The following is a 144,179-nucleotide window of genomic DNA, read 5'->3' as shown; positions in this document are numbered from 1 at the left end:
ATACACGAAGGCCAAGGATGTAGTATGGAAGATGACCCTGGGAAGGGCTCCCTAAATGTTGACTCTGATAATATTATATTCAGAATGACACGTTCATTCATCCTCATTTTTTGTTGTTGCTGTTCACAACATACTTCCCTCATATGGAAAAAAAAAAAAAAGTGCCATTAAACCAAAGTCCTGCTAGAAGAACCACGTTGTTCCTGCCTCGCTGCACTTGCTTTCTAAGGAAAATGCAGACACAGGCCCAATATAGCACACTGGCCTTAAGTGAGGCATGATGCAGCTTCTGCCTCTGTTGCTAAGAGGGAGAGAATGGAGAAGGCCCTGCAGTAATCCCTGCTTCTGTTACAAATCACTTACTTCTCTAAACCCTTGACTGGCCAAAGAGGAGGCTGGTTACTTTTGTTCATTAATTGCTGAAGTGAGGTCAGGAAAACTATCTGGGACTTGTGAGCTTCTAGCCCATCACTGTTGCCCTCCCCTGCACTGTCAAAATCTATCCAGGTAGCTGTGGAAGGGGGAACATGTTTATCGTCCCAGTTACTCAAGAGACAGAGGCTGGCAGATTTCTATAGGACCAGCCTGACTGATAGGGTGACCCCTCATCTCAAGAACAAATTTAAAAATTAAATAAAAAAAAGCATTCATGAAAGGTGAATCTCATACTAATGCTTGCAATACTTCATACTTCCTTTGAGACACCATGACCTCTTTAAAGAGTTAAATACGTGGTCATAATTCATAAATAAATAATATATTATATATCCAGCCCTTGATTCTTGCTAAAAATAGGAAATGCCTACAACCCTGTTATGGTTTTGATGTGATATCCCCAGAAAATTCATGTGCAAGACAATAAAAGGATTGGAGGAGAAATGATTGGGTTATAGCCTTAGCCTAATCAGTGAATTAATCTTTGATGGGATTAACTGAGTGGTGACTGTACGCAGGTGGGCTTGGTTGGAGGAAGTAGTTCATTGGGGTGTGGCTATGGGGTATAAATTTGTATCTGGAGCGTGGAGTCTCTCTCTCTTTCTCAGCTTCCTGATCACCATGTGAGCTGCTTCCCTTTGCCACACACTCCGCCATGATATTCAGGCTCACCTTGAGTCCTGAGGAATGGAACTGGTCTTCTGTGGCCTAAGACCTCTGAAACTGTGAGACCCCAAATAAACTTTTTCTGCCCTAAAATTATTCTGGTCAGATCTTTTAATTGCAGCAGCAGAAAAAAAAAAAAAAAAAACAAAAACAAAAACAAAAAAAACCACCACCACCATCACCAACAACAAAAAACTGACTAAAACAAACCTTCACAATTCACTGCTGTTCACAGTGGGCCAGCTCTTTAAGAGGCAATCTTTTTAGACTTGGGGTCATTCTTTGGGAAATTAAAATTTGAGTGCTGGACTGTTCCCCTAAAATGCCCTTGTAGACAAAACAGACCAAATTTCATATGAATTGCCAGAGAGCATGTGCCCTATGAGAACAGCTGTGGCCCTTAGTGTAATAATTTCATTCTCTGCAGAATCTTGATTTCTCCATTGCCTTTGGCTGTTTTGCTATTTTTAGGGTGGTTCAGCCTACTCTTCCATGTGTTTGGGGCACCTTAAGACTGGGAGACTCCTGGGGCAAAGCAGGAGTTGGGAGCTCCTCCCTTGCATCTCTCCCTTGTCTGCCTTTTAGCAGATTTTTTCCAAGGCTCTGAATTGCCACATATTCTCCTGAATCTCAGGGCCTGGAGAGGTCACATGGCTAAGCCAACCATCATTAGCTTAAGCCAGGAGGAAGCAAATAGCTTAGTTTCTCCCCATTTATTAAAATAAGATTGTGATAGAATGACACCTACAACTTCCACCAAATATTTGTCCATCTTAATCTACTGTACATTATGGAACAATTTTATTTTCATTTAATTAAGTTTATTTAACTTCAAGTGGATAAAAAATACCAGATTTAGTCTGCCTTCAGGGAGTTTACAGGTAAATTAAATTATTCATTATCATTATTAATATTACTCTTTGCATTGAATTGATCTATGGATAATTCATAATCAATGATGGCAAACATTTGAGGAACCAGGTTACATATCCATTCTTTAACTGAATTTTCCAAGTAAATTCACAATGGCATATTACCATTCTTAGGTCAACAGATGAGAACAATGAGTCAGAAATAAGGTGAATAACTTCTCCAAGTCATACACATCTAAATGGCAGGATTTCCAGCCGCTTGACATTAGTCCTCTGCTCCTGATCACTCTGCTCTGTTCCCACTCCTATTGTTAGAAGAGTTTTCTAATCAAGATTAAACTGTTAAGCGATCTAACTTACCACAATAATCCTGGGCTTATTACAAGCATTTTGTTGTTGTAGATGGACACAATACCTTTGTTTCACTTATTTTTAAGTGGTGCTGAGGATTGAATCCACTGCCTCATGCATGTAAGGCAAGTGCTTCTATCACTGAGTTACAACCCCAGCCTTTTATTTTAACAAATGAGGAAGCCGTGTCTTGAGCAGTAAAATGATTTAAACACAAATTCACCCAGTAATAAGTGGTAGACTGAGGATGCAAACATCAAAATCCTTTTTCTGAGCAAACATGCAGACACACACACACACACACACACACACACACAACAGTTGGAGAAAATGTACAATGAAAAATATAAATTAGGAAATTAAAACACAAGATAAGTAAGTGATAAACAACAAATTCCCCATGTAGTAAAAGATTTCTTATGATCTCTTTTGAACCCCTGGAACTCTGCAGATCTGAGGTATAGCCAGGTCTCCACCATTATCACAGTGACTATTTTGCTAAGCAGTGTTTTGTAGATAATTGTTTTTTTATCACAGCACCTTAGGGTCATGGTCTCTGCACACTGACAATTGTTCTTGGTGTAACTCAGGAAAGACCTCAGGACCCACTAGTTTGTAGAGGTGTATCTTTTCCTTCACTCAAACTCAGACTTCTTTGTGTTCTAAGTTATTTGGTCTATTTTGGTTTTGTTTGCCTTTGTTTTCAGCCTAAATGACAACCTTCCACAGTCACTTCTCATCTATCCAGTCTGGTGGGGAAGAAGACATTCCCTATGTGATAAGGACAGGAAAAGAGAGAGAGAGAGAGGAGAGAGGAGTCCACGTGTGTGTGGCTTCAGAAAGAACACACAAAATGACCATTTGATGATTGATATGTAGTCTCTGTTAAATTTTTTGTAACTTTAATTATTTTCTAGTGTAAAAGTATTGACTTTGACATTTGAGTTGATATTAAGCAAGATTATAAGGTTTTTATGTTTACCCAAAGGGGAACACAGATCCCCGGAAAATTGAATAATGTTCTTTCAGGGCACATCTCCATCTTTGCCCTAAATCTGCAGCAAGGTTCTGAGTGCTTCTCCTCTTCCTCCTAGCCCTCAGGGTATTATAGTGGAACCAGAGGTGGGCCACTAGAACCTTATTTAAAACTAACTGCTGGCTATGTCCACACTTCTTCGGGTCTGGTTTGCTTACATCTTGGCTCTTTACCGTGACTGAAGGTAACAAGCTTGCATGGAGTGAGTTTGGCATGGAAGCACTGATCATGTTCTTGATACACACCTTTGCTGGGTCTATATCTCATAAGTGGCCTCACTGTCATTTATCTTTCTTGATCTTCATAAAAAAATCTGTTACAGTACAACATGCCACGTTTGGCCTATTATCCTTTTGGGCAGATGTTCTTATTTACAAACTGGCTTAAGAGACCATGCTGAGAGTGGTTGACCAGTTGGCCTGGCTTCCATTTCGTTTCTCATCATGTATGTAAATGCATTCAGCAGGTTAATGTGTATTTAGATGTGCTCTTTGCATAATCCCCAGGATGAGTTGCAGGGATTTTCTTTCACCTATGCAAAGTGTAAAGGTCAAATCTTATCCTGAGACACTTTCTTCCCAAAATTTTATTCATTTTCATGTGGGGAGTGGGCTAGGAATGGGAAATAGTACAGAATATATCCTATTTTATTTTATGGTGAAACTTACATTTTCTCTTACAACAGGGTTCTGTGCTCATTATACATGTGCTGCTGAGTAGAAATAAACATCATTTCTCTTAAGTCTGTAGCATCCCTTAAGGTTCAAGTGTAAATATGCATGGTAACACTGGTAATGCTTCACATGCCATTTCCTTTACTAGGTCTAGAGATTTCTGAGGGCAGAGACCTGGTCATTTGCTACTCCTTATTCTCTTATTCCAAGCCAGGTGTAACAACAGGACTCAGCCTTGGTCCTATAATGATGATATTCACATCCACTAAACTCACATATTCCATTGTCCTACTATCTTGACTTGTATCTTCCTTTTGCTCTTCTCAGACTTCAGAAGCCCTATCTGCTGTCTGTCTCAAGGAAGGAGAGGTGAGCAAAATTAACATTACAAGTCACCAGAGCCTAGTGAACCATGCCAAACCCCAGCAACCATGCGAGTTCATGGACCAAGTGGAATGCAGCTGTGAAATCAGGCTTGGAGCCTCAATGACACTGTTGGAATATTAATAATCCCACCTCTGGTCACTGGTGTGGCTCTTGTCAAATTCTTTAGCCTTACTCTTTCAATCTGTAAAATGAGGACAATAATTATACATATTTTAGTAGTTAAGAGTATTGAAGGAAATAAGCTATATAAATTGTTTGTAAATAAATATTAGCTGGTGATGATGCAACATTGTAAATTACATATTTGCATATTGTCACCATGCATAGGTGGTAGAATTAAAACTTGGATGCACTGAGGAACAAAGCCAAAAACTGATAAAACTAGTGTTTGAACTCAGTTCTGGGACGATGATAATAGTGACAAACACGATATCAAAGAATTGGGAGTAACTATGTTACTTACTGAGGACTCAGTTTGTGCCCAGTGATGTGGTCAAAGCTATGCAGACACTGACTCATTTAATTTGCAACATAACAAAGCAATTTCTATCATTGTTGAAATCTTACAAATGGTGATATCTTGCATCAGAGGGGATGTCCTAAACTGTCTTAGGTAAAAGAGTAGCAGTGCAGTCAAGAGCTAAACCAAATTTGCCTGATCCTGAACTCACGTATTTGGGCTTCGACTCTACCAGGGTGACTTCCAAAATGGAAAATCATTTCTTACTCTAAAACGTCAAGGGGTTCAAATAACAGTGCAGGTGAATGAAGAGGACTCTAGTAAAAGAATGAATGTAAGTGGCATTTTGAAAGAGAACCATTTATAAGCACAATTCCAGAATCTGTGTGAAGGCTCCCCCAGAGGACACGTTAGCAAGATGGCTTGCATGCAACTTAACGAGAGGTTAGATGAAATGTACCGGGCTCTGCGTAGGTGGTATGCGCACTGAAAATTAAATTCACGTTGGAAATGTTAATAAATGCATACACATGTTCTTCTTTGTAATGTGCTTCTTGTTTTTCTCGTTTTTTCCATGTTAGAACAACGTGCGGGCGTCTCCAAGGCATCTCCTGGGACCTGCCTTTCCCCCCACCGGTTGTTTTCCTTTCTCTCTCTCCCCTTCCACCTGCCTCACACCCTCAGAATGTAATTTCACAGTTCAAGATGCCCAGAACCCTAGGGTGTGACCGTGCACAGGGAATGCAGAATGGGAAAGAAGGCTCTTGAGACTTCCAGCTCATGCACCTTGCGGTAGTCATAGCAATGTTAAAACCAATGACATCACATCATTCCCTCATGGAGAGACATCTGAAGGTCCGATAAAGCTCATGCACTTCACCAAGGTGTTCAGGGCCAGCCCTCCCTGGATACCATGACGTTTCGCATCCTCCTCCTTTCATTTGGCATGCCCTTTCCACTGGAAACCTCTTGTATTCATTTTTCTGTATCTAATTCAAATGATATCTCTTTGCATTTTTTTTTTCTTGTAATTCCTCAATGAAAGTTAGAGTCCCTGGGATCTTGGTTTACCAGCAATTCATATCCAGCCTTCCTGTTCCATGAACATGAATACTAGTGCACAACCGTCAATCAACAAATGCTGAATAGGTTAAAAAAAGGAGCTAAATGTCTGATATGACTTTTTAAACATTAATTCACCTAATCAATTTGTTAAATACATTTTTATCCACATTTGAAAATGAGGACGCTGAGACTCAGGGATTTTTAATACCTGCTTAAATTAATACCATGAAAAATGAGCAGAGACATGATTAATGCTCTGATCTCTCTGATACCAACACCTGCACAATGTCCATGTGCCTATGGTCATCATTTTACAGTCATGGATAGTAGTTTCTCATATAAGAGCCTCACTACCCCCAGTTCTTGACACACCTAAAGGCACATCTGACTTCTGCGTCTTCTCAAGGAGGCAGTTTGGAGTCGTGGAAAGAACACACGTTTTAGGGTTACTCGGACCTGCTTAAAACTATTCTTCATTTTTTAGCTATGTGAGTCTCAACAGTTTACTGAATCTGAAAAAGCGATGTCTATGTCATTCTATCAGGGCAGCAATGACAACTTTATAAGAAAATTAAGGGAAAAGGTCCCATATATACATATACTACTGAAGCCACTCAGTCAACTCAGGGTATTTTTCTTTTTTGTGTGTGTAGGTCTGCCCAAGATTCTGGCCCAGAGTCAACACTAAATAAAGGATGGAAAACCATTTTAAAGGGAAAGTATGGCTACTGCTCATGAAGATCCATTGCCTGAATTTGCTAACAACCCCATGGGACTCTATCATTCCAGTAAAGATGTGGAAAGAGACAAGAAATGGAAATGATCTGAACAAGGAATAAGGGAAGAGCAGAATGGAAGGAAGGAAGGCAGAGCACTCTTCTGGGAGAGGAGGACGAATTTAAACACAGTCCCAGAAAGCTGGTCTTAGTCCCCAGCCCCGAGTTTGGCACAAAAGAATCTGGATTTAAGATCTGGGTATTGGCACACCATCCATACGCAAAAGGTAAAGAGGAAGAAGCAGGAACTAGATTTCTAGCACTTCAATGAGAGAGAGAGAAAAGGGACTCTGTAGGTCTGGGATGTTAATCCTTATTCGGCTACCAGTCACCTCTGAGACTTCACATCATTTTTTTTTTTCCCTAGTAAAAGTGAGAAATAATACCCACCTATGTGAGGCTCCAATATATAAAAAAAAAAAAGGGAAGAAAGAAGTAGAAAAGGAAAAAAAAATCCAAACCAAACAACAAACAAAACAAATAAAAAAATATATATTTTATATATATACACACATATAAATACATTTATGAATATATAGAGAGAGCTTATTTATCTAAAATATATACAATTTAACTAAAATATATATGTATATTTGTATATATGTGTGTATGTGTGCATGTGTGTATATATATACCTATACCATGGTATAGGACTTAAATATTAGTCATGTTCAACAGATCTTTGTTTCTTTTTTTTTTTGGTTTTGTTTTCCACTTAACCCACATCCTCTTCTTATTGTCATATGCAAGGCTGGAATGGTAGAAAGAAAGAGGAAATGAATGTTCTTCTTGTTCTATGTGAATTTTACCAAAATACTCTCTACCACATGCCTTGGTGTGCAGCCGCGGGGAGTTCTGGGAAACTTTAAGTTGCCACTGTCCTGCCACATGGGGAAATCTCCAAGCAGTGTTTGTTGTCTAACCCTTTCTCATTTGTTTACCACCCAAAGTTCAAGTCTCTTGCTGGCAGTATACTCCTGCAATCCTAGTGGCTCAGAAGGCTGAGGCAGGAGGATTGCAGGTTCAAAGCCAGCCTTAGCAAATTCGGGAGACTGTTTAAAAAAAAAAAACTAAAAAGGGTTGGGGATGTGACTCAGTGGTTAAGCACCCCAGGGTGTTCAATCCCTGCTACCAAAAATAAAAAAAAAAAAAAAGAAAGAAAGAAAGAAAAAGGAAAAGAAATTCAAACCTCTTTCATCTTCAGAAAACCACAGTGTCACTCAGACAACATTATCAAAGCAGATAAGCAGAGAACAAGGACCAAGAGATGGATGCCCCAGTGTGGTGGCATGTGTGCTGAGGACCCCTATCTGATTATTCTTACATTCCTCCACAGTTCCTACCCAGTGAAAGGCTTCACTGGGGCTAGTGGGAGAGGGGGGACAAAATCCCAGTGGGGTGTTCCTGGTTTTACCCCAGGATCTGACACAGTTATCTGTACCAGTTTGCAATCTTCTCTTAGTTTCAGGGACACTGTTTCCTTTCTGCCTCCTGTGCCTCAATTTCCTTGTTGACAAAATGTAGGGAAATCGTGTGTGCTGCACACACATAGGATGTGAGCTGCAGCTGGAACACATCGTAGTTGTGGGCGTATTTATTGAACAGAATAATATTTTTAAAATACCAATTGAAATACCAGTGGTCACCATGAGAGGAAGAGAGATAGAAGTTGGGGTTCTCCTGGTCACCTAGATTGCTATTATTATTTTCTCCTGCATCCATTGCTCATTTCCTCAGATCTCCTGTTCTGGAAGCTGTAAGGAGGTAAGTAGTCTACTGCTTAGTAACACCGCAGAAGAAGGAGGTGCAAGAAATGACGTCCAGGAAAGCCCTTTGTGGAGAAAATAAAAGTCAGCCGAAAGTTTCTTTGAATAAAGTCACAAGACACTTGCTTCTGCACCTGATGTCTCTGAGCGAAGGCATTCTCTCTCTCAAAGTTCTAGATCCTATCTGCCCTCTTTCAAGGGCTTTTCCTCCACAAGCTCCCTATTTTTGCCCTCTTGCCTCATTCATCCCTCATTTTCTCTTCAAACCAGTCCCAACACCAGGTATGACATGACTTTGTCCATCAGGTAAAAGAAACCCCTGCAGCCCTGTCTCATCTCTCTCCTCCCTCACATTATTCACCTGTTGAGTGTACTTTGTCATTTTCTACTCGAACTTGCTCCACTTACGTTTCTATCGCCAATATGCTAGAATCTATATGGTCAAATTCAGTGGTAACCTCCATGTGACCACAAATCAATGGACGTACTTGCCTTCACTTTCCCCTGTGCCTTGTAACACACTCGCTCTCCTTCAGGTGCATCCTGCTCCATCTGTCTCTATAGTTTAGCCAGGATAACACTGAACCAAGTAAGTTTCGGAGAAAATTGAGTGAAATGGAGAAAATTTTTTTCCTTAGGCATTCCTTTTTTTTCTTTTTGAGGTGGGGTGGGGGTGAATTTGATCCAGATATGGATTCTCAAGTCAGAAAAATCGAACCGTCCATGGTTCTCAGTCTCTTGTCTCTTTTTGTCTCAGTGTTTGTTTCCCTATATTTCTGGCTTTATGTATTTTTCTCTTCCTCTTTCTATTTTTCTCTTTCTCTCATAATTCATATCAAACCTCTTGCCAATCCATCAGAAGGCATAGACTTTTTTCCAAAATGAATTTGGACACTATTAGCATTGTTGTTATTATCACTGCTATTATTATTATTGTTGTTGTTATTTTTACCTTTCCGGCTTCTATCCTCATCTGGACCACCTTCAATCCTCTCTAGAATACTACATCCACCTCCTATCTGGTCTCTCCCTTCATCTTCCATGCATTAATCACTGATACCCTAATTTAGGTCAGCATGGTGGATCTTCTGTTCAACTGATGTATCTTTTGACATCCAACCTACTAGGAAGATCATGGAAGCAAGCTCCTTACAATATCATGGGTGGTTTCCCCAGAGTTTATTTTGAATTCCTTCTCCTGACACCTTCCTTTTACTACTCTACATTTAGACACTACAGATGTGCTGCGGGGTCATGAAATGCTCTCCTTTTCTCCATTAAATCAAAACTTGCTCCTCTCCCAAGGAATCCTCTCAAACCTTTTCCAAAAGGAGAATGCATCATTATCTTTCCTCTGCTACCTCTGTATCTTGTGCATATTTCTATTATTAATAATTTCTATGTATGTGATGCCCCCTTATGCAGTGGGTTGCCAACTTGCCAGCACATTGGAATCACCTGGGAGGTGAAACAAAGCAGCACAGAGAATGGCCTAGCTCCCATACTCAGAGCTTCTGATTTAATTGGTATAGAGCATAGCCTTGCACATCAGGGATTTAAGAAAAATATGCCAGTGATTCTAATGTGCAGTCAAGTTAGAGACCAACTCCTGGAGGCCAGGGATGTTCTATTTTTTATTTTTAATCCCTGCACCCCAGGTGTTCTTCATTCTGTCTGGCACGTGGCTGGAATAAAATTTCTTTTGTTAAGAAGTTCTCTAGCCAATAAATGAAGAACTTTTGATGCAATATGGTATTTAATTCCCAAATGAGACAGATACAATCAGGGAGGCAAATTTTCAGTAAGATTGGGGAAAATGCTAAATGACTGGGATAGACATGCAATTGTTCAGTGCTGATATTTGAGTTTCTAATAAAAATAAATGATATGCATAGTTAGGAACAGTCATTGTGGAGTTTGGAGAAGTCTGAGGACATTTGGAAAATGAATAAAGGAAACAGGGAGAATTTGATGGTGAGATCTTAAAGTGTGGGGATATTAACAAGAGGGCAAGGAGGTATTCATGGCAGCTTCTTAGACAAAGCCCGGAAGTGACATGAGGATTTAAGAGAAAGGCACATTCCAACCATGTAGTTTGTCTTTCTGACTCCTGACAATTGAAATTGCATGCAGGTGAATGGATGGAGTACCCTTTCTAACCTACTGCCACTGACACTCATAATATCACAGTCAAGGAAGATGGGCTCATGTCCAAGTTAAAAAAAAAAAAAAGAATCTAAAATTTGGCAGAAAAATTATATTCCATTATAAATGATGGAATCAAAGTGCATTCTACTGTCATGTATAACCAATTAAAACAAATTAAAAAAATTTAAAAAAAGAATCTGAAATTTGGAAAAAACTTCACATTGTTTTGTCAACTGGCAGCTGTGTGACTTTGGGCAAGTCTTTCAACCTCTCAGTTTTCCCATAGACATAGTTAGGATAATAATTTTTTCATGGGGTAATTATGAGAAATGAATGAGATAATGTTTGTGAAGTGCTCAGATGAACATTAAATTAAAGATACAGACATAGCTACAATGTAGATCCATGTTTACATCTATCACATATAAATATCTAAATTACCTACTATATAGACAATGTCAGGGCTAATATATGAAAGTGTTAAAGAGGAAAAGTGAGATTATGTCAGTTTTCATTGCAGATATAAAAACTGATTTCCCTTTTATAACTAAATCTAGAGGTATGCATAAAGATGTATTTGATCTCATTGTGTTTCTCTTACACACACACACACACACACACACACACACACACCACCTTACAATTGCAGTAAAATCGCCAAATTAGTGAATGTTAAAATGATTCTCTCTAAACCCTTAATTATTATCAAATTTATATATAATCTATACATAGGCTAACCAACTGTTGCTAGGAGAGGTCATTAAGTTTCCACTGATTAGATAAGAGTAATTTGCAATTAGCCTAGAAATTGTTAACATAAAAATGGGCTCCTCTAAATTTCTCGAGTGTTCTTGAAGCTACTGTTCTCTGGGGTAGTCTAAATAGTCGCATAATCCTGTTGACATGGCTAATTAATTTGATTAGAAAACTTTAATTTCCTGAATTTTTTCTTTTTCTTATATTAGAACTTCTCTATGCGAATGATCGCGAATTATTCCTAAAGCCGAAGGAAACTGCAATTGGTTTTAACCTTTTCTATACGCCTCGACATTGCACTGAGTACAGAAAAATATCAAAGGCAATACCCTCACTGTCACCGAAGCCTTTTGACTCTCCTTTTCTGGGTCTCTCCACGTCTGTTCCAAGCTTGCCATGTCTCATCCTTGGAGAAGTGCTTGAAATCTCTTTCTCCTTTGGGGCTTCAGAAACATTCATGGTCTGACACATATAGCTCAGTTTACAGGAAGGAATGATGGCTTCCACTCAAGCACCAGAGTCATATTGCTGATGAGACACCTCTCCACCATCTACTGCCTGTTTGATCCTCTGCATCTATTCTCCTGAAGCGGTGATCCCGTCTGAACTGGGAACACAACTCCTATTCAGGGGCTTCTTGCGATTCTTGTGAGAATCGCCTGAGATGATGCAGGCCTAGGTGATAAATATCCAGTAATCATTTAGAGTCTTTACCACATACTTACTTTTTTCTACAGGATAAACTTTGTTTTCTTTTATCCAGTCCAAGATCCTAGAGGAAAGAACAGTTTTTTAAAAAATTTTGAATCTTCTTTAATTTGCCACAATTCCTGGCATGAAGTATGTGGTCAACAAAAACTTGTGCATTCTGTTACTACTGTTTCTGGTTGAAACGCTTTTCTGTTGGGAATGTACCTTCTTTTTTTTTTAGTTTGTTCTAACTAATTATACATGACAGTAGAATGCACTTTGACACATTATATATAAATGGAGCATAATTTCTCATTCTTCTGGTTGTACATGATGCAGAATCATACCGGTCTTGTAGTCATATATGCATATAGGGTAATAATGTCAGATTTATTCTGCTATTCTTCCTACCCTCATACCCCTCCCTTCCCTTCACTTCGCTCTACCTAATCCAAAGCATTTGTTATTCTCTAGCTCCTACCCCCATTGCGAATTAACATCTGCATATCAGAGAAAACATTCGGCCTTTGTTTTTTTGGGAATTGGCTTATTTTGCTTACATGATAGTCTCCAGTTCCATCCATTTACCAGCAAATACCATGACTTCATTTTTTAAGGCTGAGTAATAGTCTACGGTGTATGTATACCACATTTTCTTTATCCATTCTTCTGTTGAAGGACACCTAGTTTGTCTCCATAGTTTAGCTATTGTGAGTTGAGTTTCAAGTCCTTTGGGTATAAAATGAGGAGTGGGATACCTAGGTAAAATTCCATTCCCCAAATTTTCTGACGAATCTCCATACTATTTTCCATTTTGGTTCCAACAATTTTCATTTCCACCAGCAATGTATAAGTGTATCTTTCCCCCCATATCCTTGCCAACATTTATTGTTGTTTGTATTCGTAATAATTGCCATTCTGACTGGAGTGAGATAAATCTTAGAGGAGTTTTGATTTGCATTTCTCTAATTGCTAGAGATGTTGAACATTTTTTCATGCATTTGTTGATCAATTGTATTTTTTCTTCTGTGAAGTTTCTGTTCAGTTCCTTTACCCGTTTATTGATTCGGTTATTTGTTTTTCTTGGTGTTAAGGATTTTGGAACTTTGTATACTTGCATGGGGTGTACATGATGTGTGGATATGAGTTTATCATATATTCAGCAACATATCTATAAAGTGCATTTCTGTAAGGAATAAATACACCTACACATTTATATGGAAGCTATAAATTAATACAAAAATATACAAAGAAATCCTTGAACTTGGCTAAGTATTATGAAGATCTCAACCTTAGAGGATCTGTTTTATGGGCAATGTGCTATGAGTTCAAATATATGTATTTATATTTTATATAAATTCAATTATATCATATATTAGAATATGTATTACTATAGTAAATCTCTTAGTATGTGTTTCTAATATATGCACTATACTGAAATGTACATATGATACAATGTCCTAATACTATGCTAACACACATACATGTATTAGTAACATATTTGAACACACACTATATATACTATATACTAATATGTGGGCTAATGTATGTATTAAGTATAATGCATATATACATAAATGCTATATACCACAATTAAGCATCACTACTTTGAGACTCCAAGATTCAAAATGCTTCAAAATCCCAAACATTCTGAGCACCACAGATGGAAAATTCCACACGAACCTTTTGTTGGATTGATGTCAAATCACAGGAAGACCAAAAGTATTAGATAATGTGTTCTTCAAATATAAGTAAAAGACATGTGAGAAACAAGTGATTTTTTGTTTGTTCCATTGTTATACTGTCTCATGATGTACATACAAATAGTCTAAAACCTGAAAAAAAATTTGAAATCCAAACATTTCTGGTCCTAAGCACTTTGGATAAGGCATATTCAACCTGTATGTGTATACACACACACGCACACACACACACACACATTAATGCTGTTGCATTTAAATAAATGACTCCTCTCCATTTCTTCTTTCAGTCTTCACTGCCTGGAAGATTATCCAGAGCATGTCAACTCCATTTTTGCCCTATGTTAGCAAACACACATCCTTGCCACTTGAGGACAGTCGAGGGCCCTAGGGTGTACTAGTCAGCTGGTACAACTCAAAAGTATATGCTGTATAGTGGATTTACAAATTTTCAGGGATTTTTGAAAGCCAGTTGTTAATTAGAACCGCTAATAAAAATTGAATGATATAAACCAATGATTAAATAGATCAGTATTAAAACAAAATTAATACATCCTTAAAACCTGTCACTTACTAAGTATTTTTTCTGCATTTTGCTCTCAGCCATGCTATTGATACTACTTACATCGGGTTTTGTCTTTTTGCGTGAATGGGACATAATCCATGCTAGTGTGTGTCTTGTTACTCTGGTTAGGTATGTTTTGTTGGGAGCTTGCCGTGAGCCATGGTAGGACCAGGGACAGGTATGCCACAGAAACTGGCCAAAGGATAAGTCACTGCCTTTTTTCCATCAACCCCTGGAGAGGGAGATGTTAAGCACTTGCCATTACGGCCCTGGATGTACAACTACTACTCCCCAGGGTACTTCATGCTGTTCTTGGAGACTTGAGGATCAGGGGCTAAATTAGATAGCTGTGAAAGGAAAGCAGAAGTGGTCTACAGATACATAGGGGTGGAAGATAACCCAGGTGAACCTAGTTAAATTGCACCCAGTAAAAAAAGAACAGGCTGTGGAAGGGAGAGAGATTTCCCTGGAAACAGTCACAGAACACACACAGACAAATACACACACTTTTGAATAATGAATTTAATTTTCAAGCTTCACCAAAGCTCTTCCCTGCCCTCCCGCTCCTCCCTGGCTCTTGCTTAACCTTCTACTTCCTCTCCCTTGCCCTTCTACCTGGACTTCTTAAAAAGCTACCATTCTAACCTATTCCCGCCCTTTCCATTATTCCACTAATCTGTCTCCACCCACATAATTAAGGCAATCACCTCCTCTGCCTCCTGGAAAGCAACATTAATCACCCCTTCTGTGTGTTGACATTGGGACCTTCAGCCTCTAGGATCTGGTGACAATCTTGGGGGCCCTTCCCACGGTGACCCTTGGGCCTGCCCTCCCCGTTTCTTCCTTCAGTGTCAAAGCCAGGCCAGATCTGCTGCTTAGAAACCACTCTACAGCTTATTAGCTATTCCTCACCCACTAAGGTATTTATCAGCTTTGGTCAGAAAATCAAATTTCTTTCCACCTCTGTTTTTCTCTAATTACTTTCTCTAGTCCTCTTCTAGGCTTCTAGGAGACTGAATTAATCTGATCAAGGAGCATTTGAACAACAGTTGAAGGAGTTGTGGGTGTTAGCACATGCTAAAGCACCCCAACTCTTCAATTTCCCAGAAAAGGAATCGAATTTACTCTGTGAAAAAGTTCATGAAGACCAAACTAAGAATCACAGTATAAAAATAATGATTTTAGATCAAAGATGAAACATCACCCCTCATCCCCTGCCCAGCACTGCCCTATATACATACAGGCTGCATATGTATCTGCAAGGAGTTTAGGGTTCACGTTTATTAGCAATTGGTCAGGTAGTGAGCTCCAGGTCTCCAGGACTATTTGAGATTCAACACAGAAAGGATGCCCTTCTGGAGTAGGAGGCTGGATTAGAGCTTTTGTAAAGTTTCTTCTACTCTTAAGTCATCTGGTTCCACAACTCTCTGAAACAACAGCCATGGGACTAATATTTTTGACTCACATTCATCTCTCACTCCTCACCCCCCATGCTTGTACAATTTATAGCATCATTTCATATCCCGGCTTGAAAACAAAGTGGGGCTTCTTCATTACCAGATCCCTATTGGATTTGATGGGTTCATCTTTGAAGTAAGCCTGCCCTGCTTGATTTCTTCAAATGGGACAAAAGGGTAAATTGTCCCCTGTGACAGAGGGAGGTATTTCTCAAAGTAGAAAAAAAAATACGATAAAGTAAAATAAACTGCAAAAGAGCCTTAATCAAGCATTTCAGACACAGAGGATAAAACAGAAGGGGAAGGATAGGGACTTGAATATGCAGAGATAATAGCATTTCTTACACTGCCTTTCATCCTTGGTTCTTAAACATCATGTGAAGCAACATTATTACCCTCATTTTTCATCTTATTATTATTTAGCATCTATATTTGCAAGGAGTTTAGGGTTCATTTTTATTAGCAATTGCTCACAATCCTGTGGTGGGGAAGGCAGAGACAGAGGCCCCCTTTGGTTCTGAGGAGACAAATGGGAAAAACATAGAGGCTTTGTTCCAGTTTCTTCCTGACAGGTGGTGGACAGGGACCAAGAAGTAAATCTAGTACTTGACCTTAGAATCTATATCCTGAGTTGCCAGGTTTTGCCAGGAGACTCCATAGGGTGGGAAGAACACTGTTTTTGGAGTCTAATACTGTAGTGGACCTTAGGAAAGGTTTCGTTTGTTTGGTTGATTTTTTTTTTTTTTTTTGGCTTCTCCTCGCTCAACCTTGTTTATCTCTTTGGCAATGGATCTGAATCTTCAAACACAGCCACTTTGAGTGTACATTAAGGTAGGACATTGGAAGCAGGAGCAGGTTTTCTGTAACACACAGATCCCTTTCTGCTTGTTTTGAGGTGTGATTAGAATTTGATTGACCCAGGCCTTATCCTCAGTGGTCTGTGCACACATTGCTGTCTTCCTGCCCTTGAGGAATTGACTTCACCCAGCCCATAGAGAATATTTTTAACATGGGTGCAAATTCTTTGCTATACATCTCATTAAGAGGCAGAGTTTGATAGCATTAATACATCATAGAGCTAATGACTTTCTTGACCCACAAAGAATGGAGAATTCACACTATGCCAGCAGTAGAACTAGCTGTTAAGAGCACCGTCAGTTTCTCCCTTCCTCTCAGGTCCTGACCTTAGGGGTGTCATGTGTGCTTACTCCAGATGACAGCCCCACCTGAGTACACACTTATGGTTAACACAGAAGAAAAACCACCTTGGATCTTCTAGAACAGTCCATCTGACACCAAATACAGCAAGTGAACTTGTCACTGCCATGTGGAAGAGAAGACTCCACCAATGGAGCCCTGCCCAAATCCCTCACTTACACAATTACATAGTAGAGGGGTTTGTATTCTAAGCCATTATGGTGTTGATGGTTATAAGCAATGAGTAACTGGAACACTAGGTGATTTCCTACTGTCAAACTGGAAACCAAAAGAATGGAAAATTGGAGGTCTATTCTGATCCACTCTCTACATTTCCAAACCAATATCCCAGGTTCCCTAAATACTTCGCATGACATGTACTTTTGCACAAGTCTTCTGTTTAGAAGGCCCAGCTGCAGAACATATTGGCTTTTTGGAAATCTCACTTCTTTGCTGGATACTTTTTGATCACCTCTGTCATACAGGAGAAGCAACAGTGTCTGCCTAAGACACGACACACAATCTCAGAGACACACCAACAAACACTTGTTCTCTCTCATATCAGAGACTGACACAAACTAGACTTTTGTGGGATACCCCCACCCCAGAAGTATGACAGAGCTCAAAGCTTGTTTCTTCCCTCTTGTGGTTTCACTGTCCCCTTGGGCCTGCATGATATTCTTCATCAGGCCAAATAGAAGAAAATGATGCATGAGCCAATGGCTTCATGGAGATTGAGGAGACCATATAAGTTTCCCCCACATGACATTTTCAAGAACTATCACATGGCTCCAACCTACTGCAATAAAGATGAGAAAATCCAGCCTTCTTGTGGGCCTACAAAAGTGAAAGGAACTGGAAGCTCCAATGGTAGGTGGCATTTGACAAGCATCATGTGCTCTGTGCATAAGGAAATATTCAGCTATTCATGTCCAGATTTTGCTCTCATTTGAGTGAGCACTAAGTACTTACTGTATGCCAGGAACTGTTCTATAGATAGAATATTCTGGACAGAGTCTTATTTTAAAAAATACAAAATAACCACTAAATAGAAAGAAAGGAAAGAAAAGGGAAAGAAAGAAAGAAGGAAGGAAAGAAGGTAAGAGAGAGAGAGAAACAGGTCTGTTCAGACTCTGCTACACCACTCTTGTCAGAGGTGAATCAGTTTTGTCCCTACAGACTGTACTCAACTATGGGGTTGGTAAGCATGTACACTAATCTTGATTTTAGATTTGTTCCAAGCTACTTTTTTTTTTTTTTTCTTTGTGACCTAGACAGATTACTTAAACTCTATGAGCTTCAGTTTCAGTTGTAATGGGGATAAAAATACTCATGCCGTATAGAAAGTAACACTAGCAAAATACAGGTCTCATAAAAGAACACTAAAAAATGCATTTCGGGTTTTTTCCAACAGTTCTCCTAAAACACTCTCTATCAAAGTTGGACAATCTCTTCTTGGCAAATAATGTTAATCAGTTATGACATTTTTTCCCTACCCATTCTATTTATAGTCTTAAAATTTTTTCCCAGTAGGTTCTCTAAGCAGCCAAGACCCAATATATTAGATTTCATTTTTAAAACAAAACCAAATTTGTGATCTTTCATCTAACACATTCACTTGACAGAAGCTCTTGCTCTTTGGTTTCCATTCTTGTTATGATTTTACATACACACATTTGCTTCTTTAGAGGTCTATTTGTTAACTCTTCGAGGGTAGAGAGCTGCCCAATATATTGCTTGGCACTTAACAAATTCACTCTCTCTGGACTGAATATATGATATAGGAAATAATAATACGTGTCTGTTCCAAGTGTACTATGAGTTAAATTATTTATGCACAATTTTATTGATGTCAATTAAAAGCTCTGGGTAGAGAACTAGTATTATGCTCATTTTGCTGATAGTTTTTGGTGTCCCCTTTATCTTCTTGATATTCCATACCAACCCTCTATGTCAGGTCAGATGAGTTTAAAACTAGGGCTTAAAAAGTTTGCCTTCACCAAAATCATTATCCAACAAGTCAAAGAACCCTGAGCTCTGTGATGTTAAATTCCTGTCCCTGACTGCAGTGCTATAGCATCACCAACTCTAACCATATTTCCTTTCTTACTTAAAGATAATTCTTGACAATGGAGTGATTGGAACTGATTTAGGGGACAAGAAAGGAAATAGAAAAACATGGTGGTAGAAATAGTTTAGACAGGCAAATGAGGAATGAGGAAGAGTGAAGTAAACAGATCATAATAAATAAAGAGATGGAGAGGTTTGCCAACAAGAGAGGTATTTTGATTAAAGTTTGAGGGTCTGCATGAATTGCCCCCAGACTCACATGCATTCATTACTTTAAAGGTAAAGACATATTACAAATAAATGTTGCTTAACAAATTCAAACATGAGTACTCCATTAGAAAAGAATTTCTGCCACTACGATTTCTTTACTTGATATTTTTTCTTTGTACCTGAAAAACAAAGACAAGAAACTAAGATGATGTTTCTGAATGCTAAGTGTCAGACAGAGCTAGATGCTTTTTGCATACTTGTGTATTTAACTTCCAACCAAACCCTGAAGGGTTGTTGGTAGTATCCAATTCCACAGAGGATAAAAGCAGAGGCTAAAGAAATAATTCACTCATGCAACACCTACAGTTAATAGGTGGGAGACCCACATTCTACAGGAAACCCAAGGCTGTTTGTTTTTCCATGCATGATAGTTTTCTTTAATATCAATATCTATTGCCATTATTTGACTATAACTTTTATTTTACTGCTTATTTTGTATTCACAGGAAGAGGACTTTATCCAGAATGTTTTCTGGCTATAGAATGATTCTTGGCATATAGTAAGTATTTAATGTTTAATTGAGTATCATATCCGGACATAAAAGGCTAAACATGTTTTTATGCATGGAAAAATGGATACCTGTAAAATGCCACCTGCTCTTGGCTCTGAAGATGATAGCAGGAGTTAGATTGGGAGTAGGAAGTGAAGTGAGATTTTTTTTGGAGTGAATATTTCTAGCTGTTTGTATATGTGAACACGGTCCCTTTCTGTTGGTCTATAGCAGAAGTTCATTTTATTTTCACACATTATTTGTAGGACTTTCTGTGTCCTCCTGTGCCTCTGCACTGTTCAGAAACGAAAGGGCAATGCAATAGGAAATGATTAAAGGGCTGGAAAAGGGAACTGGGGATGAGAGATGAAAGGAATTCAGCCTGGAGGGAGGAAGGATGAGGGCTGACTTAAGAGTCTTCAAGTGCCTAAGAGGACAGTACAAGATAGCACAAGAATGAAGGTGACTGGGTTCACATCGGAAAAGAAAAAAATGGGCTTAGATTAGAGCTTCGAAGACTTGGAGCGGAATTAATGGAGAACTGTGTGGCTCTGAGCCCTCAAGCATAAAAGCAAGCTAAGTGCAGGGGATGGCCTTTCTCACCCCCTTTCCTAGATAGAATCAATAAGTGAGTAAACGTTCTTCTTTCTTGAATGGGGAGTGGTGGTGTTTCACAATTAATTAGTTAATTACTTATGTCCCTACCATGTGCCAGGTACTATAGTATATTGTGATAGGCTCCCCCCCCCCACCTTTTTGTCTGTTCATCCTTGAAAGAGTTACATCTAGGTTTTAATAATGAAGAAACCAAGACTGAAATGTGGCAAGTCATTTTCCCCAAGTCAGGTGGCTATTAAGTGGCAGTCATGATAGAAAGCCAGCTCTGCCTGATTTCAGAAAACATAAATGGTGACAATCATAACCATTTGTAGATGACTTACTATGCAGAAGACACATTGTTGTAAGGACCTTTGTGCATTATGTCATTTGAACCAATGAATGCTACATGCCAAGAAACTTTTCTTTTTGGGGAGTTAAGAGTCTCCAGTAAACCCTAGTCATTATCTGTCATAAACCAGAGAAATGAATACTGTCATCTGGGAAGAAGAGAAGACTTCTTGTTGAAACAGAGATGACAGGGTGACCAGAAAAGGATTGTGGTAGACATAGCATTCTAATAGGGCATTTTAGGATGAATAGTTTCCTCATAGACACAGGGAAGGAAAAAGAGACAGAGGTTAAGGGAAAAGGAGAAGCTTCTTTTTCTTTTTAATTATTGTTATTATTTTTTATTTTTACAGACTGCATTTAATTCATTGTACACAAATGGGTTACATCTTTTCATTTCTCTGGTTGTACACTATGTAGATTCTTACCATTTGTGTAATCATACATGTACGTAGGGAGAAGCTGCTTTTAATTTACAATAACTAAATACAAGGAACATAAGGAGATGAAAGTATGTAAAATGTAGATATGGAACATGTAGCATAACTTTGGGAACAAAATACTGAGAGCTTAGAGTGTTAGTGTGGATGAGACAATAGGGTCCATATTTGATTTTACATTGAGGCAAGGAAAAGACTGCATTTAAAAGCCCCATTTGTGCCTAGGAAAGTGTGGCTGGGTTTCAGCTGGGTGGCAGGTGAGAGGATGTGTGCCTCTCTTGGATGCTTTCCCAGCTGTGATCTTTCACTCTGGACCTGTGTCTAGAGGGAGAGATTCTAAGGAGGACAAAAACAAGTGGATAAAGGAAATTTGACTCCCTGAGCTCACAAATGAGCAGTAAGCTGCCTGGGAGAATCCACCAACCAAGAACTCTTGTGAATAAGAAACCAGCTTTGAGATATACATGCAGAAAGTGAGGGAATTACACCTCACATGGGGTTCCATCTTTCAAACTGTCACAATATTCATCTGCAGAAATGCTCCATTCCAAATGGGTTTTTGGTTAAATATGCTTAATTTTCTGCATATTATATCCTCTCTTAAAGACTCATAATGCATCTTGATATGTCAAGAGCTCTGAGATGTCCTGCAATAAAGAATCCTGGCAAACTCTTCATGTAGGTATTTTTCTAATACATTTCCCCTGTAGAACATTTTTCTAGAGATATCCATGGTATCTTGGGAAACTCATGTTTTATGGAACACAGAAAGGGAAGTCTTATTTGTGTCAATGTGGACTCACTAAAAGTCATTTGGCCAAGTTGGGAAAATAATCATAGCCCTTAGCAAAGCAGTGTTTATTCTTTCTCCCTAATGCATGGTGTTTGCAAGTGTGATCATTTTAATTGTAACTCACCAAAACTTCCCTTTAAGGAGAGAGGAATTGCTAATCCAGTTCAGAGTTCAAAACCTTGTTTGGGCTGAATGCACCTGTAGGAATGGTCATTGTACATTTCAAAATTGACATTAATTGCCTCTTCCTCTATAGTTCTTGCTTCTGACACTAAGAAGTTTCTAGAAGAGTTTGGGTGCTGTGTGGAAGAAGCATTACTCTATTTCTGTCTCCCTTCCTTCTCCTTTGTGGTCCCCTTTTCCTCCTCTCCTTCCCTTCATTTTGGGTGAGACTTCCTGAGAATCTCAATTCTAAGCTCCATGTTTTGAAAGGAAGTGAAGAGGTTGGTGCCAGATGTATTTCCGGGTTTCTATTCAGTGTCCCGTTTGCCCTCCCTTTCATTGTATTGGATGCTTGTACAGCTGTTACGAAAGTGATTGTTGGCATCCTGCTTTCTTTTTCTGCACATAGCTTCCCAAGACCTCCAGGAACAGGCCACATTGCAGTTAGAGAGGCTCATTTCCTCTAGTCTCCTGCATAGGACCTCCCATGTCTGAATTATGCCTGAACTCTCCACCTCAGAAATTCCTGGAGTTGTGGGCAACCTCTTTGCAATGAAGCAATGCTTGGTGTACCTTCAGCACTTGGAGGAATTGATTTTTAACCAACTGATTAACAATATTAAAGTAGAGAAACTGATTACTGTGACCATTGTGTAAAAAATAGGGGAAGCTGAAGTTCACAGGTATAAAATGACTTTGCCAAAGGCTGGTGTTTTGGTTATATATGTTTAATATTCTGCATATTATATCCTTTCTTTAAAGGTTCATAATACCTCCCAATATATGAGAGGCTCTGGGAAATCCTGAAATAAAGAATCCTGAGAAACTCTTCAAATAGATGTTTTATATCTCAGTTCTCCATCATCCCAATACTGGTCCATCATCACAATGCTGGTTCCCCAAAACTCCTTCCTAGGGACCTTTATGACCCTCCATGGGCTAATGATGCAATGTCACCCTCAGAAATGGAGCAGTGTCATTTTCTCCATTCATCAATATTGATTTCTATGAAATTGTAGTAAGAATCAAAGGATTATTTATCATTGTAATCTTTACCATTTTTTCAGATGTTAAACTCCCTATATTTGTTCCTACTTTGAAATAAAGCAACTTCTTTTTACATTTAAGGTATGTTCAATGATCATTAAAGTAAATTAGAGGAATCCTAGCTTAAATACCTTTCCTCTGAGATACATTTTTATTTGAGGTGATATATTGCTGTCAGTTTCATTTTTTGAAGTATAAATGATTATGAGATAGATACATCAGTTACGGGAAAGCTTCACATATTAGTTGAAGAGCGACTCTATAAAGATAAGAGCTTATATTTGCAAAGTGCTTTTCCGGATATGGTCTGTTCTGAACATTATTAACATGTGAACAAAAAAGGAAAAGGCTTCTTCCTTTTTTGAAGATAAGAACATCAGTTCAGTGGGAGATACAATGATCTTCCCAGTATAACAAAACCGTAAGGTGTTGGAAAACAAACAAAAAAAATAACCCCTATAGTAGTCAGTCCTCCTCTGAGGCTTACCTCTTTGATATAGTGAAGACAGTGGAGAGGAACCTGCCTCGGTCTAGAGTAGGTCTGAGTGCAGATTCTCTGGCTCCAGTTGTACTATTTCTGTGCATTTCACTTCTAAGAATCTCTGCTCACTTATCTGAAAAATCAGAAGAAAAGAATAGTTACTTGCATTGTTTTTCAGTATCAAAGGACAGATACATCATGTGTCCGATGTGCAGCACAGAGAAAGTTCTCAGCCCATGTGAGTTCTCTTGAAATGGTAGGAGTCTAGGATTGTCTGATTTTTGGACAATTCTGATCTTGGTTTTAAGAGAAAATGAGACTTACTCTCTCTTGTTGACTCTGGGAGGACAGAGATGTTGTGTTGCTTAAGCTCTGTATCTCTATTGCCTGACACTGGACATGGTGCATAGGAACTGCTTAGCACATAATATTTTTGAATGAAGAATGGGGAAATGATGGTCTTTTTCAGTTCTGGCTTAGCCACTTACACATGTGGAGCTCTGTCCAAGGACTGTAGTTGATGCAAAAAAGGTCTGAAATACAGTTTTTCGCCTCAGAGTCCTTCCCAGGGAGCACATGATGAATTGCAAGAATGAGGACATCAGCACCTGAAAGTGTGTACTGAAGAGAGAGAGAGACTAGCCCCCCAAAAGCCCAAAGCATGGAAATTCAGCCTTCTCTGTTCCTGGAAGCAACAGTGGAATCAGGTTTTCAAGAGGCCTCATCTGTCAAGTCCCCTATCCTGTTCCTCTAGCAGCTATCTCCTTGGCACCAGACTCCTATTCCAAAAGTAAGTCCAGGACTTCCGCATTCCATTCACTGATGAATAAGTCCCTCTCTCTGAGAGCCTTGGTGACAAATAAATCTGTCCACCCAAGGACATTTCCCAAGCGGGACGGGCTGTTTAAACTCCTTACCAGATTGCAGCTGGCACCCGCCACGTTGATTTTTCCCTCTCCTTATAATCATAATGGGATCTCAGCAATAAAGATGGATTTGTTAATTTCCATCCCCTTCTCACTTTCTCTTTTAATCACTGTCGAGCATAAATTAATTTCAGCTTAAAGAGCTTTCAACAAGATTCCGTCATTGTCTAGGGCACGTAAAGGTCAAAAAACAGGAGCCTCTGAAAATACTCATCAGCTGTTTGCCAGGAATAAACTTTAGTTATTGACACTTAATTATTTCTATTTTGTCCATGGCAAGCTGGAGTCAGGAGCGAGGGAGAGAGAGCTCAATTTGATCCCCCACCTGCTATGTGGAGTGTTACATTTTCTCCCGAGTCGCTGATGAAGTCTACTGAAGTTTGAACATCAGGCTTGATAACATTTGCCCATTTCTCAGGGTAAGAGGTAGGGTCCACTTTTTAGGTCACTGGACCTGTTTAAATTCTAGTTCTGCTACACATCTGTTGAGGGTGTCAAAATGTTTAACTTCTAAATTTTTGCCTGGTAAAATGTGAATAATCATGTTCATCTAGTATTTGGTGGAACAAATGACAGACTGTAAAGTGACAGGTGTTGGCCTGGGATGTCATAGGTATCCACCAAAGTGTAGCTATGATCAGCAATATAGCCTTAGTAAGTATGTCAAGAGAGTTTATTATGAGCCAGGACCTAAGATAAAGGGAAAAATGAGGGAAAAAAATATGGACCACTAGGCTTCCTCTTCCTCATCATGGATGGAGAAAGTTCCATAACATAATGTGAAAATGCCCCCTAAGGGACTTACAAATCTAACAATATTCCAGACTCTTTAGTGGGACATTGGAGTGAAGTTTGGTGTTACTGGAATCAAGCTTAATCCCTGTTTTGCTACTTAATAATTATGTGTGATTGTGGCAAGTTAATTGCATACATCAACCTTAGTTCCCTCAACTGGATAATAGAAAAAATAACTCCCACATTTGATTACAGATGAGGATCAAGGGATAGAATATACTTAAACAAACACAAACCAAATTTAGAAACACTAATAATTCATGTGTTTTATGATCTACCTGTCACTGAACAAAAATGATAAAAATATTAAAAGTAATATTTAATACACATAGCAATTCAATGTACTAGGGATTTCTCTAATACTTTACATGCAGTAATTTATCTAACCCTTATTAAACATCCTAACTCACAAGTGTTTATGATATCCCCATCTTATATATGTAACAATAGAGGTCAGAAAGAAACAAATATATGGTGGCCATCATCATATACCCAATAAGTAGTAGCATCAGGATTAAAACCCCATGTAATCTGGATTTAGTCTTGAGTTCTTAACAGTTTTCATGCCTTCTTTGTTAACGGGAAAGAGATGCTAGGCTACTTGTCCAACTTTTGGTAAAGTGGTATGTGATTACCATTCTTTCTTTATTCTTTACGACATTCATTCATTAACTTTGTATGTATTGAATTTGAGCTATGTTTTAAATAGCAGTCCAGTTGTTGGAGAAATAACAGGAAATCAAACCGACACAACCCTCGGTTCTCATATAGCTTATAGCCACTGTATCTGGTTACGGGTTAGGAAATACAGCGCTGAAATTTTGATAAAAACCACACATTGAGAACATATAGGGACTGGCCATAATAGCAATGAAACATTCTTAAATCCCTAGGCTGACTTCCAATAATTTCAGGCTAGGAATTGCCTGATTTCATCCTCAGGCTAACCCTCAGAGCAGGTACTACTAATACCCACATTTTGCATATAAGGAAATGCTGCTTACAGGGGTTGAGTCACTTGTATAAGAACATGCACAGGAAGTACTGAAGCTAGAGTTTGCAATTAAGTCTGTCTAGCATGGGGCCTGGAGGTTGCATAGTCCTGGGGGTAAAGCTTTTAATTCAATTGTAGCATTTATTTAAATGAAAACAGCACAGAAGGAGAATTCCTTTAAAATAATTGTTCTTAAGCCCTTAATTTTTATCTTCTAAAATTTTGTCTCCTTTCCTTCTTCAATCTTAACTCCATTCTAACAAATGCACACACCCCAAATCCAGAGTTTCTAGAATACGCAGTTAAAAAAATTTAATTATGCTTCCAACTCAAAAGTATCACGTATGTGCATTATTTCTCTCAAGTTTGAAGATAAGAATGTGAGGAGTGGAAAATGTTACTTTGGAGCTGGCAGGGCCAGAGGAACTAAAGGAAGTGAAGATGAGAACTTGAAGAAGTAAAATTTCACTAGTGTTTGGTCATTATGGAGGTGATTTGCTTTACATTTGAACTTGGGCTGCTTTTATTGAACCAGAGTCCACAAGAGAAGCCATTATTGTTTTTAATGCCTATTATAGCAATTACATTTGGCTCAACCCAGTAAGACTAGGGTTCCATTCCAGCTATTAAGAGAGAATTTGGGTGATGGCCATGTCCTACATTTCTTTATGTGGCAAGAACTGTTAAACTGTGTTTAGAGTTTAAAAACTGTGTTCACACTCATTATCTTACCTTAGTATATCCTACAACAACTTTGTTAGACACTTATTATTATCTCTACTTTGCTGATGAAGAATGAAAAATCAAGATCATATGCTTTTATTCTGAAAAGATAATCTAGTGAACATTATCCATTGTGCTAAGCCACTCCAGGGGCTACTGAAGAAGGAAAATAGGTGAGATTGGCTGGAAGTCTCCTGCTCCATCCTTAACCAGAGCAAGCCTGCTTTAGGTTTTATGCAAAATTTATTGAGGGCTTATTATGTCTCAAGATCTGTGTAGGGCAGAGCAGAGAGATTCGAACAAGACAAAATTATAGGCCCTTTCCACTAGGAGCCTCTCCCTTTGTAGTGAAGAGTCAGATAAATGATCTAGCCATTGTTAAATTATATTTCTGAAAAGTGCTACAAAGAAAAAGATGGTGTTTTAATAGGAGCTAATCTGTACAGGATAGGGGCATTGATCATCAGTTGAGTTTAACTGCTTCGTAGTGCTTGGAGTCTTCAAATAGTTTGAAAGCCACTGCAGTAAGGATTGGCTCCACATTTGAAGAGCATCCAGGATAATTTTCAGCAAAATCTAAATCTTTCTGAAATTCCCTTTAACTTCTACAATGGACTGTCTTATGATTTGGATAGGAAGTGTCTCCCTAAAGCTCCTGTATTAGTGCAGGAATATTCAGAGGAGGAATAATTGGATGGTGAGAGCAGTAACCTAATCAGTCGATCCTAGTGTCAATGGACTATAGTCAGGTGGGTACTGGCTGGGGGAAGTGGGCCAAATAGGGCTGCTCTCTGAAAGGGGTCACCTTCTCTGTGGTCCCTTCCCCTTTCTCAGCTTCGAAACCAGCCATGAATGAAGCAGCTCTCCTCCTTACCTATGTGCCATGATATTTTTCCTCAAGTTGGGCTCAGAATAACTGAGTCAGCCATCTATGGACTGAAACCTCTGAAGCTGTGAGCCCCAAATAAACTTTTTCTCCTCTAAGTTGTTCTTGTTGAGTATTTGAGTCATAGGGGAAAAAAAACTGACTAAAACAGATTACTTATAAATAATAGGAATTTATTTCTCCCAGTTATTAAGACTGGAAAGTTTGAGTTCAAGACAGTGGTGGTTTCAGTGATTGAAGAAGAACCCACTTAATAGTTCAAAGATGGTGCTTTCAATCAGTGTCTTCACACGCTGAAAGAGCCAACCAAGTTCCCTCAGTCCACTCTTTAGAAGAGGATGCCCGCATGACCAAGTCACCTGCCAAACACCTTATTCCTCAACGATCTCCTTGTGTGGAGGATATTAATTCTGGGAGAACATGAGCATTCAGATAATAGCAGAGAGTAAAGAATCAATAAATATTTCCTAAAGCATGCTTTTAAAAAAATTTGGGGTTTCTATTATATTGATTCAGTCTATCAAAAGAATTAGATATTAAAAATAACGTTAAGGTTTAAAAGAAAAAAAAGTCTAACCTTCATAATAATGATCCAGTCTTTCATAGTAAAACTTAAAAACTAGTCTGTATTATAAAGTAGAACTCACCACATGTATGCAACCTTCTGTTGAATTCTCTAAGAAAAATGTAATTAAAAATAAAGCAATTATACTATTGATATTTGCTTTGCCTTTTGACTTCAGTATAATATTTGTGTTTCACTAATAAGTAGATTTGTCTGTAGAGATACATAAGCACTACTTTAAGAAGAATATGCCCAGGCCCATACTTGAGCAAGATTCTAATAAAGGCAATTGAAATCTTCATGGGTGGTCCACAGAAATGTTGTTTACTCTTTAAATGGGGACCATGTATTTCCTTAATTTAGATTTGATGGAGGAAAACACTGAACTACTTTTGACTGAGAAGAGAACAGAATAAGATCTGAGTAGATAGTCCCCAACTTTTGATAGCTTGACTTTGACTATACAATAGTATGGCAATGATACACATTCACTACAACGGACTTTCAATCCTTTTGTGGGCTAACAAGAGCTAGCAATAAGTGGCACAATGCTCTCTCACCATGTTGAACAACAGCAGTGAGTCACAGCTCCCAATTAGCCACTCACGCAATCATGAGGGCAAACAACTGTACGCTAGTGTAGTCTGTTGCTCAATTTTGGTTTTCAGTGGGTTAGGTGTATTAAATGCATTTTCAATTAACTATGCTCTCAATTTATGATGGTCTTAGCAGGATGTACTCTTGTAAATTGAGGAGCAAGAATACTTTACCTATCCAGCCACTATGAAGAGAATAAATCCCAAGTGAACCAGGGAGTTGGGGCAGGGAAGATAGAAGGAATCATATTATTTGTGAGAGAAACAATGACATCCTGAATCAAGATAGAGCCAGTAGGAATAGAGAAAGAGACAGATTCTAGAGACATTTTGGTACAATAATAAACTCTTGTTACTGGTAATGATGATGCTCATTTAGCAGCACAGAAGTTACACCCTTGTGCCAAATACTTCTAGGGTCTGTGGATTTCAGGCCAGAAATTAGTAAAGGGGCATTTTGTCAAGCTCATTGCCTTGTAATGGTTGTCCTCAATGGATATTTGTTGATTTGATTTGATTACTTCATGCAGTGTACAACCCAATTAAACCAAAGCCATGTTTTCCCAGAGAAGCGCGTCTATGTAGACCACACGACAAGGGTAACTTTCAAAATTGTTCTGTTTCATCATTATAATTCTGAGCAAGAAGGTCAATTCAAGAAGATTTTGGTTGGGGTGGCAATAGAAAGGATGAGTGAGTGGGAAGAAAATGACCAGCCAGAATTTTACATCTCCTAATGCGACCAGGTCTTAGAACTGTAAAGGGAGAGAAATCACCAAAGGGAGAGATCATTCCCTCTTCACAGATATGAATGAGTAAATGGCAATTCCTGTTCATTAAAATTCTATGGAGATAAAGAATGAAAATTTGTAGATAATTAGCCGATTTCTCTATTTGCAGAAACTCGGTTGAGCATAAATAAAGAATGGCCCTGCTATCGATGCATGTGGTCATCATCTACAAATGGAAAAATCTGCTCATCACCATTACAGAAGATTTTTCATGTCATTGGCTTTGGAGCATTAACAAAAAGAAATATACCGTTATAAAAAAGGATGGTGCTTCTCTATTCACTGCTTCTGACTCTGGCCTCAGATATAGCACTGTTCAAAACAATGTTATTGTCTCCAATTTTGAAAGCCTAGTAGTAAGAGTATAGAAACACCTACCATGATATCTTTTAAGCCCATGTCCTTATCACTCAGCCTCAAGAACATCATAACCCCAGAAGGAAAAGTCAGTGCCTTATTAATTTCAATCAAATCTCAAATTTGTAAAATGTCACATACTTTTTTTTTAATCATACTGTAATCTTTCCATGTACCATAATCAAATCTTCATGGGCAGAGAGGAACTTTGCTAATTCTAAAAAGAGTCCGTGCATTTTAGGTGTTGCTTTCTTCTTTTAGTCATGTGTGTCTTAAATCTATATTGGGCTCCCTCATAGATTTTGGTCCTAACATGAATTTAATGTATTTTATATGAAGCCACCTCTGGTATCCCTGTTAGTGTTAATCATTACCTTCCACACTCTTTTACAATCCAGGAGTTAGTACAGACGCATGCTAATTTGTTATTATTAATCTTGTCTGCTTAGAGAGTGAAGGCAGCAACTGTACCTTGTCATTTTTTATCCTTTTATTGGACTCTTCCAGGACACTGAATGAAATTGAGCTCCAAAACCACAGTAATTGTTCCAGGTAGACGAGGCCTTTCCTATAGCCTCTGCTTCATTTGATTCTCTCAAGCACTCACCACTCACTGAGTCAGTTATGATTCATTCCAATTTAACAATTGAGGCACCAAGTCCAAGGTAGTGTTATAAAGGATCTCACACTGTTACATGGTAGAATGATAAGTAGGTTTATTTGGTGCCGAGATCTCAGTACTTTGTCTTTTACTCCATTTGCATAAGGTTGGAATCATGAGTACCAAAACACCACAGAGGTGAGACACAGTGAATCATCTATCAAGTCATTTCCAACTGTTACTCAGAAGTTCAAGAACTCATGTTGTAGTTGCTGTTTCTGCTGCTGTTTAATCAATGTATGGCTGGAACACTCCTTGCCTTGTCTAAAGTGAGAGGCAGCATGGATTTATTTAGGAATATCAGATAATTCCATTGTGAAATTAAGAAGAATCACTCAAGGACAATAAATATGAGTTAAATACTTATAAATCAGGTTTGAGAACTAAGGTCCTACGACCCACTGTATTATTTGGGATAATACAGAAACAAGGTCAGCCCAAAATGCACTGATTTAAAAGAGTCATTCATTTATTTCTCATAGAAAGTTCAAAGGTCAACAAAGCAGGGCTGCCATTGAGAATGGTCTGCACAAGAGGTACAGTGTGTCTTCATCCTCCAAATGAACAATGGTCACATCATAAAGGTGCTTTGAACAATGGATCAGGACAACATTAGTAAGGTACTTTACTGTCTTCTTATACATAAAAGTCTTCGAGGACACTCATTGCTTAGTCTCAGTGTTTTTATTTTTATTAGTTATGGTGGTATGGTCCCCTATTTTTCTCCTGCCTTTCTTCCTCCATTTACTTTTGTACTTTTAACTTCTTCAAAATCAATCAGAAAATACACTTTACTGGATACAAATTATAGCATCAAAGACAGAGTGAGGTATGCAATTAGATGCTCAAGAAATTCTCAATGTTTTTGCTTCCTTTTTTAAAAATTGGTTCTTTTTAGTTATACGTAACATTAGAATTCATTTTGATATAACTAAAAAAAAAAATGGAATACAGTTTGCTATAATTCAGTCCCCAACACTTCCCCTTTCTTTCCCCTCCTCCCTTCCCTCTACTCTGCTGAACTTTCTGCTAGATTATCTAGGGTTCTTCTTCTTGTTGTTGCCAGTGTCTTGTGGGTGTACATGATGGTGACCACTTTTAAGTAGGTTTCCCATCAGCAGTTATTACCATCCCCACGCCACAGAATAGGCAATCTCTAATATGCCCCTAGTTTTAATAATTTTAATACTGATTATTTAAATTCTACCACTTTTACTAGATTCATCTGCACTGGTTCCTCAACACAGGCTAAAAACCAACACATGACCATCCAAAGTCAGCCAAGTGCCAGGTACAGATTGAGACAGTCACAAGTTTTTGCTTTCTTTCTTCCTTCACTTACAAACAATTCACTGTCCCTTTGTGTAATATCGGGTTATTTTCATTTTCTACCTAAATCTATCACAAAAAAATTTAAAAAAAAACAATGTTTAAATTAACCTAGTTATCTCTTTTGCAGTTTTTTCTCTTTTTTAACAGAAGGGAAATTCTGACCTGTTGTCTTTGCCATCTTTCCTAGGTATCTCCTTTATTCCCTTCTATTTAAGACTAATAGCATGCTTTCTTTGAATGGTCTTTATTTCCTCATAACTCCTGTTGACTTTATATAATAATAGTGACATCATTAAACTTAGTTTAAGGCACTGAAATCTCACTCTAGTATTTGAAGTCTGGGGTCATGAATGTCTAGGGACCCTGCTTTTGACTGCATGTTTGTGTTCCCATCAAAATTTGTGTGTTGAAATCCAAACCCCGGCTTACGGTATAAAGAGGTAGGGCCTTTGAGAGCTGACTAGGTCAGGAGGGAGGGTCCCTCATGAATTGAATTAGTGCCATTATTAAAGAGTCCTGAGAGAGACTCTCTTCAGCTTTCCCCCATGGGAAGTCCTGGCAAGAAGGCACTGTCTCTGAAACAGGAAGACCCTGAATCTGTTGTTGCCTTGATCTTGACTTCTAGATTCCAGACTGTGAGAAATAAATTTCTGTCATTTATAAGTACCCAGTTTATAATATTTTGTTACAGCAAACCAAATGGACCAAGAGAGACTCTGTAAGTTATTTACTGTTTTAGAACCATCCATTTGTAAGTATGGATGCTTCTGTGCCATAATGTCAAGATTTTGTTTATCCCAGACTACAAGATAAACAGTTAATAGTCTGTTGTGTGATATTTGAAATAATTTTGTTTCTTGAGATCTCATATGCCTCCTCTTCCTGGTTAATTTTTATCTTTTTTATAATCTCTAGCAAGACAACTGATAAATAGTAGGTGTGTGATAAAAGTTTCATTATGAATTCATTCATGAATGAATATAAATTACACACAAGAAAATTCAATAAGCTGTGTACATCCATGGTTCTCCTGCACTGGTATGGGTTATCTTATGACCTAATGATCTCCCAGGAGGAAGTGCTCAAGATTAGAGAATCATCTTCCAGAAAACTGGTATAACCCCATTTTATTTCAGACTCAGAATTTATTGCACAACTCAGTGTTGGGCTGAACAAATACTTTTGGTGGACTGTGAACTAAAATAAAAAAAAAAAATCATGCTCATTTTTTCATTGTTCAATCCTTCCAGGAGAACAATCAACAATCAACAGATAATATTTTCCAAGATTCATTTCTGAATTATCTTGAAAAAGTCATGATCTGACTTCAGTCAATTCTGAGTATCTTTGTCCATCTTAATACTGACAATCCTAAGCTTGTCATCAGCACTGGATATTAAAAAATTAGTGAGTGGTCTGGCATGCACTTACCTTACCATGCCTCAGTGATGTCTTCATTGTAGTTTCAATAAGAGCATCCATTTTCTTCTTGAAAAAATTCTTTCAAAATTATCTTCCCTTGCAACCCCTTAATTCCCTGTTTGTTTGTTTTGGTGCAGGGGATTGAACCCTGGGCCTCCCACAGGCTAGGTATGGGGTGCATGCTCCACCACTGAGCTTCACTTTCATATCATTGTAATATTTTCTAAGTAACTAACCTTCCAGTGGTTTTCTTGGAGCTGATTTTACTAAGAAAAAGTAGGATGAGGAAATGTTAGCATACATAAGTAGTCCATAATCAACTATCTGTGAGGTACTTTCTCCCCCATTAGATAGCTTTCTGAGAGCTGTAAGTTGTCTGTCCCTTGCTTCTTTCTTAGTGCTTGGAAGAGTGCTTAGTGCATAAGAAATTTTCTATAAATATTTATTGAATGAACTAATGCATGTAAATATAAATACAGATGTAAAGTGAGATACACAAGTGTATTTAAATATATATTTAATTTAGTATATTATTACATAATATTTTCACTCTCAAAAATTCTTCTAATCTTCACAATAATATTATGCAGTCAGCAAGGCAGCTGATGTTACAGTTTTGTGCATTTGCAGATATTGAAACAGAGGTTTGAAAATATTTCCCCAAGGTTAAGAATCTATTTAGTGCCAGAACTAAGGCTCAAATTCAGATTTCTCCGTTCTTACTCTGGTGGTTCTTTTAACATTCTTCTCAGTTCTTACCTCTGTTGACTCAAAGAAGAAACCAGGATAGTTTCCTGGATCCCCTTGGCCACCCTTTCCCCTCTCTGGTTCCCTCCAGAGATAACCTGGGCTACTGCTGAGCTTCCTCCAACCCAAGCATTCTTAAGAGCGGAGAAACACGGCCCTGCTGAGCCTACTCATCAGCCAGTTGGCACACTTTCAAATGAGCCACTGAATGGCAAACGCACAGATAACACTGGGATAAAATGAGCTTCTCTTATTGATTTTCCAAACCAATATGGCACGGGTGCTCCCTCTTTGTGCCATCTCCTCCCTCTGCCTGGAGGCATTCTCCGCCCGTCCATCATTTTAATTAGACATTACACCTGGCACAAATGCTGAGTTGATTAACCTTAAAGGAGCTGAATAGTTCCTCTGATCGTTAACACGGGGCCCCTGACATAGTATAACTCATGTTAACATGTGCGGTTGCACAAACTCACAGCTTCTTCAGCCCACTTTCCAAAGCTGCCATGCGGGCTAATAGCATCTACAGAGAGCTCTTTGCAGACCGTGCTCCCATAATAATGCCACGAAACACAAGATTTAAAAGATGGATTGGTGTGGACTCTGCAGATATCAGTTTTTAATGTTTATATAAATGCGCTTCCCGAGTCACGGGGGCTTCCAAGAGATGGACTTCGGTGTTGGGGCGCTGTAAAGGGGAGAACCCCGCTCCAGGAGCTGGTGACGTTTCATCCTGCGCTCGCTGCGATCTTAAAGCATCTCCTCGTTTCTCTGGGTCTCAAACTCTTACATGGAAAATGTAGATTGAAAAGAACGTGACCATTTCCTTTCCTTATCCGGTGTCTGTCATTGCTGCCCATCAATAGGCCCCTCTCGGCGGGTGGGGATCCTGGATAGAGGGCAATAGAATACCCTGGCATGTCCTCACTCTTCAATGCTGGTTAAGTAGAGTTTGAACTGCAGATAATTTATACTCTGCTGGTGAGATAGCATGTCTTGGAGAAGTCGAAGAGCCCTTGGTCCTCTCCCTTCAATTCCCAGGTAAACCACATTACCTGGGGAATTTGATCTTGATCTTGATTTCTAGCTTCCAGACTGTGGGTCTTCTCTGTCCTTCTGGGTCCCAACTAAGTACTCTACTGGGCTAAAGACAACCATAAAGAACAAAAACCCTTTCTTCTTTCACCAAGGCTCCCTTTTGTTGTCGTATTTTTAAAAATTTGCTTTTATAAAAAACATTATTATTATACATATTAATATTAATGTATACATATTAATATTAATACACAATTAATGTATAATATGTATATTAATATGTAGAGTGTGGTGTTTTGATACAAGGTATAATAATCAAGTCAGGGTATTTAGCATATCCAGTACCTCACATTTTGTCATTTCTTTGTGTGAAGAATGTTTAAAAGTTCTCTTCTACCTATTTTGAAATGTTCAATGGAATACTGTGAACCATATACCCCACTGTGCAAGAGAACACCAGGATTTTGATCCCTTGTAAATTTGTACCTGTTAACCAATCTCTCCCAATTCCCTGTCCCACAAGTCCAATCTCTAGCTAATTATCTTCCTTCCTTCCTTCCTTCCTTCCTTCCTTCCTTCCTTCCTTCCTTCCTTCCTTCCTTCCTTCCTTCCTTCCTTCCTTCTTCCCAGTACTGGGGATTGAACCCAGGGGCACTTTGTCACTGAGCTACAACCCCAGCCCCTTTTATTTCTTCCTTTTTAAAAAGCATTACTTCAATTTTATTTTTATTTTTATTCGTTCTTTATAGTTACACATGACAGTAGAATGTGTTTTGACATATCATACATATGTGGAGTATAACTTCCCATTTTTGCCATTGTGCATGAGGTGGAGTTACATTGGTCATGTATTCATATAGAATGAAGCACACATAACTTTCCAAGCCCTTTTTGTTTTTATTCATTTTGAGACAAAGTCTGCTAAGGTGCTGAAGCTGCCCTCAAATTCGTGATGCCCCTCCTCAGTCTCTGGAGTTGCCAGGATTCCAGGAATGTACAATCACATCCGACTCCCCTCTAGCTTCTTATAACCACCATTCTGGTCTCTCTCTGAGATCAACTTCTTTAGATTCAATGTATGAGTGAGATCATGTGATGTTTGTCTTTCTGTGCCTAAATTATTTCAGTTAACACATTGTCCCTCCAGATTCATCCATATTGCCACAAATATGACAGCATCTTGTTCCCTTTTTATGGATTAATAGTATTCCATTCGGTTTGTTCACCACATTTTCTTTACCTAGTCATCTGTTGATGGACACGTAGGCTGATTTAATATTTTGGCTACTTTGAATATTGCTATAGTAAACACGGGCATGTAGATGTTTCTTTGACATACGGATTTCATCTCCTTTGACTCTGTATCCATTTTGTGATTACTGTATCATAGGACAGTTAGTTCTACTTTTAAATTCTTGAGGAGACTACACTCTTTTCCATATTGGCTATAGTAATTTACATTCCCACTAATGTATATGAGTTCCTCTTTCCCCATATTAGCATCAGTATTTATATTATTATTTTTATTTTCATCATCATCATTCTTATTTTGTCTTTTTGACAATTGCCATTCTAATTGGAGTAAAGTCATATCTTACTGTGGTTTGGGAGTTGTTTTCCCTGATGATTAATAATGTTGACCATTTTTTCTTATTCTCATTAGTCATTTCTGTTTCTTCCTTTGAGAACTGTCTATTCCATTCTTTTGCACATTTCTAAACCCCACTATTTGTGCTTTTGCTATTGAGTTGTCTAAGTTTCTGATGCAAAATGACAAAACTAATAGAAGAAATCATAGAGGAAATGCTCCCTGACATTGATCTGGACAGAGATTTTTTTATAAGACTCCAAAAGCAGAGGCAAAAATAAATAGATGGAGTTACATGAACTGAACAACTTCTGGGTAGCAAAGGAAATAATCAAAAGAGTGCAGAGACAATCTACTGAGTGTGAGAAAACTATTAATCTGAAAAATCTCCTTTTGCATGGTGTAAAGAAAGTATACTTTTTATAGCATATTTGGGATTTGAGTCATGGATCTGTCCCTGTGGTTTGCTATGTGCATCTGAATAACTGGAAAATTGAACTGTAAGCTTCATGATAACAAAAGCTGAATTTAACTGATTTCTATTATCTCTTAGTGCTAAGAATATGCACATGGACAGCTAATACGAACTACATGTTGATTTAATTGCTTGAAATGATGTAAATTTCCAGCACAAAGGATAGGAACCTATTCTTTTCTGAGTAAAAATTTCATTTCTCAAATGACTTTATTTTACTCAAAAACTATCTCAATTTAGCTTTGGTCAACTACTCCACTTATAAAGAGCAGAGAAATCATAGAGTAAGAGAAAGAACTAAGCTCTGTAAGAGGCAGCCTATCCCGCTAGGTAGACCTGTGTGCTGGTATTAGATCTGGCCTCCTTGTTTTTTAAAACTGTATGACTTGGTCAAGTTACTTGTCTTCTCTTGTGATTCTTGTAACTTCCTTATTAAGTTATTTGGATTAAATGAGCTAATTTATATAAAACTGTGCCATAGAGTCGTGTACCTTCACTACTAAGTAAACAGCAATTATTAATCATGTTAGCACACCATAGTAAGAGAGAAAGAGAGGAGGAAAATTGTTGAAAGAATTCTGTGAATTGCCATCAATTAATTCTATAAATAAGTAGAGGATAGGAAAAGGTTAAGTCCCCTAGCTTTGCCTTAAAATGTAGAGAGAAATTAGGCTTTTCAGAAATTCCTAGAAATGAAAATTTGTGTTCTGACACAATGATCCTATTTCTTATATCCTTGTCTGGGAATCAAAGGCAAGTCCCGGAAGATAGGCCTATGAGCACCTCTTTTTATCTCCTGAAACTTAAGGACTTCAAAGGTGGCCCACTTAAACAAAATCCCTGACCTCTAATCCTTGTCCATTTCTGAAGAAAGGTCAGCCTCTCTCTGGCTCCAGGCTCATGGAATACGGAGAAACATCCAGCTTCACAGGGAAGCTTCTTCATAGATTGGTGGCTACATTGTGCTGACTTAATAGTCTCCATCTTTGAGGAGCACAAGATCTGGGATTTCTTAAAGAGATATGCTGCTGCTTTTCTCAATTGCTGCAATAGGTAGCAGGCATCCCAGATCTGTTATTAACAGCTATAACATGCTGCACATCTCCTTTAGAGCCTTTGCCACTTGAATGTGTTCATCTGTGTTTGTCTTACCAGGACTAAACACAATGCTTGATACTGGAGAAATTCAAAATTCATTTTTTAGGACATAGTTAAATGACTGAATAAATTAGCCAGTAGAACAAGGTGCTCCATTTGAAAATTCAGACTTTCCATTGAAGGAGCACTGAGTTCACACATTGGCCCCTCTCTAAACTGAGAAGGTATGCCCTGTGCAAGCTATCTGAACTCCCTGAATCATAACATTATCACATGTAAAGTGAGGATAAGCATATAATATACAGTTTTTTAATTAATTTTGTATTTGTTCTAATTAATTATACATGACCATAGAATGCTTTTATACATTTTGAGAGATCATACATAAAGGAAGTATATTTTTTCTCATTTTTCTGATTGTACATATTGTAGGAACACATTGGTCATGCAGTCATGTATGTAAATGAGGTAATAATGTCTGCTTCACTCTACTATTCTTCCTGCTCCCATACCTCTTCCCTCCCTTCACTCCCCTCTACCTAATATAAAGTAACTTTATTCTTCCCTAGCCCCTACCCTTTATGGTGAATTAGCCTCTGAATATCAGAGAAAACATTAGGCCTTTGGTGTTTTGGATTTGACTTATTTCACTTAGCATGATATTATTCAACTGCATCCATTTACCAGCAAATGCCATAATTTCATTCTTCTTTAAAGCTGAGTAGTATTCCATTGTGCACACACATGCACACACACACACACACACACACAATGGAATATATTATATATATATGTCACTTTCTTATCCATTCATCTGTTGAAGGGCACCTAGGATGGGTCCATAGTTTAGCTATTGTGGGTTGAGGTGCTGTAAACATTGTTGTGGCTGTGTCACTGTAGTATACTGCTTTTAAGTCCTTTGGGTATAAACTGAGAAATGGGATAACTGGGTCAAATGGTGGTGCCATTCCAAGTTTTCTGAGGCATGACTTAAATAATACACTGCTTTTTAAGCTTAGCATCGATACCGTCTTGCTCTACCTATTAAAGCATTTGTTTTTCTTGTCACTGGGGGTGCCGACAGGGGACTTCCAGGTAAGAGCTTGAAGACGAGGCCTGCTGCATCCTACTGTTGGGTCCCTGCCTGTGTAGCAGCCACACTTACTCACCCTGGCCGCAGTGGGGTTTCTGTAGCTGCAGCTGACTGAAGTCTGCATGTCCCCACCACTGTCAGGAACAGGGTCCTACTCCCACTCCCCAACATCGACACCGGCCACTGCCCAGCAGTGGCTCCTTCTCAGTGGTCTGAAGCCAGCTCTGTGAAGCCCTTCCTCCATGCTTCTCAGATTGATATTCCAGTTTCTCTTTCTCATTTTGCTCCTGCTGTATGTAGAAGGCATATATCTAATGTAAAAAAAAAATCTCTTTCCCCCTTTTCAACTCTACATAAAACGTTTCACCATTTTCCTATTACTCTCTTTTGAGGTTAATAGTTGACTCCTGTCTCTTGGTTGGACCATGGCTGATATGATCACCTTACAAGATCATAGTATTTGTCAGATGTCATATTTATAAGGTGCTGAATGCAACACTCATCCTCATCAAATACCATTACTGTATTTATTATTAATATCTTGCCTTTTATTATTATAAAATAGACCTATTATACAATTGACCATTTGTGTGTACAGTTAAGTGGTAATTAGTATGTTGACATTATTCTCTAACCCTCATTAATATCCATGTCAAGGACTTCCTTATTTAAAACTGAACACTATATCCACTAAATAATAACTATACCCACTAAATAATAACTATACCCACTAAATAATAACCACATATAAATGGAAAATACAATGTTTTTCCTTTTGTGTCTGTCACACTTCAGTTAGTGCAATATTTTCAAGGTTTATTCATGTTTAAGCAACTATCAGAATTTCATTCTTTCTAAAGGTTGAATACTATTATAAATAATGCTGCCAGGAACATGGATGGGTAAGTGCAGGTATCTGCTCAAGTTCTGAACAGTTCCTTTTTTGGTACCAGGGATTGAACTCAGCGTCACAGAGCCACTTTCCAGTCCTTTTCACTTTTTTAAATTTTGAGGTAGGATCTTCCTATGCTGCTTAGGGTCTCACTAAGTTGCCGTAACTGACCTTGAATTTGCAATCCTCAGCCTTAGCCTCCCAAACCACTGGGATTACAGTCCTCTGCTACCACACCTGACTTCTACTTCAGGTTCTTTTGAGTGTATGTCCCATCTTGTCACTTGGGCTTCTCTGGCAAATACACTGTAAAGATCCGAGGCCCCTTCTCCTCCCCACCGCCAGGCTGTGAGGCCTTTGCGAGTTGACCAGAAAGTGGTCCCTGTTCATTGATTCAACTCCAGACATGGCCTTATTGAACTTGGAAAGGCGCCAGAGGCTGTGTGTATTAGATTGCTAGAGCTGCCATGATAAACACCGCAGTGTGGATGGCTGAAGAAACAAAATCTCTCCAGTTCTGGAGACTGAAATGTGTAGGATCCCAGGACAAGCAGACTGGGTGCCCTGAGGTCACTTTCTGCTTCATAGGAAGCTATCTTCCCATTGCGTCCTCACAGAGTGGAAGGCACAAGGGAGTTCTCTGGATCTCTTTTATAAGGGTTAATCCCATTCATGACATCTCTGACCTCAGGACCTAATCACCTCCCTAAGGCCCTACTTTGAAATATATAATCACTAATCACCACATGGGTGGTTAGGTTTCAACATATGAATCTGGGGTAAGGGACATAAACATTCAGTTTATAGTATTCTCAGAGGTGAAGTTGCTGAATCATGTGGCAATGCTACTTTCAGTATTTGAGTGACTCATACTGTGTTCCACATGATTTTATATTCCCACCAAAAATTCACAAAGAAATAATTTCTCAACATCTTCACCAACACTTGCACATTTCTATTCTTTTAAATGATAGCCACCAATGTGCATACTATTATTTGTGTGTGGTTTTATTATTAAAAATGTGCAAACATCTTGAAGGAACAAGTCTCCCATGTGAGTCTATGCACAGATGCTATCACTGCAGAACTAGAAAGACTCAGCAGGTGAAGAGGGGTGGACTTAGTGTGGTATTAGACCTGTAATTTTAGTACCACCACCACCATTATTATGTTCCCTGGATGACATCCAGAATTTCCTTTACTTGCCTTTACTCAGCACAGATAAACTAGGATTTTGTTTTTTTATTATTAAAAGCAGGTTTCAGTAAACTTGAAGGAGAGCAATAAAGACCAGATGAAAAACATAAAAGACTAAAAAAGAAACAAAAAACCACCATCCAACTTCCAGTTCGATTTTATAGTTCTTTTCTCACTTGATTAAGCTCAGTTTGGTCTGATAGAAGTTAATACATGTCCCAAAAATGCATCTGCTTTATGTGCTAGAGGTACAGACTTAATTAGACACAAACTGTGCCTATTTCCCTTCTGTTTACCCTCAGAGATCACTCCCAGAGGTTACTCCCCAATAACATCAGATAGACTATTTTGATCTATTGAGGTATATCTAAGAAAAATCGTTACACAGTCCAAAGGAAATGCCCCACTCCACTGGCTCTCTGGATTCTAGTCTTAAAATCTATCTTGTAATTGCTGGTACCTCTTCCCATCCTGCATCTAGATGTCAGGTGCCATGCTACTTAATCTATACCTTGGCAAGATGATCAGTGAGGTGAACTAATACTTTGCAAAGGCTTCAGAAATCCTTTTAGAGAAGAAACTGTATTTGCTTTGGAAAGTGCCTTGAAAAACTTCTGGAGGCAGTGGATGCTATCCTGGAGATTTGGGTTTATAAGAGTCTAGGAAACAAAGGAAAAACTAAACTCAAGTAAACAGAAATTGTGGAATGAAAGGAAAGATAGAAAATGGAGACGCTAGAAGGTCAGTGAGAAAATGCGACCAGGGGGAAAGCAAGAAACGTGGGAGGAGAATGAACACTGACAAGTGGAAATAACTAGTGGACTTTCAGAAACAGAATTTAATCTTGAGGGTGTGTGTGCCTACTGTAATAGAGATCACATTTTATCATTTGTTCAATAAAGTCATTTTCCCATACACAAGCCTGTCTGGAAGTTCCCCCCACCTCTTCTTTTTGGCAATCAAAGAAGGAAAGAAAATATTGACTTTCACTTGGATCAGATTGATCCAGGGTAGAACAGGGAAGTATCAGAGTACAGGATGAGAAAATATTCCTTATGTTATCCCAGTAGAAGCAGAAGCTCACAGCTAAAGGAGTTGGTAAGAAAAGAAAAGAAGAATAAGAAGATTCTTGGAAATTAAAAACAAACAAACAAAATGCATTTTAACAACTGTTAGAATTGCTAAAATCAACAGTATGTATATTTGAAATACTCACACTGTGTTTTTAAAGGTCAAGGTGCTATGTACTCCTGTAACATCTAAGAACATGCAAGGTCTCAACATAATACACCATATAAGGCAGCACAAAAGCACAGGGTTTCAATTCATTCAAAATCAAGTTCATTTCTTATTTCCATTTCAGTATTTTTGGATATGTTACTTCACTTCTCTGCTATTCAGCTTTCTCACCAGTTACATTGATAATAATGTCAACCTCATAGAGTGTTCTGAAAATTCAATAAAACAATGCAGATCAAGCCAGGAGGTGAATCTTGACTTTAATAAATCATAAATGTCATTTCTGACTCCTATTGGCATCTTTTTGGTGAATTCACCAAGGGATTTATGTTACAAAATTTTGTTGACTCTCATCCTTCCAGGAATATGAACACCTATTAAATAGAACAATCTCTGTTCGAAGACTTGTTGATATAGTGCAAATGTTTTCCCAAGTGCTTATCTCCCTACTTGACTGAGAGCTGGTGGTGGGGTAGGCCAGTACCTTTTACATCTGTGTACCATCACTAATGGTTAGTTGGTTGACTACAGAAGACGCCCACCATAGATTTGCTGAGTGGAGGATGTATGGGGGGAAGGATAAGTGTTTGAATGCTGATAAAGTATGAATTATAATCCATGTTCATCTGGCACTGGTGTACCAAGAAATTCGATGCAGATGTAGACTGATCCAGAGAATTCTAAGCATGGACTTCAAGATCCTTTAATTGTATTCTGAGCTTCATCCCCATTATATTCTGTACTGTTTTATTTCTCCCCTAATTCTGATTGTGATGAATATAACTCACCTTTAGAAACCGTATCATCAGTTTTTATTTCTGCCCTTCCTAGTATTTCTAATTTCCATTTGCATTTCAAGGTCAGCTGTGAATCAAGGATATCATGTTTTCGTTTTTCAGTTGAGCATGTGACAGACCTGTTACTGAAGAGTGAATCTAATGACTTGGCTGCAAAACTGGAAGACAAAACAGACTCTCTCTAGACTCTGTAGTATGCAGATATCCCCACTTGACGGAGAGCTCCTTGCAGGTAGGCCAGTGCCTTTTACACCTGTGTACCTTCAGTAATGGTTAGATTTTATGACAAGACTTGCTCTCATAAGAGAAGGCAGGATGAGAGCAAATGAGAAGGAAAACCTCCCAAGTCCTATACAGGATTGTTGCAAAAGCCCCAGTGACATCACAAGACTCTGAGTCAGACCATTTCTGAAATGAACACTGCATCTTCTTTATTTATCAAGTTAGCTAGTAAAACAGACTTTGGCTATTGTTAACTTATTATACAAAACTCTGGAAATGGGCATTCTGTACAGATAGACTACTGTTTTTAATTCTCCAAAATTATTCTTTTAAACCTTTTTCCGGTAATAGAGTATCATTTTGGAAACTATTCTTCCCCACGACAGTGAATTTGGTCCTACCTCCCCCGCAACTAGGGGGAATCAAATCCCCTTTCAAAGTCAATCATACACTGAGGGGAAAACATCATTTCAACACCTAGATCCAATTATGCATGAAGTGGAATCCGCCCCTTGCAGTTCCCAGCAATGAGAACTAATAAATTCCTTTCTTGGATCAAGGTAGATTGAATGAGGTTTCTCTAAGTTGTAGCCAGAACAACAGTAATGAAAATTCGAGTCTTTCCTAAATGTTTTAATTTCTCTTGATGATTCCTGCATCAATGTTGTTTTATGTAGTATTTCTATTCTCTGGAAGGTGATGTCTTAATATACAGATGGGTAGAACCACAGTGCACCCCAAAAGTTAGTGGAATGAAACAATTTCCATTTGATAACCTCACAATTTTACAGGTTAGAAATTTGAAATGCATTAATCTGGATGACTTTCCTGTCCTGGCTGGGTCACTGTAGCATCTATTTAGCCAGAGGTCCTGCTTCTGAAGTTGGCTGGCTATTATCTGGAGTGAAAAGGTTGACTGAGCCACATGACTTTTATCCATCAAAGTAGCCTACACTTTTTTGTATGGTGGTCACAGGATTCAGAAGGAAATAATAAATGGAAGAATGGAGTTCCTGTTCACATTAAAAGTGACTTAATTGCCACTCTTGAAATACGTGGAGGAGGAATGAATGAATGCAGGCATTCACGGATGGATTTCTTCTGTGTAAAATCTCATTACCACTGTTTTTATTGTAAATTTGTCTTCCATTGCAGCCATCTGTCTTCCCTTCAGAGTAGAGAATTCTTGGATAATAAAGGCCATATCTTTTCCCCCAAGTTCCTAGCACTCTGTGCAAAGCAAGTTCATTGGTGTGTCCATGAACCTATCACTATCTAAAGTGAACATTACCTTCTTTCTTACCAAAAATGACCTGCAGAGGTAAGTCAGAGCCTCTGTTCACTGACAAATTGGATTGCATTAGTGGTTCAAACCACAAAAATTGCAAACCTTATTCTAGAAAGTATTGCCATGATTACATTACAAAATTAGCTCATGAGCCTCCACCTAAATCAAATCAACTCTCAGTTTTATGGACTTAGGAACAGATACAATCATTCTTGTGACCCAACAAGTCTGGGAGAAAGCAAGTACCAGTGAGGACATGGGAGGGCTGATGTATTTTTATGTGTCACCAGGGACTGAGAGGTAAAAAAAATAAATAAATAAGGCCCACGTAAATGAATTGTAGTGGTTTGGTATAACCTAATCAATTTGTGGCTGGATGCACAATGGAATTCAGTAGGCTGTGCCAGAAAGCAGAACAGAAATAAATTATTTCATTCCAGGTGGAGAAATTATCAGAGATATATTAAATCTGGTGAAAGGCTCAACCAATAATGTATAGCAATTAATTTTCCTTGTTATCTTACTCTTTGCCATAAATGTGTGTGTGTGTGTGTGTGTGTATACACACATGAATACCTGATTTTATAATATATATTTTTGCATGCTTTTAAATTGGGTCCTTAATTTAACATTCATTCCACATGAAAGAAATACTCCGAAGACTCCCTGTATCTTTGACCTCTGTATGGGAAAATGGTGGGTCGGAAGTTAGGAGTGGGGCACATTGAGGGTAAAATGGATGATTGAAGAATTCTGAGACAAGAGGAGAGGTAATTTCAGATATCACCATTCTCAGTCATGACAATTTACTTTGCACTTCCTGTTTACCACACACTGCTCATTATCAAGGATATGCGATAAATCTCACCTCATTTTTTCATCTAAGTATTCAACCACTCTGACCTCTATTTTGCAGCAGACTGTCAGCACAGAAGGGTAGGAGAGCAGCCCGCCATGGTGCTGTGGTTCAGATGGGTTTCTGTGCCCTGGTGGCATGTGTTGGAGACTTGGTCCTCAGCATGGTGATGTTTAGAGATGGTGGAACTGTTAAGAGGCAGAGCCGGGTGCCAGGTAATTAAATCACTGGGTGTGTAGGGATTATTGTAGCTCTTATGGGAGGCCAGCTAGTTCCAATGAGAGTGAGTTATTTTAAAAGATTGAACTCCTCCTCACTCTCAGGATTCCTTTCTTACCTTGTGATTCCTCTCACGCATGCTCCCACAAAGATGTCATCCACCATTAGGTTCTCATCAGAAGTTGATTTGAGGATACTGCTTGAAATTTTAGTCACCAAAGCTGTGAGCTGAATAAACCTATTTTTGTTATACACTTTCCAGATTCAGGTATTTTGTTACAGCAACAGAAAATGAAATAATACACAGTGCTAGGGTTAATAACACTCTGACTTTTATTACTCACATTGAAATTTGTACTAATCATAGTAGTTATGATGATAATAACTAGAATCATCACTTCATAATTCATCAAATCATAACTGCTATTGGACTTTAATACTCATGCCTTTGCCACGTTGAAATCTATATATGCATTTTATAGATAAGGAAAAAAGAAAGCTAATTGACAAGGCCAACATCACACAGCTCTTTATGAAAATGCTGATCTGTACTGCAAGCTGATTTTATCACCCTAGGTGTCCTCCACTAAACACATTTCAGCATTGGGAAAAAAAGACAAGGTTGGGATATTAGAGCACACATCTTCCAAAATTTGTTTCCTATCAGTTCAATTCCATAAGATAAAAGTAAACTAACATTTTATAAATACAGATTTGTCTATTTGCTACCATTTTTTCTTTTTTGGGGGGTGAGGTTAATGGGGATTGAACTCAGGGGCACTTAACCACTGAGCCATATTCCCAGTCGTATTTTGTATTTTATTAGAGACAAGGTCTCACTGTCTTGCTTAGTGCCTCACTATTGCTGAGGCTGGCTTTGCACTCATGATCCTCCTGCCTCAGCCTCCCCAGCCACTAGGATCACAGGTGTGGGCCACTGCATATTTGCTACCATTTCTTAACACTTCCTTTAGTCCTTTCTCTACTGGTCATTCTAAAATATTTATTTGATAATTTCTTTCCCCTGGTTAAAAATATTTAGTGGCTGCCAGTTAATTTTCTACAGTTAAGTAATTCAATTTTCCTAGCAGAGCATTTAGCTTCTCTGATTACTTCCTATTTGCAAACTAGCCTTGATTTTCTACACTTCCTTGATTTTGGAGGCTTCATTTCTGTCTTATTCACTGGATAAATCTCTAAATGTATTTAAGCTTTAGACTAGAAACTTTTACCCCCACACTCGTTCATTGTCGTTACTGTTCACTCCCTCATTTAGCCCGTCGTTCATTCACTGATGTTTATTGAACACCAGCTATGCACCCGGCTCCCCAGGCATGGGTATGAATACAGTGATAAGGCAGGATGAGACATCAGGTGGTGCCCTGGTCTGCCACCCTTAAGCCACCCTTGATTCCTCCTGGCCACACTCACTTCCATCTCTTTATCCTTGTCACTTCTTCTTTTGAGCATCATCAACCTAATTATGTTGAACACGATTCACAATATGTCAGATATTTCATTTGTAAATACATTTCTCCATCTCCAGACTGGTCAGCAGCTCAAAGGATGAGATTGTAACTAATTGAACATTAGGTATCCTTACTGCCTAGCACTGGGCATTGGTCACATTAAGAAATTGGAGAATATCATGCTAAGTGAGATAAGCCAATCTCAAAAAACCAAAGGACGAATGATCTCGCTGATAAGCGGATGATGACACATAATGGGGTGTGGGAGGGATTAGTGTTAGGGTTAGGGTTAGGGAGGGGGGCAAGAATGGAGGAAGGAAGGACTGTATAGAGGGAAAAGAGGGGTGGGAGGGGTGGGAGGAAGGGAAAAAATAACAGAATGAATCAAACAACATTACCCTACGTAAATTTACGATTACACAAATGGTATGCCTTTACTCCATGTACAGAGAAAAAACATGTATCCCATTTGTTTACAATAAAAAAAAGAATTATATAAATATTTATTCAATAAATTAATGAATGAACTAGAATTTTGAGAGCTTGATTCTGATTTCATAGGTACAGTTTCTTGATGGGTATCACAGAGCCGAGGCATCGGGCTTTCAGCTATGGTGTCTTGGGTTCAAATCCTGATTCATCCAGGTACTACTGTAGGACATTTACTATGTTATTGAACCAAAATAACACTCAGTATTTCATGCATAAAATAGAGGGAAATAGTATTTCCTCCGAATTAAGTTATGCAGATTAAAGAAGACATTCAACATCATATTTTTTTTTTTTATCAGTACACCTGACATGTAATATGCAGTAAATAAACAGTACCTGGCATCATTAAGAAATGAAATCATTGATGTATTTTCATCAGATTCTAAAATAGTAGTTGCTAAATATCAAGTGTGTGGGTGAGAAGTAGAAAAATCCGGATCTTAGATTTTTACACAAGCGAGATTTTTTTTTTTCCCCTTGCTGAGATGGTCTGACCGTCGTGTTTCTACTTGAGAGCGAGGACTTGGCATGTACGGGCATCTTCACACGCCCCTCCTCCAGCCCCACCCGTGTTTCCATAACCCAGTTTTAAGAGGCTCATCTTAAATACCAAGAGAAAGTCGGCAGAGTGATGGAAGTAGGTCTCATTAGCAGAATGGTCCAATTATGCCCGGCCTTCCCCACGCCTTAAAAGCAGCAACGTCCCTTTCGTGGGCTATGCAGACATGGAGGGCTTTTCAGGGTTACAATGAAGGTATTTATGTTCAGGGTTATTAAAAGAGGCATTAAATAGAAAAATCAAAAGAAGGAAGGTCTGTGACAGCTTTTTCTTTGCAGTATCCTTGGGCTCCTGCTAAATGATGACTTCGTGTAATTAAAATGAACAAAGTACATGTCGATGTTCCATCTCCGCAATCACAGCACTTTCTTTCTCCCTTTGTTTAACTGCTTTGTTCATCTGAAACTGGTGTTAAAAAAATAACAGAAATAGAAGTCAGAACGCATTCCTGCAGGGCTGTATTTTTAGTAGCTCATCACTTTGTGGAAGTGGCTTGGCGGTTGCGGAGTCTAATTATGAACCTCAGAAGATGGCGCTGGCGAGGAGAGGGACGTTGGAGTGCGAGTGGCAGGAAGAAAGCAGGACAGTGTCCGGTGGGCGAGCGGCTTCCTGTGAAACTCCATCCAGAACGACCCACGGGCTGCCTGGTGAGTGGGAGAATAACTTCTTATTCCAGAAAACAGGATGATGCCCTGACTCTAAAAATCACTACTGCAACTTTTCAAAGTAAAAGTTTTCTAACAAGTTGTGGGAGGTAAAGCAACATCTCCTCTAAACCACCCCCAAAATGATATTTCATGGCAAAAATGCTTCCAACATGCAGAACATCAACCTAAAGAAGACCATCAGAGAGACATACGCAGAACAGAATCTCATAATGCAGACGCCTGTCCAGAGGTGCAGGAAGGGTGACCCCAGAGAAGGTGTTGAGGATGAACTTTTTATATCATTTATGGAGGGTCACCAGGAATTAAAAGGCAATTGAATGCAATTTATTATAGCTATTGATTTATGAGTGGACGTGTGTATTTATAGCAGCTTCATATCTGCCAAGTTGTCTCCCATCATCACTGAGAGAGTTTTATGCTTCAAAGATGCTACAGGGAAAGTCTTCTGGCAGGTGGGGAGGGGTGGGTTTCATTCATCATCCTAGAACTTTGTCTAAGGGTAAACTGAGGTATCTGAATAGTGGTAATAGGGAGATTCCAAATTAAGAACTGGGACAAAAATGAACTAGGTCAAGTGAAAGAGAGGTTAAAAAAAAAGTTAACTGCATTGATCTAAGTCTAAAAGAACAGAAATAGGTACTGGGAAACGTGCAAAGGATGTGGGAAAATGAACCAAATTACAATTGGACAAAAAAAAAAAAAAGTAGAGAAACCTTGGTATTGAATAGGTGAGCAGGGTTTGACCTGAAATAACAAAACTTGATAAATTTAGCATGTGGTTTTGTAATTTTTGTAATGATAAAGGTGCTTGTTTTAAAGACAGTAGTATCACTGTGTCCTGTTCTCTATGGCTCATTCTAAAGTAAACAGATGCCCTGTCATCATACACTATATTTAGAGCCCCAAATTATTATATTTTACTGGCCTACTCAGATATGGACTCAGAGCAAGCATTTAACAAATGGCGACTGAATGAATGAATGATCCCAAAATGAAATAGACCACATGGAATAAAATCTGTGTTGTTGCTATTTGCTTTTCTGTTGTATTATCTGTTGTTGCATAATAAGCCACTGAAAGAAAACTAAAGGCCTTTAGCAGGCAGTCTTCATTTACCTTTGCTCATAAGTCTATGGACTCCTTGGATGGATCTACTGATCTGGTCTAGATTGATGGATCTCAGCTGGATTTGCTGATGTGTATGTAGTCAGCTATCAGCCTGGCAAGAGAGCTCTGGTCTAAGGCTCACACATATTTGACAGTGACTGGCTGTTGGTTGGTGCCACAGAGGTAACTGGGCCACCCAGTTATTATTCTGCAAGCTGGGCAAGAGAATCACAGACTGTCCATACATCAGTGACAGAAAACTAAGAGAGAAAGAAAGCATATGAGGTCCCTTGATGCTTAGGTTCAGAATTGGTACGGCATCTTTTCTTCTACATTCATTGCCCACAGCAAGTTACTGATGCAAGCACAGATTCAAGGGGAATGCAAATAGACTCCACCTCTTGATGGAAATTGCTGCAAAATCACCTGGCAAAGGGGTGGGGAGAAAATGATTGCTGTCTTTTTAAAATCCATTGACTCCACCTGGGTTGAATTTCTTGACTCTCAAGTGGTAATAAAAATCATTGTGGCAAAACATTCATATGCGACACAAACAGAAAGTTAGGTTGAGCCAAATTAATGCATCAACTGAATTAAAAATGTCTCCAATATGTATTTATGTATGTACCCTAATGTGGAGTATATGATTAAATCCCACTGAGACAGAATATTCAAGGTTACATACACCGTATTTATAGTCCACCAGCTTAAACTTCTTTTCTTACTTTACCATTCACTAATTCTTTTGTATTTTTTCTAATTCTCAGTTTGCTAGTCTTAAAATGTTAGTCACACTAGAATAGACCACATGGAGCTGCCAGAGGGCACTACACAAACTTATGCGGTATGTTTTTAAACAAAGAGCCTTGGCCAGAGTAAGTGGTCAATATGTGTGGGTTACTGTTAAGGGTCATACTTAAATGAGAATATAAGAGTGATGTTCTTTTGGGCTCTAATATGAGAAAGGCTTATTTTTTTTTCAGTGTAATTTTATAAATTTAGTGATTTACACATCATGCAACACAAAGCTTCTCAAGATATTTCTAAGAGAAACTTTATCAACATCCAGGAGCATATGTTTTTCATATATGGAACCCAAACTGGTAAGACCTGTTATTGTTCTTTATTAATCTTGACACATAAGGTCCTGAACAGTCAGCAAAGTTGTCCCTTTTATTAAAGTCTGCGGTGATGTTTTCCCATTCCAGTCTGTAGGTTAATTTGGCAGTGGGGAGAACGTGTATGGATCCATAGACTTGAAGGCAGATGCACTTATGCTTCTGGACTATATATTTTCTTTATAAGATGTGACTTCCTGGCTCCATAGGAAGAGCAGACACATTGAGGGGACTCAGATCCCATCTGCCTACAAAATAGAAGGCAAAAAGAACAGAAGGGAAGAAGGAAGGCAGGGATGACACCTAAGACTTAAATCATGATGAGAGTCACACTTATCTTATACATTCTCATGTGCTTAGTCCATAGTCCAAGAGGAACATTCTGGAAAAATAGAGCAAACAATCTCTAAATTTTTTTCTTTCAGTAAATAAATCTCAATTATTTTCAAAAACTGAATCTGGAAAGCAGTATGAAGATTCCTCAGCAAGCTTGGAATGGATTCACCTCTTGACCCAGCTATCCCACTCCTCAGTTTATACCCAAAGGACTTAAAATCAGCATACTACAGTGATGCAGCCACATCAAGGTTCATAGCAGTTCAATTCACAACAGTTAGAGTGTGGAACCAACCTAGATGCCCTTCCATTGATGAATGGATAAACAAACTGTGGTATATATAAACAATGGAATATTACTCAGCCATAAAGAAGAATAAAATTATGGCATTTGCTGGTAAATGGAAGAAGTTGGAAAATATCATGCTAAGTGAAATAGGCCAAGCCCAAAAAACCAAAGGCTGAATGTTTTCTCTGCTAAGTGGATGACGATATATAATGATGGGGGATGGTGGGGGGAAGAGAAGAATGAAGGAACTTTGGATGGTGTAGAGGAAAAAGGGGTTTGAGGGGGTTGGAATAGAAAAACAGTAGAATGAAACAGACAGTATTACCCTATATATATGTATGATTACATGAATGACGTGAATATACATTGCATACAACCTTGGAAATGAAAAGTTTTACCCCACTTGTATACCATGAATCAAAATGTGTCTCTAAAAATAAAAAAAATATATATTTTAATTAAAAAAACAGAATCTGAAACTCTATAATGTTCAGCCACTTATGTAAAAAATAAACCAAATCTATGACAGAGCCAAATTTCTATAAACCTAATCTCAATTTCAACCAGCAAAGCAAACAAACAAACAAACAAACAAAAAAACCTAAGAAAAATCAGAGTTAAAGAAGTTGGCCTTTTATTTTCTTATCCTTGTGGAGCTTTTATCAATGCTTCTGAGAGCAGTGTCTATGATTTTGCATATGTATACTTGTATATCTCTGTTCCAGGTATGAGGTGTGAGGTGTGAGTGTGTGTGTGTGAAAGCGAGAGAAAGAGAGCGAAGCAGGGGCCGGGTTGGCAGAGAAAGACAGAGAAACTCCCTAACAGTGTAGTATAATTCTGAGCACATGGCTTGCGAGTCTTAGGGTCTAGCTGTACCACTTAACAGATTTACCATTTTAAGTAATTCTTTTGACAACTCTCATCTTCATATTTCCTTGTAAATGGAGAGGAGGTGAGTAGGTTGTTTTGTTTATTTTACCTTTTATTTATATACTTTGCATTTTTTTACCTTGTGAATTTGCTATAATTATGATTTCTTATGATTTCTTTTCTTTTTTTTTTTTTTTTTTTTTTTGTTTTAGGAGAGCAAATACACAAGAGGATTTGGGGTTTATTAGAAAGGTCAATCAAAAGCAAATGGAGGGTAGCCTGTGCATTTGGGCATTGCCTGAGTCTTGTTAGGGGCAAAGACCTTTAGGTCCCCACCTCACAACTGTTGAATGAAAATACTTTCATTTTAACGGGATTCTCATGTAGGTAGTATGTAGGAGGAAGTCAGGACGCACTGGTTTCTGCTGCCTGAGGGAGATCTATCTGTTTTAAATCAACGGCTGTTAAGTGTCTCACAGCCTGTGACATGTACCTACCATCACTCTTCTTGGCTGGGGTGCTTTTGTTTTCATAAGATCTCAGAGGCAAAGAGGAAACAAAATGGATTTAAGAACCAAACACTCCATTGCTTTTTTTTTTTTTTTTAATTTTAATTCATTGTACACAAATGGGGTACAACCTTTGTTTCTTTGGTTGTACACAAAGTAGAGTCACACCATTTGCATAATCATGTACATAGGGTAATGATGTTTGTTTGTCTCATTCTATTATCTTTCCTTCCCCCATCTCCTCCCCACCCCTCCTTTTCCTCTATCCATCCTTTCTCCATTATTGCCTCCCCCCACCCCCCAGTTATATGTCATCATCTACTTATCAGAGAAATCATTTGGCCTTTGGTTTGTTTGGGATTGGCTTATCTCACTTAGCATTCTATTCTTCAACTCCATCCATTTACCTGCAAATGCCAAATTTTTATTCTCCTTTATGACTGAATAATATTCCATAGTGTGTATAAATACCACAGTTTCTTTATCCATTAATCTATTGAAGGGCACCTAGGTTGGTTCCACACTCTAACTATTGTGAATCGAGCTGCTATGAACATTGATGTGGCTGCATCTCTTTATTATGCTGATTTTAAGTCCTTTGGGTATAGGCCAAGGAGTGGGATAGCTGGGTCAAATGGTGGTTCCATTCCAAGTTTTCTAAGGAATCTCTATACTGCTTAGGAAATTGTGTACAAAAACATATTTAAAAGACAGTGCACCATGATCAAGTGGGTTTCATCCCAGGAATGCAAGTTTGATACAATATCCAGAAGCCAATAAATGTAATCCAACATATCAACAGACTTAAAGTCAAGAATCACATGATTATTTCAACAGACAAAGAAAAAGCTTTTGATAAAATACACCACCCCGCATGCTTTTCAATTATATGGAACATTTCATGTTATCAGAGAAATTTTGATTACTCAGTATTTAATGGAGATTTTCATTGTATGAAAGTAAAAGGAGAACAAGAAGAAGAAAGACCAGAACAGGAAGGAAAAAGACATAAAGCAGGAGGAGAGAAAAGAAAAGGAAAGAGAAGAGAAAGGGAGGAGGATGAGCAGAAAGGAGAAAAAGAGAGAGAGGAAATGTAAGAGGAAGAACCCAAGTAACCAATCCCTAGATTTGGAAGAGACGGTTTTGTAATGGAATTTAATTGAAGGAACATAAGAATGTGAACCTGAAGACCCGATCTGGACACTTCCTTCTAAAGACAAATCTGAAGGGCCCTGGGGAAATCAACTCTTCCTTTCAAATCTCTCGCTACATGTATGTGACAGGGATTGAGCCCAGGGGTTCTCTACCACTGACGTACATCCTCGGTCTGTTTTGCAATCTTTTTTTTTTTTTTTTTTTTCATTTATTTATTCATCATTTTTATCAGTTAATTATAGTTACATACAATCTTGGGGTTCATTTTGACATAATTACACAAGGTCAGAATATAATTTCCTCCAATTCCCTTTTTTGTCATTTTTAAGGTAGTGTCTAAGTTGTCTAGGCTGAATTTCAACCTGTGATCCTTCTGCTTTAGCTTGCTGAGTAGCTGGGATGACAGACATGTGCCACTCTACCTGGTTCAACTCTCTGTCCTGGACATCAATCTCCACTTCTACAAGATAAGAAGGCTTGACTCTGATCTTTCAAAAATCTCTTTCAATATCAGGATGCTATATATGATTTTTATTCTTATTGCCATAACAGAAGGAGAAAGATTGTCACATTCAGAATTTCATCACAGAATTGTATGCTTGTATTTTAATTACAGATTGGATAGCATAACATGTTTTTTTTTAAAACTGTAGAATAACAACATGAAGACACGAAGTAAAATGGTTAAAATATAACTTAAGAAAAAAATGGAAGCATGTTATAGTCTTATCAATTGCTGTAGGAGAGAAAAATAAAATTTCTTATTTTAAGATCTTAGGTTTGGTATAAGTGGAGACCATAGAATTAAGTTACCAAATTATATTCGAAAGTATACTAATTAAAAAGTACATCATAAGGGTTTAGAGACAAAATAAACAAGCAAACAAATAACTTGCTTTGCTCAAGCTTTCAGAAAATGAGGTTGAAACAATTGAAGCATCTCTTCATTTTCTGCACTATCTCAGAAGTTTTGCTATGCAATATCAGCTGTGTAATATCCACTGTCAAAAGATGTAGAAGATGCACCTCTTCATAAGCTTCCTTCATTGTGAGCTCCTCTTTTATTTAACAATGTTGTTGTTCCCAAGGAGAACTTAACTTTGAGAATTTGATGTGACTCGAGGAAAGACACTTATCTCTTGGTGCCATTTTCTCCTTCTGTACAAATGAGGGGGTTGGATTAGAAATCACTAATGTTCTTTCCAGGTATAAAATGGTACAGTTAAATAACGCCTAAAAAATATCATTAGTTGCATTTGAGATAATGATGAGTCAGTGCAAGACACAGAACAGGATAATAAGTCTGCCAATTTGTGAAGTACTAATGATCAATGCTACGGAAGATCAGGAAAGTCACAAATGAGTGTGGGCTCAAGCCTTCAGAAGAGACTCAGCTTCTAAGAAGGAGGGGTGGAAGAGGGGTATTTTAGGGAGTCAGAGCTCTGAATTGCGGTGTGGAGAAAAAGATTTTATTATCAAGATATTGTTGGACTCCATGTGTGGAACCCAAGTTGAATCAGGCAGGAAGGGCAAGATATTAGAATGCCTTTTTTAGCAGATATGACATGTGAAGGGTAAGGAGTGAATGACCTTGGAAACAATCAGAACCCAGATTTGAAACACCAACAGAAAGGTTATTCTGTCCTCTTTTAAACCTGATTGATACTGTTTTGCATATCTCCTTGACTGACTAGTAGGGAATGTGGCCAGCAGCAGCGTAGTGACCTGAGTCACATATGTCTTTTACAATACAAAAATAACTGAATCTCTTTTATTTCCAGATCCAACTCTCTTGGGGAGTACTTGTTATTGACCTGCTTGGGTCAGGTACCTTCCTGGATGAGCTATCTATAACCAATTTGCTTATTTAAATAAATAATTTTTTTTCTTTTTTTAAAATTATTTATAAGCATTTTAATATAACAATTTTCCATCTCATTCCACACATTTAAAAACATTATTTTGATAAAGTGTTCCAGTTAGCAACTGCTAGGTAACAAATTGTCCTAAAATTCAGCAACTTACAGTAACTATTTTATATAGTTACTGAAAAGGGTCTGGTTCAGCAGTTGTCATATATGATCTCTCATGTGGTGGCAGTTCATTACTGGCTGTGGTTTCAGGCTAAGATTTAACCAAGCTGAATATCCAAGAGTTCAGATGGGACTATTGACCAGAATACCCATCTCACTATGTGGCATGGGCTTCTTACACCATGATGGCTGAGTTCTGAGAGAATACCTTAAGAAATAATATTCAGGAAGAGGGTGTTTCAAAAGATGGAGGTGAAAGCACTCAGCCTTCTCTGACTTCACCCATCAAGTTATATCACCTCTACTGCCTTGGCTGGTTTACATATGAAACCACAAACCCAGTCCAAGTTCCAGGAAAGGCCAAGTGTATCTCTGCTCTTGTTGAGAGAAGTGTCAAAAAATGTGACCATCTTTAATTTTTCATGAATGGGTTCCAGAGGCTTCACTGGGCTGTCAAAGATGCTCATGACACTAATCATGTTGAGAATATCTGCTCTTGTGTGCATGCTTATGTGGAGTACATTGAGTAAAAGATGAAAAGTATTCCTAAATAATATTAGCATTAGAAAGCACTTAAGATACCTGGTAACCAGCTACGGAGCTGGTTCATTTTCCAACTTATATTGCTCCACTGTGTTCATTGGATGTTAGTGATTAAAAAAAAAAGAAAGAAAGAAAGAAAGAAAAAAGTATATTTAACCTTGATGGGTCAAAAATGACAGAACTGAGTTTTGCCCTCAAACCAGAAGAGTGAGTGAAAAATTTCATAATGGTGAAAGCTTCTTGCTTATGGGGAGATAAGATTTGTCTTCTTCTGTTGAATATAATTAAAAGAGATAGGAAAAAATCAGGAAGAGGACCTCTATCCCCTCTCAAATACGCTGCAGTGATGGATCAAAAAGATGGGAACTGACACCTTCCATCTCCGGGACTCCCAGAGAAGAAACACAGTCAATAAGACAGGAATGTTCATTCATGTGCACGGCGTCTTCCCCTGTCCAAGGAGAAAGATGAAACCTGACAACACTCCTCTCACTAATTCTCCACTTCTTTCCACCTCACCTCTTCACACATGTGGAAGAAGCCTCCGGGTGAGAAAGGCTTAATGTTTCTATCTATGGGATCTTTGGGCGAATTTTGTATCTTGGTGTTTAGCTAAAGATTTTTGCATGTTCATTTCTAGCTTCCAGCTAAGCAAAAACCAGGAAAATTTTCATGTTGAAGAAGCAGAACTTAGGTTACAAGACTTTCAGGCATGTATAAAACCCTGATCTAGCTAACCTGTTTCATTTAGGAGTTGCAGTAGGTGCATGACTGCATTTCATGACCTCTAGTACATAGCTAAAACCATGATAGTACTGGTCTGTGTTGTTTTTTCTTCCCCTATATATACATACCCATGACATACTTTCTCATTTTCACTTACAGAAGGACTTGTCAGCTTCTCCTTGGCAAATCTAAATTACTCACTCTTTCACTAAGTAAAATAAGAGTTACCTAATCACAAGTACAACAGTAAACAGTTACACTTGAGATGACTACTAAGTGACTAGCTGGAGAGTAGTATATACAATGTGGATACACTGGACAAAGGGAAGATTTACATCCTAAGTGGGACAGAGCAGTACTGTACTAGATTTCATCACACTGCTTAAAATGCTGTGTAATTTAAAAACTATGAATTGTTCATTTCTAGAATTTCCCATTTGATATGTTCAGACCATGATTGACTGTGAGTAAATGAAACTGTGGAATGTAACACCATGGAGAGCTGGGAACCAATATATCTCCTTGATGGATCACTGTATATTGAGGATCAGAAACACAGGATTTAAAATTCTTGTTTTTAAGCTAAGGGTCCAATGTGGGGATATTGAGTTTGGGGGATTATAAATAATAACTACATTAAATGGAAAATATTTTTATAATTTTTGTATCCCTAGTATCTATCAGTATCTGGATACAGTAGACATTTAAGAAATGATACATGAATGGATAAATAATTGTTGAATAAAACTATCCAAAGGTATAAATACCCCATGTATTTTCCTGCAGTGTAAAAATATAGTATATTTTGCTATCCTGTAAAGTCCTACATTATCTGGCCTTTGGTCAGTTGTCCAGCCCATTCTCTCTCCTCCATTGTCACCAAAGAAAACAGAAATAAAGTCCAGCTGTATGTTCTAGCACTTTTGCTTGCACTGTTCCAATTCTCAAGATGGGGGCAAAGCTAATTTAGGTAGGTGGTCAGAGAAGGAACTCAGTGAGAAGCAGTACATGAGAAGAGACCCAAAGAATGAAGCAGTCCTTCATGAGAAGATAGGGAAGGAAGGGTAGAAACCATAATCCTAGATGGAAGGGAAAGGAACCACAAAGGAATGAACATAGTTTTATTTATTTATTTTTTCCCAGCAGAATAGCTGGCATGGCTGAAGGATACGATACTGAGCGAAGGGTAGAGTTATGCACAATTATGTCACAGAAGAGAGAATTGGGTAGGGACCATGTCACGTAGAACCATGATGACTAGGTAAGGAGCACAGATTGTGCTCTAAGTGGGAGGGGAAGTCATTTCATTGCATTAAGCAGGAGCAAAGCATTATCATATTTGTCCTTTAAGATGTGAATCTCTTGTAAAAAGATGAGTGTGGATTTGGGGAGCCCAGTTGGAAAATGATTTCAGCAACTCAAGTGAAATATTGGTTTAGATATTTCAGCCATAATGTGGAAGAGAAATGGAGAAATTTAGTACATTTATTTCGCAAGTTTGGAATCAGAAATAAGACGATTGTCTGGTGGAATAGAAGAAATTGAACATTCAATTAATTAGAAATATATTAGCCTTTACTAGCAAACAAAAGAAATGCATATAAATAAAAAAACACTGATATATCACTTTTTTCCACACAAAACTGGCATGTGCTTTTGAAGACTGCTGAAATCCAGAACTGCGTGGATTTTGAAAATCAACCTAATTGTCCAATGACTGAGGATCAGTTTAAAATAGTTGTAGGGTATGCATATGTTTAAATGCTCTTTGTCTATTAAAAATGATGCTGCAGAAGAATACTCAATGACTTGGAAAATTTTCACAGAAAGTTTTATCTGCTCAATAACCAGCTGTCAGGGTTCATGCTTTTTATTAAATTCCAAATGGATCTGTAGTGAAGGGAAATGTTAATATCTTTAAAGTTTGCTACAGAATTTCCCTAAAGGTGGAGAATCCCTCATTTTTGTAAAGAATTATTTTCAAGAAATTTGTTGGGGGAAAGTGAGACTTTGAGGACAGAAATCATTATGATACAAGGTAAACAGAAAGGTGATTAAACTTCTTTGCAACAGAAATAAATAATAATATTATAAGAGAAAGATGCCGGGGGCCAATGGTCCTTGGTGAGGATTTTGAATAAGAAGTTCTTATTACTTGTGGCAATTTGGTCAGCAGCAGAGTACACAATACAGGAAGACAAGGTAAGTCACAAATTTTACGAGAATATTTCTAATGACCATAAGAACATAATCTTCCCCATCTCTTGATTTAACTTCCTTAGTAATTTAAATGACCTGGAAATACCTTTCATAGTCTGTGGAATGTGACATGGGGACAAATTCTTTAAAATGCAAACAGAAGTCAACTCAGTCCTCAAAAAAATGATATCCCAGGTTGGAAAAGTTAATTATAATCAATGTAAGTTATTAGAATATGACCAGCATAAAGGGCGGTTCTTGAAAGAACATACAATCTATGGTTAGTAAAGAAGAAACTGCTTGCAAAAATCCTGCATAGATGTTTATCCACAGGTAAAACTCTAAACATACTCAGACACAGTTATTTGTTCTAAATACAAATTAAGATTAATGACAAGATGAAACAGAGTGTCTGCTACTCAGCGCTCACACTCGTCATTGCTGACAGACAGCAGACATTTTTTTACTCCTTCTCTATGTGTAGACTTTTGCAAACTATGGTAAGAGCTGTGGAACTTGTTTTCAATTTACTGTTTTCATCCTCGTTGGTTCCAGGCAACCCTTAAAGAAGAGAGCCCATGGCTCAGTTAATATTTTATCTTGGAGGTGCCATTATGTGCTAGTATCTTGCCATCACTGCAACTTTAATATCAATGTGGGCTGTTGCTTCTAGTTATCATGCTTGAGGAAGGCAGCAAGGTGCACCCAAGGCCAAAGGATGGCTTAGTTATTTTTGAGTTTGGTGAAACTTGGGGGAAAATTCTCAAAGTCACACTTTTCTAATATGAAAATCAGAATGACAAATTTGCCCAACTAGTCATTTGATAAGAACATGTGTGAAGGATCTATGTTAACTTTATATGCCTGTGCAAATATTGAAGAATGATTTTGTTAAGCTTAGGTGAACTTTGAAGCCCTGGCTTTTGTCATGAGAATGGCTTCTGCACACACCTGATGCTCCTCACAGTGGTGTGCATTTCTAATGTAAAGTCTACTTAGTTCCTTAGCCCACTTATTGACTGGGTTATTTGTATTTTTGGCGTAAAGTTTTTTGAGTTCTTTATAAGTTCTGGAGATTAGTGCTCTATCTGAAGTGCATGTGGTAAAGATTTTCTCCCAATCTATGGGCTCTCTCTTCACATTGTGGATTGTTTCCTTTGCTGAGAAAAAGCTTTTTAATTTGAATCCATCCCATTTATTGATTCTTACTTTGATTTCTTGTGCTTTGGGGGTCTTGTTAAGGAAGTCTGGTCCTAAGCCCACATGATGAAGATTTGGGCCTACTTTTTCTTCTATTTGGTGCAGGGTCTCTGATCTGATTCCTAGGTCCTTGATCCATTTTGAATTGTTTTGTGTAGGGTAAGAGAGAGGGGTTTAATTTCATTTTGCTGCATATGAATTTCCACTTTAGTCCCCATGTCTTTCTTTACTGGGCCTACCATATTCCACTCAGCCCACTAATCCTTTAAATAGGAATTTATGGTTTACCCGCTGATTTTCCAAATTGCATTATTTGAATGCCTTCTTGAATTTAGTATTTTCCAACATATGTCATATTTACATATAACAGGAATGACTGTCAGGCACTGTGCTGAGTTTTTACATGAATTAACTCATTTAATACATAACTCTTAGAAGGCAGATACAACATGCTTTTATATCTCCGGTTGGACTGGCATTCTATGAAGGCAGAGACAGTGTACCATTCATCTTTGTATATTCAAAATGACCAAATTAGAACTCAATGAATGCATGTTGTTGCTTTAATTATTTTACTCCTAGTATTATTATTACTATTAATTGAATCCTTATAACACTGCCATACTGGACACTAAGGTATGCATTTTTCATGCATTATCTCAGTTATACACATTACTCCCATTTTAAAACATGAGGAATAGCTACTTTTACAAAATCACTGTGACAGAATCAGAAGTTAGGTTTTTAAGATTGACTTCAAAACCAGGGCTCTTCATTCCCACACTTCAGTGCCCCTTGAGGGAGGATCTGGGTAGAATCTTGGACTAACTTTATGTAATGTAATGACCTTCGTCTAAGCTTACTCATCAGGTCTTATCAAGCTCTGGTTTTCTCCATTCCTCAGAGTGACATCTGTCTTTTGACACTACCAAAACATGTTGGCTCTTCATGTACCAAAAGGTGAGTGTCGGTTGCCACCATATGCCACCATGCCCTATCTGACAGTTTCTTGCTGGAGAAGTGCAAAAAAGCAAAAAGCAAACAGCTACATAGCAGTTCACAGTGGACTACAGTTCTCATTCACCTGCCTCTGTTCCCATCTCTGGTACATTTCCAAATGCAATTCAGAATATAAAAACCCACAGGTCTATCGACCGTTCCAGAGAACTGGCACTGCTACTGATGGCTGGTTTAAAGAGGATGGTCAGTGCAGCAAGACAAGTGGCAGAGGTCAGCCTGATATGCCCTGGTTTGAATGTTGATTGGGAGTAAAGGGGCTCCCAGCATCAGCCTGGCCCACCCCCTGTGATTGTCGTTGTAGCACTCAGGGAGAAAGAAGGATAAGAGGAACTCTTCCAGTGAGCCCAGAAAGCGAGGTAAGGAAATGGCCCTCTTGGCAGCAGAAACCAGGGGATGGCATAACAAGGAACACTGGAAACTAATGAAAAAGAAAGCAAGGGCAAAAGTGTTAAATTTTCAGAGAGAATAGATTTTTCAAGTTCATTATTGGCATAGGTGGTATAAATCAAAACTAATTTAAAATAGGGATTGTCTTCTCATGTATAAGGATCTGTTCCCTATGATGGACAAAATTCTTCATTTTGCATAAATAAGATTGATCAATTTTTAGTAGAACCCAAGAAGTGATAGAAGAAGAATCATACACCTGTGTAGTCATGCTTCATTCATTGGCTCAGGGAAGAATTCATTCATGGATGCCTTCCACATACCACTCTTGTAAAGAGGATTTGAGCAACTTGCAATAGGAAGCTACACTGAATAAAAATAGATTTCAGAATACGATAAGAACCAGTAAATAAAAGACTTAGGCACCAAACATATATATAAGACTAGTCAAGTTCTTGAGCAGGAGCCAAAGAGGAAATGGAGATAACATACTATAGGCAACAGGGAATTATTTTTCTAAAGATACGCATTCCCCTGTCACACAAAGAGCATTCCTTTACTGAGAAGCACAACAGAGTTATTGAGAGATAATAATTTGGAAACTTCTGCATGCTTCTAGTTTTTGTCCCCATGAAGAATATCATGCTAAAGTAAGGGCGCTGAAGTGATCTCAATGCCTAACTTCAAACTTCTCAGAGGTGATGATAAAAAGAGTAACTCAGTAAGACATATAATAAAAAGAACCTGGGATTTTAAAATTTCTTTCTGAGGAAAAATAATTCATGCTACTTTGAATTTTGAAAGAAATTGATTACTCAAGCATTTAACTGAGCACTTTAACGACATCCAATAATTAGTATAACAGGATTCTAGAAAGAATATACATTTAATTTTTTTTAAATTTAGTTTTCCCTTGTTAGCTATAGAAAATTGACAGGACAGTACAAACAATGTCCACATAATCTTCATATAATTTTGACATTACCATATTTAATCTGTCTGATTAATGTAACTGTGCTAAAGGTAACAGTATGCATTTTACCTTGAATATTTTTGTATACCTTTTGGAACAATAAGGACATTTTTTCATTTTATTAGTGTATTTTCATTATATAGAATCATGTGTTTTACTGTGGCATCTTCGTACATGCATGTAACATACTTTGATCACACCTACTCCCTCATTACCATTCCTTATGCTCCCTCCTCCCTCCTGCTTCCCTGGCTCTTCCCTATCTCCCTGCCATTCTATACCATCTGTCCATCTGTTTTCCCCTAGATTACATATATGAGGGAAAGCACATGATCCTTACCTCCCTGTGTCTAACTTATTTTTCTTAACATTTATGATCTTCAGTTTAAAGTTTTCCTGCAAATGACATCCTTTCTTTCTTTTTTATGAATTAATAGTATTCCATTGTGATGTCTACCACATTTTTTTTTTTGTCAGATTGTCCTTTGAGGGGCATCTAGGCTAATGCCATAACTTGGCTATCACGAGTTGGGCTGTGGTACCCATGGGTATGCAGGTGTCTCTGCAGTATGCTGACTTTAATTACTTCTTGTTTGTCCTGAGGTTGGATAGTATGGTAGTTCTATTTATAATGTTTGGAGAACCTCCACTCAGATTTCCTTTTATGGTTTGGATGTGAGGTATCTCTTGAAAGCTTGAGTATAAGATGATGCAGGAATGAAAGAAGGTTTAGAGGAGAAATGATTGGGTTATGACAGCCTTACCCAATCAGTGAACGAAGCCCCTGACAGGATTAACTGAGTGGTAACTGAAGGTGGGTAGGGTGTAAAGGAGGTGGGTGATTGGAGATATGCCTTTTGGGTATATATTTTGTACCTGGCCAGAGGAGTTTCTCTCTGCTTTCTGATCATTATGCAAGCTGTTTTCCTTGCCACACTCTTCTGCCATGATGTTCTGCCTCACCTCAAGTCCTGAGGAATGGAGCTGACTGTCTATGTTTGAAATTCTGAGCCCCTGTATAAACTTTTCCTCCTCTAAGATTGTTCTTACCATGTCTTTTAGTCACAGCAGCAAAAACATTTCCCTAAAGGTTAAATTACTCTATATTCCCACCAATAGTGTGTCAGGGTTCTTTTCTCCTTATATCCTTGCTTAGATTCATCATTTTTTTGTCTTATTGAAGGTAGCCATTCTAAGTGGGGTGAGATGGGATCTCAGAGCAATTTTGATTTTCATTTCCCTGATGGCTAAAGATTTGAACATTTTTTCATAAAAGTATTGTCCATTTGTCTTTTTCTTTTGGAATGTGTCCGTTCAGCTCATTTGCCCATTTGCTGGTTGGTTTCTTTGCTTTTTTGATTTTTTGAGTCCTTTACATACATTCTGGATTTTAATCCTCTCCCAGAGGAGTAGCAGGCAAGATTTGTTCCTATTCTGTAGGATGTCGATTTACTGAGCTTTTTCCTTTCCTGTGCAAAAGTATTTTGTTTTGATGGAGTGCCATTTGTTGATTCTTGCTATTATCTCTTGAGTTATTAGTGTCCTTCTCAGGAAGTTGTTGACTATACCTGTCTTGAGGTGTTACCCCTAGTCTTTCTTTAAGCATCTTTGAAATTTCAGGTCTTAGTATTTATGTCTCTGATCTACTTTGAGTTGATTTTGTACACAACAACAGAGATCTGGTTTCATTTTTCTACATATGGATATCAGTTTTCCCAGCACCATTCATTAAAAAAGACTCTTTTCTCTAGCATATGTCTCTGGCACCTTTGTCAAGGATCAGATGACTGTGTCTGTGCAGGCTTGTCTCTGTGTCCTTTCTTGTATTCCATTGGTCTCTATGTGTCTGTTTTCATGTGGCTGCCATGCTGTTTCTGTTACTATGGCTTTATAGTGGATGATGGGATTGGGTGTGGTGATGCCTCTAGCACTTGGTAATAAGAACATTTCTGAACAAAACTTGAATACCATTTTCATACTTATCAAAATAAAATTTAAAAATCTCTATTATTGTCAAATGTCACACTTTCAATCAGACTCAACTTTCGTTCTCCACAGTGACAAAGCATCATCCCCTGTCATACCAAGCAGCATGCCTGATTGACTTTCTAGTCTCTGGGGTCACTGAAATAAAACAATTTTGGGTATCCAGGGAGGAATTTCCCTCACCTGCTAAACATGGCAAAATCTATTGGACCTTTTCTAAAGGAGGTTCTAGATAAGCTCATGGCAAATATAATTTTACTTATGTTTTTCTTTAAAAAATGACACACTTGTGTCTTTTTAAAAATTTACATAAACTTTATCTAAAATGAATAAATATGCAGTACAGTGAACTTTGTCACAAATGTATTACCTTGTTACACCACTGGTGACAAACTATAAGCCATTTCCATCATCCCAGAAAGTTTCTCACACCTTGTGGAGTCATTCCACATCCAACACATGCTGTGGATTTGAATCTGCATGAAAAAGTTTTACTCATTTAATTTCATAGCATGTGACATCATGCAGCAAGTATTCTTTGGTTTATGTCACATTTTTTTAACTTAGCATGACATTACTGACATCCATCCCTGGTGTTGCATGTAGCAGTAGTTTGTTGTGTTTTAATGCTGTATAATGCTTTACTGTATGAATAGACTATAAATTGTAGTTTTTATTGATACACATTTGGATTGTTTCAATTCCTTTACTTTTGTGAATAATGATGGTAAAATATTGTTACCCAAAGAATTGTTAGATGCAGATTTTCATCTATTTTGGTAGATGCCAAGGGATGGAAACAATTCTTAAATGTGTGTTTATAACTATGCAATGAAATGCAAACTTATTTTGGAAGTTTTTACATTCTCAGTCACCATGAATTCATAGTCCAGTAATTCCACATCACCACCTACATTTTGTAATGTGGATCATCTTGATCTTAGTTATTTTAATGAGTATATAGTGGTAATTCAGTGGTGTGGTTGAACATATTTTTCACTTCATTCTTTTGTGAATGATGAAGTTTCGTGCTCTTTTTATTGGATTTTATTTACTTTTACTGCTGAGCTGTAGGAATTCTTTTCATATTCTACATATAAGCCTTTAAAAGTGAATGGTTACTACTTCTTTGTCACTTGAATTTCCACTTTTTAAAATAATCTCTTTTAATACCAAAGAGTTTTTAATTTAATTAAATTTATTATATCTTTATGATTAATGCTTTTGATGTCCAGGTAAATTTTACTTACCCAGGATCATGAAAACACTCTGCTTGTATTCTTCTAGAAATTTTATAGTTTTGCCTTTGATGTTTAGTTATATGATCTATCTCTAATTAAGTTTTTTGTGTGATGAGAGCTAGTGGTCAAGGCCCATTTTTTCCCCCTAAAGGACATAGTATTGTTCCAATAGTATTTTTGAAAATCCACATTTTCCTATTGAATTACTAAGTAGCTTTGATACCACAACTTACTTTCTGAAAAAAATTAATTGACCAAATATATGCAAATTTGTTCAACTTTCCCTCTGCTCTATCAATTTATTTGTTACTAATAGAAAAGCAACTTGATTGCTGTAGATTTACAGTAAATATTAAAGCTAGTCACTCTAAGGCCCAAATGTTAGAGTGAAAGACATTATTACCTCATGTACATATATGACTGCATGACTGATGTGATCTTACAATTTGTATAATCAGAAAAATGAGATTTTATGTTGAGTTTATGTAGTGATCTATCAAAACATATAAATGCATTCTACTGTTATGTACAACTAATTAGAACAAAAATAATAAAAGATTTTAGAAAAAGATTGCATTGACTATTCTAAGTCCCTATCTTTATACATTTCAGAGTAAACTTGTCAATTTCTACAATGAAAGACTGCTGGAAATTTGACTGCTATGGTATTAAATCTATCTAGAACTATTTAGGGAAAACTGATGTCTCAGGAACATTAAATTCTTTAAATTAATGATCAAGGTATGTCTTCATTTACTTGGTTGTTCTTGATTTCTTTATGGAGTGTGTTTTGGTTTTCAATGTAGAAGGCTTACACTCATCTCATTGTATTCTACTTAATTATTTTATTTTATTTTATTTTATTTTCGTGTTGCTGGTGATCCAACCAGGGCTTCACACACACTAGGCAAGCACTCTACCCCTGAGCTACATTCCCAGTCCTTTTTATTTTTAATTCTGATACAGCATCTCACTAAGTTGCTGAGGCTGGCCTCAATGTTGTGATCCTCCTGCCTCAGCCACCTGAGCTTCTGGGATTACAAATGAGTAGTAACATAATTACTACTCATAATTAGTTGATATTTCAATGTTAGTGATAAATAATGCTTTAGAGTGTACTTCCACTTTAGCAATCAGGTAAATGCAAATCCAAATCACTCTGAGATCTCATCTCACTCCAGTTAGACCAGTAATCATCAAGAATACAAGTAATAATAAATACTGAACAGATTGTGATGAGAAAGGAAGAATTAAACACTCTCGGTGGGATTGTAAATTAGTACAATTGCTATGGAAATCAGGATGGAGGATTCTGGAAAGATGAGAAGCCATCATAGGTCTGAGCTTTATGACAGCCTGATATTTAGAGCATACTATAGCCACATATGTATACCCACATTTACAGTGGAGCAATTCACAATAGCCTAGTTATGGAACAAACCGAGATATCCATCAATAGATGGATGGATAAAGAAAAACTGCTATATATGCAGAATGGTCATAAAGACCAGCACTATGTCATTTGCAGGAAAATGAATGGACTATTGTGCTAAGCAAAATTAGATTCAGAAAATCAGGGGTAGTATGCTTTTCCCCTTATATATACTAGTTGGAGAATAAAAGAAAAAGAAAGTTTGAGGGAATCTCATGAAAGTGGAAAGGATAACAGCATAATAAAGGATGGGTATGAAGATTAAAAGAAGGAGGAAGGAAAGAAAGAGAGAGGCTTTAAATGGAGTGGAACCATTTGACCCAGTTATCCCACTCCTTGGATTATACCCAAAGGACTTAAGCATAGCATACTACAGTGGCACAGACACATCAGTTTGTAGCAGCTCAATTCACAATATCTAAACTATGGAACCAACCCAGATGTCCTTCAACAGGTGAATGAATAAAGAAAATGTGGTATATATATGTATGATGGAATATTATTCAACTTTAAAGAATGAAATTCTGGCATTTGCTGGTAAATGAATGAAGTTGGAGAATATCATGCTAAGTCAAACAAGCCAAAACCAAAAACCCAAAGACTAAATATTTTCTCTGATATGCAGATGCTAATTCATAATAAGGGTCAGGGGGATAGGAAATAATAGAGTTACTTTATATTAGGTAGAGGCAAGTGAAGGGAGGGGAAGGGAATGGGGGAAGGGATGATCATAGAGTGAAACAGACATTTCCTCATGTACATGTATGACTGCATGACTGATGTGCTCCTACAATATGTATAATCAGAAAAATGAGAGATTATACTCCATTTATGTATGATCTATCAAAGTGTATAAGTGCATTCTACCATTATGTACAACTAATTAGAACAAATAAAAAAAATAATAGAAAAGAGAGACATTAGGGAATGAAAATGACCCAGATATGCTATGCGCATGTATGAATATGTCACAATGAATTCCACTATTATGTATACTTATAATGCACCAATAAAAATATTAAGGGTAAGTAAATAAAATGTGTTTCCACACTCATTTTTGCTAGCACTTATAAATACACTATTTTGTGTACTAAACTCAAAACCTGCAAAACTGCCTAAATTACTAATTCTAGGAAATTATCCATGAATGACTTGAGATTTTCTATGATAATTATCACATCTCTGTGAACCAAAAGATGTTTATGTTTTCTTTCATATTCTGTGCCTTTTCTTTCTTTTTCATATCTTATGTCAGTTCATCATCTCTGTAGTAGAAGTCTAAATGAAAGTGCTAAAAGCAGATACTTTGCATTTGGTCCCAATCATAGGAAGTATGTATTGATAATTTCACCATAAAGTATAATGTAGATCTTTGATTTTCATACAACCCCTTTCTGATGCTAGGGAATTTGTTTTCCATTTCTGTTTGGTGAATGTTATTTTCATGGTTTGTTATTTATATTTTGCAATATAATTTTTTTTCTAAAGGAGGTAAACATGTTGCTAAAATTTTTTGGTTGTTGCTATTGTTGTTTTACTTTGCTTTTTTTTCTTTAAAAATCATAAACTACATTGATTGATTTTTTTAAACATTGAACCAAACTAGAAAATCCCTCTTGATTATGTTATTTTAAAAATATTTTGATAGTCAGTTTTTTAAATTTTTTATTTATTTTTAAATTTTTCACAGACTGCATTTTGATTCATTGTACACAAATGGGGTATATCATTTCGTTTCTATGGTTGTACCCCATGTAGATTCATACCATTTGTGTAATCATACATGTACATAGGGTAATGATGTCTGTCTCATTCCACCATTTTTCATATCCCCCCTCTCATTTCCTTCTACATAATCCAAAGATAGTCAGTTTTGATAATACTTTTGTAGATAGTTTTGTATCTATATTCCAGATGACTATTAGTGGAAATGTTCTTATTTATTCATGTAATGTCTTATTTTTCTCTTAAGTTTAAAATGACCCAATAAAGTAAAAATAAATCTTGTCTATTTTAGGAAAGAATTTATGTAAAATTGGTTTTGGTTTTCATGCAATAACTAATGTAGATAATAAATGAACCCACCTGTATTTGACACTTTTTTATACCACCCTTTTAATTGTTAGTTATCTTCTTTTAATAGAATGAGAAAGACAAAATATTTTCCATTAAAGAAAATAAAAGTAGTTTATTTTTATTGTCTTCTGCTAGTTCATAATATTCCATTGTCGTTCTTTTAATTTCTTTAGGGTTTATACCAAGGAGATCTCTATAATTCATCATGTGAACATTTTTGCTTTCTCTCTCTTTTTTGCACTTAAGCTAGCCAGGGATTTTTTATTTTATTTATCTTTTCAGAGAATGAACTTTAGGATTATGGAATTCATAGTTTGTTTTCTGTTTCACTGAATCCCCTTCATGTGTAGTATTTACTATCTTCTACTTACTTTATTATTTTTTTGTTTTTTTTTTAAGGGGGTCAGAGAGATACTGGGGATTGAAATCAGGGGGACTCAACCACTGAGTCACAGTCCCAGCCCTATTTTGTATTTTATTTAGAGACAAGGTCTTACTGAGTTCCTTAGCGCCTTGCTTTTGCTAAGGCTGGCTTTGAACCTGTGATTTTCCTGCCTCAGCCTCCAGAGTCACTGGAATTACAGGTGTGTACCACCACGCTGGGCTCTTTCTTGGTTCTTAAGGTGGAAAATTAGATAATCTTTGTAAACTTTTCTCCTTTGTTTGAGTGGTATTTAAAACTGTAAGGAGTGTGTCAGTTATTTGATATATTGTGTTTTGTAATCAATTGGTCAAAACAATTTTCTATTTTCCTTGTGATTTTTTCTTTGACACATCCTTATTTAGGCATGGATTTTCTAATTTAAAATTACTTGTGATTTTTCCAGCTGTTTTACTGATTTTTGCTAAAGATTTAATTCTGTGGTGGTCAGAAAGCACATTCTACCTTATTTAAATCCTTTTACAACCTCAGATTTTGCATTGTAGTACACTTGAGAAAAACATGTGTCCTTAGGTTATTGGATTAGTGTTGTTTAGGTATCTTCATTTCAGATGGGTTTATAACATTCAATTTTCTTTATTTTCATTCATCTTTCATCAAATTTTCCTACCAACTTCTAGAAGGGAAGGATTTAAATCTCCCATTAAGTTTTCATCTGTTTCTACACCCGTAAGTTTTTCTTCGTGAGTATTCCAAGTACTAGCTGCGTGGACACTGAGAATTTCCCATTTGTGATGACCGGACACCTAATGTGGTAAAGCATCTGCTTTTTTTCTGGTGATACTTTCTGTCCGGAATTCTATTTTGTTCTGATGTTAACAGAGCCACATATTATGGCTTGGATATGAGGTGTCCTCGAAAGCTCACATGTGAGACAAAGCAGATATCTTCAGAGGGCATATAATCAGATCATGCAAGCAGTGATCTAATCAGTGGGTTAATTCATTTGATGAATTAATAATTCAAATGGATTAACGGGTGGTCACTCTAGGCAGACGGCATTGCTGGGAGAAGCAGTCACTGGCAGTGTGTCTTTGGGGTTTTTATTTTGTCTCTGGAAGTGCAGTTCTCTCTTTCCTGATTGTCATAAACTGGGCAGCTCTTCTCTTCCGTACATTCCACCATAATGTTCCCCTCAACTTGGGACTAGAACAATGGAGTCGGCTGACCATGGACTGAAGCTCTGAAACCCTGAGCCAAAATTTGTTTCCTCTTCTAAATTCTTCTTGTTGAAACTTTTAATCAAAATGATACAAAATTGACTAAAATACCACATAAGCTTTCACGTGCTTAGTTTTGCATGAATATCGTTTCCAGTCATTTTACTTAAACCAATCTATGTCATTATACATAAATGTATCTATTGTTAACAGCATGTGGCTATGAAATCAAATTAATACTCTCTTGTTCAAATTTGCCCACTTGCTGTTTATTTTCTATTTTATCCTCTTTTTTTTTTTTTTTCCATTTTCAAGCATTTATGCTCATGTGTGTATGGAGAGAGCAGTGCCTGAGTGACTATTTAGAGTGTTTGTGTGTGTGTGTGGTGTGTGTGTGTGTGTGTGTGTGCGTGTGCTGGATATAATTTAATAATTCTCAAGTGTATAGTTTGGAGGTACGAAGTACACTCGCATTGTTGTGCACCATCACAAATCTTCATCTCCACAATTTTTGTCTTCCTAAATTGAACAATTGTGCCAAAATCTGTGCCAATGCAATAGCTCCACCAACACCAATCATTGGAAACCACTATATATTTTTAAATATTTCTTTTATCTCCTCTATTGAATTATACAATAAAGGAATACATATGTATATTTATCTTGATATTATAATATGCAGTGTCACTTAATACAGTATAACAATTATATGTGACATTACATATGTTTTAATGACCTCATAGCAGAATCATCCTATTTATGAGCTTTTCAATCCCTTGGCTATTGTTTTCATGCTTTATTGTCACTTCACTTTATTGACTTCAAAGTAAATTAAGAAAAAATACATGTTTCATTGACCTACGTTTTCAGTACTTTTAGATGTTCTTTCTATAGGTCCTGATTTCCACATGTTTTTATGTTTCTTAAATATCAAGAATTTATGCTTTTCTTGTAATGTGTAGCTTCAACAAGACTTTGTCTGTCTGGAAGTGTCTTTAATTTGTCTTCATTTTAAACATAATTTTGTTGTGTACCAACTGTAGGTTGACAGTTGTTTCTACTTTTTTTTGTCTTAGTATTTTAACATGTGATTTCATTATCTTTTAGATTCCTTTATATTTGATGAAATGTCAGCTTTCATTATTATTATTCCTTTTTGTGCAATGTTTCATTTTCCCTCTGGCTTTTAAGTTTTTTTTTTTTTCTCTACTTATTTATTTTGAGCCACAAAATTCTGTCCAGTTTCAGTTTTCTTTTGATGGCTTTCAGTTGCCTTCAAATCATTTTGTTCTGTCTTTTAGTTTATTTCAGTGTTATCATATGGACCTTTACTCTTAAATAAGGTACTGCCATTACCAGAAAACATAACTTGTTTGCTTGTTCTTAATATACTTGATTTTATTTGCTAGTTATTTTTTGGAAAGTTTCATTCATTTGTGCATATCTCTGTTTGTTATATTTTCCATCTGTCTAAAACCTATCTTTAATATTTTTTTAGATTAGATTTACTGATGGCAAAATGGGCTTAGCTTTCATTATTTGGAAGAATATTTACCTTTATTTTCAAAGATTCTTCCCTGAGTATCAAATTCTCCCTCCTTCCTCCCCTCTTGTGTGTGTGTGTGTGTGTGTGCGTGTGTGTGTGTGTATGCATAGCATAGTATAGCACTTCAAAGAATCCATTAAGATCTGAATTAGGTATCTTCAGATCAGAAAGCCCTGAGTATTCATGTCTGCTATTCTGTATGTAGCATATCTTTTTCTCTCCCTCTGGTTGATTTTAAGCCTCCTCATCTGTGGCTTTCAAATTTTCATTATATAACTTTGTGCGGCTTTGTGTTTCTCCATCTAACATTTAGATGAGTATCTTGCATATGTCACTTTATAGATCTCCTAAAGTTTTGAAATTTCAGCCATTGTTCTTTTAAAATATTTTTTTCTGTACCTTTCTCGCCTTTCATGTGAAGACTTTTATATTATGCAATTTTTGTTGTTTAACAGGTCAGTTGTTCACTCTTTATTCTTTTTGGAGTTTCATCTCCCTATGTACTATGATTTGGATGTGTACCTCCATCATTTATATGAAACCAAGTCTTCATCACAGTGGCATTTAGAGATAAGATCCCTTGGCACATGGTTAGGGAACGAGGGCTCCTGCCTCATGAATGGTACCAATGTCCTTAGAAAAGAGGTACAAGGGAGCCATTGACTCCTTCAGCTTGTCCCCTGTTGTGTCTCCACTAGAATCCTCAGTAGTGAGGCACCATCTTGAAGCAGAGACCAGCTTTCATCAGACACTGACCTTGCTTGCTAGCCTTTCCATGTCAGATTTCTCAGCCTCCTGAACTGTAAGAAATTAATTTCTGTTGTTTATAAATTATAAACTGGCTCAGATATTTTGTCACAATAGGATGAAAAGATTAGGACACTTGTCTTAAGTTTGATCATCCTAAAATTCAAATATTTGATATTTTTTTACTTCTGAATTTAATGTTATTAATCTCTTCTATGGATTTATTTTTCTACTGTTATTATTTTCATCTCTAGAATTCATATTTAGTACTTTCCATGTCTTTCCATTTCCCTCATTGTGTCCACATGGTTTCTTAAGTCCTTGACTATATTGAGTTGATTTATAGTAGCTGTTTTTAAGTCCTTATCTGTTAATTCAATCATTTCATTCATCTTGGGATTTGTTTCTACTTATTGATCTTTCAGTGCATGTCACAGTTTCCTGCTCTTGACAAGATAACAGTTTTTTCATCGGATGTCATACACTGTCAACTTTAAAGCATATAATGTGGAGTTTTGGAGAATTCATTTTGTTCTTTTTGTTTTTTTTTTTAAAGAATTCATTATTTAGAGCAGTTTTAGTTTTGCAGCTAGAGAGGAAGGTATAGAGAGCTGCCTTCTGTAAACCACTGGCTCTCACATATGCATAGCCTCCAGCTTTATCAGTGTCTCCTCTAGAACATCATGTTCATTACAACCAACATTGGAAGATCGTTATCACTCAAAGCCCATGGTTCACCTCAGGGTTCATGCTTGGTGTTGTAGGGTCCATGAGATTGGACACGTTCATAACAACACGTACACACAGTCACAGCACCACAAAGAGTAGCATCAGTGCCTTTTGGCTCCTCTGTACCCCACCTATTCATTCTACCCTCCTTCTTAATACTTGGTAAGCACTGATATCTGTAGTCTCCATGGTTTCACATTTCCTACCACGTCCTATAGGTAGGTTTTCTTATGATTTGGATCAGGAATGTCCCTCTAAAGGCTCATTTGTTGAAAGTATGGTCCTCAAGGCAGAAAAATGATCGGATCACAAGGTCTGATTTCTCAGTAAATGTTTTATCCATTCTGGTGAATCATTAATTTTAATGGACTACTTAGTGGTGACTGTGCATACGTGGGACATGGCTGAGGGAGCTGGACCCTGGGGGTGTGCCTGTGAGGCCTGTATTTTGTCCCTGGATCCTCTTCTCTCTCTCTTTTCCTGGCTGCCATAAGTTGAGCCATTTTCCTCAGCCATAACCTCCTACCATGATGATGTGTCTCATTTCAGATCCAGGGAAGTAGAGTCAGCCCACTGTGGGCAGAAACTCTGAAACCATGAACCAAAATTTACTTTTCCTCCTCTAAGTTGTTCTCGTCAGATGTTTTGGTCACAGAGACTAAAAGCTGACTAACATCAGATCATACAATATGCAGATTAGCTCTTTCATTTAATGGTATGCATTTAAATGTATTCCATGTCTTCCTATTTCTTTTTGTATTTAGCACTGAATCATATTTTGGTGTCTGGATATGCCAGGTTGTTTATCCACACACCTATTGTAATATACCTCTGTTGCTTCCAATTCTGACAATTACATACAGTCTTTCTGAAGAGTGTTAGACTTTATTCTCCCAGACAGTTACTTATGTAGTATATGGGTCTTTTGGAGTCATATTCTTGTAAGAATTTGGAATTTTGGGACATGCCTTTTGCTCTAGAGTTTAGTTCGTCCTGGTTAATACTATATTTTCTGTCTGGTTTATCCACTACAGGTCTAGGAATCAGCATGAATTCTTCATCCTGACCAATCAGAACTGGAATGTCTCCCACCCTTTGTAAGTTCCAGGACCTTTTCACCGTACAGTCCCTCCAAGTTCCTGTTGATACCATGTATTCCTCTTTTCAGGCAACACCCTTTGCATGCCTGTCTTCCTATTCAGCAAAAGACAAGGAAGCCACAGACACATTTCAGCAGCATTCAATTACCTACACAAATCCTGCTTTTTGGTACTCTGTTTCATAAATTTAAACACCTCAGTTTTCTCTGATTGTGGTGAGCGTGTTTTCTGCACTTGTCCTTGTGACACACCCTCCAGAGTCTACCCCATACCCCAACTTCTGTGTCCACAAAGTGTCTCCAGCTGGAAAGTCAGATTACTCAAAAGACTCAATCCTTTTATCCTTTGATTCAGGGAACACAGTCCTTCTGCTGTGCATCATCTTATATTGGAAAGCAATTGTTTAGTATATTTTTCTAGTTTTTGTAGGGGAAGGAAAAGTTCATTATCAATACTCCACAAAGACCAGAAAGAGAAATTTTGTTATTTACTTATTTGTTTTAATCCTCTGTTTGTCTCTTCTTGATTCTCTCAAGAGAATATTTCATTCTCAGAGTTATAATAGGCTCAAAAGTTGAAATATTTATGCTTCTTGCATGAATGTCTTAAAAGTAGGCACCCAGTTTTGGTGTGAACATTTCATGCAACACAGATCTCACTGCATCTCAATAAGCTTATTTCTTTTTAGACAGTGCTAATGAATTAAAACTTCTTCCTTACAATGAGTTGAAACATACCTTCCCGTCATTGTTTGATGGTCTTCTTCCGTCTCTGCTATCACATACTGAGAGTACTTTCAACTTGGATGGATTATAATTTTACCAGAAATACGTTTCATTATAATAAACAACATTTCTAATTTTTATGCAATGCCTTTTTATTAAAATAATTTTACATGGCCATCCTACTAAAGAAGATAATTAGTTCAATTTGTTAAATCTGAGTAAGTTGACACCCTGAAGTCACAAACTGAATTGTTGAAGAAAGGTTGCCAGATATTGAGTTTCTCATCACACTGAGTCTTCATTTTTGATATCATGGCTATTTGGTATGATTTAATAGAGAGAAGGGAAGGTATTGCACTGACCTTACAAGCATGAATAAACATTAATTTACTCAGCTTTGGGTCAAGATTGATATATGCAGGTTTATCTCATTTGCATATGAAAAGTCATGAAAAATGGAGCCCCAACTGGGAAATCCCTGTACTCGGGTACAAACTGAATAAACTTTGAGGATTCCAAACTGATACACACATTATGCTATTAAGAGTCACAAGAGACAATTTAGGTATGAACATTCTGATTGTATAATTGTGAAAGACTGATTTAGGTAGAAAATTCTGCTTACTATTAAAGATTAGTTTTATTGTCCAATAATAATGCTCTTCATTGACAATTTATTATGATTTGAGAATGAAGACACACCTTCCACTTAATATCTATGGCTCTGTTAAGAAGTATTAGCTTTATTTTACAAATAAAAATAGATTGCCCAGCTATTTTTGTTAAATTCATAGTTAACTAATACAGTGTCTGAGATTTTAACCCTAATGAGTTTGACTCCAAAGTGCATATACTCACTACAAAAAATGTGTTCTCACTTATGGCCAGCTTAAAATTTAAAAAGGCTTTGTCACTGATAATTTGTGTCTGCTAGTAAATATTAATATGTGTGACATAAGTAATAAGATGAAGGTATTTAATACTCTATTTTCACCTACAATCTTCCTAGCTATTCCATTTACACCTACTGTCTTCCCACTTCCTTATTAAAATGGCATCACATGTCAATTAACATTTCAGATGAGTAGTGTTCATAAGACAGAAGCAAATTCCATACAAACAAATAGGATCTATGATTAATACCATCAGTAGCTACTTACTAATTTATTTTATAATTATCTTTAAAAAGTGAAATGTTAACTATTTTTTAAATTTCTTGGGAAGATGAATCAGGTAAAAGTTGGTAGTATAGATTAGGGCAATGGTCAGCAGTAGATTGGCCCCTCACCTCTGCAAATAAAGTTCTCCTGAAACACTGGTTGTTTTACAAATTACCCATCGTCCTACTAAGCATAATTTAGTAAATTTAGTCATTGCAACAGAGAAACTATGGCACACAAATTCTAATATGGTTACATTTCTGTCTTTCACACACACAGAAAAATGCCAACACCTGGGATAGATTGGGAAAATGCCTGGGAGGCATAATTTAATTGTTTAGAGCAATAATGTCAACAGATTGAGCTTCAAGTGGAAAAGATCGATAAGTGAATTGGATGCCTTACAGAATATATATGCAAGGGTTGCTTATTTCAGCAAATTAGCTGAGGATTGATTATATTTGGGAAAGATTCACATGGAGACTCTAAGGAGAGGATATAACTAGGTCATCTTTAGTCTAATATGTAGTGTAGTAGTGAGGCATGTACCCAAGACCCTTTCAAGAACCACAGTGCTATTAACTGCTGGGACTTAGGTAAGTCTTGGCACATCTAGTATGGAGGAAGACTAGACTAAGACATCTCCTTGAAGAGGGCTCAATTTAGAACTCATTCTATAGGACAAGATAATTAATTTTTCTTTTATCCTTTAGAGTGCTTGCTGAACAATGATCCCTAGAACAACATCAACAACAAAATAGATTGACAAGTGGCAAAACAAATAGAAGTTTATTAACATGCATCTATATATTAAAAAAAAAAATTCAGGGAAAGAATAACACCCAAGGATGGGAGTAAAAACTCCATCTCATATAGTATATTCCATCAACAAAATACAATATATTTGTAAAGAAAGACAAGAGAAAGGTAAAAGATGCTGAGTCTCTAGGGACAGTAAATGCAGGGAAGGTAATTATATGGGAAACATTGACAGGCAACTATAGTTAGTAAAGTTTTCTATAGAGTTCCTGCCTTCTTCAGGCTGAGGAGGGTCTGAGGTCATATGTCCTACCTGACAGAGTGAAGGGGAGGCACACCTTTGTAAATTTATATCTTGTTTTTAGGACAGAAATTTTTTTTCTTTGTTAGCTTCAATTTAGTTGATTTAAATAATCCATAAGGCAGAGTGGAACATTTTAGGGTGGTGTATTTTGCTGTCCTGAAAATCCCAACAGGATAATGAACAATCAAATCATTGTCGTAATTGGGAATTAGATGGGAATGAGCATAGCATAGTATAGCGGTTGACCCTTGGGTTAGTTGCCTACCTAATCCCCACTGGGCTCTGTCTGAGGTTCAAGAGTGATGGTGGAATAAGGTTTTGAGTTGATCTGAGGGATACTTTTCTAATTAACAATAAAATATGAACCAAGTGATTATCTCAGTCAATGAACCATCTAAAATATTTTTAGCATCAAGAAGAAGATAAGAATGTAGCCTGATATTTTTTCTCCCAAATGGAAAACTTGCCCATCACTATTTATTGAATAACTCGCTACATTTTCCAACCCACAGGTTTAACTACATCTTTTATTTTCCAAATCCCAGAATACACTAGTATCTGCTTTTGTAATTTTAAAATTTATTTCCCTTTCTCTGAGTGTCTCTATTACAGAAATATGAAATTTCATTGTAACTTTCGAATATTTTATATCCATGGAAAGTAATTCTCTCATTATTCCTTTTAATAATAACATACTCAGTATTGCATAATCTTCAAGATAAACTCTAGGATTTTTTTAAATATTCTCTTACAAATCCTTTGGAATCTATAATAGAAATAATAAACTTTTTAAAAATTAAAAAATATTTGAAAACTTTCAAATAGTATAATTCAATTTAATTAAAAACTATTTTTCTGAGTTCATTGTATTTGGCTATTAATTCATTTGTTATTCATTAATTTTTCAAGAAGAATGGATTGAATCTAGGGGTATACACCATCCCTGAGCTACACTCCCAACATTTTTATTTATTTATTTATTTATTTATTTTTCTTTTGAGACAGATGCCAAGGTTGGCCTCAAATATGCAATCTCCCTGCCTCAGACTCTTGAGTAGCTGGAATTATAGATGTACACCACTACACCCAGCTTAATAATATTATTATAGAAGTACTCCTTTCTAGTTGTATCTATTCCTAAATCTTTTGATGTTTATTCAAAATTATTTATTCAATCATTTCCTTAGTTATATTTTCTCTTTATTATTTTCATTCCATTGGAGTGATTGGTTTTTGTATATTAGTTTTACTTTCTGAAACTCCATCAGTTGATTAATGTTTTTAATGAACTAATGAATGATTAGAAATGAAATAATAAGAGAATTTTCCTATCATTGAACGAGAGTCTATCAAAAGACTGCCTTTATATTTCCAGGCCTCTCATGATAACAATTACTTCTTCACATGATTCTTTTTTTAAAAAAATAGAGGACTTGTGAATCATTTGCCACATTTGATTATTAACATTAGTATGGAGATGTGAAATCTGACACTCTAGAAGGTGACAAGACTTACCCAGGAGCCCACGGTGACAGACAGGCTGACCTTGGATTCACATCCAGTTATCCTAACCCCAGACTCAATGCCCTTCCCATCACATTTCACTGCTCCTGATCAGGGCCTGCCGCCTTGGAAGATTTCCCAGCATCATCCAACTAGAAATCATATTAATGCATTTGAGTTCTCTTTGAGATTATGCCAGTGATATTTTTTAGAGGTGGAACAAAGACAGTCTTGAATGTGCTGGCTAAGTTGATGTTCAGCCTCTGGAGAGGAAGAAAGAAGGATCTGGGAGCACAGTGAGATGCCGTATGACAGACCCACATAAACTGTTGGAGATCAGATGCCTCTCATGTGTCCTGGAGTATGGAAGGACCTGTCACTCACACACTGGTTTATGTGGTAGGGGTAAGTTAATTCATGTTAATATGCAGATATTTTTCTAATAACATCCTGTCAAGAGTGTAGAGGGACCTATTAAGAGAGAAAACTGAGAAGAGAAAATGAATACTAGAAAAGAGCTGAAAAATTAACCAAGAAAACAATTCTCCATGACAATAATCAGAAAGGAAACCAGAATTACTTTCTTTTTAACATTTTGTCTTAGAGTTAATCATGTTTGTTTTTAAGAAACTGAATTGTAAACTAGGCTTCTTTTTTTTTTTTTAAGGGGATCACAGTGACATCTAATGTACTGGGGGGATGTGAGGATTGAAATAGTATGTTTAAAACATATATGCAATGCTAAATTATTTTTAAAGGTGTAGTAGATGAGATCTATGTAATCCATCTACAATGAAGAAAAATGTTCCTATTCTATAGAAAAGATATGATAGCTTTAAAATTAAATAGACGCAATGATAATAAGTATTGATGACCCAGAAGGTGAGTACTCCATTCATTCATTCCTTTGTTCTTTCTTTCAACAGACATTCTCTGACTTTGGTTTTTTGATCTACCATGTGCTATCCACTTTTAGAAATACATTTACAAAGGGGATTGAACATTGAACCTAAGTAATTCAAAATCTTTAAAACATAACACTTGAAATAAAGTTATAAGAAGTGGGAGTCACTCCTATGTACAAGAAAACTCAGAGGGAATGGAGGGAGTGGTTTCATATCCTTCAAATAAAGGTAGTGCCATGTTCTGATTGTCTCAAAGATAAGGAAGCAGATTTTAATTTGGAAAAAAATTAAAAGTTGGAGCTGTCCAAAGGTGGGATGGCAAGATTCAGTTATATTCTGGATTTTACTAGATATTAAAGTCTCTGTTAAGTCAGGGATTGGTAGTATCTCATTTGATCTTCAAAGTAACCCAGTGAGATAGGTATTACTTTCCTGATTGAGATCAGTAAGGAACCTGAGACTGAGATGATATAAGGTTTACTCCATGTGGCAGAGTTGGTCATAATAGAGACAGTATAGATTTCTTTCTTAAGCTAATGTCCAACTATTAATTTCAAATGTATGCATTGTCACTTGGAAAAATGAACAAGTGTTCATTTTTGGGATGATGTTCTTCTGGGATAATATGGATGAATGAAAATAAATTTAAAATACAGACATTAATTCTCTGTTCTTATACCTAAAATCTGAAGATGTTATGCTCAAAGTTTTCAAACATTTGTGTTGTATAAACTCAAGAAAGTAACTTCACTTTCCTATGAATGTATATGAATACACCATAATGAATCTCCACATCAGGTCCATGCACAAGACTGGCATCTTATTTAGAATAAGACATACTTCATGCTTGTATAAATATGCCAAAATATACTCTACTATCATGTATAACTAAAAAGAACAAATAAAAAATAGAGAGTAACTTTATCTCCCTGAGACTATCATGCAACTGTAAAATGGGGAAAATATTGCAACTGTCTCTAGGATTGTTTAAACAAATAAATGGGATAATGACTGCCAATTACTTCTCTGTATTTGTATAAGTTTGTGTGAGAAGAAGCCTTGGTAAAACATGAATACCTTGCATTTGACATAAGTGAACACTCATATATATTAGTATTTGCTTTTTTTATCATCAGGAAATTTATATTGTAATTTATAAGAAAAACCTACTGAAATATGTAAGAAAATATTGGCAGAAGGAAATACAAAGGCAGGTTTCCATGGTCTCTGTGATAGTCAGCTTCTTGTCACTGTGTTCAAAATATCTGACATGAATGACTTAAAGGAGGAAAGATTTATTTTGTCTCACAATTTCAGAGGTTTTGGTTCAAGAATGGCCAGCTCCATTGCTCTGAGCATCAGGTAAAGCAGAACATCAAATTGGAAGGATATGAGTGAGGAAAACTTCTCAGCTCATGGCAGCCAGAAAGCAGAGAAAAAGAGAGAGAGAAGGGCGGAGAGGAAAGGGAGAGTGAGAGGGAACTACGAATGGGCCATGGACAAGAAACAGCTTTCCAGGATCAGTCATCCCCTATGTCCAACCAGATCACACTTTCCCCAGTTCACCATCTCCCAGCAGTTCACTCAGGTTTAATGGATGCATACACTGATGAAGTCAGAGAACACAACCTCCAATCACTTCCCCAAAGCCCCCCTCTGACCATTGCTGCACTGGGGACCAAGACTTCAACAAAAGAGCCCTTGTGAGAACACTTCATATCCAAGCCATAATATTCTCCATAAATAGAACTGATTGAATCTGAATGCATACCACCAGTGGGGAAATCATCTTAGGATTATTAACCATTCCAAGATCAGAAGCAGTACTCATCAAGAGAAAGACCAATGCACTCGATGCCTTAAATTGATCAAGCATTTAAAATAATCAAATATTACTTAATAACAAGCATATATTATTAAAATAATATTTTATCAATTATTTTAAACAATAAATGCATTAAATAACTACTACAGCAATACTTAGATGATCATTTTATTTATTTTTATAAGCATTAATGAAATTAGATTTTGAAAAATGTGATCTTTTAAAAAATTGACACTTGAACCTTTTGATAGGTATAAGGAAAATAATAAACCTTGTCCTGTACCTCCCAGCATGTATAGAAGTTAATTTGAAATGAATTACAGCCTAAATGTGGGAGACCTAAGCCTCCAGAAGACAATGTAAGATAGTTTTTCAGATTAACATCAAATAAGCAAAAATGTCTAAAACTGGGGTTGGCAAAAGCAATAAAATTACACATTTAAGAAATTGACTCTCTTAGGAATAAAAAGTTCTACTTATGAAATAACATGATTAAAAAAGCAAAAATAGAGGTAACATATTAGATGTGACTATGTGCAATACATATAATCTGACAAAAGATTCATATCTAGGTTCGATAACAAATTTCTATTAATCAAACATAAAACGAAAATTCCAATTTAAAAATAAATGACTCAAATAGGCACTACATCAAAGGAGTTGTACAAAAAGCCAATAAACATGAAGAGCCACTTAACACTGTTAGCTAACAGGAAAATGCAAATTTAATTACTGTGAGATACCTCTTTATCATCAGAAATATACCTCTTAGCAGGCCTGATGTCTAATTTGAAAATTACAGACAAGATGAAGTGTGGGCTCGAAGAAGGAGTAACTGGAACTCTCTTCTGTTTCTAGTAGGAGGGTAAAATGGTAAAACCACTCTGGAAAACTGGATAACAGTAGAATCTAGAACTGAATGTAAATGCCTAATTTAGAACAGAACACTTCTACTCTTTGGTATATTTCTGATAGAAAAGAGTTCAGATATCCACACAAGACTGAAAAAAATGTAGATTTATTCATAAGAGACAAAATCTGGAGTCAACTCAAATTTCTTCAGAAGATAGAGTGGATAAACAAAACGTGATACACTCATGTAATGAAATGCCACAGTATGATAAAAATCACAAAATAAAAAAAATAGACAGAGACCCCCTCCCCAAATAAAGTGAGATAAGACAGATAAAAGTCAAGTATATAATATATGATTTTGATATAAGAATTTAGGGACATGGAGAACACTAAGTCTCGAAAAAGAAATGCCTATGAGCCACAGCAATGCAGGAAATACTCATGATAGTGAACAAGCAACTTGTGAATAACCCAGCCCATATCTTGCACCCTTGCCAGCAACCTGCTGATTTGATAAAAAAGAAAAACCACGAAATAACAAGATCTGGAGGAACCATTCTTTCAGGAAATATATGCATTAAGGATTTCCATGATTGAGAAATGACAATAGCCTAACTATAATAATAGGACACATGCTCCTGGGTGGAGATTTAAGGAGCTAATGAGACATGCTACATAGGTAGTAGTGTGATTACAACATAAGAGGGCAATGCATAAGCCCAAGGAAATCTGGCATGAGATCACAAGGCCCCAGACTGACTCCTCTTCTAATCCAACCCCCTAGCCACTCTAAAAATGTTAGAACTCCATATGAGGACAGCAGGACTTTCTCTGCTTTGTGACTGTCTGCCCTCCTATTTTGAAGCATATACTGTACATTTATAATAAGTCTCTTGCTCTCCTGCTTACACCTGATGCATCCTCAAGTTTCTTTTGGTGATGTGTTAAGAGCTTGGGAGACCCACATAGAGGGCTTGTCAGCCTCTGGAGAGACCTCTTTATTCCTCCATTTACATTAAATTGAAGGAGAAAACTAGTTTTTAAGTTTCTTTTTTTATTTATTTTTATTTTAAACAAATGGGATACATCTTGTTTCTCTGTACATGAAGTAGAGTTATACCATTTGTGTAATCATACATTTACATAGGGTAATAGTTTTTGATTCCTTCTGTTATTTTTAGAAAACTAGTTTTTGAAGCTCACGGTCAAAATGTTAGTTTCCTGTTGTGATAAGAAGAAGAAAGCTTGCACGACTCTGTTCACACCATAACCCCAGAACCTACAGGTATGTCACATTACACGGCAAGGGGGATTAATGCTACCAGTTAGTAGGCCCTAAAATGAAGATTGTGCTATATTAACAGATGGGTGGAATATAAGGGCTCTCATAAGTGGGAGAGACAGACAGAAGAGGGCCAGAGATACAGGTGTGACAATGGAAGCAGAGTTCAAGAGAGGTGATGGCTTTGGCCTTGAAGACAGAAGAGGAAAGCCATGGTCTAAGGAAAGCGGCAACCTCCGGAGTCTGGAAAAGGTAAGGTGGTATATATTCCTTCAGAATCTTGAGAGAGGAATGAAGTTCTGCTCATGCCTTCGTCTTAACCTGGTGAGACTAGTACTGAACATCTGACCACGAGATTATGAATTCATACTGCATAAGTCCCTGAATCGGAGGCAACTTGTTAAAGCAGCAATAGATTATAAGATGGAAGAGCAGCACCACAAAATAAATGAACAAATAACTAAGAAAGGATCACAAGGGAACTTAATGGAGTATTGCAAATATTTTGTATTTTGATTTTTGATACAGCTTAGGCAAATACACATCAATGTAAAGCTACACAAGAATAATCACTTGATGCATGTTAACCCTCAATTAAAAAATGATTCATCAATCTTTCAATATTTTTACTGGTTCTTTTTAGTTATACATGACAGTAGAATCCATTTTGATATAATTATACAGGCATGGAAGACATCTTATTCTCATGAGGATCCCATTATTGTGGATGCTCATGATGGTGTATGTGCTTCACTGTGGTGTATTAATATATGAAAATAGGAAATTTTTGTCAGATTCATTCTTTTTTCTATTCCCCCCGCTTCCCTTCATTACCTTTGTCAAATCCTCTGAATTTCTATTTCTCCCCTGTTATCGTAGGTTAGTTTCTACATATCATCAAAAACATTAGACCTTTGTCTTTTGGGAATTGCCTTATTTCCCTTAGCCTGATGGCCTCCAAATTCATCAGCAGACTACAGTGAACAACCACATCTGTGTTTATAGCAGCTCAATTCATGATAGTTAAGTTATGGAGTCAAACTAGGCACCCTTAAACAGATGAATGGATTAAAGAGTATGAGGTATATACAAACAATGGAGTATTACTTGGCCATGAAGAATGACTTTATGACATTTTCCAGGAAATCTGTCAATATTTTAAGAAAATATTTACTTACTTTGCCAAAGATTTGAAGAGTTTTAGTTCCTACTGAATTGAAGTGTGAATTTCTGAAATCACTTTGGTGGGCAGATGCATAGTAAAGTTGAAGGTGCATTTTTCTCTCATCCAGCAGTCCTATCCTTGACATGATTCTTTAGAGAACAACTTTCATTTATGTCAGAATGACATATGTACAAGAATGTTCTCTCCAGCAGTGTTTATAAGGTAAAAAAAAGGGGGCACAAACGAAATGCTTACCAAGTGGAGAATGAATTAAGAGATATTGGTGTGTTTAAGTGAATAAAAATACATAGGTATGAATCACAGTAGAGCAAAGAAAATATTGAATATATAACATTGAAAACAAGCATTTCAGAGATACCTGTATCTCTATATAGAATGCGTATATAGTGAATATATATATACACATATTGTGATATATACTGAATATATAGCTTTTATGTAAGTGTATATAGCTGTAATAAAAGTGTATGAGACACACCTTTGTCACATACTTATGTGTTAAAATATTTCTAAAACATGTTCAGATACATGTATCTTGTCTTGCACATGTATCTTGAAACACATTTGAGATAAAGTAGAACTATGAAGAATAAAGAAGAAAATCAGATGGAGGGAAGTCATACAGGGAAATTCAAGTGTATGTATCTTATTTCCTTAAAAACATTAACTTCTTTGAATAGAAGGGAAGAAGGTAATGTTGGAGGGAGTGAATGGAGTAGAGAGATTTGGAGGAAGAGGTCTTCTGCAATAGGTAAGTAGAACATGAAGTGTGACTGTATTCACAGGGATGGCTCCCAACTGTGAGTCATTTTTTCCCATTAGGGGGCACTTGGCTGTATCTTCAGGCATCTTTTTTTAATGTTTTTATTATCACAACTGGAAGAATGTGTTATTTTACCCATTGGTGGAGGCCAGGAAAGCTGATAAGCATGCAAAGGACAGCTCTCCACAGGAAAAAGTTATCTAGCCCCAAATAGTGCCAAGGTTGGAAAACATGCTCTAATTTATTTTTTCCTGAGTGTTAACCATCATTCATTTTTATCTTTGCAAAGCAAGAATGGTGAACTGAATGATTTGGCGGGAGCTGCACAGTGCTGTTCAGATCCTCCTTCCTTCAGAAATAAAATATATCTTCTCCAATTGTTAGAATATTGCCCAAGGATAGCCCTCAGCTATCAGCCTCCAGTGGGAATTCTCAACTGAAGAGTTTCCTCCCCAAAGTTTGTGCTCCCTTCCTAGAATGGCCTATATTCAGTGACTTGTGGAAGTGAACCAGCCTGGTCCTCCTACTCCAACTCAGAATCCGCTGAAGTTCATACCACTTTCAGAATCTCCACAGTGTTTATTAATAAGTCTTCTCATTCTATATATAGGACACCTCTAAAAGCCTAAATTCAAGAACAACAACAACAACAAAACACTTTTGGTAACTTTGACATAAATGCTTTCAGTTTCACTCTTTTGAGAAAAGTAACATGTGAATGATCAGAGCATTTGACTGTATTTTAAAGTTCATTACAAAAAAATGGCAGGAACTTTACTGCAAAAGTTACTCAATGTTCAAGTAAAACAAAATATTACTTGCATACCTTATATATATATAAATTCACTTATAAAAGTATTTTCTAGAACTACACCTTTATTTTTATTTCAAGGTGTGCACTGTGTTTCAAGTTATCAATGTTCAAAAGCAGCTGTCTAACAAGAGGATACAGGGGCAATACATACAGCATGGGATTGTGTGGTGTACTGCACTGCTTGCTGCCTGACCAGCTCTGTAATGTTTTGCTACATGTGGTCAGATAATAAATGTGTCTTTGTTGGAATGAACTATGATACAGTGGAGACACTTGGCAAAGTTCAGCAATGGAGAAAAGAAATAAAGAGTAGAGTCAAGGGGTCTCAACCAAAAGCAGTGGGGGCCCGTAACAATTTCCTTCGTGATGTAGATACACATGATTTCTTGGTTTCCAAATATTCCACTTCTATTAGTGGTAACAAAGGGTGTTCACCTTTGCTCATTTGCTTGATTTGCATATCATAAATGCCTGGTTTATTCACAAATGTATGAACAAAGGAAGGAAAGATGTCACAGATTAGTTGGATTTCAAGAAACATCGCTTAGCACACCTAAAATGAGGCAATGAAAGCTCATCAGAAGGAAGGAAGCGCAAAACTCCTGGACCTGCTCCCATCCAAGAAGATATCAGATGTGTCCTGAGAAGCCACATGATTGTCAAATGGCAAGAACAACAACCATGTCAAAACAGAACCCGGGGGGATGAAAATGACACCATATTGTCAAAAATGGAATTTAATCCTTTGTTTGCAGGGTTTTGCCCCTTTACACCCAAAATAATTGTTGGAGGGATCATAAGTCACTTCTTTGTACACTGTGTAATGTATAAAAAGATATCAGATTTGCCCAATGTCCTATTTTTAGGGCAGATTATAAATATGTGAAATTTCCTATATTGCCACAGTGTCCTATTTATAGAAAAATCTGTATTTACGTGCTTTATTTCTTTTTCTTTTGATTTTCAGAGTTGTAGATGGACAGAATGCCTTTTTTATTTGTTTATTTTTATGTGGTGCTAAGGTTCAAACCCAGTGCCCCATGCATGCCAGGGAAGCGCTCTGCCACTGAGCCCCAGCCCCAGTCCATGTATTTTCATTCTTAATGATGATAAAAAGGTATAAGCTTTAGATTATTATTTCCAATTTATTTTAATGCACCTGTGTCACTTTAATTTAAATATTCTCAGAACTGATTTTGGGACTTAATGGGTTTAAGGTGCTCCACTGAGACAGAAGCAAAAGTTGACATTTCCCTCTATGTAATCCAAGTCTTCTTTCCTTTTCTTTTCTATAGTTATCAATCCCAGGAAGACTTTCTGAATTAACTTTACCCATGCTCATTTCCACCTCAGTGTCAGCTTCCTAAGAAACCCATCTCTAATGTGTTACTCTCAGTTTTTCCTCTGTTGTTCACGTTTCACAATTTCATTCTTATTCCCCAATGTGAAATCACCCCCAAAGCCTTTCCTGAAGTAGGGATGTGTGTGTATGCATAAACAATCATCACAGATAACTCTTTTGTCCCTGCTGGCTTTTGCAAATAATACCATCATAATGTTATTAATCATCGTAGACATAGTAAATGATTGCTATACTCATTGGTGAAATACCACCTAAAAAAATAACTAATTGACCACATGTCAACACTGATAATTTAACTGTAATTTAATTTAATATCTTTCTGATATTAAATTACTGCAAGAAAAATTGATATGATGGATGATATATTTCTCTACATTTTATAAATGAGGAAACTGAGTCTCAAGTATTTCTAGTGGTTGCTGATTTTCCACAGTATTGGAAATCATGCTCAGTTGCTCTGCTTTTTATCTGCACAGTTAGTTCTACCATATGGTAGGCAAATAATTTAAAAAACCCTTAAATAAATTCATAGATGACTGGATCATAATGACTATCTTTAATTTGACTTCAATAAGGACAATCATATCCTTCTTATATGATTCTATTCATCTTCATATGCAAGAAAATTTAGACTCTGCCAAATAATTAAGACTTAGGATGGTAGAGGTCATTTATTACATAAAATACACATAAGCTCTTCCCCACATGCCAACTGTACTCAATTGGCAAGTGATTGCTAGAACATCTTGTGGGGAGGATTGGGGAAAAGTGTGGTAATTGATTATCGATGTCTGGCATGAAGACAGATATCTGTAGTGGTGGCTTGAATGCCTTGCGTTCTTAATTCCTAATTTGGTGAAATGCTGATTCTTTGAGGAGAGAAACATAGTCCAGATAGAGTAGATTTTGCAATGCCTACTTACACATCCCCCTACACACACACACACTTCACTCAAAAAATGATAGATCAAGACTAGAATCCAGGAGTCATCGGTTACCTCATTATATGTACATTTTCTTTTTACATTATCAATTAAAATAAATTTACTTTAAATGAAAAAGTAACCTGACTCTGAGAACAATGCCATTTTTCTTGCCTCTTCTGCTTTTGAATACAATGTCCATTGCCCTCTGGTTGTCATTTAAATTTAATATAATTAAAATTAAATAAAACTTAAAATTTTAGGCACTCAATCATAGAGGCTGTGTTCAGGATGAGACAGTGCACAGAGTATTTCCACTATGAGTGAACGTTCTGTTGGATGGCCCTGCAATACCAATAGGTCTCTGCAATTATTCTTATGTTCACATATTCCTATGACATAGTGAATACTCAACAAAAATTAATTGAGGGTGATAATTGATGTTAAGAGAAACCTAAAAGTTCTTTAGCGTGTGCACAGGCTACATCAAACTTATGTATCCCCTGGGACAATTTCTGTCCAAGGTTAACATTTTGCCTTTTGAAAGTACATAGAAATAAGAGTACATTTTGAACTTCATGAATACCACATGACTGGTAATAAATCCCCTGTCTACTCTATACTCATCTTGCATAGAATTTGTCCACTCTGTAAGGAAAATATTGATCAATGTGTTGCTTGTGGTAAAAGTATGATCTATATTTATCTATTTAGATGTCTAATATATATGTATTTTAATTTTTACTTAATTATTTCAGTGTTGACCATAGCCATCTCTATGTGAGACATTTCTATGAATATAAGCGTGTTGCACATAGTAATCTCTAATTTCAAATCTGCATGCAGGTAACACACACTTTCCTTTGTTAAAGCTATCATTTAGAGTAAGCACTCTAACCTCCAATTACATGTTTAATCCTCACAATGACTGTGAATGGTTGGATTGCACAGATGAGAAAAATGAAATTCAAACTGTAATTTTTTGAAGATACAAAATTGGTAAATGGCCATGAAAAATGATCATAAGTCTGTGTCTGTGTGTATGGCTTATGATATAAACCGACATACTACCTTGACGGATAGGTTGCCCTAGAGGACACCTAATGTAATGACCATTCTTCTTCTGTTTTTCTTCCAGGGATTGAACCCAAGGGTGCTTAACTACTGAGCCACATCCCCAGCTCATTTTAATATTTTATTTAGAGACAGGTTCTTGCTGAGTTGCTGAGGTTGAACTTTGAATGTGCAATCTTCCTGACTCAGCTTCCTGAGTCGCTGGGATTGCCCTGAGCCTAGTTTACATGGAATTGTTTTGAGGGTTGAGAGTACACCAAAGCAAAACCAAACTGGTGCAGCCTTGATATTTAGCTTGCAAGCTCTCCTTCGTTGGTCAAGGGGAGAGAGGGTCTTTTTGTTCTCATCCCAGTGTCAGAACTTATATGATTATAATATCATAGAATAAAGGTTTCTTTTTCTGTAGTATGAATATTCCTTCCCTATATTCTCAGGATTAAATGAAATGATTCATTGAAACCTGCAAAACACACAGAATCAAAGGACAGTGATAACAGCTCATCTTATGAAGGCTTAGCATGAGCCAGGCCCTATATTAACCACTGTATTGGCTTTTCTTGCTAAACCATCCCAAATCTCCTATCAAAGCAGCACTAGTATTCTTTCCATTATTTAGATTGGAAAATGGAGTTTCATGACTTGAACATAGTACAAAGTTCAAACTCAGGCTGAGTACATGGCTATTGTACTTTACAGCTTCTGTTTCATAGAGTGGCATGCACAGAAGTATACAGAAGAACCTCAGTTTTCTGCTGAACATTTTGAAATAGTCTCCAGAGACTGTGGGTCAGGCGATTTCAAGTCATGTTCCAGCTTCCATTCCCGCAGCCCCCTCTCAGCTCACAGGAGCTGGATTTCCTCATCCATCATTTCCTTTTTAATAACACCCTCCCATTCATCTGCCTTCCTTCCTCACACCCCCTGGCATGTTGACAGTGGCTGGAGTTTCCCATTAAAGCAGTCATTCTTGTAGAAAGGGGAGCTGACATGATTAATGTCAGTCAGTGCCTCACGCAGGAGCATGCACGTCTGCACTCAGGTAATTGGAAGAATGGCATGTCCCAAACACATCTGGAATACTTTCCAAAAGTTGCTGTAAAACGGAGAGATCCAATTCTCCCATTTCAGTTTCTTTTATAGGTATTACTATTTAAGAAACTGAGAGTCAGAAAATGTTAAAATCAACCTGGGCCTTTGAAATTGTCTGTTCACTTACTGTGCAGGGGAAGAAAACGAGGTTCAGAGAGGATGTGTGACTTGCCCAAGGTCGTTTTGATAATTCAGTGCAACAGGCAGGATGAGAACCTGTGCCTCATGATTACAACCTTGCCCCCTGATTTTTCATTACAAATCTCATCCAGCTATTCTTCCATCTGCCTCCACTGGGATCAGAAATGAAGTAGAATTGACTTCTATAAGTGAGTTCTCCATTTTCCCCTAGAGTGAAACTCCTTAGGTATCTCGCTGATAGAATTCTTAATAAGTTTCTCCTTTTAAAAAGACCCACTTCTTTCCTTGCCCAACAACTTCCTGCTGGTCCCCTGTGAGCAGACCATTCCAACTGGCTCCAAAGTCTCTCTCTGCCTCACTGCTCCACTGCATTCTTTAACTTTCTCCTTCCAAAGGCACAAGACAGTATCATGCCCTGAATTTAGAGTGGAAAATGGGAACTATCTGTGCAGTTGGAAAAAATGACAAAGAGGAAAAAGAACCCCTCTGCCATTCATAGCTTTTCAAAGACAAAATGAAAAATCATCCTTACATTCCCCTGGGGATGAACTTTTCACCAAGTAGGCAGAGATCTTTAACGTCTTTCCTGTCTAGTCATTTCAAATATATTCTTACTACATGAATTCCAAGTTTAAAGTAAACAAATGAACAAGCAGTTCCCAAGACAATGTTCCATGTTAGTGTCTGTAGTCATTAGATGGTGTTTTGAGGTGTGCCCAGCTGTTCGACCTTGAATGAGTCTATGCAATTTTGAAGAAAGATGTGTTATATTCCAAAAACCCTTACGTACTAGTAACTTAAAACGGCAGGTGCTAACATATTCTGCATGGCTCTCTAAATTATCTATTATAAGAATTCAAGTGCTTAGGGAAGGAATAGGAAGAGAAAGAAGTGATAGGGAAAGGAGATGACAAAGAGAAGGAAAGGCAGAATTCTCCATCAATAGGTTAAAGTCAAGGTAAACAAGAGTATGCATTTATTCTCTTCATTCTTTCATCATTCCAAGTCAGATTAATCCTCTCTCGTGCAGCCTGGAGACACTAAACTAGCTTTCTAGTGAGTTGGTTCAAGGAGACATTTCCTAGCTTAATGTATGCATGAGTTTTCTAGCTTTCACAGCGACCCATAGCATAATTTGATGTTTCAAGAGAAAAGAAGTCCCTGATCAAGAAAATATTCAATCAGTAACAACGTTGTCTTTTACCAGATATATTAGGCAAGAACTTATAATTTTAAGTTGGTTCTTGATGCTATGTAGTGAGGTGTAACTTGATGATTTATGAGTAATAGAGTCTTTGATTCTAAGTGTATGTGATTTCCTAAATCAACAATCCCCTGATTCAAGAACAATTGTTCTGTGTCTCACCAAGTGTGCATCCAGAATAATTCAGTTTTCATTAAGCTACATCTTGTTTTTTTACCCTTACAAAATTAAACTGTGAGACTGCACATGTGTGTATATTTAGAACTAAATATATAATATAATAAATATATATATTCAAAGTCAATTCAACTTTATATATGTTTTATATATTTAGTAGCTGCATAAATCCTACTTATATCTTGGGCTCCCATTTTGTCTTTGAAAATATGACGAAAGTAACAATAAGAACTAGCCTTTACTGAATGCTTAATGTACACTTAATAAATGGCAATACACTGTCAATTCATTACATAAATGATTACAATGTACGCTTTTAAGAGTTAATGATACCGCATTAGTATCCCTATTTTGTAGATGAGATCCCAGACAATGCCCACAGTGTTCAGGAGAAATGAAGAAAGTGATAGAGGACTCTAGAATAAGTTCCCTATCATAGTATTAATCAAATTTTCATTCACAATACTGTTTGTGAGAAACGTAGTGTATTTTTGTTCTTGCACTATTGCTATTATTTATTTATGGCTTAAAGCATTTTTAAGAGGGCAGAAAGGGTGATATTGCTCAAACGGTGTAAAGTTTCAGTTAGAAGAGTAGGTTTTTGAGATCAATTGCACAACATGGTGACAATAGCTGACAATAACGTAATGCACATTTCAAACCTGAGAACAGATATTACATGTTCACACCATAAAAATATCAGATTCTGAGGTGATATTTGTGTTAATATATTTAATTTAATTATTCTATAATTCATTCATTTATCAAATGATCACATTGTGACTTTTATATGCACATTATTATTGTCAATTAGAAATAAAGTTTCAAAATCCTGCTCCATTTAATTAGACTCAAGTGTCAGCTGATTGCTCAGACTGTTAAATTCCTTTTCCATAAATCCTGTGGATTTTTACAAGAAGGCCAACATGCCATTTTTGGGAGTATGTTCTGGGGCAGAATGTTAAGGATAGCATCTGCTCCTCTGCTTGTCCACTCCATTATGGGCAAAAGACTTAGAAATAGCTACCTCCACTTTTCCTCAACTTCTAAAAGGGGAATAATAATCAGATATCTATTTAAAGTTGGGATAAAAATCAATTTAAATTATATAAGCTGAATGTTAATCATACTGTGTGGGAGAGAAGACATCACCATTATAATCATCAACAACAGCATTTTCATGCATATATTATAAAAGTATTTTTGTCCCAATAATACATAACTTACATTTTTATATTTTTTTCACATAAAGCATGACACATTAAAATTTTATTTGAACTTTTTAACATCCAATTAATTCTGTCATATAATTATAGTCTTAAAATTTGAAGGAATCTTGATCACAGATTTTCAAGTCTGTTTCTTTCATTTTCTTTCTTTCTTTCTTTCTTTCTTTCTTTCTTTCTTTCTTTCTTTCTTTCTTTCTTTCTTTCTTTCTTTCTTTCTTTCTTTCAGGTCTTGCTTAAATTTCTGAGACTGAGCTCTAACTTGCAATCCTCCTGCCTCAGTCTTTCAGCTACCTGGGATTGCAGGCCACCATGCTCAGCTTCTTAGCACTTGAAACTTTTAGAGAAATATTATCTACAGCTTTCTCCATTCAGGGTGATCATTGAGGACCTGTGGGTTTAAGGAATTACAAAGCAAATCATTGTTCATTTCTGTATATTCTTCAGCTAAATAAAGAGTTTACATTATTATTGTATTTTGAGTGACTGAATGAATGAGTGGAATGATGGCTGAATTGATAAATAGATGGATGGAAACAACTTCAGAATCTCTAATGACACTTCATAGAACATTGAAGTTCCAATAAGTCCCTGCTGGAGAAATCCATCTCCACAATATCCTCACCGGTTAATCGCATTGACACTTGAACATCTTCAGTTAGTAGAGATTCATCACTTTTCAAAGGATACCAACCTTTGTCTATTTAAATAGGAGTTCTTCATCAGCGAACAGGGATAGTTTGAGTTCCTCTTTTCCAATTCGTATCCCTTTAATTTCTTCGGTTTGTCTAATTGCTCTGGCTAGAGTCTCAAGAATGATATTGAATAGAAGTGGTGAAAGAGGGCATCCCTGTCTTGTTCCAGTTTTGGGGGGGAATGCTTTCAGTTTTTCACCATTTAGAATGATATTGGCCATGGGCTTAGCGTAGATGGCCTTTACAATGTTAAGGAATGTTCCCACATCCCAATTTTCTGTTGTGTTTTGAGCATAAAGGGATGCAGTATTTTATCAAATGCTTTTTCTGCATCTATTGAAATAATCATGTGATTCTTAACTTTTAGTCTGTTGATATGGTGAATGACATTTATTGAATACCGGATGTTGAAACAACCTTGCATCCCTGGGATAAAACACACTTGATCGTGGTGCACTATCTTTTTAATTTATTTTTGTATGCGATTTGCTAAAATTTTGTGGAAATTCAACCAGAAAACTCTTAGAACTCATAAGTGAATTCAGTAAAATAGCAGATTGCAAGATCAACGCTCATAAATCCAATGCATTTTTATACATAAGTGATGAATCTTCAGAAAGAGAAATTAAGAAAACTGCCCCATTCACAATAGCAACAAAAAAAATAAAATACTTGGGAATCAATCTCACCAAAGAGGTGAAAGACCTCTACAATCAGAACTACAGAACACTAAAGAAAGAAATTAAAGAAAACCTTAGAAGATGGAAAGATCTCCCATGTTCTTGGATAGGAAGAATTAATATTGTCAAAATGGCCATACTACCAAAAGTGCTATACAGATTCAATGCAATTCCAATTAAAATCTCAATGGTGTACCTTACAGAAATAGAGCAAGCAATTATGAAATTCATCTGGAAGAATAAGAAACCCAGAATAGCTAAAGCAATCCTCAGTAGAAAGAGCAAAGCAGGGGGTATCGCAATACCAGATCTTCAACTCTATTACAAAGCAATAGTAACAAAAACGGCATGGTATTGGCTCCAAAATAGACAGGTAGATCAATGGTACAGAATAGAGGACATGGACACAAACCCAAATAAATACAATTTTCTCATACTAGACAAAGGTGCCAAAATATGCAATGGAGAAAAGATAGCCTCTTCAACAAATGGTGCTGGGAAAACTGGAAATCCATATGCAACAGAATGAAACTAAACCCCTATCTCTCACCCTGCACAAAACTCAACTCAAAATGAATTAAGGACCTTGAAATCAGACCAGAGACCCTGCATCTTATAGAAGAAAAAGTAGGTCCAAACCTTCAACTTGTCGGCTTAGGATCAGACTTCCTCAACATGACTCCCATAGCACAAGAAATAAAAGCAAGAATCAATAACTGGGATAGATTCAAACTAAAAAGCTTTCTCACAGCAAAGGAAACTATCAGCAATGCGAAGAAAGAGCCTACAGAGTGGGAGAATATCTTTGCCAATCATACTTCAGATAGAGCGCTAATTCCCAGAATCTATAAAGAACTCAAAAAACTCTACACGAAGAATACAAATAACCCAATCAACAAATGGGCTAAGGAAATGAACAGACACTTCACAGAAGAAGATGTACAAGCAATCAACAAACATATGAAAAAATGTTCACCATCTCTAGTAATAAGAGAAATGCAAATCAAAACCACCCTAAGATTCCATCTCACCCCAATTAGAATGGCGATTATCAAGAATATGAGCAACAATAGGTGTTGGCGAGAATGTGGGGGAAAAGGTACACTCATACATTGCTGGTGCAGTGGGGTTGCAAATTAGTGCAGCCACTCTGGAAAGCAGTGTGGAGGTTCCTCAGAAAGCTTGGAATGGAACCACCATTTGACCTAGCTATTCCACCCCTTGGCCTATACCCAAAGGACTTAAAATCAGCATACTACAGAGATACAGCCACATCAATATTCATAGCTGCTCAATTCACTATAGCCAGATTGTGGAACCAACCTAGATGCCCTTCAGTTGATGAATGGATAAAGAAACTGTGGCATATATATACAATGGAATATTACTCTGCCATTAAGAGTGATAAAATTATGGCATTTGCAGGCAAATGGATGAAATTGGAGGATATCATGCTAAGTGAGATAAGCCAATCTCAAAAAACTAAAGGACAAATGATCTCGCTGATAAGCAGATGAGGACATATAAGGGGGGGTGGGAGGGGTTAGCGTTAGGGTTAGGGTTAGGGTTAGGGTTAGGGATAAGGAGGGTGGTAAGAATGGAGGAAGGAAGGACTGTATAGAGGGAAAAGAGGGGTGGGAGGGGTGGGGGGAAGGGAAAAAATAACAGAATGAATCAAGCAACATTGCCCTATGTAAATTTATGATTTTTAATTAAAATAAAAAATGAAATAAAATTAAAAATAAATAAATAAAAAAATAAATAGGAGTTCTTAACTTGAGGGCCATAGACCCTCCAATTATTTTGATAAAATATTACATATATAGGACAAAGAGAAATATCAATAAATACACAGAAAGATAATTCATACAAATAAAAAGCTATATGCATTATGTATGTGTATCTATCTATATGTATGTGTATACATTTAGCATGTCCACATGTATATGTACAACTGTGGGCACAACTATGTAGGATTAGGCACAACTATCTAGATTTAGGAGTTATGTACCTGATCTACTGACTCCTGCACCACAACTGCACATGAGAATTGATTTCTGTACTTCGTATTTCAAAGAAACAATCCAGAATCATACAATAGAACAATGATTAAAATATATAGCTGGCTAGAGTCGAGCCCTGTAATATTATAACTATTAAAATTCACTAATATTAAAAATGAAATTGCTACATGTCAAACTCTTTCAATGGATTAAAACTGAAATATGTTTGATATCTACATGTGTATTTATGCTTATGTATACACTTATATAAATACATACAATGCCTCTGTTTCTCTATTTATGTGTGTATATGTAAACATACATATCAATATACATATATAAACATATTGTTGGTTTTAGAATCTGGAATGTTTTCTATAACTCTTGAAAAGATTAAGATCATTAATTTAGAGACCCTGACATTTGTAAAATGTATACAATAAATATACACATATATCTATGGAAGCAATAGGGGAAATATGTATAACATAGAAATTCATTTATTGAATTTTATTGTCCCCACCCTGTCCTGGGTCCAACCAGGGTCAATCATTACCTACTCATTTCATTTAAGCAGTGATTACATCTCACCAAATCTTTTTCCAGGAACAATATTGAAGCTAAAACATTCAGCTACACTCTAGCACACAGCATATTTATTATTAGAAAGCTATGTGTTCTTGATAATTGCCATTCTGATTAGAGTGAGATGAAACCTTAGAGTAGTTTTGATTTGCTTTTCTCTATTTGCTATAGATGTTGAACTTTTTTTTTCATATATATATATACGTTGATCTTCTTCTGTGAAGTATCCATTCATTTCCTTAGCCAATTTATTGATTGGTTGTTGTTGTTGTTGTTTTTGGTGTTAAGTTTTTTGAGTTTTTTATATATCCTAGAGTTTAATGCTTTATTTGAGGTGCATGTGGTAAAGATTTTCTCTCAATCTGTAGGCTCCCTCTTCACATTATTGGCTGTTTCTTTTGCTGAGAAGAATCTTTTTAGTTTGAATCCATCCCATGTACTGATTCTTGATTTAACTTGGTGTGCTTTAGGGATCTTGTTAAGGAATTCAGATCCTAGGCTGACATGGTGAAGATTTGGGTCTACATTTTCTTCTAACAGGCACAGGATGTCTGTTCTAGTACCTAACTCTTTGATCCATTTTGAGTTGAGTTTCATGCAGGGTGAGAGATAAAGGCTTAATTTTACTTTTTATATGTGGCTTTCCAAGTTTTCCAGCACCATTTGTTGAATAAGCTATCTTTTCTCCAGTGAATGTTTTTAGACTTTTGTCTGATATTAGATAACTGTATTTACATGAAGACATGTCTCTGTGTCTTCTATTCTGTACCATTGATCTACATGTCTGTTTTGGAGCCAATACCATGCCGTTTTTGTTACTATTGCTTTGTAATAGAGTTGAAGTTCTGGTATTGCGATAACCCCTGTTTCATTCTTCCTGCTAAGGATTGCTTTAGCTATTCTGGGTTTCTTATTCTTCCAGATGAATTTCATGATTGCTAGCTCTATTTCTGTAAGGTACTTCATTGGTATTTTAATTGGAATTGCATTGAATCTGTATAGCACTTTTGGTAGTATGGCCATTTTGACAATATTAATTATGCCTATCCAAGAACATGGGAGATCTTTCCATCTTCTAAGGTCTTCCTCAATTTCTTTCATCAATGTTTTACAATTTTCATGGTAGAGATCTTTACCTCTTTGGTTAGATTGATTCCCAAGTATTTTATTTTATTTTTTTTTTTTGAGGCTATTGCAAATGGAGTTGTTTTCCTCATTTCCCTTTCAGCTGTTTCGTTGGTTGCGTATAAAAATGCTTTAGATTTATGTGTGTTGATTTTATAGCCTGCTATTTTGCTGAATTCATTGACGAGGTCTAGAAGTTTTCTGGAGGAGTTTTTTGGATCCTCTAAATACAGAATCATGTCATCAGCAAATAGTGACAGCTTGAGTTCCTCTTTTCCTATTCGTATCCCTTTAGTTTCTTTAGTCTGCCTATTTGATCTGGCTAGAGTTTCGAGGACAATTTTGAATAGAAGTGATGAAAGAGGATATCCCTGTCTTGTTCCCATTTTTAAAGGGAATGGTTTTAGATTTTCTCCATTAAGAGTGATGTTGGCCATGGGCTTAGCATAAATACACTTTACACTGTTCAGGTATGTTCCTACTATCCCTACGATCCCTATTTTTTCTAGTGTTTTGAGCATGAAGGGGTGTTGTATTTTGTCAAATGCTTTTTCTGCATCAATTGGAATAACCATATGATTCTTATCCTTAAGTCTATTGACATGATGGATTATGTTTATTGATTTACTGATGTTAAACCATCCTTGCATTCCAGGGATGAACCCCACTTGATCGTGGTGCACTATTTTCTTAATGTTTTTGGATACAGTTTCCCAATATTTTGTTAAGGATCTTTGCATCTGTCTTCATCAAGGATATTGGTCTAAAATTTTCTTTCCTTGTTGTGTCTTTGCCTGGTTTGGGTGTGATTGTGATAGTAGCTTTATAGAATGAGTTTTGTAGGGTACCCACTTTTTCTATTTCCTGGAATACTTTGAAAAGTATTGGAATGAGATCTTCTTTGAAGGTCTTGTAGAACTTGGCTGAGAATCCGTCTGGTGTTGGGCTTTTCTTGGATGGTAGGTTTTTGATGGCTTCTTCTATTTTATTGCTTGATATTGATCTGTTTATTGTGTATGTCCTCCTGGTTCAGTTTGGGAGGAGCATATGTCTCTAGAAATTTGTCAATGTCTTCAGTAGTTTCTATTTTGTTGGAATACAAATTTTCAAAGTAGCTTCTCATTGTGTTATGTATCTCAGTGGTGTCTGTCGTGATATTTCCTTTTTCATCACAAATTTTAATAATTTGAGATTTCTCTTTCCTTCTCTTTGTTAGTGTGGCTAAGGGTTTGTCTATTTTGTTTACTTTCTCAAAGAACCAACTTTTTGTTTTGTCAATTTTTTGAATTGTTTCTTTTGTTTCAATTTCATTGATTTCAGCTCTGATTTTAATTATTTCCTGTCTTCTACTACTTTTACTGTTATTCTGTTCTTTTTCTTCTAGGGCTTTGAGCTGTAACGTTAGGTCATTTAGTTGTTGAGTTTTCATTCTTTTCTGGAATGCACTCCATGCATGAATTGTCCTCTTAGTACCGCTTTCATAGTGTCTCAGAGATTTTGATATGTTGTATCATCATTCTCATTGACCTCTAAGAAATTTTTTATCTCCTCCCTGATGTTTTCTGTTATCCATGTTTTGTTTAATAGCATATTATTTAGTCTCCAGGTGTTGTAGTAATTTCTGTTTTTTATTTTGTCATTGATTTCTACTCTCAGTCCATTATGGTCTGATAGAACACAAGGCAGTATCTCTATTTTTTGCATTTCCTAAGGGCTGCTTTGTGGCATAACATATGGTCTATTTTCAAGAAGGTTCCATGTGTTGCTGAGAAGAAAGTGAATCTGCAGGTTGATGGATGGAATATTCTCTATATGTCTATTAATTCTAGGTTATTGATTGTGTTATTGAGTTCTATGGATTCTTTGGTTGGTTTTTGTTTGGAAGATCTATCTAGTGGTCACAGCAGTGCATTAAATTCACCCAGAATTATTGTGTTCTGGTCTATGTGATTCCTGATTTTGAGAAGGATTTCTCTGATGTACAGGGATGCACCATTGTTTGGGGCATAAATATTTACTATCCTTATGTCTTCCTGATTTATGGTTCCCTTAAGCAGTATGAAATGTCCTTCTTTATCCCTTCTGACTAACTTTGGCTTGAAGTCCACTTTACCTGCTATAAGGATGGAAACCCCCACTTTTTTACTGAGTCCATGTGCATGGTAAGTTTTTTTCCCATCCTTTCACCTTTAGTCTGTGGATGTCTTTTTCTATGAGATAAGTCTCTTGCAGGCAGCATATTGTTGGGTCTTTCATTTTAATCCATTCTGCCAGTCTATGTCTTTTGATTCATGAGTTTAGACCATTAAGGTTCAGGGTTATTACTGAAATATGATTTGTATTCCCAGTCATTTGGCTTATTTTTGGTTTTTAAGTTGGCTTGGTTTCTCCTTTAAGTAGTTTTTCTCTAAGGTAGTTCCTCCCTTTGCTGACCTACATTGTTGTTTTTCATTTCCTCCTGATGGAATATTTTGCTGAGAACATTCTGTAGTGCAGGCTTTCTCTTTGTAAATTCTTTTAACTTTTGTTTATCATGGAAGGGTTTTATTTCATCTTCAAATCTGAAAGTTAGTTTTGCTGGGTATAGGTTTCTTGGTTGGCAACCATATTCTTTCAGAGCTTGAAATAAATTGTTCCAGGCCCTTCTAGCTTTTAGAGTCTGGGTTGAGAAGTCAGCTGCTATCCGTATTGGTCTCCCCTTATATGTAATCTGATGCTTTTCTCTCACGGCCTTCCAAATCCTATCTTTATTTTGAATGTTAGGCATTTTCATTATAATGTGCCTTGGTGTGGATCTGTTGTGATTTTGTGCATTTGGTGTTCTGTAAGCCTCTTGTATTTGATATTCCATTTCATTCTTCACGTTTGGGAAATTTTCTGATATTATTTCATTGAATAGTTTGTTCATTCCTTTGGTTTGTATCTCTGTGCCTTCCTCAATCCCAATAATTCTTAAATTTGGTCTTTTCATGATGTCTCATAGTTCTTGGAGATTCTGTTCATGATTTCTTACCATCTTCTCTCTTTGGGCAAATTTATTTTCAAGATTAAATATTTTTTCTTCATTGTCTGAGATTCTGTCTTCCAAGGGTCTAGTCTTTTGGTGATGATTTCCATTGAGTTTTTTATTTGGTTTATTGTTTCCTTCATTTCAAGGATTTCCATTTGGTTTTTTTGAGAATCTCTATCTCTTTGTTGAAATGATCTTTTGCTTCCTGCAGGTCCTCTTTCAGCTTTTTGGTATTATCATTAATTGCCTGCATTTGCTCTCTTATTTCATCCTTTGCTTCGTGAATCATCTTAATCATGTGTAATCTGAAGTCCTTTTCTGACATTTCTTCTAACATACTGTCATTGGATTCTATTAATATAGAATCTAGATTTGTTTGGATCATCTTCTTCCCTTGTTTTTTCATGTTGTTCATGTATCTTCCCTCTAGCAGTGCAGATCTGGGGTATTGCAGATTTCCCCCTGTAGGCTTATAGTGGCCCTAAAGGTTTCCAAAACCCTTTCTGACAATGAGCTTCAAGCCTCCAGCAGACATCTCAGGATGGGATTTGCCCCACCTAAAGATCGGAGCTACGGCTTCCATGATAATCCAAGATGGCTGCTCTGGCTTTGAAATGTGTTGGCAAATGGGTAGCTGCAGCTCAGGGTGTGGAGGTGGTCAGCTGGAGGTCCTGGAGGTGGGATGTGGTTGGTCCAACAGGGGTCCTGGAGGTACGGTGTGTCTGGTGTGGTTGTGGGATCCTGGAGGCCGGGTGTAATCAGTTGGTCTGGGGTCCTGGTGATGAGGCGTAGTCAGTTGTTCTGGGAGTCCTGGCAGCAGGGAGTAGTCAGTCAATGTGAGGGCCCCAGAGGCAGGGAGTGATCGGTGGGGCTGAGGGATCCTGGAGACGGGGCTCAGTCAGTCTGGTCAGGGGTCCTATGGGGCCTGGCTGTTCATTTCCTGGTATTTATAACTTTCTCCTTTCACTCTGTATTCTCTTTTTTTGTTTGTTTTGTTTTGTTTTTGTTTTTGTTTTGTTTTGGGCTGTAACTCTAGTCCTTCTTCATTTTTTTATTTTGAGAAAAGGCCTCACTAAATTGCTTAGTATTTTGTTAAGCTGCTGAGACTGCCTTTGGACTTTTTATCTTCTTGCCTCAAACTCTCTAGTGTCTGGGATTACAGGCATCATGTGCCATGGTACCTGGATCACTCTGTATTCTCTTTGCCTTCAGCAAACATTACTTCAGTTGGCCATGGTTCTTTACTTTGTAGACTGACCCAAACTTTCATATCAGAAGGGCAAGGTGACATTAGAAGTTCTGTCTGTATTGGGTTGTTGTGTTTTCTGTTGATCCTCTTCATATGCATGTTACTACTAAGAGACTTATCACAGATCTCCTATCTTCCAGACATATTCTTCCTTATTTTCACTGTGACAAAGCAGTCCAAGTTGGAGTCCAATTTCCCTTGATAGTTAAGATACATTCCCAGCCAAGATAGTGGCGCCATTATTTGCCTGTCAATTCAGAGGCATGAGAAGTCCAAACTGAGAGGGTAGTCTGCATTGTTGTACAGTAGGAATCATTGTTATGTTACCTGGTGGAGAAATTATTTCTTCTGGAGCTACACTAATTAGGTGAGCAGAGCATAGAATATGTGCACAAGAAGCCAAAATTTTGTGCTAGTCAGTCACTATGGGTTACCGTGAGGATTTCTATTGCCATTTCTACCCCTTGATTCTGTTGAGTATGGCTTATGGAAGAAATACTACCATATTATGAATACTGATTCAGAGATATGCAGTCCCCTGGGAAATATAGTCCCAGCCCTGCAAGGTGTAATCTCTTTGTTCCTACTGTAACTGTATCTTCAAATGACCATCCTACCATTCTGTTAAGCTAATGGATTCAAGATGGTGTGGAACATTGTGAGATTGGTGCATTCCTTGAGGATGGGCTCAGTGATGCTTCTTTTGTTGTGAAGTGAATTCTTTTACCAGAAGCAATGCAGTGTAAAGTAATGTAATAGTAGATAGCATTTTTTAAGTTCATTGATGGTAGTTTGGGCAAAAATATTGCATCCATGTGAGGCGAATCCATATCCAGAGTATCTCTTCCAGTGATTCTACTCCTTCCATGATGGCAGCAGTAAAATATAATCCGTCTGTCACTTGTTAGATGAATGATCACCCCATGGAATGCTGCCATATCACAAATTCAGCACCATTTTCTGTTGCTGGCAAACTGTGTACTCAACATCACAATTTTATAAGTTTTTTGAATTTGTATTTTAAATCATACTGGACATAAATATTGGAATTGTAATCACAAATATTTTAATATCATCTCTTACATTTGCCCATGTATTCATTATTCATAAATAAATAAATAAATATATTTATCAGAGATGTTTATTTAATGTTTTTACATGGTTTCACATTACTCTATAGTGTTCTTTCATTTTAACCTAAAGGACTCTGTTTAGCATTTCTCTGAGGACAAGTCTAGTAGGAATGTATTCCCTCAGCTTTTCTTGTTCTACAAATATCTTACTTTCTCTTTCAGGTTGAAGGACAATTTTTGCATATACAGAATTTTTATTCTTTTTATTTTCTTCACAGCTTTTTAAACATGGTCAACCATGGTATCTGATGGGAGAACAACTCTTCTTTTTATTGTGTAGCCTTTATCATGATCAGAAACTACTCTCTTGATGTTTCCACAAGTAATCATGCTTCTGGCATTTGATGAATTGATTATAATGTGTGGTGGTATGGTCTTCCTAAGTTTATCCTACCAGAAATCCACTGAACTTCTTGGATTTTTAGATTCATGTGTTTCATAAATTTTAGAAAGTATTTGACCATTATTTTATCCATTAGTCTTTCTTCCCATTTTCCTCTCTCTTCTCTTTCTTGGTGCACACAAGGTATTTGTGTTTGTCTACTTGATGGTTTCCAAAATTTCTGGCACTCTTTTATTTATTAATTTTCTTTATGTTTCCCAGATTCAATGATTTAAAGAGTCCTGTTTCAAGTTTTTTTTTTTTTTTCCTATTTCCTGCTTGTTTGAATCTATTATTGTTCTAATGGTATTTTTTTTTGTATTTTATTTATTTATTTATTTTTACTTTTCATGTTCAGAATTTCTCTTTGGTTCCTTTCATAATTTCTACATCATTGTGGACATTTTCATTTTGTTCCTACATCATTTTCCCTTTTTTATACCCAATAAAATATGGAAAAAATACTTCAGCTTTTTGAGAAACTATGAGAGTTTATTGTAAAACTTTTGGTCTAGTAAGTTCTATTGCTAAGATCGCTGAGGAATAGTTTGTCAATTTTTAAAAATCTCGTTCCTTTGGGTATTTATTTCTGTATCCTTTGTTGCTTTTTTTGTTGTTTTTATTGTTGTTGAATATTGAGTATTTTAATAAGGAACCTCAAAATCAGTTTTGTTTCCCCTGGGTTATTCTGTTATTTGTTTTTGTCCCTGCCCCACCCCCCACTGACCTTTTTGATTGCTGAAGGCTGAAAGTAGTGATTTTCCAAAATATTTACAACACTGTTCTTTGTTATGTGTGATCATTGAAGTTTTTGCTCCTTTAACTCATGCATAGCTAATATTTCGATGGAAATTTCCTCCTGATCCAGAAGTTTAAAAAGGAAAGCAAGGAAAAAATAAGTAAATATTCAAGGAAATCAACTCTCAAAGTCTTTGTTGATGGCCTCTCTGCTGTGGCACTCTAACACTTCATCAGTCAGGGTTGTGTTTGACTTTGAGATCAGTTCAATATGAAATGTTAGGCTGTCTCAAATCTTCCCTGAGCGTGTAAGTTTCCCCAGCTATTTGTATGGTTTTCTAAATTCCTTCATATAGATGAGTGTAATTGGATGTCTGAATTTCACAAAGAAACTCTTCCAACTTTTCCTCTCAGGCCTTAGGAAGTCAATTGTATATCTGTAACAAAAGTTCTTTGTCCCAGGGACCTATTGGTCACCTTGCAGTTCTAGGATTGCCCAGGACTTTTCTAGTTTGAGTTTCAAACTAGGCAAAAGAAAAATGAACACTTTATTAGCAGTCCTTTGATATTTCATTTTATTAAAACTTATTCCTATTTTTAAGATGATCTTGGGATTTTAAATGTTACATTTAGATATTTCCCAGACATCTGACTAGAGATATGGATGGAGGAATTGTACAATTTTTTTTTGCATTAAGTTGAAAGCAGTGTTGAGCTTTTTAGTTGATTCTATAACCATTTTGCACTTCATATTTTAATTCACAATACAAAAAAATAATAAAACTAGCAATTAGTATTTCCAAAACATATTATTGGGAAACATTATTTTTAATAATCTACCAACACTAATGTTGAGAGCAGTGCATACCTTTATACCATATTGAAGACTTGTAAGGGATTAACTTATTATAAACTAAAAAAAAAACATGGAAATATAGTTAAAGTTAGCATTTATGTACTTCTTTACTTAGAGAATTTTTATCCTTTCCTTCTCGTACCTCAAGGAATATCTATTTAAAACTTCCTGGAATGAAACAAGGATAATTCCATAATAATCTAATCTCAAAAGTTTTACATAGATGTTCAAGAGAAAGAATTAAGATGCTAATCTTCCGGAATAGGCTCACTTTTATTCAACAAAAAGAAGTGTCTAACAACTTAAATATTTCACTTCTGCACTGTTCATCTATCTCTTTCCCAATGTTAGGTTTTATTGCTTGGCCAAGAAAGAAGTTTTATTAGAGCTATTGTGCACCAATTCTGACATCTGGTGGTTCCATACTCTAAGAAGTAGATCTAACCCTGCTAAACTCCCAATAGGAAATATTGGACATGGAGATGTATTGGAGATGAATTCAGGTCACTTAGAGGCTGAGCTTGCCATGTGCATTCTCCTCTGAGCCTCCACATCTAAATTCTGTATGTAATAGCAGAAGAGTTATTCTTTACATTCTTCATTCTCACCTGGTGGTTCACTGTGTGATCTCACCCTTGTCACCCATGGGATGAATTATCCAGACTAACTAATTTCACAGCCAGTAAATTACAGACATAGCCATCGAATCTCCGTCTCATTAGGGAAGGTTAATTTAAGTAGACAATCAACAAAAATACAGGGGAAAAATCCAGCTTGAATAGAAGATTTCTCTACATCTAAGGCACACAATGAATTCACAACCTCAACATCTGCCATCACCAGAGAAAACACTTTAAAGAAAAAAAGAAAGAAAAGAAAAGAAAATTGACTCATTGAGATTTCCTCTGATGAATGGTGAAATTCCAATTAGCATTTTAATTACTCAAACCAGACTCTCAGCTGTCTTCAAGATAACAACAAAACTCAACAGCAGCTTTCATATTAGTTCTGAGAAGGGAACTTGGCCCCTGACTTTGAAGTATAGTCCCTCAAGTTTAGTCTACCTTTCTCTAAATGAGTTACTTGATCACATGTTCAGTGAACACTTCCACTGTTGTATTAAGTGGCTTGCTGCACTATTTTACACATGTGTTACAGAAAACACAATTTTTTTTTCTTCTGTACCATATGCCATTGGCCAAAATTCCAGAAATTTTGGGGCCAATAATGATACTGTCAAACAAAAATGTTGGGTAAAGTGGTATTGAATGACTTCTGTTCAACTGCCATAGAGGTTTTCATGATGTCTTTCAAGTTTTTTTCTTGATATTCAGAGTGTTGAATTTTCAGTGTTTATGAAAAAACTACCTTCAGTTTATTTTACTTCCTGGCAAGTCTGAAAAATTCACAAAAGATATATTTTATTCATTTTATAAAGGCTCACGGAACAAAGATTCCACATATATCCACAGTATTGGTTCCAATTCTATATAACTCCCAAACACTTTTTTACTTCCTCTACAGCATTCTGTGTTACACTGTATTAGGATAAGGAAAGTGTCCAAATCACTGGACTGGCAAACGACACTGAATTGTACTCTGCTCATGCTATAAATGAACTATGCTCAGTTCACATGCCAAGGAAGCATATCCGAGGGAGGGCATTCAGTTTGGTAAGGCTTTAGAAATTCTAACTTAACAGAAAGATAGATACAACTAGGGGGTTAGATTTTGGAATATTTTATTGAGGAAATAAAAAACAGGTAACAGTTGGGTTTAGTAATATAAACATATATTTTAACAGGCAAAAGATATAGTAATGGGAAATTTGTCTAAAATCCCTCCCAATTAAGAGTTATCATGTTTGAATGACAATATTCAGCAATATCTGCCTGGTTATCAGTCACAGAAGTTATCTGGAGTACTTCTACACTGGACTTGAGATTGAAGTATACAGTCTCTGATTTATTTTTGACTAAAATATTGTGATATCTAATTATGCTTCAATTAAAATGATGATACAAATCTATTTTTATTGACATGGAAAGATGCCCATGACATATTGCTGAGTGAAAAATAAAACAGGTTTTAGAACAGTATGTTCAATACTTTTCCATTTACATAAAATCTTGTACACATTTCAGTATATATCCATAGAGAAATGCTTAATAATGTTCACCCAAACATTGACTGATGATTCTGGATGGTGAGTTCCAGATGATGGTTATAGCTTTCTCTTTATGTTGAAGTAGTTTGAATATCTATCATAAACATATATTAATTGTTTTCAAAAACAAAATGTTTTTGAAATTGAAGAAAAATGTAGTACATAACTTTAACTTTATATAATATTTCTGGATTAGAATAAGCTCTTAATAACTGTAATTGATTTGGAATCATGGTAACATTATTGTCCATCTATTTACACTCTTCATGGATTTGAGATAATAATTTTACCTCTCAGTGTTGTAGTTTTATTCTCTGGAAAAAAAAAGAGTTGTCCTTATTATATGCTTTATGGTGAGGATTTACTAATGTATAATATAAAACAATCTCAACTGGTCAGAGTATATTTAAACAAGTACTTAACACATATTAGGCACTGGCCATTGATGAATCTTCCACTGCTTCATAAAGTTCGGCTAATATTTTTTGTCTTATTCAAAATTATTTTATTTTCTGATTTATTCAAAAGTAGTTATTAGAGTGACAAGAAAGAATTATGCTTTTAAACTGATGGTAGGTTTTGTGGGTTATTTTTTGTTTGTTTTTTTATTATTTTGCAGGTAAAATCCTTCCTTTCATAAATCCTTGAAAATATGACATTGGTTCATTAACTCACAGACTAATTTTCTCAATATCAGTTTTCTTTCTTGAAAACCCCCAAATTCAGATATCCCATTTTCCATTTCCAATATGTAATTATTTCCTGTGGAGGTAAAGACAGAGTCTGGGCATTATTATGTACTTTTGATTTCCTTCAGGCTTCAAACTGAGGCCTCTGTTACCTGCAGGTTTGTATGTGTGTGTGACAAATAAAACATCAGCCACAATGAAATGACCTCCTGAAGGCATAAATTGCAACTAGAGAAATACAGGGCCTGTCAAGTCCTTGCATCAAATCTCAGGAGTAGTCTTTTTCGTCTCTCACCTTTCTGAACTTGTTGTCTTTCCTTCCACTCTGCTCTTTCAAATCTCATCATCACCTCTGCTCAAGATAAGAATTGGGAACGACTTATTTTTGGTCATGAAGAGACTCTCTTTGCTTTTACTCCCCCAACAAAGCTGGGGCACATTATTACATCATAATTTAGAGCAGGAAAAGCTGATATACTTCATATATATATATATTAGCTTTTAATTTTTTACTGACTGCATTTTGATTCATTGTACGCAAATGGGGTATATCATTTGGTTTCTGTGGTTGTGCACGATGTAGAATCATTCCATTCCTGTAATCATACATAGGGTATATAGGGTCGTGATGTCTGTTTCATTCCACCATTTTTCATATCCCCTTCCTTCTCATTTTCTTCTACATATTCTAAAGTTCCCCCATTCTTTGTCACAAGCAAAACACACACACACACAGGTATTTTCCCATAGCAGTTTTGTCACTTCGGCGAGTGGGTTTTGAAGTATCAGCAGTACTTGCTGTTAGATGCAGACCTGGAACAGAATGGTGCAGCACCTCTAAGAGGACCTCCTCGGCACCGAGTAGAATCTCAAAGCAGACAGCACCAGGCTCCTCACGGTGCCGCCCCATGTTGCAGTGGGTGAGCTTCCAGATGGACGAGGTGTGGGCCAGCTTTTGTTACCTTTTGGTCACTGTGACCAAAATTAACTTGACAAGAGCAGCCTAGAGCTGGGCATGGTGTCATACACCTGTGATTCCAGTGGCTCAGGAGGCTGAGGCAGGAGATCACGAGTTCATGGCCAGCCTTGAACCTTAACAAGGCACTAAGCAACTCAATGAGACCCTGTCTCTAAATAAAATACAAAATAGGATTGGGGATGTGGCTCAGAGGTTGAACCTCTGAGTTCAATCCCCAGTAGCCACCTCCCCCAACAAAAAGAGCAGACTAGAGGAGAAAAAGTTTATCTGGGGCTCAGCATTTCAGAGGCTCAGTCAGAAAGCTGACCTCATTGTTCTGGGCCTGAGGTGAGGCTTAACATCATGGTAGAAGGGCATGGTGGAGGGAAGATGTAAGGTGCTAGGGACAAAATGTAAACCCTAAATCTCCATGATTTGCCTCCAATAGCCACATTTACCTGCCTACAGTACCACCCTGTAAATAAGTAAATTAAAAAATTTAAAAAGTTAAAAAAAAAAGAACTTAGAATAAAAGTTCCAAATTTTTAATTCATCAAATGGATTAATCCACTTATGCTGCAGTTCTCATACTCTATTCATTTCACTTCTGAACATTTGTGCATTTCCTCACACAGGAGCTTCCTGGGTCCTCTCATATCCAAACCATATCAGCCAGGGTGGAAGAATCAGTGCTACTTATTTTACATATTCTAACATTTTCTAATTCCTGGAAGAGAACAACATCTTCTTCAAGGAAGTTCTTAAACTCTAGACTCAATCATTTCAGAGTGACTATTTGGCAGGGACAAGCAACATAAGTTCCAAGCCTGTTTGTCCTGCCTAGCATCAAGGTAAAAGAAAGCTTTTGTGGTATAATTCCATGTGGATTTTGAGGCATTCTTCTACTTACCCATCAGTATGTGAATATTTTGAGTCTGGATACCTGGTAGTGAATTGGGCCTGAATATTCAGAAACAGAAAAATGTTCTTCGTGAAGCTTGTACCATTATAAAAGAGATAGGCATTCCATCTTTGCAACATGATGATCATTACTATTACTTTCCTGGCGGGTAAAAAGAAGGCAAACCATAAAGGAAGTAGAATGTGAAAAAATATAAAGATAGCATAATATTTGAGATACCACAGATTTGGTTCACCATGGACCAGAGTTATGATTTAAAATTGGCAAATAAGTACACTAGAATTAATATGCAAAGCAAAAGTAACCCCTTGAACCAATCAGTTTGTATTTCTACAAATGACCATGAGGGATGAACAGAGTTGGATTAAGGCTAAGTTTTCATAAGACAGGTGGTAAAGAATCACTTTGTTCAAATCATAGTATGCTTCTCTGTGATACTAAATATGTTCTTATACTTTTAAGTCTCAGTTTCCTTACCTGCAAAATGGGCATATCATCACTATCAAAGGAATTTTTTTGTTTTTATATGTTGATGTTTAGTTTGTTCCAGTATCCTTTATGGAAAATGCTGTCGTTCCTCCACTGGATGGTCTCTGCTCCTCGGACAACAATCTGGCAACAATATATACAGAGATCTATGGCTAGGGTCTCCACTCTCTTCCATTAAGCTACTTGTTCACTCTTTTGTCCATACCATATTGTCTGAATGACTTTATAATAACCCTTGAGACACAATAGTGTTTGTCCTCCAAATCTGTTCTCCTTACAGTGAGTTAGTTATTCTCTTCTCCATTAATTGTGAAATATACTAAAATGATTGACACAAGGCTTATTCTATGTATATGATGCAAAACATCAGAAATGAATGAAATCTGGCATCACCCTAGCCCTTGGGGGATAATGATATGCCAATACAGTTTCACTGTAACAATTGCTGGAGGGTATCCAAAGTGAAGGAAGCGGTGCACATGTTCCATAGGAGGCATATAGGACCTCTCTGTGCTTTCTTTATGAAATTTGTGTGGAGCTAACACTGCTTGAAAAAGTAAAGCTTATTAACTTAAAAACTTACATGACATTTAAAAATGTGTATTTATGGATATAGTAGTTTTATTGTATTTGTAGATGAATAACTCAATTCTATTTAAAACCATTTTTACAAATACAAATCGCTTTTTAAAAATAACAATTAATATACTTTAAAAATTTAAAATATTCATATATTTCATTATCTGGTTATTAAAATTGAATAATCACTGTAATTGTTCTTGGCACATATTCATGTACTTAAATTCTTAAACACATTTGTTTCTCATAGTGTATCACTATTCCTGTTTTTCCTGAGGAATAGATTCTTCAATATGGTCTAATTATTTTCTTCAGAAAGTTGTTTAAAATCTTTTTCAAAGTTTCATGTTATGGTAATTATATTTAAAGTTTCTAAAATCAACGACAGACCCTGCTGTGTAGATCTTACAATTTTAGTTAGTTAAGAACCAATTAGTCAAGGACCTATTTTGCTAAATGGAGTATATTCTTTTTTAAAAAAAATATAATACAATGTGTATTTCAGCCCAAATGTTTTCGTAGGAAGGGTCTGTGTCCTGGCACACAGAGGACCTTACATTGCAACTTCTTATACAGAGCAAAATTCTCAAAGCTATTACTAGTTGGTTCATTTTAATATTTATTTTGATAAATCCAGTTGCTTGAGAATTCAGGGCTTTCTCCATGTCCTTGCATCCCAGGGTAGTGTGCATCTTCAGTATTCTGAATGTTAAAAATACGAAGGATTGTCATCACTCATATCACTGAATACTTTGTTAAAGATTTTGAACATGCATGCAAAATTTAAAGGACTGGATTAAAAAGGTGCTATCATTTTTAAAATAGCAGGACGGATTTATTCTTTCAAAAGGTAAATATATCTAAAATTTGATTGATGATAAACCTCAAAGATAGAGTGGGCCTTGCTCTTCTGATAAATACATTTTTAAAAAGCTCCTTGACTGGATATAATAATGGATTATGAGGGCACCAGCAACAATTTATTTCAAGCCTATTTCTTTATCTTGACTTCTTAATATAAAACAACAGAGTCTCTACCATGAGAAGTTCCATTGATATTTACATTAATGTTAACACTATATGAACAATTAATTTTGCTTTCAGTGTAAGACTCTCATCTACATTTATAACCACCCCCCCCCAATGCCAGACTTCTCATTTAACAACAAAAAAAAAATTCTTCTGAAAGTTTTACTGTAACTTTCATCGTAATGATTGTCACCATCCTCATCCAAACATTCTGAGAATCAGCTCATTTATAGTAACGAATGATACCTGCATAGGTCTTGCTTCAATTGCCTGTAAAGTTTTCTTGCAGTAATACAACAAGCATGTTAGTTCCTATCACTTCACTTTTTATATTTGCAGGGAAAGATTTAAAAAGTAAATTGTGAGAAATAGAACAATCATCTGACCTCAGTGAAAAGTCATCATTGCAGATAAATAGAGATATTTTCTGCTGGAATCTCACAGGCTCAAAAGTTGTTTGGGTAACAATCTTTATACAGTAATGGCTAACTTGAAGCAAATCTTTCTTTACCATATTTAGGCATCCTGTTTTCTCATGATCAACAATAGCGCTCTGATCTTTACAGGGTTGATAAATATGTTTTGAAGATGAAATTCACCTTTGATAGCCTGTGGGATGATAAGCAACATGCGACCAATTGATACTTGTCACCTCCTTGATTCCAAGCCAAGCACTAGACAGGAAGAAGGCTCTGGGTGAGCAGTGCAGGTCAGAGAGCCACTGTCATATCCTCAAAATTTCAAAAAGACTGAACGTGTCTTGTTTTAAAAACAATTAGTTTTGGGAAGGTGTGTTGTATAGTGATCAGTAACAGATAAACACATGCTAACTGTAAAAAGTAAAACTAAACAACCAAGTGGGGGCAAGGTGGCATATGCTTTTAATCCCAGTGATTTAGGAGGTTGAGGCAGGAGGATCTCAAGTTTCAGGCCAGCCTCATCAATTTAGAGACTCCCTGTCTCAAAATAAGAACAAAATGGTATGAGGTTATAGCTTAGTAGTAAAGTGCCCCTGGGTTCAATCCCCAGTACCAACAATACATTTTAAAATTTTGAAAAAAGAAACAAGAGAGTGTCAAGACGCATACAGTTGACTTATTCCCCCCGCTACTACCCACTCCATTGCTCTTCCCCGCAGCATCTTCATCTTCTCCTGCCTCTGGTTACCAACATTCAGTGTGATATACATCTTTATTTGCCTTTTTTCTTTTCATTTTTTTTGCCTTTTTACATCTTTTTATTTTTTCTTTTTATTTGTATCATAGATACATAATAATAGAATGTATTTTTACAAATCGTACATGCATGAAGTATAACTTCCCATTCTTATGGTTTTACATCATGTGGAGTTACACTGGTCTCTGATTTTTTTCTTTAAAGAGAAATATTTATAAATACATATGCAAATAGAAATGTCACAGAAAGCTACCATACATGTAGCAGGATTTTTTTTTTTTCCATTTGGGAATATATTGCAAAATGGTATAAACCAATTGATATGAATTAATGTTATTTGAGTTTTCTTTTGAATAAAGATATATGTCAGATTGGATGCTGGCTAAAAGAAGCATCTGAGGTGAAGATGGTGCCGTGCAGAGCAGTAGGGGTAGGAATGAGGGCTTAGATCTGTCTTTATGCACCTCTGCAATGCCTTACTTCACTTTTTTAATATTGTGTAAGGATGGGCTGTAGCTCCAATGCAAAGCTCTTGCCTAGCATGTGTGAAGTGCACTGGGCTTGATCCCTAGCATCACATACAAATAAATAAAATAAAGGCATACTTTCATCGAAAACTACCAAATAATTTACATATACATATGTATGTATATATATATATATATATATTTGTGTGTATACACTTATTTATACAAAGAAATGTTATTTTATATAAGTAGGATTATATAAAGTAATTTCATGCATTGCTTTCATTTTGTCTATTTTTACAACCCCTCCCAATGCCAATCTCTTCCACAAGATCATATATGTTTTACTCAGCTATTTCAATGCTGTGACTAAATGATCTGACCAGCACAATCATAGAGGAGGAAAGGTTTATTTGAGGGCTCATGGTTTCAGATGTCTTAGTCCATAGAAGGCTGGCTCCATTCCTTGGGGCTTCAGGTGAGGCAAAACAACATGGCGGAAGAGTGTGGCAGAAGGAAGCAGCTCACATGATGATCTGAAAGCAGAGAGAAAGTCTCCACTCTTCAGATACAAAATATGTACCCCACAGCCATGCCCTGATTCCTATCTTCTCCGGCCACACCTTACCACTTCAGTTAATCCCATCAGGGATTAATTTACCAATTGGGTTGACTCTTACCAATCCTATCATTTCTCCTCTGAAACTTCCTGCATTGTCTCACATTTGAGTTTTGGGGGACACCTCACATCCAAAACATACCAATATACATGACAGTTTTGCAGGTTAACATTCTGTACTTCATGCATGCTTACGGACTATGCACAAAAATTCATATGCTAATATACATACATGTGCCTGTCTGCATACAAGTCTAGAAAGAGATTTTGCCAATTTTCTTTCCAAAATGAGTTCTTATTTTACACATTATTTTTCTTATTACACATTCTTTTTACTTCTTAGTTTTCTGATCAATAATACCTTATGGAATTCTGTTTGTCAGGTAGTATAGTTATAATCCATTATTTTTAATAGCTATAAAATAGTCCCCTGGTATAAATGTGCTATAATTTATTTCATCATTTCCCCTCTTTGTTTGTCACTGTATTACTACTTTCTGCCACTGTGAATAATGCTGCAATAAACATCTGTATCCATAGAGTTCTATATCTTGCGTCTTCATTTTTGTGAAACAGACGCCAAGTAAAAATGATGAGTCAAAGGTTAAGGATATTTTTAATTTTAACAGCTGTTGCTCTATCATTTTAACAAAGGTTGTAACCATTTTTATGTCACCTGCATTGGTAAGATTCATAGACATCTAATGAACAAGAAGTGTGACCTCATTGTTACATTAATTTTTATTACTCCTACTTTCAGCAAGTTTGTGCATCTTTTTCATAAGCTTATTAACCATTTGTGTAGATCTGATGAGAAATACCTCTGTAAATGCTATTTTTTCAATTGGATATTTTTTGAATTTGAAAAAAAAAACTCTTCATTGAAGAAATATTATCCATCTGTCATTTATATTGTATTTTTTTCAAATCAATTGTTTGTATTTGAATTCAACTATGATGACTGATAACTGAATTCGTTAGCATTAAGAAGATTTTCACTGAAACAAGGAAATGTGTACTTTTGCATTTGGTTACAAGATGCTTAGTTTTCAAATTTTACTTTCTAAACCAATAAACATTGGGGTCTATTTTTTGATGTGAGACAAGAATCTATTTTTATTCTCTGTGGACATTTGGGCTAGGATCACACATTAAATAAACCGTCATTGTATCAATGAAGTTAATTACCATATTTATTCTACGTTGAGTTCTCATAAAACATCTATCTTCTGAGCTACTGAACTACTTATTCAGGATTATGACACCACCATATTGCTTTATTAACAATGATTTGATGACATTTTATCTTATTAGGTAAATGGTAACTCTGAAGTATTCCTAATTCATAAATTTCTTGAATCCTTCAGGCTATTTTCTTTTAAAAGATATGCTTATATTTCATTTTGAAATATATTTTCTAATGAAAAATTATAAAGTGTATATGCAGTGTAACAGGACAATGGATTATCACCTCAGCCCATAACAGTTTAAGAAATAAAATATTATCACTGGTTTTGAAGCTTCTATAAGCCCTACCTTCTATGAAATTTCAGTTCCACCCCTAGCATAAGTGAACACGATTTTAATTATTTTGGGCTAGGTTAATTGGCTACCTGAATTTTTCTTAGCTTTAGTAGAATTGCTAAATGTGGGGGTATGAGTATCTCAGATTTAACTTGGAAAAAAGCAAACTATTTTCTAAAACAGTGATGATGATTTTTTTTTCATCCTTACTAAGAGTTATCTTGTTAAACTTTGAAAATTTTGTTCATCTTCTGGCCATTTTAAGGCAGTTCATGTGGCTGGTACCCTATTTCTAATGTGGTAAGTACCTTTTCAATTTTTATAATCCAGGCACACTTCCTTTGTAGTTGAATTTAAGATGGTGTCTGTTGCTCATTTTCTCCCATTTTAATTTAAGGTTTATATTTTTCTTGTTGATTTGTGAAAGGTATTTATATATTCTACATAGTAAACCTTTATCATTTATTTAAAATATCTTCTCTTAGTTTGTTGTTTACCTTTTCAATCTCTTTATGGGATCTTATAGTGAATAAATATTAAGGAGATTCCTAATATTAAATAACTCAAATTTAACTTTCAATTTATTTTTGTTTTTTGGTGTTATGTTTAAAAAATATTTCCTTGTTCTGAGGATATAAAAATATTATCCAATTTGGGGTGAAAGTTTTATTGGTTCAGATGACATATGTAAGCATTTAAATTATCTGAAAATGATTTTAGTTTATCATGTGGAATGTTCCTCCCTCTTTGAAGAACTACTACTCACAGCAGCACTATTTATTAGGTGGATTTTTTTTTCTAAAGCTGTTTTGCCAATTTTTTTGTGTATCAGGCTCAGGCTTCAATATATGTGCGGATCACTTTCTATTACTTTCTCTGGTAGATTCTTTTTAAAGTTACACTTAATTCAGTACCTTAATTTGTTTTCTGTTGCTGTAAGAAACCCCTGAGGCTGTATTGTTTGTAAAGGATAGAAGTTTACTTGGCTTACCGTTCTGAGGATGGAGAGTTGAAGAGCACGGCACCAGCACTGTCTCGGGATCTAGAGAAGACTGGGTCACAGAATCATACTATGAAAGGGGGCATCACATGGTGAGACAGAGAGAAGTGGATAGACTGGGTCTCTCTTCCTTTCCTATAAAATTATTTAAGTTTGGTAAACTAAATAATTCAGTGGAGGAATTTTAACAAAAGCACAGCATTCAGATGGTGTAAGCAATCTCCATTTTTTTCCAACTTTTATATACATTTACTATGAGAACATATGAAGAATATGACACAGAGGAACAATTTTAAAAGCTTGAAATTTGACCAGAAGCACCTGTGTAAAATTGGGACCAAGGCATGCGTGGTTGGTTATTGAAGACATCATCACCATTAAAGAGAAGTTAAATACTTTGCACAGAGCTAACAAAGAAGATACCTTGAGGGCATCTCAGGAATTGGCAAGACAGCATCCATCACAGGCTGAAAAGTGTAAAAGTAAAAATTCCTTTGAGAACAGGCTGTGGGGACACCTTGATCAAGCACAGGGGCCTAGGAAATTGTGCTTTGCTGCCCAGGCATTAATATATCATTTCAATATCAACAATCTTTATAAGGCTCATATTGTTTTCTAGTTCTTATTGAGCCAGGCTGATTGCTGAATTTTTTGAGAACATTATATACAGAAACCTTTTTTAATTTCTTGGAAAATTTGTTTTTTGTACAAATTTCATCTTATTTTTATTAATCATTGATGAAACTACTGTAATGTCCCGTTTCTGTTTATGATATTGTCATTTATGTTCTCTCTCTTACTCTCACACATGCACATACACATACTTTTGTCTGTATTATCAAAACCTCATTAATTTAGATCTTTTCTTCATTATTTTATCTTATTCTTAAGTTAGCTAATTTTAGCACTTTTTACTTTGAATAGGAGAAGTTTGAAACTCTAAGGTACTTTTGGGTGTTGCCTTACTGCAAGGCAAAGGTTTTATCCAATAAACTTTCCATAGTTTGCATATTTAAATATTTACTAATGCCCATTTTGATTTCTTTCTGCCTTGATTTCTGGGTAATCTAGAATGCCATTTTATTTAAATTTATGTGACTTTTATTCTGTTGTTGGTCTCTGTGTGCATGTACACATATCTATGTATTTATTCATATTTCCTTTTCCTATTGGCATTTAACAATTACTTTCTGGTCACAAAATTTAGGAATGTAATATATCATTTTGCAAACTTATTGAGAAATGTTATCAACAGAGGTAATGTTCAATTATTAGAACTCTCTAGAAAATAATTGCTGGGGCTGTATTCCACTCATCAAACTCTATTTATATTGTCCATTCCCTCTAGATTCTCTATAAGTTATGTACTAAGGACTGTGCTAAGATGTCTCACTGTGATGTCACTGTCATTTTTCTTGCAGTATTATCATTTATTTTTACTTTATATAATAAAATAAATTTCTAGGTGTTTGTAAGGTGAGATTTTTAATATTTGCCTGGTAAAAATTGAATGTGTCTACCTATAGACTGATAATTTTTGCCTTTTCTAAAGACATTTCCTTAACCTTAGTATTCAGGTTATTTGAAACATTTATAGCCATGCTAAGTCTAAAGCTTTAAGTATTTTCCCATTATTGTTTTCCCATGTGATCTTTCAAGCTGTGGATGTATTTGTGTTTTAGTTTTTTGTTATAAGTGATCCGCAGCCACAGGGTTTTTCGTACATTTTAAATTGTTTAAATATGGAGAGTGATCAATTTACATTTATTAGAACTACTGAAATATTTGAATTCATACCTATTTTACTGTGTTTTTTTATTTTTTCCAATAAAATAAGTATGAATACTTACACTCCACATTTTATTTTTATTTCTTTTATTCCCTCTATTCCTATAGAGTTTATTTTTCTTCTATACTAATTTAGAAATTACACACTCTTCTCTCCTTTCAGTGGTTGCTTAACAATTTTTAACATGCATATTTAAGTTAATAAAATGTGAGGAATACAGTCACCTCTCTGGGGAAAAAATCTGTCAAGCATGTTAATGAAATTTAATTATGATCACAGCCTTTCTGATATATGGCATTTGGTAGACGGGACCTAGACATCAGTAGGGGTCTTATGTGCTGAATCTCTCTTGGCATTCCTCCTCCTCCTAGTTCATTCAGTGATAGTGTAGCCCTGTGGGTTCCTGGATCAATGCAGATAATTGATCTGACTTCATGAGCCTATGTACTAGACTTTCTCTTTTCCTTCAGGTCAAAAGTTTCCTTACAACTCAGGGATCAGGCCCCAGTAACTGGCAGGTACTGTTAGGGGAAAACTCTATAGTCTTGTCATTTAACACTTAAGATCTACATCTTTACATAGTGTTTGCCTTGTGATTTGTTTTCTCTCTGGTTTTTTGAAGGTGCAGTTTTTAAAGTATACTAGGTGTAATGTGTTGACTGAGAGGCATCTGCAGCCATCTAGTCTGCCATACACCAAAAAAAAAAAAAAAGTCTTTGTCATTCTACATTTCTTTGTGAACTACGATATTAGTGCATCCAATTTCAAAATAAAACGAGAGAATTAAACAAAGGAAATAAAGTAACTCTTGGGATCATGACCAATGGGTATCATATTCACATGAACTAAAGTGACAAATTTACAGTTTCATTTTCCCATGTGGTCCTATGTCCACATTTGAGAAGAATACACAGTGATGGAATATTAATCTAGTAAGATGTATAGCTTTGTAAGCACTATAGTGGATTCATCTACATTAAATTTCTGAACTCTGATTCTTTTTTCCTTGTTGGGAGATAGAGGAGACTTTGGAAACAAGCACAAGGAAATGAAAATAGACTTTCAATCATCGAGCAGATAATTAAGCACTAGAATCCTTGGCCTTTCTCCTCATGTTTATTATATGCTCTTCATTAATCAAACACTGAACTGATGGGTACCATCACTGTCAGTCCATGGGACTCCCTGGGCTGCCTGGTGCTTTTGATCTTGGTGTAAACAATTACACTAAGGAAACATACCTCGAGAGTTTGTTGCTTGGGTTTCCTTAACTTAGAAACCTTGGCAGGCTGTTCTCCCTAGGTAGAAACTCTTTATAGCACCATGTGATTAAATGCTGTAGATTCTGCTGGGCCAGAGTGTAAGTCCCAATCCTGACATTTCAAGCCATATGACTGAGATGATTCTTCTTCCCTCTATGCGTGTCATTTGTATCCTTTCTCTTCAAGATGAGACACTTAAATCTTAGTCTTTTTCAAGCTAGACCCTCTATGTGTCTACAAAGTTAGAAGGGTGAATGTTTTGATTGACATCTCATTTTGCTTTTGTGCAGGAACAAGGGAGTTTGAACAGTCAATGAAGAGGAATTGGTCAATTCATAATTTACAGGAAGGTTTTCCTAGATTTTCTCCCTTGAGGACATGCTACAAAAGAAGGAGAGATAAGAAACCTGAACCTTGTAGGATCAGATCAAGCTTTCTTAGGATCAGATTGTTTGAAGGAACTCATTTCCACAAAATACCTCTCTTGAAACCTATGAAGGAAAATCAAGTCCCTCACATGTCTTCCATAGTCTAGCAAATAGAATATCTAATAACATTCTTGCCCAAAATCTGAGATAGGCATTCTTGTCCTTATTTTCCACATGAGAAAAACAAAGCCTAAAAACATCCAGGAAGCCTACACCTCATACAAGGGCTAGCACACACCTGCTGGGAGTGGGGGGAATTGAGGTGTAACTAACCCCACAGTCACTTTCTGTCTACCATCTTTCACCACTTGTGGACTAGCATCTGGTCCTGCCTCTGTCCTGGCAAGGTGTTGGACAAGGGCAAGAAGTGTTTATCAAACCCTTCTGGCCTTAGTTTCCCCATAGACAAAGATGATAAGAGTCTTCTTTTTCCTATTGCTGTTTTTATTGTGATTAAATTCAATAATCAATGGATACCATTTTGAAAGCTCTAAATGTATAATAATATACTTATTCCATGGGAGATGTTCTAGCATTGATAGCAAAGATTGTGGAAAAAGACCACATCAGTTAAAATCCTAGATTTCCTACTATTTCCCCATGTGCCAAAGGGAGATAAGAGGAAACAAATGCAAGATAGAGTTTTCATGAGAATTAAAGCAATGAGTACATCTAGAACTTGGAACTAGGCCTGGAGCATAGTAATTGCTCAGTAATATTAGTGGTTATGAGTATTATTCTGGGTATGACTGTGGAAGTATTGCAATAGAACTCTGTGCCTGTCTCTTCGTATTGAAGCCTATTTCAACATGATTCTGAACATTTTACACAACCAAGAGCTTTGCCTGTTTCCTGGCAAAGCTAAGTGGGACATAATTCTTTCCTTTATCTACCTTTCTATCTTTGTTTAATGTCCTTATTTATTTCATCTTTCAATAAATAGTAATCAAATGTTTACCTACTGGGTGTAGGAACCTCAGGGGATGTCTTGGGGAGGTGATGGCTGTGGGGAGGAGTTTCAGGGGTGGGACTCTTTCCACAAGAGAGGGTGCCTTAGTGTTGGGAAGGGCGGTGAGCGGCAAATTCGTTTTGTTCTTGGCAGGAGCAAGCCCTCAGGGAATTCCCAGAGAAGCTTTTCTTTTCCTTTTATTGGAGTTCTGTGCTGGAGCTCTAAGCCCCTCCAAATGAGTTGAGATCATTAGGGAAGCTCGACTGATCACTGGTGAAAAAATATAACAATTAAAACCAGAAGCCTCAAAGTGAGAAGCTCGGGGAGAGGTACAGAGGAGGGGAAGGGATCAGGAACGGCTCTTAATACTTAATAACAAATACTAATAATGGCAGAGAGTCGGGGACTAATTAAAAGTTTCTAAAAAGAGAGATTGAAAGAGATAGAAAAAGGAATCCATCCGTAATATTTTGCCTGCCTGGAATCAGGAAGCTGTGAGGCGCAGGGAGGGAGTGAAGGACAAGAAGGCGTCATTTGAGTTGGAGGACTGGTCTTGGATGACACAGTTGACCTTGACAAGCATCTTTGCCTCTTGGAGCTTTAGATTTTTTCATCCTCACAGTGGTACTTTAAGTTCTACTCAAGGGGTTTAGTGAGTTATATGTGCGACTCTATCACACTATATAACATGAGCAATTTGCTCTCTTTCCTCTAAGGAGAAGCATTTCTTCAGAACTTCCTAAATGACCTCTAAGTCCTTTGCAACTTGACAATAAGTCTTCAACAAAAAAAAAATTAAAGAAAAGTGATTTCTCGGCTAGTATTTCAAATAGGTAGAGAAGTTCATGACATTCAGGATTTAAATGATATTCTTGATTTTGACTCCCAAGCTATCCTTATTGCTAAGCTACAATAACCTACATTTTTCCCCATTAGATATTTATTTCTTTGATGTATTCTGTCATGGCCTCTTCTTTCTTTCATCAAAGTGCAGGTGGTCAATGAGTCACTTCCTACTAATAATGAATACCACATTAAGTGGTAAATGCTTTCTTCAGGAGACAATCTATGTAAGGAAAAGAAATAACCAACAGACTAGAAGTCTATAATAACTGGTATAATGCAGGCCTAGGTAGGAATAGAAATGGCAATTGAATCTACCCCACAACAAAAATGGCTGGGCAGCATCACAAGCAGACAAGTGATTATTGATGTCCACCTGATGCATTCCACTTGTTGCTCATGAAATGTGCAGCAAGTCAAAGAAGAAAATATCTTGCAGATGGAGAATTTAAAATCCATAGAGGACACATAACTCATCCAAAATCAGAATGATAATGAAGGGGCCGAGGTAGGAACTGGTACCAGAGCTGTGTTCCTTATGCTGTGCTGAACTCTCATGTTCTTGTACCCAGGCCCCAAGAAAACATCGGAGGTAATCGTCAACCTCAGCCCTGAGAGTGAATCTAGAAGTAGACCCATTTCCAGTTGCTTCTTGTCTTTGTCCATTCACACTCAGTAACTTTTCATTTTCTGTCTCTTTTTATACCCCTACCAAAGAGTCACTTTGGTCATGGTGGAAAAAATCTGTAATCCCAGAGACTGTGGGGGCTGAGGCAGGAGGATGGCAAGTTCAAGTTCAGTCTCAGCTACTTAGCCAGGCCTTAAGCAACTGAGAGAGATCCTATCTCAAAATAAATAATAAAAAGAGTTGGGGATGTGGCTAACTGGCTAAGTGCCCCTGGGTTCAAACCCTGGTGCCAAAAAAAATAACAACAAAAAAGTCACTTGACCACTTTTTAAACATAAGGATACAAAGGTCCCCCACCTCAGAAATCCTGATTGGGTAGGTAGGAGAAAGGGCCTAAATCTGGACTTGTGATTAACTAGCACAGTCCCTCAGCCCAGTTCTGATTCATTTAATCCAGGGGCCTCTTATGGAGCCTAGAACAGCCTGAGGTAGGATTTAGATGAACCCTAAATTCAAGTCCTAGGTCTTGCCAGCATTCAAGTCCTAGCTGGCTCCAGAAGTCAATACAAATACCTCTTGCATCATCTATTAAAATTTAGAAGATTATCTGCCTTTCAGAGTAGCTATCTAGTAACTGCTGGCTGAGAGGGTACATGAGTCATGGTCAGAGGGTAGAGAAGCAGGTTCAGGACTTAAGTGTAAGACCACTCTCACTGAGTGATTCTTAACCTCTCTATGCCTTAGTTTCCTCATGTGCAAAATAGAATATTATGATGCAAAATGAGAATGTCATGGTATATTTTTTATTAAGGAATTGTGAATGTTAAATATAATGATACAAAGAGTTTAGGACTCCAACTGACACTGACTTTTATTATCAATATTTGGTAAATAATAGTTTTCTGAGGAGAGGGAGTCCTTCTTGGGGTAAAGCAGTTGCTACTGAGCAAGATGAAAAATAAATACATAAATAAATCTTCCCACACACACAAAAAAAATCCATCCTCGAGAATATGGGGAGGTGACCCATGGTGAGCACATTTCTTGATAATGGTCAGAGTTCCAAAACTCAAGCACATGACTGGCAAGCATCCTCTAGCAACTCTGGCCTTCTCTTCTGAAACCAAAGCACATTCCAAGGAGAGTTTAGTACATGTGCTTATCATTTCATCATTTATTCTTCAACCATCCAAATATTTTTGGATGAAACTATTTGATGTCTACAGAGGAATACAAGAAATTCAAACATGATTTCTTAAGAAGATCTTGTCTGCCAGACAAGAAACTGCATGTTGGTAAACAAACATGTCAACCAAGATGAAGTGACAGATATTGCTGTTCTTATTTCTTCCCACCACCCTAGACCCTTAATAGGTATTCCAAGCAATTGTACCTTGCTTTCTTTTTCTGTGCATTTTTAAATTTTTTCCTCCAACTTTAACAACATTTGAGGGTAGGTTTGTTCCCTAGTTGTACAGCAAAAAACAAAACAAAGAAAAGATCTCAGACACTTATTTTCATTATATGGGGGAAAAAAGGGAATACTACTGAAGTGCTGGTGCTCATAGACAGATAATAGCATATTTGAAAGATTTCAATAATGGATCTAATCTTATTGTTTCCTCTTTCAGGTTTTGCAGAAATATGACACAAAAAGGAAATGCCTTAATTGGCAAATGTATGCATTCACCTACACATGTAACTTGCCCTCTGTTTTGAGTTAGTGGCAAGCTAGATTGGCCACCTCCTCTACAGGAGTACTACAAGGCACAATACGGTGAGGAAATAGATAAGGATTCCTCAGAAATTCTGTGGAGGAAGGAATTCATTGTGGTGGAAGTTTTTCATTAAAAATCTTAAGCAAAAGCCAAATGTGAGAGGCTTAATAAAGAATGAGTAGGATTTTTTTAAAATCAATAAAATTTGGATAAGTTATGGATTTGTAGAGTAGCCAGACTGAAAGTCCAGAGAGACTAAGTGCCTGGAATATATACCAGAAAAAAAATTGTTGTTCTTTTGGGGCTGAAACAAACTTTGTAGAAATAATTTCTGAAGCAAAATCAAGTTTTAAGGTAATTAAAAGTCACCCAGGACATATAGAGTATGTGTGTTCTCAAAATCCCAAATTTGTGCAGGTGCAGTGGCGCCTGCCTATAATCTCAGCAACTTGGGAGGCTGAGACAGGAGGATTGAAAGTTCAAAGCCAACCTTAGCAAAAGCAAGGTGGTAAGCAACTCAGTGAGACCTGTCTCTACGTAAAATATAAAATAGGGATGGGGATGTGGCTCAGTAGTTGAGTGTCCCTGAGTTCAATCTCTGGTAAAAAAAAAAAAAAAAAAAAAAAAAAAATCCCAAATTTGGCTTAATTGCCTGCAGTGATGGAAAACTCACTCTCTAACGCAATAGTGCATCATAAACTTGAAAACCTATAATTGTGACATAGAATGAATAGTCTTTTCTAGTAGGTATCTTTCCTAATTCTTTTAGTTACAATAAACGTTCTTTTCTTAAAATACTACAGATATTTAGGGGAAACAAAAATGTACTCCTTGACCCATCATCTCACTGATTCCATGCTCTAGGTCCTGAAATAATGATTGGGAGGTTTCTGGTGATCAAGCTAGTGGACCCTACTCTCATGAAAACTTGGGCTTCATGCAGAACGTACAACACCAAGGTTAACACTCTGATGGGGACTTGGTGAGGGAAGCCCCAGGTGCAGAGGACTTCCTGACAGAAAAGCGGGTATAATGATCATCTCTAAATTACATGGTCACTTCTTCAGACTAAATCTCAGTTTCTTCAATTATTTTGCACACTGTCTTCATTCCTTCTCTGTGATCATGTTTTAATCTGACTTGTCTTTTTAAAAATTAAAAGTGAAACTGTAAGTTCCATTGGATAGGAAAATTTATCAACTGCTTCCTTTTACAAGCTAGACTTCCATTGATGAAATTTTAGTTTATAGCAAATATTCATATTGGATGGCCATCTGGCATTATTTTATTAGTTTGATCTTACCGTTAACTGAAATCTCCAGATATTATCTAGGGACGTGTATATACTGCACACAAAATGCACACTCACATACAAAAGTATATACACTTATAAATATTTTTATAATTGCATTTTTTTTTTGCAATTAGTTAAGCCTCCTATTTCCAGAATTTTCCCTTTATACTACTATAGCTCTCCTTCTTGGGTGTCATTCATTTCTCTGGGATTTTCAGATTACTTTGAATTCTGATTCTGTCATCTGACATATTCCTACTGTCATGTCACCTGCATATTTGATGATCATGAGGTCTCACTCTTTATCCAAGACGTGGCTAGAAATGTTGAACAGGACAGGACAAAGGACAGAGCCCTTGGGCTGTCACTGACTCCTGTCCTCAGGGTTGCCATTGATCTATTAATTAACACTCCTGAGGACCATCTTTCAAGCAGTTACAAAAACAGCCCATCAGCCTGCCATCAAGCCCCCATTGCTCATTCTTTCCACAAAGACATCAGGGAAGACATTGTGAAGTGGCTCATGGACAGCTAGATATGCTGTGTTGACTCCCTTTCCATGATCTACCACCCCAGACTATAAATACCCCAGAGTGAAATGAGGTCAGTCTGACCATGACCAAAGTGAAAGTGGTACTCATTCTGTGTAATTAGAACTTCAGAACTTGGGAGCTGTAAAGGATTGTGGAGATTACCTCCTCCAGCCTCATCATTCCACAAGTGAGTCTCAAGCTTGAAATAACTTTGCCCATGGTCACACAGTTAGTCAGAGCTTGAAATGTAGTTATAACTTAGATTCCTCTTTTCACAGTTTGGAGGAGTGTAATTGACTTCAGAAAAGCATTTCTCAAAGTATATTCTATGGAATATTACTTTCAGGCTGAAATTTTAAAAAAAAAAAAATTCCCATATTCAAATGCTTTTAAAATACCCCATACATTGCCATGCTGGTGATTTGCAATGTATTCAGGCATTAAATAAATATTTACTAATCATCCCCTATGCATCAGACATATGTTAGGCATGGGTATATGATGATGAATAGGCAGGACTTTTTTTTTTTAATCTCTTTTAGATTTTTGTGTAGGAGGAGAGACAAATGTTAAATATCTAATTACCCAAACAGAAATATCACTATGAATTATGAGTTTCTCAGAAGGATTTCTGTGTGGTGTTCTAGGAGATCAGAGGAGTGAAAAAAGGAGTATCTGAGAAAATGGTATTTAAGTAGGTATGAAATATCTTGTCATATTTCACAAAATGAAAAATAAATGAAGGGGAGAGTTTGCCATAACCCCGAGAAGTACGCATAAGAGCTAAAGAAGAAATTTGTTGGCAGTGTTAGAAAAAATATCAAATATAAATATATCATTCACTGATGTTCTTTGAACAGTAGAGTGGCCCCATCTTATTCGCATTTTGAAGCTACTGCACTGGCTGCCCTTGAGATAATAAAACCCCTTGTGTGTGCGGGGGGAATGTGTCAGAAAATCATGACAAAGATCAGCAGAAGGAAGACAACCCCTTGACTATTGACCCATTATGAAAAGTAAGTCAACAAACAAACCACTAGCCTCTTTAGGAATTTTCCTCAGGAATCTCCAAGTTTATTGAACCACGGTACTGTTGTTTTAAGTCATACTTCCTTAATCCAAGAAATTCTGAAGATGCTACTAATAAATTCTGCTTTGGGCTATCTCAGGAATGGGCTAGGCTAACGTCACATTCCAGGCCCTTCTGAGGAATTGCAGAGTCTGCTGTTTGCTTGCTTTCTGCTGGAGAGCTTCATTTGTTTGCTTCTTTTTCCCAGTAGGTGACTCATTTGCTTATGAGGGTCACCCTGGTGCTGGCTGGTTTACTTTCACTCAAATTGCCAGGTGTGAGGCTTAAAAAATATAAGCCCACATAGTAACACCAATATATAGCCCTGTTTACTTGTGTATCTTTTAATTCTTCACCTCCCTCTTCTCACCCTCAACTCACAATGTCGTCTGTTTTCAGAATAGAATTCTAATTGCTCATTAATATTTAGGAAAACTAACTCCTACAGAAAAATTACCTTCCAGACTAATTAGCCAGCAATCAATTACACATTTGGATACATTTCCATAGGCTGATGTAATCTTATTTTCAAATAAGGAATGAGAAATAAGAGGACTAGAAGGAGGCATCAAGGTGTCTATAATAAAATCATAATCAAATTCAAAATGGGTCCTGTGAGTCCCATCCATCATCCGTCTTCATTCTCAGAGGAGGGCAGGGGTCCTCCCACTCCAGAGTGCACATGTGTTACCTGGAGACCCGATTGAATGAAGATGTTGGTTCAACTGGTCTGGGTGGGTCCTGAAATCCTGCACTTACAGCAATCCCAGGTGATGCTCCAGGCCTTAGCCACGTGTTGAACGTTATGGACCATCTCAGTTTTGCATTTCAGGAAGTCAGTGTATCATGTGATTCAGCAACCAGTGATAGAAAACCCCAGTTTCAGCTGTCTTAAACGATGACACCATTTGTCATCCCTTATGACAATAAATCCAGTGGAAGGGCAGGCAGCTCTAGTCATAGTACATCGGTAACTCAATCATTTCATCAAAGAAGCCAAGTTTTCCATCCCCTCCTCCACTTTCCCCGGCAGTGGTTTCAACCTGAGTCTATTTCTGTTCACAGTACGGGTAGAGAAATATCAATGTCCTATTCAGATGTGACAACGCTAAAGGAAAATGTTTCTCTGCTATCGATTTCATTGTAAGAACAAAAAATACCTTTACTGGGGTCTCCCAGCAGGCGTCTCACATTTTATTGGCCAAATCTGCATTACATGCTCTCCAGTAGTTGACACTGCGGATACCTCATGTTCCTCACCCATTCCCAGATGCCCCACAGGTGACGGGCCCGTAGTACACATTTCTGTGAGTTCCACCTCGGAAACGGTCCTGTTGAGCCTCCTGGCCCCTCTCATTGTGCTCAGTTCATGTAAGAGTCAGGTGAAAAATGCTAAAGAATTTAATTCTTAAGGCACATTTATAAACAAGTGAGCAATCAAAACTAAAATTCTAGTCTCCTCCTTCTCTGGGAGAAATCCTACAGAGGATCTCAATTTGAAAAACCCCAGTGACAACAGAGAAGCCTGGTCACAATCACCTCTGGTGGTCATCTTTGCTTCCCCCTCTCACACCCTGATTCCTGGACCGTGAGTCCCAGTCATGATCAATAAACTGCTTGGACCTGTGTCCTCCTCTTAGGTTCTGTTTGTGGGAGAATGAGGTAAAGTATTACAATCAAACCAATTAGGGGTGTGAGTCTTCCTTCAATAGGCTTAGGTAAATGGTTCAAAAAGTGTGGACCTCAAACCGGCATTAGGTAGGAATTTGTTAGTAATGCAAATTCCAGGATCCCTCCCCAGGCCTGTAGGATCGGAATCTCCAGACCAGAGCCTAGCAATACATGTTTAACAAACCCTGAAGATTATTTTGATGATTTAGACAAATCAGAATGTTCTCCTTTGAATCATCTAATCATGAAGAGGATGGACACCTACCCGAACAAAATCATGATTCTATCAAGGAGAATTAGGTGCGTTGAGGTAGGACACTAGAAGCTTCACAACCATCATTTGGGTAAAGATATAATCTAAACAGTAGTAGCAAGTTGAACCCATCCTCTGGAACTGGAAATCAGGAGGGTTTTGAATTCTGGCTGATGACAAGAGACAGTGTTCCTTTCCCAGTATCTATTGCCCTTTGGTCATGAAACACCTGGGCAGGGTGCAGGGAAAGAGCCATGAGGACATGGCTTCCCTTGCCGGAAGTTGCAGCATGTGTTCTGACGGTAGCAATAAATCCTATGAAGATGCAGATAGATAAAGCATTCTGACTTTTATATCCAGCATGAAATACATGAGAATAACAGGGGAGAGAATAATAGTGCAACATGAAGCTTTTATCAATGTTAGACTAACTCTGAAGGGGAAATGGTTCATTTTATTGCTTTAATGTCAGTCTTTCTCCTTTCCTCCAGTGGGCATAAAACTGGGGCTGCCCATGATTTTCAATCGGTACATGAGAGAGCAGGTATTGAGGGTCACGGATCCATCTAGAAGATCTGCATGACCTGTGGAGATAAGAAGTGAACCTCACAAGAGCTCATGGTCTACTTGGAAAAACCCCATGCATAGACAAAATCAGTTTAACATTTGCTGAGTGGTTGAGAAGTTCCAGAAACTACATGGGGTGATTTCGTCTGCATTATTTTGTTTAAAAATATATACAAGGTAATAAACAAAGGAGTAACATGATAAAGCAGAACAACTCTGGTTCTAAAGTGTGTCCAATATGGATTCTGAGAACAGAGAGACTACCAGGAATTGCAGCTCTGTGTATTCACCTGTTGGGTGATCCTGGCAACCGCTTCCCTGGTTCTGATCATCTGATCTGTAACATGAAGGCTGTGAACCAGATGAGCGGATCTCTGAATTCCAAAATGCCTTCTGTAGGAAATTCCTGTTTGGGATGTTAATAGGCATGTAACTTTAAAAGAACAAAACTGAAAGAATGTGAAGGGTACAAGTTGGAAATGTTTTAGAAATATCATGTTCCACAACATTAAGCAGGTTTATTTCTGAAGGATCCCTTAGGATTTTGAGGAGTCTTCTGTATTTCATGAATCTGCAAGAGAAATATCTTATTCGTAGCATTCTGTAAGTTGTTTTGCTACGAAAGCTACTCTTACATAGTGATATTCCTTAGGACAATATCCCAGCGGCAGCATAGAAAATGCTGGAAGTCATGACAGAGGACTCTTCCAGCTCAGCGATCCTTAGACATGGCAGCACAGGTCCGCTCAGTGGCTCATGTTCAATGTGGTGAAGGGCAAGGACATTTGCAGTGGAAATACCAACATAAGGACAAGCTGTGGGAAAAACATTTTTTCCTTCCCTAAAACAATAGACAACTATATACCATAAATTTATCTTGTAAATTCACAATATGTTTCCAAATGCTTTCACTAATTTAAACCCCTCAGCAACTCATGGTTAGCTTTTTGTATTCCATGCATTTTCAATCAGAAAAATAAAGCTTGCAGTGGCAGCATCTGACTTTCTCAATGTCGCTCCTCTGTCTCCTCCCCCTGATCTTTTCACTTCATGCTGAGTTCATTTACTCACTAAGATGTCTGCCTTTCAGAGAGTGCTGCCTTTTGCCTCACAGCATCTTGCTATGTGATTCTGGTCAAGCAAGACCCTAATCCTTTAGTGCATATTGATAATAAAATATATATTGAGATCTCACAGTCAGAGAGACTGTTCGTATGGAACACTGGGCTATTCTCCAGGGCATACCACCTGGGTTTGGCCTTGGTGATAACAGCCCAGCTACCAGCCCTCAAGTAAGTATCCCAAGGACTGGGTGAGTTCCTCAGCTGAATGCTTATAATGGTCTTTGAAAAATCAAAGATCTGTCCCATAGGGAAGGTACTCTGAAGTCAGATGTCTAATGGAAAAAGCTGGAAGGTTGAGGATGGGAGACTAGGTGGCTGGGCTCAGTCCTGGCTCTGCACCCTTTTCCTGGGTGATATCAGGCAAGTCATACCTCTTCTTTCAGCCTCTTTGTCTCCTTGTATAGAAAAAAGGAGAGATTTCTAAGGCTCCTTTCAGCTTTCACACGCATTTATGTTTTAATGTGAATTGACCAAGTCAAACTTAGCAATCAATGAGGTGACTAGTGTCACTTCAGATAGCCCCCATGGCCATTATTTGAATCAAGGCACTCGAAACCTTCCCAACCCCCTTCTCCTGCCAGAAAAGATGAAAGTGTCATTTCTGACCTGAGCACTGACCTTTGCCTTGAACTTGACAGTGCCTTTCCCATTACCATTTCCAGCTGGGTCTTTGCCCCCTGGGCGAGGCCAGACTTTTCTGAAAGAGTGTAAACTTCTCTGAATGATATTTGAAAATAAAATATAATTGATTTCACAGCTCCTTGAACCTCTCCTATCAGGAATTGATTTTTTTTTTCCTCTTCTGTTTTACAACTTGAAAGTGATTTGAGTTATGACAGGTAGCAACTCCAACGCATAAACACTCTTCATTCTTCTCTTTAAATTTGTTCCTGAGAGAAGAGTGTGTGTGTAGATGTGTTTAAAGTGGATGTGTTTGTGCAAGTATCCTTTCACATATAGTGATATTTGTATGTGCATGTGTTGTCACTAATCAGTGTCTATGTGCATGTATACATCTATATGTGCAGCAAATGCACTTATTTATACATGCATGTTTTTTGTTGGTGTGCATCTAAAAGCAAATTTGAATATATGTATTTATAAGCACTCACAGTAGCTTGTAAATATTTTGCATACTTACATGCCTGTGGCCTAAATTAAGCTAAATGGAAAGGTACTTTTGTGCCTAGGTACTCATAAGGATGTGTGTTTACACATATGAATGGGTGTATGTTTTGTCTATAACTAGGAGCCTATGCATATGTAGTTAGATTCACATTCTAAAACACACCTATCCTTGCTATTTCCTCTCCTCCCCAAAGACAAAATAAACAAAACTCCACTTTTCTTGGATGCGCTGGACAGCTCCTGATGATTTGGACAGTCATTATGAACCATGGAGTGCTCTCCTCTGCCAGCCCAGTATTACCTGTCACTTCCTCGGGCAGAATAAAGTCACCCAACTGGACTGTATCCTAATTATCTGGCAAGTGAAGGAGGTGTGGCAGATGCCACTGATGGACCTAGTAACCCCTCTCTCTGCAGCAGCACAGAGACTCGGTTGGCTCCCAAGAAGCCACTCTGGGAATATCTTTTGAATGACACACGGTCTGGCTTAACATGGTACTGATTGAAATGTTGGTGCGGCAGACGCTGTCAGTGCCAGACAGTCCCAGAACACCTATATTCCATCCTTTGCCTACCTAGATTTGTGTGAGCGGCAGATCTGTGCTTGCTGTCAGTCAGCCTGCCTGCTCTTGCTTGGCAGCCCTGCAGCACTGGTCAGTTATGACAGTGATGGCTAGTAGGGTAGAAATAGGGTGATGTTCACTGGGCCTTTGGTTTCCTCCAGCGAGGAGAAGGCACACCTTCGTGAAGTCTTGTGCCCTTACCCTAGGGAAAAATTGTGGACACTCCTATCAGTAGAAGGAAGAGTGAGAGGTCAGACCCACCATGGTCCAGAGGACAAAGTGGAATTTCAGGGTCCAGAATGTGGGGCCAGGGAGTTGGAAAACATAAAATCATGCTGGTTTGGCTTGTGGTGACCTAGGTTCAGACCTCATCCTATAACTAGAGGTTGAAAGTCCTCATGTATGTCACTTTGGAACACTCTTGGGAGAGGTTTGGATTTCCACTAAATAATGACAAAGTAGGTAGAGCCCAGGCTGATATAAAGAGAGGACCCTTGCTTCAGTTCTTGGGAGGAAATGTGGTCCATTCGGCAGAATATCTTGGTGATTTGCTTTGCCAACTACAGAAGTCACAGTTTAAGATCAACCAAATCCTGTTTAAAGATCTAAGTCCATCCCTTTCCTGCTTTCAAGGTACTTATACTACTTTTCATTGATTAATTCCACATCAATATTTCTACTTACTGAATAACAAAGATTTTGAAAAGTAATGTCATCCATCTCTCTTTGCCAAACAGCTCTAGCAACCACATGTAAGTCTTTATCTACTCCAAACCAAGAATCACCTATTGCTTCCTTAATCCTGAGCCATCTTTAGACAGTCAACAAATACCTCTGACCTCACCTCCTAAATATTCACCTATGTCCTCCTCCACTGCCACAACCAGAGTCCAGCCTGACAAACATCTTTGACCTACGTTTTTAAATAAACCCCTAAATGGTATCTCTGACTCCACTTATGCCTCATTCACATCCATTCTCCAGACTGAACCTGAGTGACCATTTGAAAACCACAGCTTTGGTTATGTTAGTCCTCCCTTGAGCCCTTCCAGCATCTTTAAATCATCCTAGGGGTAAAGTACTAATTCATTAGCCTGGCCTCTGAGGACCTCTATGATCAGATTCATGTCCACAATCTCCCCTTCTCACAGTCTGCTCTCCTGGCACCTTCCAGTTGCTCACAGCTTCTTTCATAGTCTAGAGAAGGTCATGGCTCCTCTCCTCTCTCCACCTCCCATGCTGTACTTCCACCTGAAGCACACAACTTTCTACTCTATCTGAATAACTTCTACACATCTTTTTGACTGAATCTATTTCCTCTGGGAGGACTTTCTGTTTAATGAAAGATGAAATTCCTTTGCCAAATCATCCCATACCAAATTCTACTTCCATCTCATAAAACACATCCCAACATCTTAGAATCGATTTACTACTTGACAGTCAACCTCATACAGAAGTCATGCTCTTTTAGGGCACAGGCAAGTGTGAGAGAGTCACTTCTGTAACTCTATTCCTTAGCACAGTGTGTGTAGCACATCAGAGATGCCCCATAAAAGCTTTCAAAGTAAATAAGTAAATATCAATTATTAACAGTTTAAATGTAATGACGTTAAGTTAGTATATGTGAAAGACCCATAAATACCATATAAAGTTTGTGAGTTCCTAAGAGTTGGAATTTATTTCTTGTATTAGCATACTCCCCTTCACCTTGAGCAAAATGTCTAATATAGCATAGGTATTCATAATATTTAATAAATTAATGCACTTTTAAAATCAACAATTAATTCATGTATATTTATAATATGCTATTCTCCTGAACTTCTTGCCACCAAAATATCCCTAACCTTAAAGAAAGGAAAATATGTACATGTAGAAGATCCAGAGATGTAAGCCAGGATAATACACTGGAAGGGAGAAATCTTTTTTAAGTCTTAAGTTATATATCAAAATTCATGCATTATCTATTTATAGCACAGTGTGTCTGTGCTTATTTTAAGTAAAATAAAGTTTTTAATTACTTGCTGTGCAGAATACTTGAGAAATAAATCTGTATCACACATTTTGTCTGGTTTTGCACTTTCTGGCACATGACCACCCACCATGGCCATGGTCAATATGCTTATTCTACTTTGAGAGTCAATGAAACCCTGATCAGAAGCCATGGTGTTGCCAGAGGTATGTCTTGGGACTGGTGGTTTCCAAATATCAAAAACTCGCTTGAGGGTGCAGTTTGGGGAATTTAACTGTAGAATTATGTAAACATCAGTCTCCTATACACTAATTCAGGCATTAACACAAATAGAAATGACTATTCACTAGTATTGCACATCTATTTAAGTTCACCTCTTGCTCCTCCTACAAAGGCCCTCTCAGGGCTTTTGAATAACTCTTTCATCCAGTAGCTTCCTTTCTGCCTCTTTTGACCTGCCACATGTAATTGCACACACTGACAAATGCCCTTCCATTCTCTCTTGCACAGAACACAATGCGTTTGAGTTCTCTAGCATTATTCCTTTATCCTCACATACCCTCACTGTTGAATACCGTCTGCAAATTTAATTAGCCAGCAATTTATTCCCTTTGCCTCATCATTAGCTTAGTTGAATAACTTGATGAAAAGGGAAAAGAAGAAACATTCTCATATGCTGTCTACAGAATAGAGCACTTCAACCTTTTCTTATTTTATGTTTACTGTTCCAGCTTATTGTGAAGGAGGACCGAGGTAATGGCAAACCAAGCAAATCAGTAGTCAGAGATCAAAAATACAATGGAATACAATGGGAAATTAAATCTTAGATTTAGAGAAGAAAACCAAGGAGCTGAACTAGAACAATAGCACTGTTTATGACACAAAGTTACTTAGTTTATTTCAGAATATTATTTTCCCCTCAAAACGCTAGACAAAAATTTTTCAAGCTCTTTAGCCTTTTTTTTTTTTTTTTTTTTTGATAAGCATCTGCTTATCCTTCCTTGAAGAATCTGGATTTCTACTTTGATTGCTTGCAGCCTCAAAGGTCACATTTTTTCCACTAATTTTGGAATGTTTTTCTTCTTTGAATCAGCAAGGCATTAAGCTTGGTCAATCCTTCCAGCTTTAATTCTCTGGGAAATTTCTTCTGATCTTTGGGGAATAATCCAGTACATGGGATCACACATAAAGCTACATTTTTCTTGTCTCCTTTTCAAATATTGCTCCAGATCATTTGACAGAACACATATGACCAGAGGACACACCAGCCACGGTCATACGCTTCCTCCTTTGACTGCAGGCACTCAGAGAAAATAGCATCTGTCAAGTAATCCAGAGGAGTTTTGCTTTCAGTGTTCTCTCCTTCCGCTACTTACCTTGACCTTAAAGTGTCATTTTAAAAGTATAAATGTTTGTCTGGGAATTATTGGAATGTTATGTCACTAACGCACACAGTGATTCCAAGCAGTGGGAAAGAAGTATATAATGTTGGAAGAAGCGAGATTTTATATCTAATTAACTGTGTGGTTTTTACTCAGTAACTCCCTTCTCTGGGCCTTGTTTCTTTACTTACATGAAATGGCATCATTCATATATTTCAACCAACTGAACCTTGAAGTAGGTAAGGATAAAAGGTGTAATTAACTGAATTTGGTATACAAAGAGCTTTCTACAATACACAGAGTTTGAGGGACAAATTAGTGTTTTTTGAATAGAATCCATAAGGTCACTGCAAGTCTGATTTTGGAAAATGCATGTAGGTATTCTATGAGTGTAAATTATGCATAATTATCATCATCACCATTATTATTAATTGCTACAATTTACCATTAACTGGGAGGATTCTAGAATGCCCAGAAAACATAAATTTAGTAAACATTTCTAAAACATGTGCCAACTTTCTTGTTTTGCTGGTTGTTGCTGTTGGTGGAACAAAATGAATCTTTATTCCTAAACATGTGAAAAAGCTCAGGGTTGTTATTTAAGAAATTCACAATTTTTGTTCAGAGTTACAGATGATTATTGCTGGTTCCAGAGTCATGGCCATACACCAACATTTCATTACCTCCCCCAAATCAGATGAGTGACATCACTGGAGGCAATTAGTATGCATGCAGATAATAAAAAAATTGAAGTCAGAAGAGAAGAAATGTAACCCTTTGCTCTACCAACACTTATTCTACCTGATGTGGTAGGAGAGATTCTAAAATCTTCCTAAGAGTTCAATCCTGTGATGTTCACAACCTGTATAAACCCTTCCCTCACTCTGTGTGGGTGGGGCTTATAATTATGATAAGTGACTCTTCTTATTAGATTATTGTAAATGGTGGAAGAGAGGGAATTTCCGGTAAAAGTCCCTCAGCAGCTGACTGTAAACTAATCAAAGGTGATACTTCTCTGGGTGGGCCTACCCTAATCCCTCGAGTCCTTTAGGAGATGATCTAGAAGCCAGAGTCCAACCAGTACAGATGCTCTCTTGCTGGACTTGAAGCAGTGAAGTGCTGTGCTGTAGAGATGTCCAGATGGCAGGGAATGGTGGGCAGCCTCTCTGACCTGAGGAACTTAGTCCTACCACCACAAGCAACTGAATTCTACCAACAAGGAGAAAATAAAGAAAATGACCATGAATGTCAGATGAGATCACTGCACTGAATTCATTCTAGCCTGGTGGATCCTGAAGAGAGAATTACCTAACCCACACCCAGACACCTAACTGACAAAATTCATAAATTAATAAATGTATGTGTAGTTCCAAGCTAAATGTGTGTTGATTTGTTGCACAGCAGAAGAAAACTCATATGCCTTGGATAATGAATTGGAACTGGCCCAAAGCAAAATAGACTTTTCCTTTCTATTCCGAGATTTCATTTTTTCCAAATATCCTGATATGTGCTAAATTTTAATTTTCCATCACCCCTCTTTCTTCCCTTTCCCTATCAACTTTACTACCTATCACTCATCTCTTGATTAGCAGTCTTTACAGTAGCACAGCACGCAAAGCTAGAAACCTCAGGGTCATCCTCTCTTTCTTCCTCTTGTTCTCCACATTGGGTCAACTGCCATCCCATCTAAGAGACTTCCCTTAGCTCTGACCTGCCACCTGCACTTTTCTATACATCTGAACAATTTCTCTGACTTTCACGTACACCCATCACTTCTATGGGGCCCTTTTTCCTTCATTGCCTTGAGAGTCGTCTTCATAAGAGAAGGCTGCTCTGTTCATTCTCCTGCTAAGCATGCCTGAGGGCTCTTCCATTCCCCTCCTGTGTTCTTCATAATCTGAGTCCAGCCTTCTTCTCTCCTTTCCCAGCATGCCCTTTCTGTTTCCTTCGCACTTAACTTTCCATGAATGCAAAGATTGAATTCTGCTCGCCCCCACCTCACAAAAGGGATGGTACGTTAAAGTCCATACCCAATGTGGAAATAAGTCTACTAGCTACAATCTAGTTAAGACAAGGTCATTAGCTTGGGCGCTGATGTACCTAATGCTGTAGGACTGGTCTCATTACACAAACGGGGAAGTGTGGCACAGACACACACAGAGGAGAAAGTTGCATGAGGATGGAGAAGCACAGGGAGGAGATGACCAAGTGAGAAAGAGGCAGAGGTTGAGGTGTGCTGCCACAGGTTAGGAGCACTTGGGGCTCTCCAAAGCTGGAAGAGGAAAGGAAGGATCTTATCCAAGACATTTAGGTGTGAGCGCAGCCTGTGCACATGCCGCTTTTGGCTTTGTAGCATACAGAACTATGACACAATGTATTTGTATTGATTGAAGCCATTGGTTTGGGGTGCTTTGTTAAGGCAACCCTAGGAAAACGACATAAGGGCTAGGCCTCTCCTTTTCAATGATGCTTGACTTCAAACAAACTATTTTCTTTTTCCAAATAGAAATTCCTCATCACATGTTTTGAGACCCAGATCTCAGAGGTAATCTCCTAGAGGAATCTCACACCACGTTTGTCCTCACTTTCTGATTTTTTCACCAAATTTTGAAAATGTCTTCTTTATTGAATTACGGTTGCACATGATAGTGGGGTTTGGATGACATAATCATGAATGCATGGATTATAATTTGCTCCACATCAGTCCTCAGTGCTTCCTCTTGTCCTCCCTTTACCCTCTCCCCATTCCCTTCCTTCTCTCCTGGTGTTCCTTCTATTTATTTATTGTTCTTTTAGTTGGTGCTTTCTAGATACACATGAAGGTGAAATTTTCTGTGGTATATTCACATATGTACATAGCACCTAAATAGACAATGTGAACAGTATGATTTCACCATTCCTGCCTTTTCCTGTCCTTTTCTCCTCCCCTCTTCCTCCATCCTCTACTCCACTGATGGCCCCTGGGTTTTCATGGGATTCCCCACCCACTATTCTCTTCTTTTCCTCAGGCTTCCACATCGCAGGGTTGCATAGCAGAAGTCACACAGTTACTGAGTTGTGTTATTCTTGGCAGTCTCCTTCATTAGATGAGAAACCTAATGGCAAGGTTGCTGTCAACTAGTTTTACAATGCATATGTAATTTGGAAAAATTTTCCTTCAGAGTCTCACGTATTAGGAGCTTGGTCCTCAATGTAACTGCATTGAGTGGTGGTTGCAGCTTTCAGAGGAAGAGCTTCGTAAGAGTGGTGAGGTTGTGGGGCATGCCCTCCAAAGGGATTAATGCCTCACTCACAGGAGGGGGTTAGGTTTCAGAAAGATTGGATTGGCTACACAGCAGCTGGTTGTTATAAACTGAGGTCACTCCCTGTGTCTGGTTTGTTCTGTGTGTGCTGCTTGCCACTGCTGCACATTTTCCTGTTGCATGACACAATCTGCCCTCATCAGAGGCTAATGGATCTGCTTCCCAATCTTAGGGTTTTAGCATCTGAAACCGGGAACTAAATAGACCTTTTTATTAATAAACCCACCCACCATCAGATATTTTATTATAGCATCACAGCATGGTCTGACAGTATATGCATGTTGACTGAAGAAAAGCAAACAAACAAAATTTTTGCCAGTCTTATGTATCTAGCGCGACCTAAATTTGGTAATAGAATATTGGATTTTATGTTCAATTTGTCCTTTAGAAACCTGTAAGGCAAGATTACTATTCTCAATTCATAGATGTCATTCAATAAATCTTAGCCCATGTACCACTTTTGCTCCTACAAAATTAACAAGACTGAGAGTCCAGAGACTAGTAGCCAAGCCTCACCCAGATTTCACTGTACCATATCACTTTTGAGAAGTGAGAAATTTTTTTTGACAATGGCGTGGCTGATCAGCTGATGTAAGTTATAATGGGAATTTAAAAAATAAAAATTATTTAAAAAGACTTGAGATGAAATATGTGAAATGATCCTTGTGAGTAAGTCCTGAATTTATCACCATTTCACTGACATGGTGAATGAATTATATATACAGCATTATAATGATGTAATATCTCACAGTCCTCGATGACTTGCTGAATTGAATGGTCTGGCTGGGTGCAGTTTATGGGGTAAAAAAGGACAAAAATGAACCTAGTCATTTGGCATGGTGGTTAGGGTTTCCATCAACCACAATTGTAGTAATTGTATTACTGCAATTAAGTTCAGTGTGTTATAAAGACCATACATTCACTAGGACAATGAAGAAATACTTAAGAGGAAAGAAACCCATCTCTTAGAGCATAGGTATTTGTTTTCTTTGTTATCAATTTATTTCTTTTTTCCCAATCTCTTTGCCTCTCTCTTTTTTTTTTCCTGCATTTCTTTCTTTCTCTCTCTTTCTCCCAATTTCTCTGTGTTGCCTTTTCTCTCTGTACTTTTGTCTCTGTCTCTCTAGGTTTTACCCTTTACAAATCACTCAATCCAAATGGGTCCAATTTCTCTCCTTGAAGATTGGTGATCAGGGGACCATAAACATGAGAGAAATGCACTGTCAGTGTGCTGACATGGAGAAATTTGATCTACTCCCTTCCCACGGACATTAGATGTGGTTGACAAAGAGCCTTCTTTTCTTATATGAAAGACTTCAAGCCAAAAGGAGCTGAGGTGGAAGAATGAATCTGAACAGAGCTTGTCCAACCTCAGCTTTCTGAGTGTAAACCAGGTATGCAGCAGACATTTAACAAATGCCGTGTGCATGCAGGTTTTCCTGTTAAGATATGCCCTGCTCTGTGAAGGATGGAGATTCACTGTTGTGCTGGAGAAGACCACTTCAGAAATAAACTTCATCATGACCAGTGAGGAATCATTATCAAAGAAATAACAATTATGACAGTTCAGAGAAAAACATATGACAAAAATAATAGCAGTTACTATGCACTTACCATTTATCAGTCTTTTGCATAAAATTAATTTTTTTTAGTAGCAAACCTGAAGTGAGGGCAAATTCTCTTCTTCCTCTAAGGTATCAGATTCTTACATTGAGTCCACCAGTCTTCTCCTTACACTGATATATG

This window comes from Sciurus vulgaris (assembly GCF_902686455.1).
Source record: "Sciurus vulgaris genome assembly, chromosome: 15".
In the NCBI taxonomy this organism is placed as follows: Eukaryota; Metazoa; Chordata; class Mammalia; order Rodentia; family Sciuridae; genus Sciurus; species Sciurus vulgaris.
This window is presented reverse-complemented; position numbering follows the sequence as displayed.